Genomic DNA, 138864 nt, shown 5'->3' with positions numbered 1-138864 from the left:
TGGTAAAAGTGTTCGCTCGTCACGCCTAAGACAAGGGTTCGATTCCCCATGTGGGTACAATGTGTGAAGCCTATTTCTGGTGTCCCCCGCCGTGATATTGCCGGAATATTGCTAAAAGCGGCTTAAACCAAACTCATCCACTCACTACAATTTGGTAGTTCAAGTTGGTCAAAATGGGTCCCGATCATATCTCACCCTTTCCACCACTACATTTAGTAGGCTACACCTACGTCAGTGTCGAAGGGACGCTTCATCTATTCCCTATAACACGGTATGCTTCTGTGGCGTCTACAGTCTAAAGAAAGACGAATGCACATTCATTATTTAATGATTCTCGGGGAGGCTCATGTTTCAGTAAATGGTTGGAAATGAAAATAGAATTAGAAACCCTGAAAAATTGATATTGTCATTTGATACAGCTAGAATTTAAATGAAGGGCGATGTACTGAAACGAACTGCATTGTTTGAATGAATACTGGAAATGTGATCTATTCTGTTTTGTTATTGTTGAACACACTTAAGCTGGGATATGATGCTCAGAACTATTGATTTAGAACTATATCGCATTTATCTTTCAGGGCAAGTTTTTGTCCGTGAGTCGCCATTGAGCAGTTTTCACATAAATAATGAACAACATCGTAGCTGACAAAGGTATTCCTGAATAAATGTTTACAGTTCTGTACAAAGCGTTATCACGGAGAGTATCTGGGTACATATAGATTTAGTCTTACTTGCAAGGACTGATAAAGATGGAATTCATTGCAAATATTGATCTGCATCATCAGATCATGACTTACTTCGTATTATATATAAGTATTCAGTGTTGCAGTTTGTTTTTCATTATCTGTTAAGGATTACTGTATCGCATAGTCATGTACAGAAATACCGATGACATAATCTCTTAATGTTTGTGTATGAAAAAGGAGATTAAACATGAATGCATGACTTTGTGTAATTTTGAATAATTAATATCACAGTTTATCATTTTGGTAGCAATTAATCTCACTGTATTGAATATTTTGAATAAAGCATGTTACATAACTTGATAGTATGGCCTGAAAATAATATTCAAACAGGAAGTTTTAGTGGACATTTCATGATACTAATATAAATGTTTGGGGACTCCCTCTCCGTTAGTCTTGCATTCAATGACCACAAAACACGAAAGAATGAAACAAACAAACAAGAAAAACAACCCACAAAAACAATGATAATACAAGAACAACCAAACCAAAGGAAAGGTAACCCCTATTCAGTTTGTTTTGGTGTATGTGTGTGAAAAAAAAATTCATGAGACCTTTGTATATTTTCGCCACTGGAACATATGTTATACTTGGATAATACACTTTCTGAGTAAAGTACAAATTCTAGTATTTTGACTGGGTTGCGTCCCATCCGGGGGATTCGGACCTACACCCTCTGAGTCAGGCACCTAATCGCCAGCACACAAAGTCAGCCGCCTAACCCGCTCAGCCATCGCTCTGCCACCGCGGCTTCCACTTTCTAAATGAAATTGTGTATTAATAACTGGTTAGCAGTTTTTCAGTAATTCATATCACATCATTGCCTATTTCGACTAATTCATATTGCATATTTTAATAATATGTCCCTGAAATATTGTTTTTACAGAAAGTCTTAGATGCGTTTGAAAGTGTTTCAACCAAACAATAATATATTTTTCAAAGTAGTAGAAGCATAGTATTAGCATGACATTAAACTGCTGAATTAGGTTGTAGAATGGATCTACCACTTAAACATTACCGACGAGGTAGCTATATTGGAACCAAATTAAATGACAGACACAAAGAAAGAAATGAGTGGATGCTGACCAAATAAACACGATGGAAAGGGGAGTATATATATATATATATATATATGAACATGTACGAATTAATATAGATGAGAATAACGAAGACAGTTACAGTTCGATCCTGATTATCAGTCGTTACTGTAGGATAACTTGTGTTTGAATTGTGGAAATTACTTGTCATACGTTTAAAACACATTTTTCCTTATGTGTAGTGTACGTTTAGTGGAATATCGTACCGATTCTCAAAAGTGAATGGAGACAGACGACATCAGTCAGTATTACTGAATGATGATGCACGCAGTCAACGTGACTGACAAGGGGATGCAGACAGTGAAAACATTAGTCAACGTGACTGACAAGGGGATGCAGACAGTGAAAACATTAGTCAACGTGACTGACAAGGGGATGCAGAACGTGACTGACAAGTGGAAACAGTGAAAACATTAGTCAACGTGACTGACAAGGGGAAAGACAGTGAAAACATTAGTCAACGTGACTGACAAGTGGATGCAGACAGTGAAAACATTAGTCAACGTGACTGACAAGGGGATGCAGAAAGTGAAAACATTAGTCAACGTGACTGACAAGGGGATAGACAGTGAAAACATTAGTCAACGTGACTGACAAGGGGATGCAGAAAGTGAAAACATTAGTCAACGTGACTGACAAGGGGATGCAGACAGTGAAACATTTATCAACGTGACTGACAAGGGGATGCAGACAGTGAAAACATTAGTCAACGTGACTGACAAGGGATAGACAGTGAAAACATTAGTCAACGTGACTGACAAGGGATGCAGACAGTGAAAACATTAGTCAACGTGACTGACAAGGGGATGCAGACAGTGAAAACATTAGTCAACGTGACTGACAAGGGATGCAGAAAGTGAAAACATTAGTCAACGTGACTGACAAGGGATGCAGAAAGAAAACATGAAAACGTTGACAAGTCAACGACACTGACAAGGGGAAAGACAGTGACATTAGTCAACGTGACTGACAAGGGGAAAGACAGTGAAAACATTAGTCAACGTGACTGACAAGTGGATGCAGACAGTGAAAACATTAGTCAACGTGACTGACAAGGGGAAAGACAGTGAAAACATTAGTCAACGTGACTGACAAGGGGATGCAGAAAGTGAAAACATCAGTCAACGTGACTGACAAGGGGATGCAGACAGTGAAAACATTAGTCAACGTGACTGACAAGGGGATGCAGACAGTGAAAACATTAGTCAACGTGACTGACAAGGGGATGCAGACAGTGAAAACATTAGTCAACGTGACTGACAAGGGGATGCAGAAAGTGAAAACATCAGTCAACGTGACTGACAAGGGGATAGACAGTGAAAACTTTAGTCAACGTGACTGACAAGGGGATGCAGAAAGTGAAAACATTAGTCAACGTGACTGACAAGGGGATGCAGAAAGTGAAAACATTAGTCAACGTGACTGACAAGGGGAAAGACAGTGAAAACATTAGTCAACGTGACTGACAAGGGGATGCAGAAAGTGAAAACATTAGTCAACGTGACTGACAAGGGGATGCAGACAGTGAAAACATTAGTCAACGTGACTGACAAGGGGATGCAGAAAGTGAAAACATTAGTCAACGTGACTGACAAGGGGATAGACAGTGAAAACTTTAGTCAACGTGACTGACAAGGGATGCAGAAAGTGAAAACATTAGTCAACGTGACTGACAAGGGGATGCAGAAAGTGAAAACATTAGTCCTCGTGACTGACAAGTGGATGCAGACAGTGAAAACATTAGTCAACGTGACTGACAAGGGGGATGCAGAAAGTGAAAACATTAGTCAACGTGACTGACAAGGGATGCAGAAAGTGAAAACATTAGTCAACGTGACTGACAAAGGGGATGAGACAGTGAAAACATTAGTCAACGTGACTGACAAGGGGATGCAGACAAGTGAAAACATTAGTCAACGTGACTGACAAGTGGATGCAGAAAGTGAAAACATTAGTCAACGCGACTGACAAGGGGATGCAGACAGTGAAAACATTAGTCAACGTGACTGACAAGGGGATGCAGAAAGTGAAAACATTAGTCAACGTGACTGACAAGGGGAAAGACAGTGAAAACATTAGTCAACGTGACTGACAAGTGGATGCAGACAGTGAAAACATTAGTCAACGTGACTGAAAAGGGGATGCAGACAGTGAAAACATTAGTCAACGTGACTGACAAGGGGATAGACAGTGAAAACATTAGTCAACGTGACTGACAAGGGGGTGCAGAAAGTGAAAACATTAGTCAACGTGACTGACAAGTGGATGCAGACAGTGAAAACATTAGTCAACGTGACTGACAAGGGGATGCAGAAAGTGAAAACATTAGTCAACGTGACTGACAAGGGGATGCAGAAAGTGAAAACATTAGTCAACGTGACTGACAAGGGGATGCAGAAAGTGAAAACATTAGTCAACGTGACTGACAAGGGGGTGCAGAAAGTGAAAACATTAGTCAACGTGACTGACAAGGGGATAGACAGTGAAAACATTAGTCAACGTGACTGACAAGTGGATGCAGACAGTGAAAACATTAGTCAACGTGACTGACAAGGGGATGCAGACAGTGAAAACATTAGTCAACGTGACTGACAAGGGGGTGCAGAAAGTGAAACCATTAGTCAACGTGACTGACAAGGGGGTGCAGAAAGTGTACCTATTACACACCATACACTATCAAATGGTGCAGACAGGAGACGCCTTAATATAGCCTGATAGATCATCAAACGCTGATAATGGATCGAAATTGGGTGAAAGAGGAAATGACTGTAATGTAGACAGGAAACTTTTCCTGCAATAATGTGGTTCCAAGCATTCGTGTGTGGCGGTCCAGAAGTGTGGAAACATTTGAAGACGATATAAAAACCAAATCAGACATACTGTATAGTACTTACCCTATGGAAGGATGCTGCAATAAAAATCCGAAGTAAGTTGCCGATCGTTTCTCAGTTTCCTCGCCAATTAAGCTGGCCACTGCACTTAAGACCTCCAGTAATTCTGCAGATTGAGACCCAAGAATGATCATTCTGCCCACTCTGCTTTTAGAAACAAGCTTTAATAGAGAAACTCTATCTAAATCCGAGGCCAAATTCTTAAATTGTTTTTGCGTGTCGTGGAAAGCCTTTTAAAAGCGCTATTCCAATTTTCTCGTCAGTGATCGTTTATCATTGCGCCCTATAATTACTTTGGTCTAAATTCGGCAAAGGGCATGAGGAATTCAGATTTTTTTAATCGTTTCCTGTGAAATGCTTAAATCTGGGAAGACTTTAAAGTGGGAAGGAGAAAATTAGGTATTACACGGGCAGGCTTGAACCATGAAATTCAGCGTAAAAGACAATAAGGTCAAAGGGCAAAGATATCATCATTTTGAGTGTCCATATCACTAACGCAATAATTGGTTTCCAGATTGACTGAACCATCACCTTTTTATATGTGTCGATCGATGAATATGTTATGCCAAACCGTGTGTGGGTTTGTGTTTGTACGAAAGGTATAAGCACGCAAGAAGAAGAAGAAGTAGAAGAAGAAGTAGTAGAAGAAGAAGAAGAAGAAGAAGAAGAAGAAGAAGAAGAAGAAGAAGAAGAAGAAGAAGAAGAAGAAGAAGAACAACAACAACAACAACAAACAATAGCAATAATATAATCGAAACTATCAATGTGATATTTTGCATCAGTGTGTAAATATGAAATGTAGATTCATAGATGTCATAAATTTAATGATATGTTTCAACACCTTGTTGGTGGATGCCCTGCGTTGGCATAAACACATTATCTTAAACGACATGGTTGAGTGGCTCGATCATTTGTTTTTCATATTTCGCTATGCTTGTGAGTTTTACTTAGAGGTCCATCCATGGTGAGAGGTCCTAGAGTGTGAAAAGTCACATGTCCATCTTATCCTACCGGGTACCCATTCACTCCTTGGTTGACAGACATATTTCGAACAAAGCCACATGTCCAAAGAAACACAACATGTTCTTCAGTGTTGATCAGAACGGAAGCCCTAGACATTCTCAGTTGCCGAAGGCTGTCACCCACCCAACGACTCTAATGGTCTGTGACCTGCGATCTATACACAGGGCCACGTGCTAGACAGAATCTGAATTGTCCATCTGCAGCCAAATTTAACGCCAGTACACTTTCACGCTTGTAAGTCTAAGGAGGAATATTGATTTATGTGCTAGAAAATCAAGCCATGAGAAATGTAACTATAACCATACTCGTTTTTAATGTGTAAGAAAATTGAACATGAAACATATGATTATAACGACAATCGTTTATAAAGTAAGAAATTACATGTAAGATACCAATCATCATCATCATCATCAACAACAACAACACATGCAGCAACAACAGAAATGAATAACAATGATGACAACTCAAAAGCTAAAATACAGGGATAATTCTGACGGTAAAACATATTTTAAAAAGGTGTTTTAAATGGCATATTGTGTAATGGACCTTCTTATTAGCTCGTTAAATTGTCACTTAGACGTAAATATCAACAAAATATCAACATGACATTCGAAATGCCAGCGGCTATATGGTATATGTGCAGGTAGGTGAAGTATCGGTTGAACCTACCAGTGAGCTATGCTGTTTCTGTATCTTCAACTTGGAGCAGGTGTTGAAAGGTATTCATTGTTACACTTCCAGTACTTATTATAACATTACTGAACATTGCAGATGGAAATAAACCATTGTAACACGCTTAGAGGTATGCTTATTGCGCTCAAAGACTATTGCCCTCACATGTGTCGTGTTCAATTTGTAAAGACAGCTGATGTACTTTGGGTACAACAGTACCTAATATAGTTTAGCCAAATTCATTACTTTCCTTAAAAGAGAATCTGACCTTCCTGTTGGAGAGGATGAATGCAGTTTGTTGAATCTTTCGCTGAAAATGTGTCTAATTTTGTACACTGTTTTCTATTAATACGTCTATTATTACTATTCTGAGTGGTCAAAGAAACTCTACCTTCCACTTGATGTCAATCATATATTTGATATTCAACAGAAAATATCTGCCATATTATGTTCTCCAACATTAATGTTAACGGTGCACATTCAACACTCTTCTATTACTTCTACCTGGTTTTGTTTTAGAAAAAAACATTTGATATAAATATTTTAAACATTGAGTGAATGAGTTAAAATCTAACGCCGCATCGCCATTATTTCAGCCATATAGCGACGAGTTTTTAACATTGAAAAATCTACACAAATACTAATGAAAATCGAGACACCTTATCCTTGACATAATATATTTTGCCTTTTTGCATAATTTAAAACATGTAAGGGTTAATGTGGTGGTAAAAACATGTCTTCTTCCATTTTTGATTTACCCGTGAAGATCCGGGTAAGCATTGATCTTCAGTAACCCATGCTTGTCGTAAGAGGCGACTAACGGGATCCGGTGGTCAGGCCCGCTGACTTGGTTGTCACATGTCATCAGTTGCGTAGATTGACACTCATGCTGTTGATCACTGGATTGTCTGGTCTGTTGACTCGATTATTTACAGACCGCCACCATATAGCTCGAATATTGGTGAATGCGGTGTAAAACTAAACTCACTAACTCACCTACCATTCTTGATTGAACCAATTAATTTGCATGCAAAATTACCATGTCCCGACATTTTACAAACTGCTGCAGGGCAGATGATTACTGAGATATAAGCAAACTGATCTGTTCTTTGAATTATCAATATACACGGCATACTTTGCCCTTAGGTTTATCAGTCGTGTAGCTTGCTGTTGATAGCTTAATTTGTTATGGGTGTATTGCAACATCGGGGCAATGGGTAATTGCATGTATCGATTGGTCGACATATTATCATAATAGCACGTTGCAATAATTATGTCAATCATTACTTCGTAGAAGTTGATTGCTTGATTGAGGCTGATTACTTGATGGAAACAGGTAAACTCGATTACACGGATGTTACAGCTAATGCTGATTACTTGGTGGACACAGGCAAACCCGACTACACGGATGTTACAGTTAATGCTGATTATTTGGTAGATACAGGTAAACCCGATTACACGGATGTTACAGTTAATGCTGATTACTTGATGGACACAGGTAAACTCGATTACACGGATGTTACAGCTAATGCTGATTACTTGGTGGACACAGGTAAAACCGACTACACGGATGTTACAGCTAATGCTGATTATTTGGTAGATACAGGTAAACCCGATTACACGGATGTTACAGTTAATGCTGATTATTTGGTAGACACAGGTAAAGCATATACAAAGTAGTTACAACTGTGTCTGATTACTTGGTAGACACAGGTAAAGCATATACAAAGTAGTTACAACTGTGTCTGGTTACTTGGTAGACACAGGTAAAGCATATACAAAGTAGTTACAACTGTGTCTGATTACTTGGTAGACACAGGTAAAGCATATACAAAGTAGTTACAACTGTGTCTTGTTACTTGGTAGACACAGGTAAAGCATATACAAAGTAGTTACAACTGTGGCTGATTACTTGGTAGACACAGGTTAAGCATATACAAAGTAGTTACAACTGTGGCTGACAACTGTGTCTGGTTACAACTTGGTACAACACAGGTGAAGCATATACAAAGTAGTTACAACTGTGTCTTGTTACTTGGTAGACACAGGTAAAGCATATACAAAGTAGTTACAACTGTGTCTGATTACTTGGTAGACACAGGTTAAGCATATACAAAGTAGTTACAACTGTGGCTGGTTACTTGGTAGACACAGGTAAAGCATATACAAAGTAGTTACAACTGTGGCTGATTACTTGGTAGACACAGGTAAAGCATATACAAAGTAGTTACAACTGTGGCTGATTACTTGGTAGACACAGGTAAAGCATATACAAAGTAGTTACAATTGTGTCTGATTACTTGGTAGACACAGGTAAAGCATATACAAAGTAGTTACAACTGTGTCTTGTTACTTGGTAGACACAGGTAAAGCAGATTACACAGATTTTGACAACACTGTTGTTTATCTTTACAAAGAATCGAGACAACCCTTTTGTTGAAAATTTATGAAAAACCTTTCTGGGATAAAGAAAGACATATAATAATCTTAATGGAGAAAAACTCCGACTCAAGACAACCACTGTATTGAGATAACTGAAGATTAATGACACATTTTTCGAGATACAGTTTGACAACCTTGATCGAGAAGCACTCAATCTCAAGACATCCCTGTTGTTCGAGATGGTCAACGATTGTTGACAACCTTGTTGTTCGAGATAAACAGAGATTCATTACAACCTTAGGCATGTTGTTACAGATAGACAAACATAAATTGCAAAAAGCTGAGACTAAACATTATGACAACCCTCCCATTTGGTTAACACTGATTCATGAAGATTCTATTCGGATTAACCGCTAATCATGATAACCCCGTTTCTTTCGAGTCCAATACTTCATCAGTGGAACCGTGTTCGAGGTCATCTCTTTTCTTAGACATCGGTACCTTATTCCTGAAGACGTATCTTGAAACATATATCCATACCTTCTATATTTTGAAATAGTGTTTGTATTGGTAGTGCCCTCGTAGAGACGGATAGTCTCAGTTACGTAGCATTTCCGAGTCATATTAGTGGGAAGAAGGTCGGCGATATTTTAATAACTTATAAACAATCTGCAACAATTGTCTAATGACATTAGTCCTTAGGGAACGAAATGATTATTAACAGGTAATATTATACAAATGAAATTGCACTCAGCACCCTTACCACCCCCGTTATCTCAACAAAGGTCAATCCCTAACCGGCGATTATGTTATTATACCATCAGTATCACGGACATAGGTGGCTAGGCTACTGCTGTAGTTATGCTGTGACGTTAACCACAAGGACAATTTACTCCTATATGTAAAGCCCGCTACGAGACACAGTTATGACACCTTCTCATTGGAAGCAGACACCAGAGTAAGAAGCATTCAGCACGACCTCAAACGACGAGTTCAAAGTCGTGTCAAAGTCCCATTTAAAAGGTTCTAAATGTGAAGATGAAGGGTGTTATGAGAGACGGACAAATGAGTAACTCATCCATGTGTTGCTCATGTTAAATTCATGATTAATCCTAGCAGTTGAGATGTTGTTCGGGGAACCTGACCACAATGGCTGCCATAACACCTCTGTCCGCAACTGGCCTTGCTCGAGCGGTCCCTTGGGGGTCAGTTCTAATCAAATTGACTCCCTCTTCTGTGAGCCTTTACTCATTAAATCGTGCATATTTCATGGTGCGTTGTTTGATCATACGTACAGCAGTCAGAAGAGTCGGGCCTTGTGTTGGGTGTATGAGGAATCTGTATAATGACAACATAAAGAATGGTATTATGTATCAACTCGAGTGGTTACTGCAGATTGTCATTTCAATCATTTGTGTTCCCGTGGATCATCCAATAGGGTCGGTATAAATTCACATGCTTTGAGACTTGAACTAGAACTTGGAACTATTGACATACACGTTACAATGGTACAGCAAGGCCACTGATATAACACCATGAAACAACGAAGCAACGAATGACAAAGCCACAACACATAACACCGTGATAAATGAGGTGAGGTGAGGTGAAATTAGGTTTAACGTCGTGCTTGAGAATATTTCGCTCATATGACGACGTGCATGCGTGTGTATGTGTATGTGCGGATGCTTGTGCTAGTGCTAGCCCACTGAGATACCATGCCGCAGTGAAGCATGAATACCCCACTCAGACACATTATACTGACTCCGAGCCGACCAGTCCTTGTTGTACCCATTAATGCCGAGCGCCAGGCAGGGACCAACAAGTACCATATTTTAACGTCTTTTGGTAAAACGAAGCCACAACACATAACATCATGATAAATGAAAGCCACAACACATAACATCATGATAAATGACGAAGGCACAACACATAACGCCATGATAAATGACGAAGCCATAACACATAACATCATGATAAATGACGAAGCCACTATATATACTCATGGAAACGAATAAGGGAACACATGAAAGTACAAGTGTTCTTTATTTTATTTTCCAGGTTTCTTCACAACGTGTGTATTACACTAACATGTGAAATGCTGGAAATAAATAAAGGAACACAACACATACTTCATGGTTCCCCACAACACATAACATTGGTTTCCATGAGTATATAACACCATGATAAATAACAAGGCCACAATATATAACACCGTGAAACAACGAAGTCACAACACATAACACCGTGATAAATGACGAAGCCACAACACATAACATCATGGAAAATAACCAAGCCACTACATATAACACCGTGATAAATAACGAAGCCACTATATATAACACCGTGGTAAATAACGAAGCCACTATATATAACACCGTGATAAATGACGGAGCCACAACACATAACATCATGGAAAATAACCATGATTGACACTACAACATATAACACCGTGATAAATAAAGCCAAGCCATCTATATATAACACCGTGGTAAATAACGAAGCCACTATACATAATACCGTGATAAATAACGAAGCCACTATATATAACACCGTGACGTAAATAACGAAGCCACTATATATAACACCGTGGTAAATAACGAAAATAACCAAGCCACTATATATAACACCGTGATAAATGACGGAGCCACAACACATAACATCATGGAAAATAACCAAGCCACTACATATAACACCGTGATAAATAACGAAGCCACTATATATAACACCGTGGTAAATAACGAAGCCACTATATATAACACCGTGATAAATAACGAAGCCACTATATATAACACCGTGGTAAATAACGAAGCCACTATATATAACACCGTGGTAAATAACGAAGCCACTATATATAACACCGTGGTAAATAACGAAGCCACTACATATAACACCGTGATAAATGACGAAGCCACTATATATAACATCGTGGTAAATGACGAAGCCACTATATATAACACCGTGGTAAATAACGAAGCCACTATATATAACACCGTGGTAAATAACGAAGCCACTATATATAACACCGTGATAAATAACCAAGCCGCTATATATAACACCTTGATAAATAACCTAGCCACTACATATAACACCGTGATAAATGACGAAGCCACTATATATAACAGCTGGGAGAGTAAGAAAACCACATCACATTGATAACAGCATGGTAAATAGCAAAGCCACTATAAATAACACCAGGAAACAACAAAACCACAATGCATAACATAATGGTAAATAGGAAAGCCACAATACATGACACCATGATAAATACCGAAGACCTAATATGTTACTATTTGGTAAATAGCGAAGACCTAGTGCAATATATCATGATACGTAATGGTGACACCGGACACTATCCCACAGCACATGCTGACACAACAGAATATGCCATGATGCATAATGATGCCAAAATGTAAGATGCCATGATACTTAACGATGCAACATGTCATGATACTTAATGATGACACAAGAGCTATATCATTGTACATTTAGATGACACAAGACACTATACCACCGTATACGATGAATCTAAGCGTTATACATGATTAATAATGAATCAGATTCTATGGTATATTATGCTTTGATAGCACATAATCATTATGATGCCACACATACTTATACCCAGTACACAGTGATAACATACACCAGTACACAATAGCGATACCATGCTAATGATAATACATCTACAAAACAGTACGCTTTAATGATACAATAGCATATTATACCTCGATACAAAATGATATATATATATTTCATACATTTCAAATTATGTATTTCAAATGATAGATAATGTCAGTAAATTATAATTTGCTATGATACATGGTAATGCCAGAATGAATTAAACAATGATACATAATGATCACACAACATATACTCAGCAGCAAAAGAAACGTCAGTACGAATTCAAAATTAGATAGGTACTGTAATCAAATCATTACAGAAAAGGACATAATAAGCGGATCAAAACATTTTTTGTGTACAATATCCTGACACATCAATTAATAACGCAGCATAATTCCAAGCCATTACGTGAACGTTTGCAGTCCACTCAGACTCTTGACTTCAGTATCTAGTGTGACCACCACGAGCGGCAATAACTGCAGCATAGCGTCTATGCATGGAGTGCACCAATCGGTTGATGAAGACCATTGGTACCTGGAACCACACTCTGAGAAAGGCCTGGCGCAATAGATTGGCTGTGTTCGGCCTTGGTATATTATTCAATCTCCTCTGAATTTCATCCCAAAGATGTTCAATTGGGTTTAAATCAGGACTAAGGGCTGGTCACTGCATAATGTTGACACCGTTTTGCTGTAGGAAGTCTCGTGTAGCTCTGGCAGTATGGGCCCGGGCGTTATCATGCTGGAAAATGTTGTTCCGGTGACGTGCGAAAAGTGGTATGGCGTGGAGTCTGAGAGCTTGGTCGATGTAGCGCACCGCTGTGATGCCGCCTCCTCTCCCTGGACCAAGGTTCTGGAACACCACAGGACCCACTCCCTGGTGCAGGCCTATTCCACCCCATTCCATGATGCTTGCACCTCCCATGAGTCTCTTTCCATAACACATTGGTCTGAGTAACGCTGGCCACGTCGTCGCCATATTCTTGTTCTGCCATCTGCAGTTGATACGCAGTACCGACTCTCATCTGTGAACAGAACAGTTCTTCATTGCCTGTATCGCCAGTTTTGGTGTTGTAGGGCAAATTGTAGACGTTCACGCCGATGACGAGGGGGGAGGATAGGTCGACGGTAAGGTCTACGGCAATGGAGCTTCCCGCTGTTAAGACGTCGGCGTACTGTATCAGTACTGATTGGTCTTCCGTGTGTTCCCACTGTCTGGCGTGCTGTTTCGGATGCCTGCATGAAGGGATTCTGTACATGCTGTCACACAACATGGCGGTCTTGTCGTCTTGTGGTCACCCTTGGTCTGCCAGTACGGGGGCGATCATTGTGGTGTTGGTGGCCTGGAAACGTTGCTACAGCCTGTAGATGGTCCGAACGTTGACCTGGAAGTGATTGGCAACGCCTTGTGCAGTGTGGCCAGCTTAGGGTCTTTCTAGCGATTGGTTCCTCTGAGCTGTCGTGAGTCGCGGCATCCTGCTGACGTTGTAATGTGAATGTTTCAACAAGGTTTGGGGGTGCATTTTATAGGGCCGGTCCTTGTGAACAGCACGTGCAGCATGAGTTGCATGAAAAGCATGGAGAACACCGTACCATCTCCGAGATCAGGTTGCGTTTTTTAGACCATTTCCTGGGTTCCATTCTGAGTTTGGGAAGGAATGTCTTTGCTCAGGTAAAGTTGGAGATGTTGTCATAAATATACAATCAAAACATTAAATGTGTTTACAGTTATCCGTTTCTGCGAAGGGAAATTATGTAATATTTCTACATTGCTATACCACGGTACACTATAGCCAGAATACAGTATAACCCTGCACATAATGTTGCTGCCATATAATATTGTATATCATGATTCGTAGTTACATCATAATACAATTTAATGTCACAAGTTTCACAATATCTACATAAAAATACTTAAGGACATGAACCCTTATAGAATGGTTCCTATTACGCCCCAGTGTGTCATAAATGGCACACCGTTAGGATTACATCACGTGATACACGTGTACGCCAGGAAGGTGTGTGTAAGTGTATAGTTTTACGCCGTGTTGGAGCAATATTCCAACAACATCAAAACGGGGAACATCAGAAATGGACTTCACATGTTCTACCCATGTTGGGAATCAAACACTGATCTTCGGCGTGACGAGTGAACACTTTAACAACTTGGCCAGCCCACCGCCTTGTTTGATACTACCCTTTTTACATAGTTAAACTGCCATTTAACTTTTAAGTTAGCATAAACAACCAGTATGAACAACGGCTTAAGTTCGTGCACAACGGTATGTCTAGTTCGTGCACAACGGGGAGGACTCTAGATATCTCTTTCGTGCACAATGGGTAGGGCTCTGGATATCTAGTTCGTGCACAACGCGTAGGACTCCAGATATATTTTCATAAGACACGGTGTATAGTATTATATGTAAGTTTTAATGTAAGTGTCTTGGGAGGTTCTGTTCTAATGGACCTGTGTAGTATAGTTATCATACAGTGTATCTATCCACATGTCCAGTCTATCCCTGCATGTCTAATGATATCTACCCATATTTTTGTCTATCTAGTTATGTCTCAGTGTTTTCCCTTGTTCATTTGTTAATCAATGTAACCCGTGTAGACGTTATCGAACCATTAATGTCATTTTCAGATCATCTCACATACCCACACGTACATGTATAACACAAGGATAATCTTTAGATACTCCAATCGTTATTTATCTATGCACTCCCTGTAGCTTATACCTATATGCATACGTTGTGTAAATATACTGAAATCTGATCGTACTGAACACCAAGTTTACATTATGCAGACCATTGCATTTCACATACAAACTTAAACACGATCTGCGAAACGCCATGGTCAAGAAACATTAGAAGCAATTTAATTCCTTTTTTATCAGCGGATGAGAAAACATTTGATCTCTACAGTAGCCGCCAGTTCTTCTGCCAAGCAATCAGAAAGAAAACCAATCTCTATCGATTTTTCTGAACAAGCCGAGGTAGTATTTTCATGAAAAGTGTTAAAGAAATGGGGTACAGTTAGACCAATTTTGTTTCAGTGGGTCAAACACTCTATATGGTCCTTGGCGCCTTTATAATTCGACCGATTTAGAGTAAATTAGAGCCTTTCCACATGATTTCATTTTCAAGGAGTTTATGGTTGGGTTCGTTTGTTGCTCTAACCGAATCTAGGTCAAATGTTTCTGGTCAATCCATAGCGCAAGGCAGACAACCATATCTAGCTCGGAGCGGTTTTGTAATTAATGGAATATTATATAACGCGGCTGAAAATATCTTGGATAGGCGTTATAACGGGACGTGCGTTCTTATCAAATACGGTTTCTTTTTATGGATGCTCTCGAGATTACAAATGTAGTTCCTTGTATTGTGTTTTTATGAGATTCAGTGGGGAATTTTAAAGATAGCTATGAAAGATGGGGTTGGATGTTTTGTAATGCATACACATGCTGTACGCTGTAGGATTCACATTAGTTGTTTTGTGACCAACATACGCCTGTACCGTAATTCGAGAGATATGTTTGAAACAGATGAAAACAACACACCCCTTCAAGTCTCATCACATTCAATCCAATGTTGTCTCTTGAGTTGAAACAGAATCCTGGATCTATAACAGAGAGACCTGATAGATGGAATGACGTACCCATTAATCTGAAGTTGAGTATTAATACACCTGAAACAAAGTCCTCATGGATCTGATACAACGTACCCACGTATCTGAAACAAAGCCTTGACCTGAAAGCTCTGATCAGAATGAAACTTGCCCTAAAACTAATTACAAATATTCCTTGAGCTGAGGCAACCCATCCTAGTGTTGAAACAACCTGACTTAACTGACACACATTTGAAGCAGCTGTTAAATTCTTAATTATTGAAAGAAACAGGTGCTTCTAAATGTGAGTGAGTGAGTGAGTGAGTATGGTGTTACGCCGCTTCTAGCAATATGCCAGCAATATCCCGTCTGGGACACCAGAAAAGGGCTGCACACATTGTACTCATGTGGGGAATCGAACCCGGGTCTTCGGCGTGATGAGCGAACGCTTTAACCCCAAGGCTATCCCATCGTCCCCACTTCTAAATATGAAATGAAACTGGAGTATATCTAATCAGTTACTAGGGATCTTGAAAGAAGTAACCCGTAATTTCGGAAGATGTAATCCAACAAAATATACCAAAGCAGAAAAATCACGTACCTGATGAGCTATTTTGTCTGATATTCAGTACTAACAGATAAATAATTGATCTGAAAAAATTGAAATCATACTCGTATTCAGATATCGAGCCAATCGGACGTCACACGTCATTACCAAATAGCAAATATAGATGATTTGGAAAAAATATCAGGCTGTGGCTTTATTGGCAAGCAATAATAAAATTGAACCTTAAATAAATTAGTAGAATAGAACGATCGTCGTGTGTCCTCTTCTTTGTCAATCTCCAACGGGAACAGATTACATGAATATCCTCTAGCTAACTTATCGTTGTCAAAAGAGTTATTTAATGATTTCGTGGGAAGTAATGAAACACCTGGCCGTAGCCATGACGTCAAAAACTGTCACCATTCCGTTCTTCCTAGGGGCTTGTGCATCTAGGTCATTGTGATGTCGGTTCTGTATACGGTAATTATAACGATGACTCCATCACACGTTTTCTGTCTCCTAGCCACACTAACGCATGACACATGTCAGCTTCCTGCTTTGTGGCTGCAATATTACGACATCTGAATCTATTTCCGGCTCACGCGCATCGGGCGCATGTGCCAACATCAAAGCAGATTGTATAGAGAATCTACAAGGGATGCTCTTCCTTTAACGGAAGCTTTCAACTGATCCAAATAACTTGTTTTAAAAGCATAATTTGCTCTGTAACAACAGTAACTGTTTTATTCTGGGAGCTAATAAATGTCACGCTAAGAACTAGTCGAAACAATCCATCTGATCCCAGCATGTTCGTGTGGCTTAGGTTATAGACGCTTCCATGCTCTTTATGAATCATGAAGAAGAACGGGTCAGTGCTGTGCAACGATCACAGCCTAACGAGATCTCGTAACTAAAACTAAATCGGTCTGAAAAAGAAGGATTTAGAGGACAAAATTAGTATTTCCGTCCCAAGACACTAATGATTTTAGAACTAAAAATATGAAAATTCTAATAACTGGCATCAAACGCGAACATGAACCATGATCTTGTCCTTAAGGGCGGCGATAGTCCTAAAATGCATCGGGTATGTGATATTTGTCGGGTTTCGAGGGTTACTTAAAATGTTGTGTTCATTATTATCATTTTTACTAAAGGGAAAGAGTTAGACATAAGTCTCTACAGAGTGGCAATGACCTATGGGATACGAGTGGTGCAGCTTAGTGGATTGATGGACTTCACGCTAAATGTCCGGATTCGATGTCAAATAGGTTTACAATGTGTTAGGCTTGTATCCTTGGTGATATTGCAGGAATATGTGGTAAACGAGGCGTAAAATTATACTCGACTTAAACACTCCATACACGAGAACGCACTGAGTCAAAAAAGAAACTTCACAAAATGTAATTTGAAAAATAATGAATAATTTTTCTCTGATGATACATCTATGTATTCGAAATGGGATCCCTATCTTTCGACTCTAGAAAAACGTTAGCAAAACCCACTCAAACCCACCCATTCCTCGTGCAAATGACGTTAGTGCCAAATCAGGTTTTGCACGTGCAGTCGATCACGTGATCTTCGCATCGACGTTTTCTTCATATGCACGTGTTTGCATTGGCCTCAAGAATTGAAAAAACACTTTTAAACCACAGTTCTAACGGTACTTGAAATGCCACGATTGTCAAATGTGCAACGTGAACGTGCCGTTGGCATGTTGCAAGCGGGAAGATCAGTTATTGACGTCGCAAGAGCAATGGGATGCAGCCGTCGTACTGTGTATGACTTGCGAGGTCGTCTACAACAAACTGGCACCACTTCTGATCGCCCAAGGTCGGGTCGTCCACATGTGACGTCACGAGCAGAAAACCGTCAAATCGTCCTACGTCACCTCCGTGACAGATTTCTGCCGGCTACACGAACCAGGGCTGAGATGTTTAGAGGTCGACTGTCCTCACAGACCATTCGAAATCGGTTGCGGGCTGCCAATCTCCATTCTCGACATCCATATCGTGGGCCAATATTTACCCTCAGATTCGCGGACGGCAGGCATAGAGTCTGGAGACGACGTCGTGAACGGTATGCCCAATGTTGTTTACAGGAAGTCGACAGATTCGGGGGCGGAAGTTGCATGGTGTGGGGTGCTTTCTGTGGGAACAACCGTTCCCGACTTCTGGTCATCCGTGGAAACCTCACAGCTGCTGCTTACCGCGACCAGGTGCTCACCCCTGAACTCGTTCCTTTCATGGCGGCTCATGGCCCAGGTCTACAGTTCCAGCATGATAATGCTCGGCCGCATACCGCGATGTTGACACGAAATTTCCTTCAAAACGCTGGAATCAACGTCATGGACTGGCCATCGAGGTCCCCTGACCTTAATCCAATAGAGCACGTTTGGGATGCACTTGGGAGGAGGCTTCGTGGTCTTAGGAACCAACCTCAGAATTTGCAGGAACTTGGCGCTGCTTTGCAAGAGCAATGGCGCAGAATCCCCAACCACGTGTTCACAAGCATCAGGCAGTCGATGAGGAGACGGTGTTTGGCAGTGGTGAATGCGCGGGGCGGCCATACACGATATTGAACTGAGAAATTTCGCATTTTTATTCTTGTGACTTGACATTCTGTATACCCATGTTTTGGAACGGCGGTGTAACCCTAATGGAACTGATTATGGCACTGTCAGTGTATCGAGTACATCACACAGATCTCAGCAATGAAATAATAACAATTTCACCATCTTACCATCTCTTGTTCTTTTATAGTGCCCTGAAGAAAGAATGTGAAGTTTCTTTTTGACTCAGTATATATATCTGCTCAGAGCAAAGTTGACTCCAAGATTCCGATCATATGAGTGTAAGACTATAATCATGATTATATCACATACCTCACACAAGGTCAGTTTGACATTGATTGGCTTAAGATTCCATAGCAACCAGACCTGTTAAGTCAATCTTTAGATCTGACCACAGGAAACGTTAAAACTAAACGCCAGATCCTTTTAAAAATTCCAAAATAGATCTATTATTTAAAAAAATTAATCAATAAAATTTGGATTGGAAAAGGAATTGGTATAATATAAGACAAACATGACATGTGCATGTTGCTTTGCTGGCCGGCATTACGATTATAAAAAAATCTCAGCTTGCTTTCACAGAATAAATCTCCAGCCCGTATAGAGGTTTACTCTTTCAGGCTTAATACACTTCATTAATAAGTTCTGCTTGGGAATATTTACCACTGCTGAGGCAAGAAATTACTCGACTCCTTAGTACCAGCTCAGCGAGCGAATAAGAAGGATTCAAGTCAATACCGCTGTGCACACGGGCGTTGTTTAATGTAATTCAACATGATTATCGACTGTGCTATAAAAATTATTTTTGTCTTGAGATTTATTAGGCGATGACAGATTCAAGAAAACGCTCGTACTATTTGCACCGAGGTGACTTGCATATTACACGAAATCTTTCATAACCTCTATCCAACTGGTCGTCAGTCAGGCGCCATATTGGATTTTAGTTAGCAGCTTTGGTTACTTATCAATACTTGGATAATTAGTTCATAGGCGTAATTCCAGCGTTTGTTGTGTGTATTTGTACGTCCTTCAACGCCGTTGTCAGAGCCAGGCCTTTATATGACCTTTAGCACTTCAGTATTAAGAGCCTATAAAGGATATAGACAAAAATCGAAGTGTTGTGGTGTGGTAATTCATTTTGATCATTACAATACAACATTTCATTTGCGGTCTGCCTTGATAAGAACTAGTTTTTGTGTTGAAGTCCACATTGTGAGTTTCTAGTTGATCAGTGGTTATCCAATGAGCAATGCCATCGTTATCGAATCCATGTCTCAAGACGTGATAATGTTTGGCAAAATGAATGATATCGATTTGGCTCCGGTTTTTCTTAGCTGCAAGAACTTAAAGGCAAAAGAAGAATTTATGTAAAAACGAAATGGTCAAATTATCACAAACGCTAACTTGATTACAATATGCGATCCTGTTTCCACGTAGGATCAAACAGACTGCCTCAATATAAGATTAAATGTTTCTTTTGAAGCATTTTGGAATATAGATTTTGTTTTCACGCTCAAATACAAGTATTGATGCTTTATTTTCGTTTCTTCTCAAACCGTTAGGAACTCAAATATGACAGCGAAAAACAATTATGATTATAATGTAAATTTTCATTATTTGCATTACATGTTTTGCGTTCAAAGAAATTCTTGAACAATGTATATACATGGTTTGGTAGCATAGAAATTAGATAGGAGACAGTTCAAAGCAAAAACCACTGTCTGATACATTGTTGGCAAAAACTGGACGGTCTTTCTCAAGGGAGGATTCGGTTAATTTCAGTACTGTCCGTCCAAATGTCAAGCTTTGATAAGAAACAATTCGCATATGGCAGCGTATTTTAGATATGGTTTTGACAGACTAGCTGCTCTCTGGGGAGGTTAGCTGACTGGTTAAGCAAGTCCTAAACTTCTATCTATTATCGATGTTCTGAAATCTGACTGGAACGACGCATCAATCGATAATTCCGAACAGTGAATATTTTCCCGTGAAGTAATGATACTAAAAGACTTCAACTACTGGACTGGGAAACTGACTTTGCAGAGCCAGTCGTGCTGTATAACCGACGGCTTTGCTATCACAGCTGGGCAGAAAATATGGCTGATAAGTGACAAAGACTTCACTGTAATGAATTTGAGATGAAACAATGCCGTTTGATACATACATGGATTCAATTCAGCATGAAAATTCATCAACAAACATGTCTATACAGTCTATTCCAGTTTTAATGCAATCAAGTTTCTATCCAATATGTTTTCTCAATTGTGCCGTATTTGCCGTGTTCCTTCTTCTTCGCGTCACGCCGAAGACCCGGGTTCGATTCCCAACATGGGCATAATGTGTGAAGCCAATTTCTGGTGTCCCCCACCGTGATATTGCTGGAATATTGCTAAAAGAGGTGTAAAACAAAACTCAGTCAGTCAGTCTTTCTTCTTCGACCTGTCATACCCTTGATTCGATCCATCCTACCCCCTACGTTTCTCCTCTCTGCAATGTTTCTCCAGTCCGTCCACTACCAGTCTCTAAACTCCCTCCGAATCTGGCCAATTCCTTCTCCCATCCCGCCCAGCTTCTCTCACATCCTTTTTGCCTCATCTCACCATTGCTTGACTCTTCGTATCTTCCTCCCTTCTCTCCAAATCTTCTTCCACTAACAGTATCTTTTCTATTCAGTCGTTCCTATTCAACGCCATCTCCCTCGCTCCATGACACAAGTACCTTGTCAGCCGTTTTAATTTTCTCTCTTTGACAAAAATACTTAGTTTTGATATCGTACTTGAGGACAAGAAACAAAGATCTCACGAAGTAAGAAGAATATTATATTTCAATTTAGAAATACTTCCAGGTCTGAATCTTTAGTTACATTTTCAAATTGCACCAGCCTTTCCATCAATATGTCTTGTCATCAAAGGGTTATTCCTTGGAGCTATGTCAGCGTGCGTGTGTATCTGTCAAATAGGAATGGAGGCATGTTCAATGCTGTTTGTACCAACTGTGTGTATAGAGGAGACTCATGCCACGCTTCAACAAGATGAGTGTATGTTCTGACATTGCTGTATTCCAGATATATCACGGCGACCTGTAACCATGACGACCTGGGTCTGGACCAAACAAACCAGAGATGCAGAGCTCAAGACCACTATGACGGCGAGCATAAAGGACCAGGATAATCAGGACCAGGATAATGTGCGGAGTGTTTGTATATATTGTATGTTGTTCATTATTCAAATGAAACCACCGTCGTTACTCGAGGTCCTTGGGATGTAGAAAGTTATCCATTATAAGGAACAGACAACTGACCACAGATATATATAGCATATATGTAAGAGTGAGTGAGTGAGTTTTACGCCGCACTCAGCAACATTCCAGCCATATGGCGGCGGTCTGTAAATAATCAAGTGTGGACCAGACAATCCAGTGATCAACAGCATGAGCATCGATCTACGCAATTGGGGAACCGATAACATGAGTCAACCAAGTCAGAGAGCCTGACCAACTGATCCCGTTAGTCGCCTCTTACGACAATCATGGATTACTGAAGATCAATATTCTAACCGGACCTTCACGGGTAATATATGTAAGAAGTAATAGACACATGAAGATCTGGGTTAGAATTGGTCTTCAGCAATCCATGTTGATTCTAACACACACCCTCAGAGTCAGGCAGCTAATCGCCAGCACACAAAGTCTGACGCCTCACACGCTCAGGCGGCTGGCCTTGTGTGCTGGCGATTAGCAGCCTGACTCTGAGGGTGTGTGTTCGAATCCCGGGTGGGAATCAACCCAACAAAAGCACTAGAATCTGTACTTTGCTAAGAAAGTGTAATCCCAAATATAACTTATGTTACATTGTCCACTTTCTAAATGGCATTGTGTATTCATAGGCTAACTGATAAAGTAACACACTCACTCAACGGCATTGAAACTCACTCAACGGCATTGAGACTCATTCAACGGCATTGAGACTCATTCAACGGGCATTGTTTTTCCTCTTCTATTTCGCACAGTAATAAATTGAAGTGTTTACGGTTTTACTTCGCAGAGGTATAAAATATTTACAGTGAAAGCGAGAATAAAACAATGCATGCTGTAACCCGTCGACCGAACTGTACTTCACAACAATGTGCTAATTAGAATTCAACAGTCAATGATCCATCACCAGAGAAAATCAATGTAAATATGCCGTGGTTCTATGGCTTTTTCTGCGTCCTCAATTCTCAAGATACTTTCTCAAAATAGACAGTTCCCTTTGCGGCGTTTATAATAACAGATCTTTTGAAATTGGAATCGTATCAAGGACAATACCAACACACAGTGCGAGACAAAGAACATTACGTTAATGTCTGTCTCGAGGTACAAGCTTTTTGTGGAATGATCAGCTCGGTACACAGAGGCTGTCCGAGCATAACGACATCGCTTTGGTGACAGTTCAACTTCTATCAAGGCAGTGTTTGGGTAACAGCATATTTGTTCCAACTGAACAATGAAAAAGCGGACAGGATGTATTCTTTTCAAATCACCTTCTTTATATAGACATGGCAATTTCGATATTTTTTATTTGACCTTGATCCACAGTTTCCATAAAATCCGACCCGATTCCATATTTTGACGTTTACATAAATGCCCGTGTTTTCTCATGTGAACACTTGTCTTGCCTTAACATGTGTTTGTAACGAGTGCCGTGTGTAAGTCCAGGGCGCCGTTTCCCAAAGCCATCGTAACGCTAAGGTGATCGTAATTCCCATTCTTTAAAATAGACTTACGACAGTCGTAGCGCTACGGTCGCTTTGTGAAACGTGCCCCTGATCTTCATCTATTTGCGAAAACCTGGTATCTTCAGTGTTTGGACATGTTTAAAATAGGCGTATTCGAAAACGGAAATGACTTTTAAAGTATTCACCTTTTACAGAGTGTGTTGAATGTATTCATACTATGAGGTGATGTTTTCTACGTCACCGGCATGCTTCACCAGGTACATTTTAACCCAGACTACGGCAGGTGACTGGGATGAATTCTTCATGAATAGAATGAAAGGTATCCTGCTGTACGTTCACTCAGGTGTTAAAATGTTGTTTGGTTTATCTGTTTACATTAACGGAATTTTAAAAATATGATTGAATTCCGTTACATTTATAAATCACTATGTCTTAACTGTAGCTTGTTCTCTGCACTGGCAAACCCGTTACCGTGGCAGTTGATGTCCAGTTTGGACAACATGTGATGTATATTTATGTCTCTGTTATTGATGAAGACAAGGCAAGGCACGTTTCTGCATATTGATAAATGCCTGCACCGTGCACGAATGAATGATTGATTGTTTGAGCGTGTGAAATAGATTGATATACATATGTACACAGGCTCATAAGTGTGTGTGTTTAACACGCTTGATAAAGTGTTCCTGTGACGTGTAGTAGTTAGATGTGGGAGCTTAAGGAGAGTACAAGTGATGCAGTTCGTTTAATGTAACTACTTAGCCTGTTATCGAAGCAAATCTGGGATTCAAACTTGTTATCAACGGGACCTGGTACACCAAGCAGCTATTGTTACATTGCCTCCGTGCCTGATGTATTGTGATGTTATGGTGCTGTTATCAAATGATCCCTGGTACACCCAGCAGCTATTGTTACATTGCCTCCTTGCCTGATGTATTGTGATGTTATGGTGCTGTTATCAAATGATCCTGGTACATACACCCAGCAGCTATTGTTACATGGCCTCCGTGCCTGATGTATTGTGATGTTATGGTGCTGTTATCAAATGATCCTGGTACACCAAGCAGTTGTTGTTACATTGCCTCCTTGCCTGATGTATTGTGTTGTTATGGTGCTGTTATCAAATGATCCTGGTACACCCAGCAGCTATTGTTACATGGCCTCCTTGCCTGATGTATTGTGTTGTTATGGTGCTGTTATCAAATGATCCTGGTACACCCAGCAGCTATTGTTACATTGCCTCCTTGCCTGATGTATTGTGTTGTTATGGTGCTGTTATCAAATGATCCTGGTACACCCAGCAGCTATTGTTACATTGCCTCCTTGCCTGATGTATTGTGTTGTTATGGTGCTGTTATCAAATGATCCTGGTACACCCAGCAGCTATTGTTACTTTGCCTCCTTGCCTAATGTATTGTGTTGTTATGGTGCTGTTATCAAATGATCCTGGTACACCCAGCAGCTATTGTTACATGGCCTCCTTGCCTGATGTATTGTGTTGTTATGGTGCTGTTATCAAATGATCCTGGTACACCCAGCAGCTATTGTTACATTGCCTCCTTGCCTGATGTATTGTGATGTTATGGTGCTGTTATCAAATGATCCTGGTACACCCAGCAGCTATTGTTACATTGCCTCCTTGCCTGATGTATTGTGTTGTTATGGTGCTGTTATCAAATGATCCTGGTACACCCAGCAGCTATTGTTACATTGCCTCCTTGCCTGATGTATTGTGATGTTATGGTGCTGTTATCAAATGATCCTGGTACACCCAGCAGCTATTGTTACATTGCCTCCTTGCCTGATGTATTGTGTTGTTATGGTGCTGTTATCAAATGATCCTGGTACACCCAGCAGCTATTGTTACATTGCCTCCTTGCCTGATGTATTGTGTTGTTATGGTGCTGTTATCAAATGATCCTGGTACACCCAGCAGCTATTGTTACATTGCCTCCTTGCCTGATGTATTGTGTTGTTATGGTGCTGTTATCAAATGATCCTGGTACACTCAGCAGCTATTGTTACATGGCCTCCTTGCCTGATGTATTGTGATGTTATGGTGCTGTTATCAAATGATCCTGGTACACTCAGCAGCTATTGTTACATTGCCTCCTTGCCTGATGTATTGTGTTGTTATGGTGCTGTTATCAAATGATCCTGGTACATCCAGCAGCTATTCCTACATGACCTCCTTGCCTGATGTATTGTGATGTTATGGTGCTGTTATCAAATGATCCTGGTACACTCAGCAGCTATTGTTACATAACCTCCTTGCCTGATGTATTGTGTTGTTATGGTGCTGTTATCAAATGATCCTGGTACGCCCAGCAGCTATTGTTACATTGCCTCCTTGCCTGATGTATTGTGTTGTTATGGTGCTGTTATCAAATGATCCTGGTACACCCAGCAGCTATTGTTACATTGCCTCCTTGCCTGATGTATTGTGTTGTTATGGTGCTGTTATCAAATGATCCTGGTACACCCAGCAGCTATTGTTACATAACCTCCTTGCCTGATGTATTGTGTTGTTATGGTGCTGTTATCAAATGATCCTGGTACACCCAGCAGCTATTGTTACATTGCCTCCTTGCCTGATGTATTGTGTTGTTATGGTGCTGTTATCAAATGATCCTGGTACACCCAGCAGCTATTGTTACATTGCCTCCCTCCTGCCTAATGTATTGTGATGTTATGGTGCTGTTATCAAATGATCCTGGTACACTCAGCAGCTATTGTTACATTTGCCTCCTTGCCTGATGTATTGTGTTGTTATGGTGCTGTTATCAAATGATCCTGGTACACCCAGCAGCTATTGTTACATGGCCTCCTTGCCTGATGTATTGTGTTGTTATGGTGCTGTTATCAAATGATCCTGGTACACCCAGCAGCTATTGTTACATTGCCTCCTTGCCTGATGTATTGTGTTGTTATGGTGCTGTTATCAAATGATCCTGGTACACCCAGCAGCTATTGTTACATTGCCTCCTTGCCTGATGTATTGTGTTGTTATGGTGCTGTTATCAAATGATCCTGGTACACTCAGCAGCTATTGTTACATTTGCCTCCTTGCCTGATGTATTGTGTTGTTATGGTGCTGTTATCAAATGATCCCTGGTACACTCAGCAGCTATTGTTACATTGCCTCCTTGCCTGATGTATTGTGTTGTTATGGTGCTGTTATCAAATGATCCTGGTACACCCAGCAGCTATTGTTACATTGCCTCCTTGCCTAATGTATTGTGTTGTTATGGTGCTGTTATCAAATGATCCCGGTACACCCAGCAGCTATTGTTACTTTGCCTCCTTGCCTAATGTATTGTGATGTTATGGTGCTGTTATCAAATGATCCTGGTACACTCAGCAGCTATTGTTACATTGCCTCCTTGCCTAATGTATTGTGTTGTTATGGTGCTGTTATCAAATGATCCTGGTACACCCAGCAGCTATTGTTACTTTGCCTCCTTGCCTAATGTATTGTGTTGTTATGGTGCTGTTATCAAATGATCCTGGTACACCCAGCAGCTATTGTTACATTGCCTCCTTGCCTGGTGTATTGTGTTGTTTATGGTGCTGTTATCAAATGATCCTGGTACACTCAGCAGCTATTGTTACATTGCCTCCTTGCCTGATGTATTGTGTTGTTATGGTGCTGTTATCAAATGATCCTGGTACACCCAGCAGCTATTGTTACATGACCTCCCTGCCTGATGTATTGTGTTGTTATGGTGCTGTTATCAAATGATCCTGGTACACCCAGCAGCTATTGTTACATTGCCTCCTTGCCTGATGTATTGTGTTGTTATGGTGCTGTTATCAAATGATCCTGGTACACCCAGCAGCTATTGTTACATTGCCTCCTTGCCTGATGTATTGTGTTGTTATGGTGCTGTTATCAAATGATCCTGGTACACTCAGCAGCTATTGTTACATTGCCTCCTTGCCTGATGTATTGTGTTGTTATGGTGCTGTTATCAAATGATCCTGGTACACCCAGCAGCTATTGTTACATGACTTCCCTGTCTGATGTATTGTGTTGTTATGGTGCTGTTATCAAATGATCCTGGTACACCCAGCAGCTATTGTTACATTGCCTCCTTGCCTGATGTATTGTGTTGTTATGGTGCTGTTATCAAATGATCCTGGTACACCCAGTAGCTATTGTTACATGGCCTCCTTGCCTGATGTATTGTGTTGTTATGGTGCTGTTATCAAATGATCCTGGTACACTCAGCAGCTATTGTTACATAACCTCCTTGCCTGATGTATTGTGTTGTTATGGTGCTGTTATCAAATGATCCTGGTACACCCAGCAGCTATTGTTACATGGCCTCCTTGCCTGATGTATTGTGTTGTTATGGTGCTGTTATCAAATGACCCTGGTACACTCAGCAGCTATTGTTACATAACCTCCTTGCCTGATGTATTGTGTTGTTATGGTGCTGTTATCAAATGATCCTGGTACACCCAGCAGCTATTGTTACATTGCCTCCTTGCCTGATGTATTGTGTTGTTATGGTGCTGTTATCAAATGATCCTGGTACACTCAGCAGCTATTGTTACATTGCCTCCTTGCCTGATGTATTGTGTTGTTATGGTGCTGTTATCAAATGACCCTGGTACACTCAGCAGCTATTGTTACATTGCCTCCTTGCCTGATGCATTGTGTTGTTATGGTGCTGTTATCAAATGATCCTGGTACACCCAGTAGCTATTGTTACATTGCCTCCTTGCCTGATGTATTGTGTTGTTATGGTGCTGTTATCAAATGATCCTGGTACACTCAGCAGCTATTGTTACATGACCTCCTTGCCTGATGTATTGTGATGTTATGGTGCTGTTATCAAATGCTCCTGGTACACTCAGCAGCTATTGTTACATGGCCTCCTTGCCTGATGTATTGTGTTGTTATGGTGCTGTTATCAAATGATCCTGGTACACCCAGCAGCTATTGTTACATGGCCTCCTTGCCTGATGTATTGTGTTGTTATGGTGCTGTTATCAAATGATCCTGGTACACCCAGCAGCTATTGTTACATTGCCTCCTTGCCTGGTGTATTGTGTTGTTATGGTGCTGTTATCAAATGATCCTGGTACACTCAGCAGCTATTGTTACATTGCCTCCTTGCCTGATGTATTGTGTTGTTATGGTGCTGTTATCAAATGATCCTGGTACACCCAGCAGCTATTGTTACATGACTTCCCTGTCTGATGTATTGTGTTGTTATGGTGCTGTTATCAAATGACCCTGGTACGCCCAGCAGCTATTGTTACATGGCCTCCTTGCCTGGTGTATTGTGTTGTTATGGTGCTGTTATCAAATGATCCTGGTACACCCAGCAGTTGTTGTTACATGGTCTCCTTGCCTGATGCATTGTGTTGTTATGGTGCTGTTATCAAATGATCCTGGTACACCAAGCAGTTGTTGTTACATGGCCTCCTTGCCTGATGTATTGTGTTGTTATGGTGCTGTTATCAAATGATCCTGGTACACCCAGCAGCTATTGTTACATGACTTCCCTGTCTGATGCATTGTGTTGTTATGGTGCTGTTATCAAATGATCCTGGTACACTCAGCAGATATTGTTACATTGCCTCCTTGCCTGATGTATTGTGTTGTTATGGTGCTGTTATCAAATGATCCTGGTACACTCAGCAGCTATTGTTACATTGCCTCCTTGCCTGATGTATTGTGTTGTTATGGTGCTGTTATCAAATGATCCTGGTACACCCAGCAGCTATTGTTACATGACTTCCCTGTCTGATGTATTGTGTTGTTATGGTGCTGTTATCAAATGATCCTGGTACACCCAGCAGCTATTGTTACATTGCCTCCTTGCCTGATGTATTGTGATGTTATGGTGCTGTTATCAGATGATCCTCGTACACCCAGCAGCTATTGTTACTTTGCATCCTTGTCTGATGTATTGTGTTGTTATGGTGCTGTTATCAAATGATCCTGGTACACCCAGCAGTTGTTGTTACAAGACCTCCTTGCCTGATGTATTGTGTTGTTATGGAGCTGATTCAATCCTGTTGTCAACGGATCCTGGTACACCAAGCAGCTTTTGTTAAATGATCTCCATGCTTGATGTATTGTATTCCCCAAGCCGTGTCGTTGAACAATCCTGCTCATTCCGTGTATTTAAGTGCGACCTACTTGAAGACAACTAATTGTCTACGTAAGAATAATTAATGAGTTCAGAGTTACGTGCTCATATAATGATGCACTTAAATTTAGTTATCTCAATGCCACCTTTTTGGTTAAGGAAAACTGAATGAGGATTTGAAGTTTTCTTATCCTAAATGTAAGATTTATACAATTTGACATACACTACAGTGGTAGCATTAAATAGGTAAATCGGTTAAACGACCGATATACATGTCATTATTGATTGTAGTCTTGATTTATATATTTCTCAATTATAACAAATGTATCAGCCCTAAGTGTCTGAAAACACTGAACAGCTCTCAAGTCAATAAATGCTTTTTGTAAGTACGATTATTATTTCCTTGGCAAAAATAATTCTCTAATAAGTTTAGAAATTCGGATATTGTTTCTATGGAAGGAGTCAGGCGATGAAAATAGACCGTTAACAAAGAAATCCGATTATATGAATATACATGACGTTTCTTGGCAATCTTGTGCATTGAGACATTAAACGGGAGAAAATCGACAAAGCTTTTCGCAGTACAATGTAGTCGCTCTGACGTCTCAGAAGCAGTTTCTCCTCAATGACGTCACAATACTCTCGTCAATACTCTCGTGCCCTCTCTTCGACCGATCCTCACAAATCCCACAGATCGTAAGCCTTGTGTATATATATCAATATCGGACCGAGTTATTACTCAATACTACATTATTGTCATAGTGATCGATATCCAATCACAAGTCATTTTCAGTCGGTACAATGATTTGTGTTGCCGAATCCTATCAGGCATAGTGCTACCGCGACAATCGATGAAGGCTGAACCTTCATGATGAAATGGCCATTATTCTCAAACCATTAACCCTTTCAAAGCTGATGGTGTTGTTCATGTGTGTTGTGAAAGAAATGTCTCCTTGCATACACGGTACATCTAAATCTGGCACTTGATAGGATCTGTGGCATGAGAAATAACCATAAGGTTATTTTTTCCCATCTTGGAGTCAAAGCCAACGCTCATAAAGGTTTCATGCAATAATGAAAACACAACTGAATATTGTTACAGAAACATTGTTATCATAAGAAATACAATTATACTAGTAGAAAATTCATAATAACGAAAGTGAAAATTATTGTGATTATTTGAATTGCACTCGAGTGATGTGCTTCAGTAAAGTATTATACCAGAGCCACACTTTTTATTTCATTTTACCACTTTGAAGTAAATAAAACCAACGTGCATCACAGAAAGTAAGCGTGATTGAAACGCGTATCAAAAAGTTAATGTTCTACTTACTAATGAATACAATTTAAGCATGACTGTTAAGAAGGCCGAGTCTTCTAAAGATGAACATTCGCAACTGAAGAATTTGTGTACATACGCTTAGTCTGTTTATTTCACAATAACGTGTATTTGTATGCATTGGTGATAATCTAATATGTATGGTGGTTACGTATGTTTCCTACAAACATCTGCCAGATTCTTGTGCTTGACATTAATGAATAGTATTCGATTATGTGTCAGCTTAGTTTCAGTAGAAATAAAGCAAGTGTTGCACGTTTGCCACTTAGGTGAATATTTCGAACACGGGTATGACGATCCAAGAAACACTCTCAGAGTAAACATGGATCTTGAAAAAAAATGACGCATTCGGACTCGCTCAACAGACTGCGAGGCCTCCGACTGGGCCATCCATGCTTTCTCGATAAGCGTCTGAATATTGTCACAGTCAGTTCGATATGGAGATATGACTGCGAGTGAGTGCGTGTGAGTGCGTGTGTGTGAGTGCGTGTGTGAGAGAGTGTGTGTATATATGGATATATATATATATATATATATATCTCATATATACTATTCCAAATAAGAAACGCATAATCCAGAAATCTGTTGCAAAATGTTGTATTTTCAAACATGTATAACTCGTCCACAAATAGACTTTAAGAAATGAATTTTTACATCAGTAATGTCTATACAACAAGGCGGATAATTTTAGATAACGGAGACGTTGAGCGCGATGGTGACCACGTAGCATGGTCCCGACGTTGGGTCTCTTGGCTCTCAGTCCAATCTTTCTCAACCTGTTCCGTACAGTTTGACCGGATATCCTCCGAAGTCCAGGCATCCTGGCTACTGTGCCCTCACCCGTGGCAGTACGATCACGCAAATGTAGTACCCGGATGTACCCATCTTGGCTGCAGTGGTGACTCGAGGTCTGCCTGTACGGGGACGGTCATTTGTTATACCTGTTTGGTTGTAACGAGCTGCAAGCCGTGATATCGTGCTCAGACTAACATTCAGACGCCTGGCAACGGAAAATTGGTAATCTCCAGCGTGCGTTCTTTCAATGGCGATGTTCCGTGTCGCAGCGTCAAGACTTAGTGTAGAGATTTGACCTTGAAACTCCTTCAAAAAGGATGCCGATTTCCGAAAGTAATCTCAATTTTTATAGCCAGACGGTGCATGCTCTTTGCTGCACAATTTCAACTGGAAGGTGATTTCTGTTGCGTTGTGGCGATGCCTTTTTAATTCTTGTAAGGAATCTCATCAAAATCAACATTTTCAGGTAAAGTCGACTTTTCCTGTGCAAGTGTGTAAAATCATGTTATCAACACATTTTCTTACATATTTTGACGATTGTTTGAACACAATAGGTAATTAATAGATTTTAAAAATGCAAAACGCCTATGCGTTTCTTTTTTTGGATAGTATATATGAAATGTGCAATTGTCTTTCCCGTTGCGAATTCAATCATTCTTGCAAGTTTTGATATAGATTAAGCTGTAATTAATACAACTACTGTATCCAAGTCCTAAAGGTACAATGCAATATATCCTTTCAAGCTGGGCTTATTATCTGCGAGGTCGATTTTTAGAATGTAACTAGAATGCGAACTATGGAATGTAATATATTATCCATGTTTGTATATGTCCATCTTAGAGATTATATATCTGGTGAAACTGATGTCACTACTATGCTGCTAAAATTGTACATTACTCGATCTTGACGTCACAAATAGATTACGTCATCATCACAGTAAGGTTTCAGTGTTTTGTATGCAAATTTGGCACTTCGTAAGTGTTGCTTCACTGTCTTTGATAAAGCGGCAATGGATAAACTCAAGGATACCTTACTGGAAGCCTAAAAATGGATGTAACAGGTTGTTGATTTTGTGGGAAACCTGTCTCCGCTATGTTCCATTTAAGTCAGAATTGGTAATGGTACCATCGGCTTGCAGCAACTGCAAACTAGTTACTGACAGTTAATAAGGCCAGGCGTTCGTAATGACCCGTATTGACTCTCTTTATCAAATGGAAATGCCAAAGAACATGTCTATTAACTGTATAAATTGCGACAAATGCTGAAACTCTAACACCCCATCAACATCATAATTAGCCAAAATAGCCTTACAACCATTTTTACGGGACAGATCAGCCGGTCTGAGATATATGTGTATGTCTTCCATCAATATAAGATATAGTCAAAGTATATAGTCAAAGCTCATGGTGATCGGAATTTGAGAACTCAAAACAAGCGTTAGGTATGTTAATGTTCTCCTTCAATATATTTTCAGACTTGAAATAGTTTCTAGGCTTACATATATTGAATGACGTGGAGGTTGAGTGTATGTATAATTGGTGTTGTGGTGAATCAGGTGATACCAGAAAACAGTGAGTGAGTGTGTTGGGTTTTACGCCGCTTTTAGCAATAGTCCAGCAATATCACGGCGGGGAACACCAGAAAGGGGCTTCACACATTGTGCCCTAGTGGGGAATCGAACCCGGGTCTTCGGCGTGACGAACAAACGCTTTAACCACTAGGCTACCCCACCGCCCGATACCCAGTAAATAAGGCTGATGGGTCGTGGGTGAGATTGATTGAATATTTCTGTTATATAAAGGCATGTCACCAGCATAGGGGATGCAATAAGAAGCGTACACATTGACGACGTGGATGAAACCCTCCAAGTGTCATAAGAATCACGAGGACGTCCTTGTCTACAAAGGATGATAAAGATGGGTTTTGTCGCATTACCGTATTGCATTATGTTAGATTGTAGTTTATGCTATCTAATTGCATTCAACGAGTACGGTTTGCATTGAAACGACCAGGATGTCAAATTGAACATACAAATGAAGATCCCGAAACTTGACTTTTGGTGTTTATGCTTGTATGACGAAATACTGTACAAGTACTCCATTAGCGACCAGATAGGTTGGACCGTACAGCAACTTCTTATGAGATATATCATCAAAATATGAAACGGATTTTCCGGAATGGAAAGAATGAATTAGATGATTTGTAAATATTTGTATTTTGTTTCTTTCGAGTATAGATTCGAAATGGTCAACTCCATGTCCTTTCATCCTCGTGAAACTAGACATTATACCTCGTGAAACTAGACATTATACCTCGTGAAACTAGACATTATAGGTGTGACTGGCGTCTAACTGTTCTATTGTCTGTGTTCAGCTAAGGTATTCAGCTGCCAGACTGATGGCCACAACGTGGGTTTTGAACCACTTGTGTCAATTTTGGGACTTCCGCCTGACCCGAGCTTAGTCTCCTTGTAAGGGTACCTATTCGCCTGTATTTAGAAAACAAGACTTATTCTGATATAAGAATGTGAATATCGTTGTGTTTCTCTCAATTTGTAACGTGCAGCCATGTTCAATGGATGAATGTATACAGTCCTGTGACGGCAACAGTGTCGTCATTATTGAAAGAACGTTTTCATGCGACGGCGACCTGTGAAAACATCAGAAATACGTCATGTTTTACTTAACATACTGCTTAAGTGTTTTTCTTTATTAATACCAGAATCTCCTCAATTGTACACAGAAGACGTAATTAAAAATTTTGGTTTCAGCAAAGCAGTAAATGCGACACCGTGTCACAAGACTTTCCAGCCCATGACTTGATTACCTGTGGGTCCATGACGTGATTATCTGGTATGTTTACAAGGTGACGTCGCATTACTGGAGTAGAGAAGAGCGGCTTGAAGCAACAAACTCTTTTTATGGAAATTGTGTAACGGTATTACCAGTAGGGAAGGTCATGCTTATCCTCTTCGCAAACACCTGGTGTCATCACTGATTTTCAGATAATGGCAACTGGTTGCTCTCTGGCATCCTAACATCTGGGATGCGCTTTACAGGACATACTATACGTACGTCCACGTGGAACAAGACAGTCAATCAGAAAGGTAACATAACCATATCTGGAATGACATAATGCCTCCTAAACGCATAACGTAAGACTACATACATTAACAACCACGAGGCAATTAATTAAACAATACCTGTTTTCTTCTCCTTTCCGGGGTAATGGTTATCCAGCCGTCATAGGTAGTGCTTTGTTGACGAACGTGAGACAGTGCTCAGTTGGACAAAAAGTAATAAATCATAAATCCCGGTGCATAGTTTATTCGTAATGGAAATAATGATACAGTTTTATCTAAATCAAATAAACTCTAAAGTCTGCTTGAGTGAACACTATATTTTGCATGTACAATACCTTTTACTTGCAAATCACAATGGTGATTTGTGAATGAAGGAATGTTATTTCACAATGAACAGATATATCAGTGGTAAAGTTTCACCCAAATCTACTTAATTACTACTGAAAAATGTATTTAAGATATATTCAAATATGAATGATAATCAGTAAGATTGTAATACAGAGGTTATAGGCTAGTGTGTAAAAATAACACTAAATTATTTTAGACTGGACCCATTTTCTCTCATGAACTGCGTTTTAGCATTGGTGCATTATGGTAAATTCACAACTTTCTGAGGTTTCATTGGATAATCGATATGCATGCAAACCAATGCAATGCAGTCATGTTTCAACTGTTATTTGAAACTGGAACCGGTTTGAAAACAGATTAAAAGTAAATATATATATCCTCAGAAAATAGTTCTCGTGACAAAATATCTATACATATAAAAACGAAAACAAAACCAGGTGCTTTATTACGTGTTGCGCTTATGTACAATGTAGAGCCTGCGTTTCTTTGACTTGTGCATCAAGGTTTCAAAAGTGCTTTGAAATAAATTCCAGTTTTGGAAACCGGTTCCACCTTCATAACTACAACACTCTCTCAATACCAACACAGTCTATATATCACATTTGGCAATTTTACAGTTTTTTTCTAACAAATGAAAAATCAACGACTCTCTTCATGAATATTTCAACTACTTTCTAAATATTTCCATTTAAACAACATAACATTTTCATAGGAGTCTATATGACGGAGGGACACTAATACATTCTAATTGTTCCATTTCAATTTATTTCACAGTTTTGGTCAACAAAACAGGAAAAAGATCAAAGTTTAACATCTTCTATATACTAAGCTGAAACAGAATATTGCTAACCTTTACAAGATTTTTCCACTTTTGAATCATTTACCTGAGCTGTTTAACTCATTGTCCACATCTCATGTAGGCTTAAATATTATGGCTTTGATAATCCCGATGTAACTTTTCTTTGGTATTGAAATATTATATTGTTAATTTTAATCAAATATACAATTTCTACTAATATTTTGCTAAGTTAGAAAAACATACTATGTAAAAAATAATTATTGCCAACTGATGGAAACTATATGAGGGAGGTGAAATGGTATTCCCACCATTTTAGGCCTAAATCGTAATGAGAACATGGACAAGAAACAATAGAATAAGATGGGTACAGCGTAGAGAAGCTAAAACACTAGAAGATATGCAAACGTAGTTTCTCCAGCCACCCAACCCACTTTGCATCTTATTTTGTCCGTAAATCGTGTTGATTCCCATTCTCTAACAACCATATATTTTACGCAATTTTTAAAGGAAAAAATTTGAAAATGAGACAAATTCCAATATAGTTACGTTTCAGTCTTTCTCAACATAAATATAATGCATTATGTTTAAATTCCAACAATAATCTTAAGTATACATCATGGTTTTATTTCATAGTTTTGTTCCATATAGTTAAATGTTATAGAGTCAGATTATACGTCATTTAAGTAGGTGATGATAAAATGTATGATGAATCATTAATTGTGACCAATAAAGTCAAGAAAAAGCAGTCTGACATTTTGATTGTTGTATTATGGGATTATAGTATATTCGTGTCCATTATCATGTAATATTTATAAATGAAACATCTATATTTAATTACCGGAAATATTATAATGATTTTATGAAAAAATCTGACTGTGCTACACCAATAAATTTCAATAACGGAAAAAAACATATTGTTATAGACAACTTCTCAAAGATGGAAAAAGATGCAAGACAATCAGACTTCGCCCCTTTCTTCTTACTTATGATGCATTAAAAATGAATGCATTCAGTGAACTTCGGTATTTCTTAGAAGAAATCATTTCGTACTTTACAAATATTTGGGTACATTCTTTCATGAATATTTCTGGAATTACAAATTTACGGAAAATACCGAAGTTTACCGACAAAAAGCAACATGAGATCGGCCTTATCAAGAAAACTACACGAGGAAGGACATAAAAGTTTCTCCACTGGTGAACTTTATTCACATAGATATGTATACATACACATGCGCCAATTTCCAAAATGATTTTAACATAATACCTTATGCCCGGGACTAATTCAGAATTTATACGCTTTCTGTATTGAATTATCACCACTAATATATTTCACAACGCCAAAAAACAGTAATACCTTTACAAATGATTATAAAGTTTACCAATGGAGTGTTTTGTTTGAATTCACTACAGATCAAAAGACGGACTTGTGATTATGTGACTAGAAGCTTGTAACAAATGAAAGCAAAATAAAAAACAATTGTCCCGAATCACAGACAAATGTTCCATTGCATGAGTTCGTAAGGGCAGTAATGATATTCAAAACTTTGTACACATAAAAATGTGAAAAAACAAGAACGAGGTTACAGTCTCACATAAATATCACACTCGCTAACACACATTCAGGTGCGGGGTATCCCTTTCTTTGTACAGTAATACAATTTTGGCTTCAGATATTTTACATTTGCATTAAACAATAAATATAACTTCATAAGTTTACATAAGTTAATGCATAGAAACGACCGAGTTTGGATGACTATAAACTTCTTAACGTCCTTGACAGACGTTGGTGCTTCTGGAAGTCCCTAACAGCCAACTAGCGGTCAAATTAGTTCGTCTTTTCCCGGTACTTTCATGTCATTAAGCGGAATCAGCCGAACTGTTCGAAAGCCGTCGACTTCAATGAAGGGGTTACAAAACATAACAATAAATAGTTAATTCAGCACCCGTGGTTTCCATGACATCTATGTTTCTAAAGAAAATTTCACTGGCCAAGGTTAACATGCTTATACCTTGAATAACTTAATCTTACCTACACACGCTAGATTCTAGTTACTATGTAATAAATCGTTAGATAGTTTTATAGATTGATAACATACCCCCAACCTCAGCATTATTCTATTTCTAAGACAAACTGAAAAATGCGTTCATTGATGCAAAGACTACACTGTCGTTAATGACTTGCAAAAATGACCGATACTCTACAATCGGAAGGTGTACTAAATCGTTCCATATAGTTCCAATAGAAATCCAAACTTGGTCTTCCTGTGACAATGAAAATGAGGTAACCATAGATGGTGATAAATGTCATGTCTGTATGATTACCTCCATAGGTGAAAAAGAAAACATCACTATGATGCAACCTGGCTATCATTAGGATGATCACAATATTGTTGTCATTATGTAATGACATACGACGGGTCTAGGACCACCACTTGCATCTTCCTTATTGCTAGGAGGGTCTGTAGAACGCATGCATTTATGATGCCAATGACGTCACATCCGGTTTAACGCCATGCTTGTATCACTGACGCCATATTCTATCTTCCCATACTCTAAGCTAAGAATAGTATATCCCTTATTTACACCCGTTGGTGAAATTTTACTAAAAAAAAGAAATATTTTTTTATTCTGTTTTTGCTTGGAATGACACAAGTGCATGAATGATGTATCCTTTGATCGTGAAATCCAATGAGGACTTGCAAATATATAAGTGATAAGAGCGCATGAGGCAATATTTGGCAAAATTCAAATTTTGAAAAGAGAGGCTTCGGTGATTTAATGTTTCTAGTCACGTGGTTATGTGCTGATATTTGGTCTGATATTTCATAATTCATCACCAGTTATGACAGTTTCACAGTCACGTGATCACATTCCACGAGCACCGTAATCAGGAAGCTCTGTCTGTCAGCTGGCACACGAACCTAGCCTCGCCGTTGGATGTGTTCAGTAATTTGGACGGTGCCACTTGTTAATTCAAACGGTGAATAATGAGTTAATTTTGGCTTAGATTAAGACCTATACAATCGGGTCCTCGAAGGATCATTCACGTCTAATAAAGCAGTCCCAAATTTGGATTTGGGCTATACCTTTGTAACCTTGAGAGCCTCTTCCATACCCTGATCGCTCTCAGATTCTGTTTCCGTTTCCGGTTCAGACCCGCCTTCCTCGAGACTGAAGCCATTTGATCTCTGGAGGGGCTCGAGCTGAACTAACTCAATATTGTCATGGGTGCATGGCTCCGTCTCCTCCTCGTTGGCCCTCAGAGACCCGTACTTTATCTTCAACATGCGAAGTACCACTTGAACAGTCCGCATTTTCTGCACGGCTAGTCAAACATTGCTATTATCATCACTGATCTGGTTGGCGTGCCTAAACAAAGGTTTATTCCTGTAGTGGTTCCACAGCTGAAGGATCAGCTCTGACACAAGAACGTCATTCGCATTTTTGCCAACCAGACGCAACACAAATATCCCGTCCTGTCTCAAATACTGCTCCCCGAATTTCACAGCCATCTTTTTGTCCAACTCTGATTTGTAGCAGTCGTTTACGCGGAGAAACTTTTTCAAATACCTTAAACGATGCTGACGGAAAATCATAGTGTAAACCCATATAAAGAAGTTACCGGCACTTAGGGCGGACACAAAAACTAACCAGAACCAAACGAATATAAAAATCTTTTCATTAAATAAATTAATAGGCAGCACACACTGCACTGTATAAGAGTGTACATTCTGAATCTGTCGAATGTCAAAATCACAGTGTGTCACTCTGGGAAATCGTGGGGATTCCCCCCAGTCTTCGCCACGTGCCAAATGGTCCATAACTTCAAAACCATACACATTAAAGTTCGTTCCCAGGAATTCATTAAGTATAAACAACTGGCCGACAGAATTTACCAGGTATAACAGCTTGATGAACATGTAGAGGGTCACTAAGTAGTTACCATAGCGTTTGCCCCAAACAAGACAGCAGTACTTGGCGATTTGTTGACGAATCCGAATGAAGCAACCGGACCGATATTCCCTGGCATTTTCCAGCCATCGATCCATATACCGGACGATATGTTTGATAGTTCTTTCCCTGTCGTCGGGTGAAATATAAGCAGTATCTGCCGCAAGAGTGACAATCTTGTCAAGATTAACACCAGCAGAGGCAGTCAGGATTCTCCATAAGATACAAGGGACTTTGAAAAGGAGGGCTTGAAAGAGAAGAATCATAGGAACCCACTGATAGTAACCTATTTCCTTCTCTTTCTTCATCTGACCATGGCGGGGGACCGATTGCTCGAAGGGTACGTAGTATGTATTGGATATCCAGCATACGTTGTTGGTGTATTCGACTTGGCTGTCCTCAAACTGGGCGGGACACCAACAATGTATTGGTTCCCCCACATACTGTTTAGTACTGACGACAATAGTGAAGATGACCAAGATGATAGTGGTGTACAGGTGGTTGAGGCGGTCGATCCAATCGTCATCGTACCTACCCTTCAAACGAGCATAGGTCGCAAAGCTTCCCAGAACGCTGTCAAGCCTGAAACGATATCAAAACGAGGCTTAGAACCGGAAGTAACCACCATGATGTTGAAAATTCAAACTTCATGAAACACAAAATAAACGTTTTGAACGGTTGTATAAATACATAGGTAGTCAAAATCAACATTGAATAAAACACGTCCCTTTACAAAATGTTAGACCTAAAGTGGGCGCACGAGCCAGAAATCTATATCGCTTTTCTTCCCATGTACAGATTTGTCTATTGTTTTGATGCGAAAATTTGCCACTGAGGAAGAAAACACTTGAAATTGTAAGCCTGGAGATGAAAAAGTATTTATGAAGTAAATATTTGCCCTGACGTCCAAGGACAAACATTTCGCAACAGCCAAGCTCTAACATCCTTTCAGGTGTATCGATTAGCTAGAATCTACTAGACGTAACCATTTGTACAGGTTGGAAATCGGATGTAGTTGTAGGTCACTAAGTCATTTGATAAAACCTATCCCTTGTTTGAATAGAACAAGCGGAAGGCGCGGCGTTGGTAAGTGGGCAAGAAAAATACACCAGCTTATACGTCGGCAAGAAGATGACATTGACGAAAACGGTCGCCTAATGTAATGGTAAATGTTGCCTAAGAGTCTTATTGTTCGCAGTTTTCTTGTATTATTGGTCGTATTTTCTCGCCACACATGCTTCACTAAAAGGTTCAGATGAGAATATCTAATATGTTCTTATGTCGACGGTCTGAAATGGAAGTTAAAACACAGAAAAAACACATACAAAACATTGGACTAGTCAAATGTTCTACCAACACGTTAGTAAAAGGCTATGGTTCTCACAACATTAAGAAGAAACACACGTCACAGATATCCAGATATAATGTCCCATTCACACATATAGATTATATATGGAAACATTTAATCAAACCACGAGTGACTAATTTGATATCTCAGATATCTATCTACAATTATAGGTGTGAGGGAGGGGGTATATATATAGATGTGAGGGAGGGTATATGTGTATGTATGTATATATATATATATATATATATATATATATATATGAGTGTGAGTGAGGGAGTGACTGCTTTTGTACGTGTGGGTGGTGTGTAGTGGGTGTCTGGTGTGGTGAACTGTATCAATTATCAAGTACAAACCGATTGCAGGTGTTTCAGGAAGTGTTGAATGTATAATATATATTGATCTGGCAATCTGAGAAAGTTGCGTCACTGTTGGATTATGATACAGCTATTGCTATATATCATAAGTATTATGCAGAAACCAGGTCCCCATATCCACCCCCCAACTCAAACACTGACAAAACATGTTATAATATTATATTGTATCAGATACAACGTCCATATATACGAATATTAGAAGAAACAACATGCACACTGAATTTAAAAGGTTAAAGGAGCTATAAGCAGGTTTGGTTAGACGTTTGAAGGTTATAACAAACATGAACATGCTTTGCAAAAGAGCAAAAGAGCTAAAGAGCAAGTGATTGTGACCAAGCGAAGCGTAAAATTGATGAAAGTGTGCATTAAGGCCGAGAACGTGATCGTAAGTCTCGTGCGGGAGGATGAAAATACGAACCCCCAACCGAACATGTTCTCCTTGCAACTACTCCTGATGCCCAGGCAAATCTAGGGCTGATATTTCATGATCATCAGAGAATCTATATGTCCAAGCAAGAAGGAGAGAGAGAAAATGATTCAAATGAACACGTCTTTGGGAAAGTAGTTTGTGTTTTGTGCATTTGTTGGCTAGAGTTAGTTCCGAATTATAAATTCAGAATAGAGGTCGAAAGTTGAAGGAAAGTAGTATCAGCCAATATTTTGTTATTCTTCTCTTCGGGATCGAAGCTCTGAGAGTTGATTAGCTAGGATTTCAAAGTGTTCGTTTTCGATCCAACTTGTCAAATTCTATTTGGAGGATGAACGATGCCTACTCTTTTATCACACATTAAAACTAAGGTGTGAACTTAATTATTGGATTTTGTGAAACACTAGCCCTGCACATCGGCACCGTGCCGAACCCTCTGCCAAGGTAACACCTTGGGGGAATGCCAAAAATTGATCCATGAAAGTTGGCATATAATCCAAATGAGAAATGCATATTTCTTGGATTTTTTACTGCTGGAGATGATGTATTACATACTTCGGCTTTATACACATCTTTTTTATATGAATGTCTTGGATTTTTTTCTGCATATTTCTTATACAAAACAGTACTGAACATGAAACAGCGATTAAGGGTTTATACAAGGGCTGATAATTTTTTTTAAAAAGAACTGAACGGGACTCACATTTTTTCGCGGGGGCGGGGAGGTGGGACGTGGCTGATTAGGGGCGTGGGGTTTCAAGGACTGTGTATTTATTACATGTATGTGGAGAATATACTGTGAGGAAAGTACACTAGTATAGGAAGTATATCCCCATGCATAACGTATCGAACGATAAAGAGCTACATTTGTGTTCTATAATGGTACCGATTGACCTTAGTAAATAGCAAACCTTACCAACATACATTTTCCTGAAATAGGGAGTATTGAAATAACCCTGCTTGACACAAAACACTTTCCATTTGCTGTATGTGAATACACACACCATATCAAATTCAGGCAGCAATCTTCTGAAGATCCTGTATCAAATATTCAATTGAGCTATACAAAGGTACGTATACATTTTTCTTTTCTCCAAACATGCTCCAGGAGAAGGAAATGATTATGAAACCTTTATTGCAGCATTCAAATATATTCTCTTCTGCAAAGTTACTTTGCTTAAAGAATTGCACTGTTTAAGAAAGACACAAACACAACTTTTTTACCTATAATAATTGAATATGATTTGAGACGCCATGCATATGGACTAAATCAAATTCTAAAATATTGCTTGACGTTAAAGTACTATGAAAGTAAAACCAGATTTGCGCTTATGATTTTCGAATTAGATTTTGTTATGTAAATATCACAAAGATCATTGCCTCCTTTCTATTAAATAAAAAAATAATAACCGATTTCCCCGATCAATTTCGACATTTGCCTTGAATCATAAATCAAAATCTTTTCCTTTTGACGGTGATACGGTGTTCAGAAACTGGGCTACCTAACGCGACATTTCAAAGTGTTGTGCGTAACAACTGCGTTTTAATTATCAACATATCTCGTTTGGAATAAACGTTTGTATCGACCAGGACCGGCCGATCCTAACTGATCAATACTTGGTCTAAGCCTTGGGAAATATCTACTGACATAAGGGGAACAAACACACAGAACTGAGGTATTCGTAAGTAATTTCAAAGCAGGTCTTGATCTTAGATAACAAGAAATTCAACCTCCGGCCTCTACGATTTTTATCTGTTGATGAAGAAACTTTGTGAAAAAGAGAACAGATTTGCTATGATGAAATATTTCACAGGGAAGAGTCATAAATGGAAAGTTTTTACAGTTGTTTTCGTTAGTAAATGAACAAAGAAGCGATGTGATGATAGACAAAAGCAACTTCTAAATTATATAAACAAAAAGAACAACGATGAAAGGAACTTGCTATTATGACATCAAAACAGATATGTAAAGCATAGAAACAATTTACTGAGAGTCGATATGTAGTTCACCAGAAACAAAAGCTAATTGTGGAAGCACAATATGGGTTCTTACTTTGCGGTGAAGCAACGACAAGGCTTAATTCGTCTCGGTCACGGGAACTTGTGACATTTACGAAGGACACTAATCCACTGTTCTCAATAACCTGCACCAGCCCAACTGGAGATCCTGACATCACCTTGTCCTTAGCGTAATGTGCATCAATAAACAGATATGTACTGGCCTAAGCACAGGTAGACCTTCAATGCCTATTCTTCCAGGTTTTAGACAGGACATCGCTTCATTCCCTGCGACATTACACCAGGCAAACATAATGGTGCTAACACCTTTACTTGAATTTGAGACTCTGCTCGTTAACTTAAAGAGATCGGTTTCTAACGAAAAACAATACTTTTCTTATCTCCAGTTATTCGTTTATCCTGTATTTTAGTAATAAGTAATATTACTGTATCTCTAAAATTAATGATGTTTTAAATTTTCATAACGTCATAAACTTACGAAGTGACCTTCAACATGCTAATGTTGCGTCGAATACAAGCACGAAGTAGAAACTTCCGTATCTTAAGAGCAGTTCTAAATATTTTATCCAAATCCGTAGAACGACAAGCCCTCAGGATGTAACCTTGCAAACAATCTGGTGGGTTTCAGAAGTTAGAAATGCGCGCGTTTCATATACAATACTTTTCCCATTTTTTTAAAATAGTGGAGCACAGCAATTATACAAAGAGAGTCACTCAGAACGGACAATGAAACTCTGTGTGCTTTCCATGAACCCAATGTCAAAGCCATCTTGACATCAATGACCTTTTAACTTCAGCCTATGACCTACATATTTTCATTTAATTTCAGCAAACCCTAAACCAACTAGAAAAGAGGAATATCAATACAGATCACCTACATCTTCAAAATCTCATCATCTTCTTCAAAAGGAATTAATGCTTCAATTAGATCAAGTAGAATTTAAAAGAGATGTTTTGCGATGCCGGAAAACTCACGAAGCAAAGCCGAACGATTGCAAATGTCATAAAATGCAGCAGTATGATGGAAATAGCAACTCTCATTTACAGCTACATTGATGAAGAGGTTTAATTTTTGGACATGGTTATTCAACCGAATAAGACCTAAGCTATAGCTGGAATTTAAATAATGACCCTTGCCATACGTGCTGCAGTGCGTTGGGTCTTAGTGATGTAACCACTGTCAGTAATTAGCGTTGCAAGGACGGCCTGATGTGGCATTTGTTGAAGAGACAGGAGAAATCGATGGCTTGCATGAAGTGACTCTGATTTCCTTAGTATAGTCCCAACCTTCATTAGTTTTTGGCATGCCATGACACGAAAACCAATTGTGGGCATACTAACCATTGCGCAACTCTACAGCAGGGTGCAAATGTGATGACACGTTTTCTCGATAAGGGCCGTGCATTCTGTATTACTTGCCCTTGGCGAGGATCTGGTAATTTATTCTCTTGATTCAGTACTTGTATTCACAGACAGATTTTGAAGAAAAGGTAAATAGCAAAGAGAAATTGCATTAAAATGTTGGATTTAAGCGATTTGAAGCAAACTTGTGGATGTCTTTTGAACACTTTATTCTGACTTGCGTCTGATGCGGTATGCTACAGTTTATATTCAGCTGTAATCTGAAGTTCCATTAACTGGCCAGAAAACGTGAGAATGATTAGCCGTCCCTAATTCGAATGCAAGTAGATGCGTATCATGAAACTTTCCTGAACAAGACAAGTCGATTGAAGTCGATTTTCTAGGATATTGCAAGGTGAGGATATTCCATTACCATAGAGAGTGAAACTAACACAGAGAGTAGAGAGTATTTGAAACTAAATGACAATCCCTGTGTACTTAGAAATCGAAATGGCCGTATCATTCAGAAAACAAAGGAACATTTGCATATGTAACTCTATCCCATCCAAACCAAACTTAACGAAACCTTTATGGCGATGAACTTCTGCGCACTTGTTCTATTTTACGTCAATGGTAGCATTAAAGTTCATTACTTATTTATTCCACTAAAGGAATCATATTACTCCAATTTAGCAAAACACCAGCTTATCAAGTCGGGCAATTTTCTTGAATCATTGCAATTGGCCATGTTGACACCAACAGGAGGCCTTCTGTGATGGAATATATTCATTGCCATATATATCCTCGGTATCTACCAAGACCCGAATTCTCATCATATATACCATATACATTTGTGAATATGCTATTCACTACCACCTATTGTATATCCTATCAAATAATTGCCCAGTGGTTTGGCTTTGTTCTATGGCCACTGCTGATGCCACCTTACCTATGGTATTAATACAGTTTCGTCAAATCGTGCTTCTACAATAGACGAACGCCACATTGGTTAGTTTGAGTAAATATCAGATAGGACTTGATCGAATATGCCGGGAAAGTCAACACAATTTACATGTATACCCGGTAAATACCAACCCACATAAGGTCAGCCAGAAGCTTTTAGTTAACCATGTATACGTAGGCAGATGTCCTTCCGATATCAGATGTCGCAGACAATGGATATCAAACATCGATGGTGTTGCTATTCCGCAATAAATGTTCAGTGTATCTTTCAAGGTTAGTTCACAAACATGAAATACTGATAAGTATTGGCTTTTCTGGGTTAATAAACATTACTCTCTTATTACTCTTGTTGGGTGTATAAAGACGTAACCGATCACAGCTAAAATTATCTGAATTATTACTGAATTTCTATGAAATGGATTTACACAAGGCATTCAGTGTGTATATATTGTATGCGCATAATCATTACATACAATATACCAACTATGACTAAAAACTGTACCAGAAGAACATTCTTCGTCAGAGTTGAGGTTATATTATTGTAATATAACGCGGGGAACACCACAGACTGGCCTCACACTTTTCAGTAGGAATAGAGGTACACCTATACTTGAAAACGAGTAGTTTAACCCACCGCCAAGATCAACAGAATCTGCAATTGCAAAGTGTGCTTAACCATAGAAATACGATAAAAAACCGTTGTGTATTGACGTTCTGCAACAAGGGCGTTGTGAGTTGTGGGCGTTGCCTTTCGTTAAAATAACAGGTAATCAGAAAATGATAGCAAAAAGTATTGATCCAGAGAGCAAATTACTGTATTACCATCAGAATCAGCAAGATGACGTGGGGATGCATTCAGCATGTGGCTATGGAACATACGAGCCTCTGGCACGACAACATACTGAGTCAACGTTTCGCCAAGTTTCCGTGAAATACTGTCTGAAAATTGTACTTTCACATGTTCTTCAAACATAGCATGAATGGACCAGAAATTGCTCTGCAGAACATGAAAGATCTCCCCCCCCCCTCAAGCAACAGTGTTTGAGCCTAGTTCGATGGACACAGTGGAAGGGTTTTATTGTACCAAACTGTTATGCCAGATTCTACCTAAAATGGCTATCGGTAGTATAGTGTGAGTTATCACCCCTTTGTTTTGTTTGATATGTGTTATTGGCATATTGGCATTCATTGATTGTGTTGTAAAGCATAATCCGTTTGAAATGTACTAAATATGAAATGTATGTTTTCAATGCCATAACTAGGTCTGCCATGATACAATCACTGTTCACTGGAGATATATTTCACACAATCATATAAAAGTAGTCATATAACAAGTCATGCTTTTCGGTGTCATCAAAACCTTTGGTAGACATAGCTAAGTGCCGATGAAAAATAAATAATAAGGGTAAAACGTAATTGGCAGAGAAAAAATAAATCCTGATCATTTGCCGGAAAATGTTATATGATTGGATCTCTAAAGTGATGATACCAGGTGTTCGTGATTAGAGTAAATTTGATCAAACAGACCTAATCTGTGAAAATGAACTGCATAAAGCACACTTAATTCAAACATAGAATCAAATAATATATCCCAACAAAAATATACCAGTGACACGAAAATTCCACATGCATCAATGATAAACCACAAATGAATATTTCCCGAAATCAGACATTTGATATTATCACGCAACATATGAATGAAACCATAAACTGTTTCGAAGAAAATCTCCTGTGCTTCCTACCCTTCTCCTGCTAGCGCCGACCCAGTAAGTTCCAACTCCCCACCGTGGGATCCACCGCCGTGCAAGTGGTTATGGTGGAAATGGCGGTGGTTCGCATGCACATGCTTGTTTGCGTGAGATCTCGTGTGATTTGCTTTTCGAGCATGGTGAGAATGGCGGCTGTGATTCATCTCCGGGACAGCTATTTTTCCGTCTTTATAGAAGGAAAGTTCCGAATTAGAGTTGAGCTCCTGCAGGACTATGCCGCCGTTGATTATTGCCTCCACTTTGGCTTAATTTGCAGGACACCAAGACCAATGAGAAATATATGTTAGAGATCTAAACACTTGGAATAAAATACACCACGCACAGCTTACATCATCTGGACATGAATGACTGTACGAGCCACTGCCTCAAAAACAGTCAATGAGAAGACAGTAGGAAGCCCTGTGGGTCCTTGCTAATGCTAGCATTCACAAATCTGTCAAACAATGCAGTCCATGCCGTATCCGTGAAAGCCACCATTTCGCATACTATATCGAGGACTGCCCGGGGTTTGTCACACCTAAATATCGATTTGATAGACGCTATAACACTTTGATCCTAAAACAAAACAATCACGAAGGGTTTTGTGTCCATGGCAATAACTGGGCCCGGATAGCAGCGCACCTTATCTAGCTGACGTGAAGAAGAGTGGAGACGTTTGTCCTTCAAAACCTCACTTCAGCCACTACAAGAACAAATGTTGAAGAAACGACGCTGACAATTGGAAACGCACCACTTCTCGATCCCACTCGTTGTTTAATTCAGGCCTGAGATAAGTGTAAGAGCCTTTACGCTTAGCGTCTGGGTCTGGCGTGAGATGAACGAGGAATGATGAAATGTTGCTTGGCAAGAGATTTGGGAGGCGGTCATCAGCGTTATCGGTTTCCCCCAAATTGTCAGCAAAAGACCTCAAGAGACACCGGATGAGAACAAACTGAAGCCACAGTATTTGGAAAAGTAGAAAATCGCCTATTGTACAATAAACCCTCGCGACACAATGCTTAACACTTCCACATGTCCATAGCATCACAAACTGTCAGTATAGTACAAGAACAGCTTCTATCCAAATCATGATCCCGTTCCATAAAACACTCCCGTTAAAACACCACATCAGTCAATAGCTCCATCGCTTCGCGACACAAGCGCTGGTTGAATATCTTCCAAGAATTCATAGCCCGGGGTTCTGATCGTTGCGAGATGGACCCCCACAAATTGCCTGGTCCATTGAAAGTGTTATGCCTCGATACATATTGTCACCTTTGCGTATTATCGAAATAGAAATCCACGGCGAGGGACTACAGGCTGACGCCTCGGCTCCTACCAGACAAGCAGTCTAGGCTGTCCTCTGACAGGTGTGGAGTATGGCAGCAGAGATCAATAGCTCCAAATTACCTGGACTACTTGCCAATTTTCGATTATTTCCAAGTCAAGGAATCAAATGTTCGGCAGGGGGTGGGTTAAGCCTAATAAAAAATAGATGACTCAAACCAGATCCCCGTATCTCTACACACACATGTCGTACAAGTGAAAAGTTCAAGAACATGAAAATAAGACACCACAATTTTCTTCTAAATCAGACCTTCACACTTTTCCGATGACACAACCGTCTTGTACACACAGCTTAGGGCGTATGGAAATCTTTAGCAAATGAGCCCAGAAGAAGCTCGTTAAAGATGGAGCGACATAAGACCAAGTGGATCAGTCGGTCTCAGTCGAATCATTCACTCGCTCCCTCTAACAGTCCATTCGTTCGATCAATACCAACAGTCATACTGATTTTGCAACGAACACGTCACACTGTTGGCGTTTTGAGAAATTCGGTAGCCACACTAAAACAACAGACACATACAATACACTAATACCTACATATACATCGTTAGGAATCCGGGTCAGTGTCCATAATGACCGCACCAACCTCCATAACAAGCCACGCTATGTCTTCCTACGAAAGGGTTCCAGTTCCGCCGGCTGGTAGAGGAATTGTGGTAGCGAAGGCCAAACACTCAGGCGCATGTGAATGATCGAATCGAGGTAGTCCACTGCCAGCGTTGAGCAAGCCGCTTGGAAGGTGTGACTACTATGGTCCCGAGGAACATTCGCCAGAAGGTGGGGGTTTGTAACAACAGCAATATGGGTCTTGCGAGAGATGGACTCAATCAAACGGCATTCATTATAGCGTTCTTAACAAACAGATAATTAGATCGATTTGACGGTTGGAGTAGTCGGTCCCAGCGATGGTATACGTCCCATGGGATTGGAGACTGTTGATTGAACTGTGGGTATAATTTATCAAACTTGTATTTACATGCCCAGTTCTCCTGTTTGCCGTTAGGTTTATCGACGCTGATTACTGACAACTTATTATCATTTGTTTGATTTCAGAGTGATCATAGTGGTTTATAGATGTCATCGTCGCGTAAACGTCTTAGGAACCATGTCGTTGTTATTGACAAATACTATTTAAGGTGATGACTGATATTACCCAACAGATGGCGCCTTACTTGAATTAGAAACGGACGCCAGACATCTTTCGTTGGGCTAACAGTACAATCAACTGCAAACGAGTCGCGTAGATTGATCACCATTCTGACATTTGTTTGATAACAATATTTCAAATCCATATACATAATGTGTCGTATGAGTTATAATTTTGCGTATTGTCTATCGATTATTTCCGCGCATGGTGCTGTTTTCGAATGTAATCATTAATTCCTCTTACTGGAGAAAATCCATCTCCTTAATGCTCTGTATTGGCAGAAAGTACAGGGCTGGGTTTTCATATCAGTCAATTCATCTTTCTTTTTCCAATTGTCTTTTCTGGTACTTATCATTTATCGATACGCCCCAATAAACATTACATTAGCGTCTCTAGAGAAGCTGTGTACACTGTTTTATTGAAATCAATACATGAAAACTCTAATCTTTGTGTAACTAGGCCGGGACGTGACGAATCCCTAGTTATAAGAACCAGTGTTTTGGCAATTAATCTCCCGGTATTGACAATACGCATTTAGTTTACAATAACCAGGGCACCATTGTGAAGCTAAGTGAGTCGTTCTGGAATGATTTAAAGGAACGGTTGATGATAAGATAATATTTGAAGCTTGTCAGAGACGGTACTTGATATACAACTAATGCAATTAGGAAATAAAAAGGGTTGGGTTAGAAACCAAGGGATGAAATAACCTATAAATTAGCAAACTGAAAACGCTTGATATTTATGAGTTATTTAGAAACGATGTAGGTAGCACAATCTCCTGTGTCCTTAACCATTTGGAAATACGCCATTACGAGACCTGTGATTTATTGCTAACATTTCTCGATGGAACTTTTCGGATAAAACTTAGTTGAAAATTAACCTTTTAAAAATACTTGCGTTTCACATTACGTTTAACTATGAGCAGAATGCATGAATAATTATATGGGTATATAGATAAGAAAACATTCTTTCAGTCATATCAAGCAGTCAGAAGATTTTCTTATCCTGTTTAAATCACATTTCCAATCACGTTTATCATCACTGATATTTCACGGTTTAAAATGCCACTAAACAACCACAATTTGGTGTAATCGTTAACACAAAGAATCCAACAACTGTTTTATAATCTGCGATGTTATTAAAAATAAAATGAAAAAGAAAAATGAATAATAAAACTAAGTGGAGGAATATTCTGTTCATGTCCTAGTGTGTCAATTTGATGGGGCAAAGAATCCGTCAGAGACGGTTTGCGACTTGGGAGACACCTTCTGTAGAACAGGGTATTACAATCGTGATGAAGTTTGGATCCCAACCTTTGACCAACGGATCATGAAACTAGGGGACAGAACTCTACAGGTAGCGTCACTATAAAGACTATGTCATAGGGTTTGATTGTAATAGACAAAGACGGGAGTGGGAGCGTGTGGTGTGTGAATGAATTAATGACTGGACTCATGGGATGGGCTGAATGACGGGTCTCTATCTGTTGGCTTAAGAACATGTGTGTAACCATTATCATATCAATCCAGGGAAACATGAGTCAGGTAAAGTAATTGTATAGGATTGTTTGGGGTCATTAGGTCCATTTCCCCTAATACTGTATCACTGTTCTGACTAACATTTTGGAAACGTTTATATGGTTCGTTTTTTGCTGACCGTTTTATGGTGCTGTTTTGAAAGTTAAACACCTAGTTGGTTGACAGCAATTTAGATCAGATGAACACAACGGAAACTTTGATTTGAAAAGCACTGCTGATACTAAGAGCACCCCTAACAATAGCAAGCAAGAACACCCTTGTACAGCAGCAACCTAAAGGAAGCTCTCACAACAGCGAGTGTAAACAACCCAGCACAACAGCTAGTTAAAGCAGACCAGGGCTGATGATACTTAAAGCAGACCAGGGCAGATGATGCTTAAAGCAGTCCAGGGCAGATGCTACTTAAGATAGACATGGACAGATGCTATTTAAAGCAGACCAAGGCAGATGCTACTTAAAATAGACATGGACAGATGCTATTTAAAACTGACCAGGGCTGATGCTACTTAAAGCAGACCAGGGCAGATGCTACTTAAAATAGACAAGGACAGATGTTATTTAAAGCAGACCAGGGCAGATGCTACTTAAAATAGACAAGGGCTGATGCTGCTTAAAGCAGACCAGGACAGATGCTACTTAAAGCAGACCAGGGCAGATGCTACTTAAAGCAGACCAGGGCAGATGCTACTTAAAGCAGACCAGGGCAGATGCTACTTAAAGCAGACCAAGGCTGATGCTACTTAAAGCAGACCAGGGCAGATTCTCCTTAAAGTAGACAAAGATATCAGCTACATCAGCTAATTAGAGTAGACTAAGACATCGGTTACTTAAGGAAGAGTAAGACATCAGATACTTAAAGCAGACTAGGCTATCAGCTACTTAGAGCAGACAAGGACATCAGATTACTTAGAGCACACAAGGGCATCTTTAAGTAGATGAGGGCATCAACGACATCAGCTACCTTGAGCAGACTATGACATCAGCTACCTTGAGCAGACTAGGACATCAGCTACCTAGAGCAGACTAGGACATCATCTGTGTTACAGCAGACTAGGACATCAGCTACCTAGAGCAGACTAGGACAGCATATGTGTTACAGCAGACTAGGACATCAGCTACCTAGAGCAGACTAGGACATCATCTGTGTTACAGCAGACTAGGACATCAGCTACCTAGAGCAGACTAGGACATCAGCTGTGTTACAGCAGACTAGGACATCAGCTACCTAGAGCAGACTAGGACAGCATCTGTGTTACAGCAGACTAGGACATCAGCTACCTAGAGCAGACTAGGACATCATCTGTGTTACAGTAGACTAGGACATCAGCTACCTAGATCAGACTAGGACATCATCTGTGTTACAGCAGACTATGACATCAGCTACCTAGATCAGACTATGACATCATCTGTGTTACAGCAGACTAGGACATCAGCTACCTTGCAGACTAGGACATCAGCTACCTTGGGCAGACTAGGACATCAGCTGTGTTACAGCAGACTAGGACATCAGCTACCTAGAGCAGCCAAGGACATCAGCTGTGTTACAGTCGACTAGGACACCAGCTACTAAATTAGACTACGACGTTAGATACTAAAAGCAGACTAGGACAACAGCTACTATAGGGCAGACTGCAGCATCGGCTATTTAGAGGACACATGCTAACATACAGGAAAAGAATTATAGAAACATAACACGAGATATATCATTGTCTTGTTTACAAAGGTCTGCATGACACCTAACAATAGAAGAATTGCATGATATCAAACACTCTCTAAACATATGCCTATCTACTACGACTTGTGTGTAGTATGTGCATGTGGTTCTCCATAAACCACTATACGCTGTGCACAAAAACGGATCTTGACAGAATTTCAGCGACTGGCCATAAATTTACGTTACTCAAAGCCGTGATCAACAGGCTGTCCACGATGGTGTTAAAATGCTCTTTCTACAGCTTTGTTCCTATCGCACATATACATATTAAACACCATGACGAATGACGTGACGTTAATTTTCATACCCACCTCTCTCAGTCGCGCATCTAACACCTGTCATGTACGGTGTTAATGTACTGAGAATGGGTAAGGTAATTACGGATACGTAACCGTACAATACCAATCAACATGGAAGAAACTGATAATTCTCAATAACATTTCAATAAATAATGGGAATATTTACACGGTCAGCTAATACCCAAGGCACCTCCGCCGCCTTAGAGTCTGTCAATAGCATTGTAATAGTGCACTGCAGAGAAAGGGAACGTATAGGCCAGATCTCCAGAATTGATCACATACATCCTACATAAGACTGCCTTCACTCCCATCGGGTTGTATATTACTTGTCAATTGCAAATGAGACGATAATATCTAGCAATATGCATAAACAGATCCCTTTGGGAACAAAAGTTTATCCACAAGGATGGTTTGGGTGTAAATGGCAGACATGGACTCTGACAATCTACTTCTAGGCTGACACCAAGGGCCGATGATAGACAAAGCAACGATTGGTTACTAATCGTCTATTCATTATATAACATGCACTATGCATAGCAAAATGAAATGAGCAATTATGCTTTCATTATTAATTTTCGAATGACCTAATGTTACGTGTAAATTAGTAACAAATGTACATACGGCAAATTGAGGTTAACAGCTTGGGCGTTGTCAGGAGATACGACACAATATTGCCTGAACCTGTCAGGCTGCGTATGTCACACTTCACATGCGTGTGTGTTTGTGTGTTTGTGTGTGTGTGTACCTTGTGTAGATACTAAGCCGCCTTTAGCACAAATGCACAAACATACATCGTAAAGGAAGAACAGACTTATACTTAACACGTACATACATACGCCTGAGAATCGAACCCGGTCCTTCTTCGTGAATGGAAACATCTTTAATCATACGGTTTGTATTGTGGTGGATATAGATAGATAGTTATCGGTATTCTTATTTACATCTCCCTCAATGATTAGCACTGATGTGATGGACCTTTCTGTCTATTTGCATCAATCACCACGACTACACAAACATTTAATTACATGGCAATCTCTCTGTTTACTACACCTACTACTAAAGCATATGAAAAGCATGTATGAATCAGCTAGCACGGCCTAATGTAGGTGTACTGAGTACAAAAACCGAAAACCTCACCAACTAGTAAACATATTGATCTGCTTACATACCAGATGGAATACCCTGACTTTTAGAGATTTTACCGTCGCTTCGTCTGATAATGTGAGTTATTAGACGTTAGACCGTTTCCTTCATCGTGGCTCAAGAAGGTGTTGGTCTTCACACGCTGTTGATACCTGAAATCCCCCAGCCCTTCCCGTTTAAGGAATGTCTATTATCAATCTATATCGCTCTTTTCGTTTGAGGAAATTACTTCAAGTTTGCTTCCTGGGTTTTCATAGAACGACATGGCAAGCATCTCTACCCAAATGACAATCGGCTAATCTCTATCATCACAATGTGGCCTCGGAAATAGATGCATTTCCAATCTGAATTCATATCCGAAATCGATATGAGTCAGCAAGTCAGGTTTAATACACATATTGTCTTCAAATTGAGTTTGTAGATATATAATGGTAGCAAAATGCATTAAATAACATAAGGAGATGTTTTTCACCGTTGAGCACTACACTTATTGAAACACACGTAACAAAAGAAACAATGACATTTAAAATTTAGCTTCAAAACCATATGTTAAACACTCATGTACGTACCACCACATAGAATCCGGTAGAAACCTTACAACTCAAAGTTCAAGTTGCATTTGCCCTTAGGTCTGAAGATAGTAAACGCTATGACGAAATATATATCTACATATTTCATTTTCATTGGCGAAAGTTTCGTGGAGACTATTGTCATGGTGATATAAACAACTTCCTGTGACATTCGATATCAACAAGTCCACGTGGGATTAATGACCAAAGTCGCCAGAGATTGAAGGATGGTGATTTTCAATATAACAAATTGTTGCATGGCCCTTGAGAAAATGAGACGGCTTTAGATTGTACGAGGGGGTGTTGTCGTTGATAGTATGAATATGATCCTGTTACTTGTATGTTATGAAATTAAAAATTAATCAATTAAAATAATTCAATTGTTTCAATATTAAACCTTCCCCATCCCCAACCCCACCCCCAGATTTCGAACATGGTTTAAAAGAATATTAATTTTCATGTGAGCACATACTCTCCCGTTAATCACAAAATAAACTTATAACAATTTTATTATAAATGATCGAATCTTTAAAAAAACATTTGTGATGTAAACATGCCCCTCAACATGCAGTTTGCTGAATGCCTCTAATTTTGATTTCCATTTCTCAGACCTCCACTTAAGGCTGATAGTGGCTACTGAAAACACGTTATCCACACAATATTGCAGACACCTGATGACAAACATCCACGTGTGTTACAAAGGTACAAAGCCCGCAGTATCGATTTATAATGGATGATGTGACGTCAGCGGTTACTGTGGAAACGGTAAAGACAGAGAGTTGATTATGAGCAGACAAGTTAATACAGCTTGAATAACACAGATTGAAAATTCCAAATAGTACTCTGCAGTAAAACGTTCTTGCAAAGGGAGAGAACTGTTGTAAGGAGAGGATATCCTAATTTCATCAATAATCACCACATCTGCCCATATAATAAGTTTTACCTATGCGCTGACCATTTGCTATTTGAGGTCATCATATGAATGGAGGCTTAACTCCTGTAATATGTGATAGTAGTTATTAAATCGCCAACCTTCACCCACTGCCGCGTTGCCATAGCAACGACACTTCCTTCCTTTGTACGAGCTAAAGGAACCGTCGCTCAAATCATCTAGTGCATGTGCGTTATACGTAATCTGCTGTGTGGGTTGACAGTTATGTATCAACATACTGTCGGAAAATGTCACGTATTTCTGACACAGCTAATAACTGTGTATATATGTGACATGGTGTCCCCTCTTGAAAGATAAATACGTTTCCGGAGCATTTCAGCTGTATCTAACAGGCGGATTTGTGACGTCAGAGAAATATGATTTATATCAAGGACATAAGACAGTAAGCCACGTCTATGATAATGGTTTTATTATCAAAATCTATAAGCTTAATTCCACAAACGCAAATCGTGGGGAGTCGAAACACTAATCCCAACCCCCACCCAGCGTAAATCGTTAATGAATCATTTAAATATCTCTTCCATCCGCATCTGAAATCCGTAATACTTTCTACACTGTTAACACGTGTTACCACTGTTTATCTGTGGTAGTACCGCCTACAATGTACCTACGAAATGGAGACCAAGTAATCATTTCCAAATCACATATGGATATAACAAAAATAGTCATCTACAGTCTCCCCAAAACGAAATGGACATCAACTCCGATTGGGGTACAGCAAGGGTTAGCCTTCTCATCCCTCCCTGTGTTTCCTCGTATAATCACCTACAGGGATGTTTTCATATCGATCAACGTTAATTTCTGACTGTGTGATTATTCCATTGGTGGCGGTGGGTCTATATTCGTTATTGTACCAGAGGCGCCTGGCGATGTCAGGATGGAAATTGATCCTTTACCCCTTCCCCAAGACGCCATGGATCAGTACCGCACGCCACGACCACAAAAATCACGGATCTCCCATCTTGGTCGAACTATAAGGGCTATCAATTAGACCTACCCTAAACAGGAACTTGTTATCCTGAGATAACCGCTAGGTGGCGTGAATGGTGAATTATCCATCGCCGCCATATTGGAAAATTCAATGGCTTAGATGCATGAGTGAGTCTTACCTTGTCTCACCGAACAGCGGGAAGAACAAACGGAAATTATGTATTTTAGCAGCAACGAGCATAACGTGACCACCTTTGACATCACATCAGCGTCCCCAGTTTTCGCATGTTTAGTCAATAATTCAGGTCTTCAACAACCTGATAAAGGGACGCGAATACTCAGTACGATCAAATTATAAGCGAAACATACGTAAATTATTTACCATGAAATTATATACAATATATATTTTTTAAATTTGAGTATTCTGTTTAGTAGGTATGAAATGGAAAAGTAAATATTCTGTAATTTTGTGAAATATCACGTATTTTCAGTTGTGAGTTGGATTGAAAAATACACCTAAAATGCAATAGTATGACTCAGTGTTTGCCTCGATGATTATCAAATCGATCATAACGTTAAATATAATTAAAACCTCTTTATCTAAAGATGATGTTGAACATGGTGACCGTGACTAGTGTTGTTGTATTCAGTGTAGATCGATATGTGCAGTAATTCAGCATGCTTCAAGATACATTTGTAGAAAATGTTAAATGTCAAATGGCTTCATGTTCCAAAGTACTGCACATTTTAGCACGTGCGCGTGGCGACGTGATTCTATTCCTCGTTTCCACTGCATAGAAAACTCCAAAATATCAATAAACTCCTTCGATTATCAGTATTAATAATGCAAGTAACGTGCCCCATCATCCAGATCAGGAGTTTCGACCAAACGTATAAACCAGAAATTCCTTACCGAAACAAACATTCATGAAAAAATAATTCAATCATCTCTAATGATATCGATTATTTGACAGTGGGGCTTGGAAAATGTTAAAGAATTTATAGACCTCCATCTCCGACCAAAGTCGATTCACACAATACTTTACATCAATTTCTACCACTATGACGCAGCACTGCTTCTAATGAGGACTGGGAACAGCCCCCCAAAACATCTTTGACATGACTATAGATACACATAAAAATTACCTTCTTTAGCAATTCAAACGGCGAGGCTTGTGGTGATGGAATATAATCTTAAAGACAAGATTTGCCGTGATCCGTCACCTCTTGTTATTTAGCAACACAAAATCGCACTAGTATAAGTAATATCATTATCAGTTTACTTATATCGAGACTATGCTTATTTCGCAGTAATTTCATTAAATACTGATAATGAAATAATGTTAATCTTAAACGTTTAACATTAATGATCAAATAATGATCAACTGGACTGTTAGAATATGACGAAATTTAACATTGGTACACTGTACGTTATAAATCGAAAGTACCCCTAATACGAAGTGCTGTTCTTTGAAAACAATCACTCGATATATCAAGTGCTGAGTACCACTGAGTAATGCCCACGTCGACGTAACGACTACCCACGTTGACGTGACGATGAAACGATGTATACCAGGAACCAATATTCAGTAATTATCACATCTAAATAACATCTTAGTGGTACTGTGTATGTTTTATCTTCAAAGCCTGTTGATTTATGAAGTTTTGATTGGAGTTCCTTCAATATTGTACAGAAAATATTCTTTAAACCACTCAACCGAAATGGCTTTAAGGTCCTTTAAAAAAGCTTTTATTACTGAAATATGGAAGAATTATGAAGACATTCTTGAAGAAATATCTTGAATAAGTGGAATTAAGATGTGAATATATGTTAATATCGTTCCTTTATTGTTGCGGTTAACTCAAGAAATATCTATGGGTAGGTTTGATATATCTTTATCAACGGTAAATTGTTTTCTTTTTTTAGGAATTGAAAAAAATATGCTATTATTGCTTGAACCCGAATGCTATATATATTGTGAGTATTGGCAAAAACAATATATCTGATATATCTAGCATTATACCGGGAACCTGTCTAATCTGAACCACAATCAACACGCTCCTGCCAACTATATATCACTTAAAAAGAAAAAAAGCACCATAAAGTGTTTTGTTGTTCCAATACTTACATTATCAAGGGTCGTTTAAATCTGATTGAATGTAGATAACCTTTGTGAAAAACAACCGCCACAATCTTTCTTACCGCGATTTTAGACAGGGTCGATCACTTATCCGAGTCGTGGGACCTACTATTAATCTTGTGTCGACGGTACGCGACGTTCGATTCCTAGATGTGGTAGATAGGTTAATTAAATCTTACTTCGGACAAGATATTTCATGTCGTATCTCCTGGTCTGTACTCAGAATCTACAAATCAAAGAGCATTGGAAGGATTGGTCTGTAGCATTGATTCCACCTTCAGAATCATGGTCTTTTACACCTATATTGTACATTTTACACAATCTGGAATCCAGAAGGGATGATCGTGTCCCTTGAACGTAACCGTAATCATGCTCACCGCTGATAAAGACGGGTCGAAGATATTTTCACGACACGGTTTTTCTTGTTTAATCTTAATATGTACTGTTAAATGTTAATGATATCAATTGCTGGAGTAAATGCTTCAAACACATTGTAAGATAATTTGGAATATTTTAAGAACTTCTGACGATCTGATAAAAGAATTTAAAATCCATATTTGATCTACATTAACCGCATTTTGTTTTCAATCAGCTTTTCCCAAGAATGACGCCATGTCTGTTTCATGACCATCAGGCAGTAGTATAGATTAGATTAAGGAGAAAACCGAGAAACTGGTTTGATCTTCAGAAATAATCGTCGCAGAAATACTCCAGTACTCCTGGTACAGATTTCCTAAAGACGACAACCGACTGATTTAATCGGTGCTTGAGTATGTGGTCGTTTCCTAGCAACGGATTTAAATCCCGAAGCCGTTTTTGATAGAAAATGGAACTTTTCATCTTCTAAAACACCACGGCTACTTCAGAAATAACTAACTTAACTTGAAAATATCCATGGCCGAGGTATACATTTGTGCCTATGTCCCTTGAGGTACACATCAAACAGTGCAATCTGCAAGCCTCCCATGAACGTCAGTATAAAGTAAAAACTAAAGCTTCTTCCATGGAGCTGGAACGATGTAATTTATCACATAATTGATTAACTTTCAGAGGTATATGAAATACATGAACGTCTTCAAATTACGCACTGCAACATTTAAAGGTTATCCTCAGTGTAAAGTTTCAAGAGTACTCAATTGATGGTTTCATATCAATTTTCATCGTTTGCGTCGAAAGCTCATTCCTAGGCTGATCGGAGAAGCATAAAGCTAAGAAATTCCGTGTCAACAGAATCCATTGTTACTTCGTCTTAAATAGGAGCAATTTATAAAAAATGACAGTTTTTCGTTATGAATTGCCTGATTTTTTTCAATCGTTACTCGTAAGCGATAGCCAATCTTTACAGTGTAAAGGAACCAGCTAAAACCTTGGCATGTTTGTCAAAAATTGAACAGACTGAATCGATAGATTTTCGATCCCGTCATCACAAACCGATGCAGTTTCCATTATAGCAGACTAATTAAGTCGATGTGCGTGGTTTTATTCCGGGGATACGACAAGAAAAAGCCTGTTGATTTATGGAGTTTTGATTGGAGTCTCTCCAAGATTGTATAGAAAATATTCTTTACATAAACGCTTAAACGAAATGGCTTTTAGACTGCTTTTAAAACATTGTACAATTTAGAGCCTTAATAGTTACATTTGTAACTGCCCTTCTTAATCTAAATTACGTATAATGACAGGTAAATTACCAACCTGTCGAGGTGGAGGAGAATATAATTACTGAAATGGTACCAAGGATGGCAGTTGTCAGGTGCAATATCAATATGCCAGAGAGGCTACTTTAAAGGCCCCGTCGTGATATTGCTGGAATATTGCTAAAAGCGGCGTAAAACTTAACTCAGTCAGTCAGTTAAAGGCATTGATAACTATCCGTCATATATCAGAAAGGTTTCATTTTGAAACACACGATCAATAATCACCTCAAACATCAACTTTTTGAATTTCAAACATGCCCTTGCTTCTGTGTGTTTGATTAGAAGGGTGAAATCCGTAATGTCTATGATTGGCAGGAAGGATGTGGTCGCCTAGCAACAAATGAAGTATCAACATCCGATTGGCATTGCCGGTTGTGAAATAGAGGTATGTCATCTTTATTGTAACAGTGCCGCCTGCATATAAACGATAGCTGGATGTGTAGGCGATGGAGTGCTATTTGTGACTGTAATCAATTAAAGGCTGAATACCGCATTGCTAAGAAAACCCAACGTTGACTGAGTAAATTGATTGATCTGACTTAGAACTCTTCAAAAATAAATGATATTTGTTAAGGTATAGCATCTACATCTCTGTGGAAGATCCACCCAGTGAACATCTGGGTCATATTGGCATTGTCTATTGGACGTTGATATTTACACATTTTGATAAAATTATTGATACCTAATTGAGTACACATTGGTACTATCAAAATGTGTGTTATCGGGTGTCCTTACGCATAGACTGAGTTCTGTACACACTGGTGATAGGTGAATTTTGTTTCATTTGTTCTCAGCGTGTCACATGGATCTGGGGTGAGAACCCTACATTTCAGAGTGAGTGAGTGAGTATGGTTTTACGCCGCTTTTAGCAATATTCCAGCAATATCACGGCGGGGGACACCAGAAATGGGCTTCACACATTGTATCCATGTGTAATCGAACCCGGGTCTTCGGCGTGACGAGCGGACGCTTTAACCACTAGGCTAATCCACCGCCCCTCCTATATTTCAGACGCGTTGATACTACTTCGATGTTCTTGGCAGTTGATTTTTAAGGTAAACCATCAGCTCGAAAAAGACCCGCCATCATTTAGATGCGCCAAGATGTCTCTCTATTTCTTAAAAAATACATGTTTGTCCTCGGATGGACACTAACATTAAGAATGCATCAACCAATAAAAACAGTGTCTATATAATGTTTGCATGCGCCTCCCCACAATGATTGACAACCGTTATGACCTCTTTGAACGATATCATCTGTGAGCTAATTGATTGTAACGTATACCCTGATTTTAACTCATTGTGCTTGCCAGCCTTGAAAGGCCAGGCCGGAAGTAGGTCGGCGCAGTTGATACCCTGTAGCGTTATCACTACATTACCGGACTGCAAGAAGAATGGAAATATATGTCTTGCTATTGCAATTTTTATTGCATATGATATATCTTTCACGTGTTCGCATGGCGAGTATCTCTGAGTCATACGTATCAGTATCAGTATCTAAGTAATCACGATCCTAGATATGGTAATGGAGGACACAGTGCTATTGATCATTGAGGAACGGTGTAACAGGGAATACGTTCATGCTGCTTTTCATATATATATATATATATACACGATACTGCTTACACAACCGTCTCAATACGCTTTGTTGATCCTAAAATGTCCGTGTTGAGCTTTAATGGTCAGACAAGACAATGGGTAATCGATGACTGTGTCTATTTCTATCACAGGTTGCGAAATGCAAGTTGTAATGTGATCATCAACATCGGGCACTCACATGTTAGTGCTTCAGAGTAGCAATGACAACGGTGCTTCAATGACTTTCAATTTGGTCGAGTACTGTAACAGTCTAATGTTCACGTGTCCAAACACTGTAAATTGTAGCCGAGATCGTACAAATACTGTAACAACAGTCTAATCTATACGTGTCCAAACACTGTAAATTGTAGCCGAGATCGTACAAATACTGTAACAACGGTCTAATCTATACGTGTCCAAACACTGTAAAATGTAACCTAGGTTGTGCGAATACTGTAACAACATTTCAATCAATACGTGTCCAAACACTGTAAAATGTAACCAAGGTTGTACAAATACTGTAACAACATTTCAATCAATACGTGTCCAAACACTGTAAAATGTAACCAAGGTTGTACAAATACTGTAACAACATTTCAATCAATACGTGTCCAAACACTGTAAAAATTTAACCTCGATCGTACAAATACTGTAACAACAGTCTAATCTATACGTGTCCAAACACTGTAACATATAACCTAGGTTGTGCGAATACTGTAATAACAGCCCAAGCTAGACTGTCAGTCTGCACATGCAGACACTGCAACAAGCCATCATTGAATTTCTGGACAACAGGACTCCTTGACGTTTACTAATACTGTAACGGGCCAGTATAGACTTCTACCAATACGGTAAACATCTAGCCTGGACAGTACACTTACTGAAACAATTCAACATACTGTATAAATAATGTTACATTCACTCAAACTTAAATCGGCAAACTAATACTCCTGTTCCAACCAAGGATATGCAAATATTGTAACAAACGTTCAGACTAGACCATAGACACTCTGCAACAGCAGTGGAACCTAGGATGTGCAAATATTGCAACAAGGATCCAGCCTAGACCATAGATACTTTGCAACAGCAGTGCAACCTAGAAAGTGCAAATATTGCAACAAGGATCCAGCCTAGACCACAGACACTCTGCAACAGCAGTGCAACCTAGAATGTGCAAATATTGCAAGAAGGATCCAGCCTAGACCATAGATACTTTTCAACAGCAGTCCAACCTAGAATGTGCAAATATTGCAACAAGGATCCAGCCTAGACCATAGATACTCTGCAACAGCAGTTCGACCTAGGATGTGCAAATATTGCAACAAGGATCCAGCCTAGACCACAGACACTCTGCAACAGCAGTGCAACCTAGAATGTGCAAATATTGCAAGAAGGATCCAGCCTAGACCATAGATACTTTTCAACAGCAGTCCAACCTAGGTTGTGCAAATATTGCAACAAAGGTCCAGTCTAGACCATAGACTCTTTGCAACAGCAGTGAAACCTAGGTTGTGCAAATATTGCAACAAAGGTCCAGTCTAGACCATAGACTCTTTGCAACAGCAATCCAACCTACACATGCAGCTATTGCAACAAGGGTCCAGCCTAGACCATAGATACTCTGCAACATCAGTACAACCTAGAATGTTCAAACATGAAGTAAACCTCCAAGCAACTGTTCACATACTGTAAACCTTCACCCTAGACGGTACACATCTGTACACAATTTGTAAAAATACAACTAGATTGTACACACAGTGTAAGAAGGGTACATGCAGGACGTGTACACTATATACCTCTGACGTATTCTGTTCCTGGACTGTTAAAGTCGAATCGTGAAGTGTACAACCACTGTAACAATAAAATCAATGTTGAACCAGTACTGTAGTTAATGTCGAACCTTGACGTGTACGAATAGTCAGAATCTAACCTATACGGTTCCTTCTGTGTAACAAGAGATCAATTTAAACATCAGCACCACACAAACCAGTCTAACCTATACCTAGCATAGCGCCCTATCATTCACCGCTGTATACCACTGATTAAATCTAACAGCACATTTCCAAATACATAAAACATCAGTGATGTAGAAACATACATAAAAACATTCCTGTCGCTTTACATGATTTAAGAAACATTTCTGATTCGGTTTTCCCTATGAACATCCGTAGTATAGATGTCAACTGTACATTCAGCAAGTGACACAGTTGTCTCAGCAATGCAGATAATTTCTCTTGACGACACAACAAAATCGATAAATGGTTTCAAAATAACATTTGCGGAAAGAACTCTTTTGAATGTCAAGACATTAAAGGGAGACAACTTGATTAGGAATCATTTCTCAAGATGTATTTGCATGAACAATTCTATTTTAAGTGAATGTAGTTTATATTTTCACGTTTTAATCTCTTTATAAAAAGATTGACGTTGTGAATAAGCAGAATGTTCTTTAGATATGAATAGGTGTAAACACCAATATATGTGCTCATTCCAGATGAAAAATCAATTTTATCATAAATTATAACCACCGTTAATTTCACATTGATAATTTACATAATTTACATGAATATTCCATCAACCTCTTTAAAAACAGTTGATAGTATGGCGATGAGACTTAGAAATTTAGCTGACAATAAGAATTATATACACAAACCACATCCGCATATTCGAACAATATCAACGGAATCCCATCCTTACACTGCTGAATGAGAGCGTGGATTGTGTTTAATGCCGCTGTCAACAATCTTCAGGTGATATTTGACGTGTTATCTTGATGTGGGGGAAAACCCGAAGGGATGTAGGTCCCAGGCGAATACCACTTTGATATCACACAAGCAAAGAGCCAAAATAGTTAGAAACAAGTGGGGCGAACAGGGGATCAAACCCACGATCTCAGGTCTCTTTCTTGCCCAAGGGAATCAACTCTGACAGCACCTTAGACAACTGGACTACCCGTGCCTCCTGACAATGCTGAAATACGTTCAGACAGTTCGATAAATACGAATGGACTCACGGTTGCTGCGTGACGGACTTGTCAGTTCGTGCTATAACCAACACAAAACGCGTCTTCGTAATAAGATGTTGAGATGCGCATGTATGTAGACAGGTGCCTCGAATGCTATTACTGGAGTAATGTACAAACAAACGGTGCGTGTCACCGTCGCTATGCCAGCATTAATAGTTGATGCCTACGTAACGTGTATAAACCCGCTAGAAGACACCGAATCATGGTAACCAATTTCAACACATACTTTTAAACATCAACAGGCCGTGCCGACGTATTGAGGGGTCCTCAGAGAGCATGCAATATTTGCACAATTTGTAAGTCCTCTGAATTATTTAGTTCGATGGCATGCTTTAATCAACTGACGTGCATATTTAAAGCATGACAGTCTCAAAGGTACAAACATACGAATATGCAGGACCCGGGATATTGATGTCAACGCGGTACATATACTGAGGGTAAAAAGTAAGGGAACGTAGTGTGTAAGCAAAATATGTTGTTAGATGTGAAGTGTTTTTTGATAAATATTTACTTCATCGGGATATTATTAAACATATCTCTGTATTTCTTCTTACTCAGAAGGGCTTGTAAATAACTTGGGGCAGACAATCAAGTGACTGTTATGGTGAGGGACGTCGGGACACGACGACAAGCAGTCAACGAAGACGCCGAGTCTGATGACCCATTTGATGAAGATGACACTCACGAACCCCTGCTAATCTGGAATCCCTACGGGAGGATATAACTGTCAGAACTAGAACAGGCAAAAGTCACAAACGAAATGTGTTGGCTCATTTTAAACGGAAACTTTTATATAAATTAAAAAAAAACCACCAACAAGAACTGCAAGTGATCCGTTCGGTAATGCTCAAATTGCAATCTATTTTTCGCCTTGGAATATAATTTCAAGAACACTTAGGGCGATGTAGTTATTGGCGAATAAAATTGATAAAAGTGATAAACCTTAACTTAGGTTCCCATGGCAACCGTTAATAAATAAGATTTCATTTCCACGGAGATGCCATAATACGAGATATTGTAGAAAGCTGTCGCTCAATCGTTTCAATGGTAGACATTGACAACTAGTTATAGATATTTCATTAATCATAAAGGCGAACCAAGCTTTAAGCAGTCCCTAGGATGATGAAGTTACGTCACCAAGGCCCCGCCCGAGCGTGTAGCGTATGTCTTTGCGTAACCATTGGCATTGCCTTGTAACGGAGCTAATCGTGTCATAACACGCATGTGTACACTATCGAGACCCTGGTCTACCATTGACACTGAACAAGCGTGCACTACTACAATCACACTCGTCACACTTTCATGCGTATTTGTCCATATTGATTTTTTGTCCAGAAAAAATCCCCGCTTTCTAAAAAAGCCTTTGCAGATAAATCAAATTGGGTAAAACTGTCACGCGTGCGAAACACGTTAGGACCATTCCCGGTTGTCATGGCGACACCATTTCCTGTGAACTTGTTTTTCTGTGTCTGTATGATAAAATGTAGCGCATTATCCAGTTACTCTTTATGAGTTGATATTCCTAGTTTTTTCATTGCAGAAACATTACATCAACGGAAATATGTAACATTTAAATGTCATACAGTATGTATATTTATTACCCGCATAATGTACTTGTGAAGCAGTAGTCGAGAAGTAATCAACATCATATTTAATTTCATCAGTATGGCTTCCGACATTAGATGCTATTGCAAGTAATATCCTAGGTTTTCCCACCTGTTGTGTATAAGACAAGTGCAGCTTGCTCGCGTTAGCTCTTCCAAAGCACCTTAGGAATTATCTTTTCACGTGAAAACCATGTGTTTTTGATTTGTGCATTTGCCTTCCTTCTCTTGCAGCGAGGAAATAAAGCGAAACTCGCGCGGACAAGATTGTAAACATGAAACATTCATTTGGATGTTTGATTGACATCCAAAATATCACGCAGATCAGGATAACCTTAAAATATGATACATACTTCTTATTTTATATCCCTGCTTAATGCTCTTGAGAATTCAACAGATAATAAACGATTCTTTAAGCGCTTGTAAATTATGCAAATAATAACGTAATTTGATACGATTTTTAGGTTCCGCTTTTCAAAACCATATTTTTTACAGTGATGAACAATCGATTTCAAACATCAAACTCATTAATTATCAAAATAATAATAAAATAATTTTCAAAAAATCCATCACAATACAAAACAACGTAAAAAAGCAGTACATATTAGAAAACTTCAGCCATTAACTATGCATCATAGCGACTTGAGATCTCCGACATGAAGCCCAGATTTATACAACGGTGTAACGATGGTCAAGAGGAAAAGAGAGTGACTTGAATGAAATCCCTTGAAAGCACGACAAGACAGATCTGAGGCTAGTCACAAATTCAGAATTGTTACAGCATCACGGCTCAGACTTCGATAAACATTTAACTACAAATGTGTAAGCGAAATACCAACACGATCATAATACTAGGTACTTGAGGCATAGGATACCCTGATCTTTGATGGCATGATCGGGAACCAATACTAGGAAATCATGTTTGGGTTTGGTTACATGCATGGCGTCTCAAATACCAGTTTCCTCACTAAATCATTTCGTGATTATACTCGCGGTACCTGTTCTTACCTCGTCAGTGAATGCATCATACTGTCCTGTAGCGTGCTGATTCCATAATATACCCAGTAGGTACCTCAACAGGATATACTACCAGGTCTTCCAAACAATCCCCGCCACAAAGCACGCTCACAAAAACTGGCGGGAAACAAACTGAAAGATGTGTATGGGCGACGCAGACGACTCGTCGCCGACATATTGGAATGACGCTGCTTGCCAAGATCTTGGTGGTCGACGAAGACTGGCGTGTACAATGCTTTCCTCAAACGTCGATAAGGCAGCCGTTCGATACTGCAAACAGCCCCTGTGCCGTGTATGCTTCGTACGGGCGAGTAACACTTATCGACCAAGGCTCCCGGTCCAAGAACGAAGGCGGGAGAGGGGTCTTCAGGCAAACCTGGCCTAGAATGGAGGCACTACGACGAGGAGGTCAACTTGTGAAATCGCTTTCTTCCTTCCAAATCAGAAATGTTCTTGGCAGTTTGTTTGATGTTCATGCGAGGTTAGCATATGTTGTTGGTTATTTGAAAATCGTCTTAATCAATCCGTTATATTCACAGCTTTAAGTTCTGGTGTGCCAAACCCGTGCGAATTCTGACGCGCGTAGTAGGCATCCCCGAGGAACATCCTATTTCAAAAGGCTTTGCAGGTCGTGGAAGAAATTGGCGACCTCAATGCGGAAGCTGATGATGGCCATTGAAAGCGAGATGGGCTCAGCCTCCAAAACAACAGGGATGCCTGAGTTTAGAGTAAAACATTGAGATAGAAATTCAACACTTCTTGAAAAGATGTGCTTGAACGTGGAGAAAATCTCAACAGCTTCAAGCATAGGAAGCAGCGAATCGTGAATAAACAACTTTCCTATTTGAAAGGAGATCATCCTGTTTTCTCCATCCTTTGTTCATGTGGTATCTCAAGGGAAGCCCTGTTGAAACGCACACAGTATGCTTTCATGAAAACACTGGTGCAGCCACACAGGACTGCTCCGTCTGTATGGTATTCCCGGGTGTATTAGGCGTGAAACACTGCAATGTTAAATTACGATGCTCTGCTTTATTGAAAGGGTAATTGGGCCAGATACTAATGCTATTTCATCTTGGTTTTGAAAGGATGAAGAATCGTGTATAGAAGAGCTGATCTATTTTCAGCCATTCGTTATGAGTGTCTTAATAATAACAATAGTAATCCCTTTTTGCAGCAGTTATAGCAGCGCGCCAAAATATTTCCATCCGTACAAATTAGTTAGTTGTAATTAGGGGCTAGTAATCAATCGTTCGTCAAAATCCATAATTAATAGATATGGGGACTGAACATGATAATGAGTGCACACTGACCTAGGCGTTGAATACAATCAGAGGTGTCTGTGTCACTATTTTAACATCATTAAGAATTCTCTGAGGCAACTTGTTCAATTACTTCAGTAATTGCTGACAATGTAAAATGGTTGCAACTCGCCAAAAAACCTGCCGCTCTGTCAACCTATCCACTGTTGTGTTCTACACTGGCCTAAACCATTCATCCTAAGTACTTGCTGACATATATCCCAATCCTTGCAGGAAAGTTCACAAATTCAGTGTATAGTTACAGAAAGTAAGGTGACTTTCAAGGGTTCTAAACTCCTATTGCCCGACGCCCGGGTACAATAATATAAACAGTTCGGACAAGAAGACCCATCGTTGGTGATCAAAGAGAGCTCAATTAAAAAAGTAATATAGAATGAATTCTGGGAGAACACGCTTTGATAAATATGTCTTCATGATGTAACGCAAAGAAATCGCTGTTGCAACAACACTTGCCAGAACCGAGCTAGGTCTTTAAAAATCCCTCACAATTGAACAACCTCAGTTTCTAAGAGATCAAAGAGATTATAAAATTATAAAATCTGGGCAAACGAGCGTTGATAGTGCGCAGCTAAAAATCAATTTACGTTCGCTATGGAACAACTAAACTTTTAAACTAATGGAACTTATAACCTCATTGTGTAATTACAAACATCCTCGCATATTCCAGATAGTGATTTTTTTAAAGATAATAATCATAGGATATATGTAAGACTGTCGTACTTATAAAGCGGACCTGTGAAATTACTACTATTTGAACACCCTATTCTCGTGAACCAAACTGCTTCCCGAACAATGGGTTAATAATACATTGCAGTGCAAATTTCGTCTAACACGACTAGTACATATATACATCATATCCGTAGTGTGTACGTACCTTGCCATCCTACATTAGTGGTGCTTTGCAGGTTCTGCTGAATAGCCTTCAATTGAAATCCCGGGAATGGGAACGGGGGAATATTATATAACTAGGTTGCCATATTCAGCACATACAATGCTATAATTAGATATAATTTGACCATGTTTCATTTGAATTTATCACTTTTGGGAAATTGATCAGACAATCCCGAACGATGGGAGTATGTGAATGGATGATTTTGATTTGTGATTACTGCCATATGCCTAAGCAGAGTCGGGTAATTGTCCCTTGTCGATATTCGCCCTCAAGATATAACATTTTATTCACAGGGTATTCACCTGTGCTGTAACAAGGCAGTAAATTGGATGAGTGGGGACTACTCAGCTGCTGGAAGTCAATGTCAGTCGGTATTGGTTCATGGATTAAAACCAACAGTGAGAAAATGCCTTGTAATAGATCCATGAGCTTAAGGCTTAATATAGTGCGACCGCTTTGAAATGACATAATGTTAAAATCAGTGACCGGCAACACCAGCCTGTCATCCATTCTGTCCAGAGATGCAGCATAAACACACAATGCCTTTGAGTAATTGGTCTATTTTGTCAAACATGTCAGGCAAAATGAGAATGGCTTATCGTTGGTGCCCAGGATGGGATAAAGAATGATTTTAAGTATAGAAATAATCTAAGTAATGGTGAGGGTAACGCGTTTCAAGCGTTACTTAGCGATTGGGCGAATTGTATCTCTATTACACTTATTGCAAATACTTTTGTACGAGCGACAAACCAGTGATTGATATTAAGAACACCGACCAAAGTTATCGGCCCACGACACACGTTCAGATAGTCTAATCACTTTATTTCTATCCTGCGCATAACTGGTGGCTTAACTTGTGGCTACCAAAGATTAGACTGCCTTTTGACTTATATCATCATATAAACCGTTAAACTGGTGTGTGTAATACATTACAGAAGCATATGCTATATTCTTATACAGTTGAATACTTTGAAGAAAACTAAGGTCATACACATGTATACGCACACACACACGCACGCACTCACGCGAACGCAGATCGGAAGACCATTTATCCTCCTCCGGTATGTTGCCGGAATTCCAGGAACTCTGCTTAACGGAATTCACTCCGGAACGCGCTAATGATCGCACTGTCTCTACATACTATGCTCGGATGTTCGGAAACTCGGTATATACTTTCGAAAAGACCCAAGCTAGTAACCCCACGTATAGTAACTAAGTACCAACAAAAACATTTCCAATATACAGTCAAATCCCGATGAGTCGAATGCCGGTGTCTCGAATATTATGCATAACTCGAAGTACCTGTCGGTCACGACCATTCCCTGTTATAGTTGTCACCATTTGATTTCCGGTATAACGAATCATAGTATCCGGTGTTTACTTGTGTTAGTAATACTTTCTCAACATATATATAGCCTCGTATTAGATGTTTGAGGAAAACACCCAGAGTAAGCCAACTGCCCATGCAAAGGTTTACTTTACCTTGAAACACATATGACACGTTAATTAACGTATAACCATAAAGACCGACAGTCACTAACAAAACACTGTGGCAGACGAGTCGAGTCTATTGATTTTTCCAGAATGTATATGCCTAAACAACTTACTCGAAAGGCCACATGTGTTATAGCCGTGCAGATGAGCGTTAGATCTTTCATGTTTACAAACCTTAAATAGCAAAAAGCATGCGTTGACTTTTCCAGGCAATTACTCGTAAAAAGTGGAAGTAAACGAGCTGCTGAAGGGGAGCGGATAACATGAGTGGACATCAATATGTCGAGTGTTTTGCTAATGAAAACCTTACAAGACTGTGAGCACAAAAGTAGGGTAAAAACATACATTTTACCCAATACGGATACACATACAAACAGCTTAATTAAACTGATAAAACATGGACTTCCGGGAGGGACAAAGTGTGACGTGGTTCCGCATGGGTCAAGGCCACCGCGAGTGTTGGTCGATGTTCATGCCTTAACCACTGGCCGTCAGATCCAGTCTCGAACGTTCATATGTGGCTGTGGTATTGCTGGGGTACTTATTCCAGTCTGACGTGAAATGCACATTGGATACTTATACATCAAATACCGTTTGGTTCAATAATTCGCAATATTTATTCTATTTATTTTTCAAATCGGTGCGCAATTGATCTCGCATACATTGACATGAAACACATTTTTAGGAATGTATAAGATTCGTGACATTGTAAATGATCTTTTACAAGTCTGGCATCGAATCATGGAAGGCACGAGTTATCTCCCTTGTAAAATGTCACGTCGACGTCTCGGGTTAGTCGAAAATATGGCCCTCCAGGAAACCCGAAACGAAATTTGATGAAATTTGGCTGATGTGTGGAAATATTGACGTGGATCAATACAACACAGAGGAGAAAATCACGCAGAGCGAGTGCAGCATTCGTGTTTATTTCGTTTGTCGTCTGCTCCGCTCGCGCAAGGTCACGTGCATCTCGAGCAGGGCTATTGACAGTCACGACGTGTAAAGAGAAAATAATAATGGCGAATATGAGCGTCCTAGACAGACACAACCAGTCTAGCACAGCCGACAGAGACAGCCAATTTAGTTTTATGGTTCTGCAGTTTGTTCCGATATGCTGTAGGCCCGTCAGCTTATTTATACGTCAATGAATTTTGATCAGGAATATTAGAAATCCCCTGAACCGACGAGCAAGATGATATAGAAAGGCACAGGTTCGCACTCTGGCCAGCACAGGTCGTCCATCAATGCCAATCGACCGGACTGGAATATGGGCCTCTGAGAGAGACAGCTAGAATATGGTGTGAACCTAACGGGGACCTTGGTACTGATTTCACCGAGAATCGCGTGCACAACATGCTCAATGAAATCCTATCATTATCATTTATATTCTCTCCTATAACGGTAATCTTGGCCGGTGAATCTCTTGATTATGATGACGTGACATTTAGGATTTAAAGGCGTTACATATGATTTTTTATGTTCTGAGCAGAATATCCGTCAATAATAACGTCACTTCTAAGTGTTCGGAACCCCCCCAAAAGCCACGAAAAAACATAGGCAGGACATGCATTAAAGCTGTAAAATTCATTTCCTTCTTTCACAGTTATCATTTGCTGTCATTATCATTAACCTGCCGCCGTTTTCGTTCTAAACGAAATCACAAAACAGGCAATACAGGTTTATAATGATAAGTGTAGTTAACTGATTATTAAGAATCCTTTTCATTTACTTTCATGTTTCGTTTCAATTTTAAAAATGATCTTAAAATCTTGAACACATATTGATGAAGTCGAACGCCTGAAGTGCTGACTCCTTTTGAAGGTGTAGCGATTCAATGTGAAGAAAAATCTCTAAATCTCGCTTCCGTGTTGCACACAATAAGCGAGGCCGATTTAAATTGCATTTGTCTCGTCCAACTAACCTTTCGAAAGCTTTCCGTCCGACCCCATCAAGATATAAACAGATTAGTGAGGTTTGTAATTTGCATTAAATAGTGCTAGAAGACCCAAGACTCGAGAGAAAACTTTAAAAAATACCAATTTAAAGTGGAGAAATTGCATGCTAAATTTGCATGAAATTGCCCTATGGGCGATAATTTTCAAGAGGTTTTCAAAAAGTCTTCTCATCCGTTGATTTCCTGAACACAGTTCCAGACGTAAGCCAGCAAACAGAGAAATCTAATTTCGGATATTAAAGGAGTCCATTGGAACAGAAAGCAGACTGTTTGAGATCTGAATGTACATTATCAGGGCGGTATTTTTATACACAAGGCACACAGACGTGTAACAAAAGCAGAAATCTTATAACAGTTATCTGCCCTTAGCACCTTTTAAAACGATCTCAGGCGCATTACTAAACGGCTCAGAATGTAGATAACCTGTCAATTATTTCAATATGGTTCAAGAAAACATGATTTATAAACATATGATTTTTTCAAGTCGTATGTCGAACGTTTTACGTGCACCAGCCATCGAAAGTGTAAATCTAGTATTTAGGACTATCCCACAAACACCGTCCATATTCAAATATTACATGACAGAATCCATGAAGCGAGGTACTCATTTCCATAAAGTTCACAAGCTCTCTATCTCATATAAACCGCGTTGCTAAATATAGTCACCATGGTCCTGACGGTTCATCGTAGGGTCTGGCGGCAAAGGTGCTTACTTCTACCAATTGCTTCCCTTAATGGCTAACGAGGCATAAAGATAAACCTGTCCTTAGCACCATAACCAAGAATTGGTTAATCGAGCCAGGAAATCAGAGTTTCTTGACAACTGCTTCTATCATTAGCGCAACACTAAACTGGCATAACCCAGGAATGGTCCGGTTTGGCTTCTCGCTGGAATGTGATCAGTTGAATGTTCAAACGTCTATTTTGCTCTAAGAATCGTCACATCAGGTAAACAGCTGGAATATATATTTGTCATCAAACATGTTTTTAAGCGACAATACGTGAAGTAGTATTGTTTAACGGTGGTACTTGACACTATTTTCCCCAGCAAACGAAACGTAAATCTGTCTATTCCCAGAGCCAAGGACTATTGTTTGGAAATACAATTTCTGAAATTACTGAAATTTAGAGCTGCATGAATATATGGGCATTTTGAGTGTGAGTTATGTCCCTTAGATACCAGGATACTCGTGGCATCCAATTTCCACCATGATCCTGGGTGCTTCATCTCCAGATCCAGCTTCACGCGTGTCATACCTGAACGGGTATCACACTTCACTCACTCACTCAATCTTATATCAGATATAGGACAGCTTCCTTGAACACAGAGTACGCGTGGGGATTCAACCCATTCACAAAAATAAGTTATCTGACACAAATTCGCCATACCAAGGTTTCACCTACTCTCGAGCCATCAATTTTATTCTCTTCAAGGTCATCAACTGCCGAACCTCGACGTCTGAGGCCCAGACGTTACCAAAATCATTTCGTTATTCTCTGTAATATTTGGCAATGTAAGCCCCTATCGGTCCCATTTAGATCTCGATCGATCACGTTACGTTTAACCCTTAGCAACCCAACAGGAAATCACAAAGGTCCTGTTCGTATTTTAATATCCTCTAAAAGGGCCGGCGGAGCGATGCCATCTATGCTATTACCGAAGGAGATGATAATTGCGCTGAAAATGGATGGAACTTAGCGAATAAGTCGTCAAGATGATAGAATCTAGCAAGCACTCATTCTGTTAGCAGGAAACTGTCGCTTGAAGGCTGTGGTAGAGTAATGTCCCTCTCCTGTCCGCGAAGGTAAAGAAATCTGACTGATACCGGAAGTTTAGGGAAGGCTCGCAGCAAAGGCCAGATAATGTGGGACGTGCGATTTTAAACCAATGACGTTCGCGGACGCTATCAAACCACCGTCTGAGTCAGGTTAGAAGTGCTATCAGTTTCATTAATTGAAGGAAAATTGATATCTCGACGTGTAACCAGGATGGGAAAGGACTTGTAAAAATATGATACATTTCCTGAAACTATTGTCTGATATCACATGTACATTAGCCTTCCATTACTATATGCAATGGAGCCATATTGGCATCTACTTGTGATATTTAGAATAAGGATTAAAAACTCATATAGGCACACACAAACAGCGTTGTAAAATACGTGTTCCTGAAATCTGTGTATGACGTGAAAAGTATTACTGTCACGTGACCCGTATCCATGGCAATTAACACGCATTTAACATGTTTATGGTATGCTTCTTTCTCGGTACATACTTTATTGCCTGTAACACGAGATTGATGCATTAACAAGATATCAATGAGGAATAGAGATGCCAACTGGTGATAACATACAGAATTATACGCAGGGAATTACTGATTGGCATTCTTATTTTATTACGTATGTATGAAATACTGGCTTGCAATTGATTTTGACAAGTTATGAGAAATGAAGAAATCGATTTCGCACCAGAGCGAATTTGAAAATCACTTTCATTAGCCACCACCCCACAGCAATGGCAACTCTGTAACATAGTGTAACAGAGTGTAATGTAAGGATGATGTGTACATGGCACTGATAAGTAGACCAAAATGTCTACATCATATAAATTTCTTTTCTCATTTCTAATTCGTGGCATAATGTGCATTTATCCGTAACTCTCAAGCAGTAATATCGCGATCCATATAACATGTTTTCGAATAATTAAGAATATAATTCGCAGTTTTGAAGGATGGACATACGTATTTGTGGTTCTGTGGTAAGGAATGAGTGAGTGAGTGAGTGAGTTTAGCATTACGCCGCTTTTAGACACCAGAAATAGGTTTCACACATTGTACCCATGTGGGGAACCGAACTCGGATCTTCGGCGTGACGACCGAACGCTTAACTACTAGGCTACCCTACCGCTCCTTGTGGTAAGGATGCCCTTAAGCATCACTTATATGATCCTAAATGCATGAGGGAGCTGTATAAGTCCAATCGGACCTATTTCGCTCATCTTAGACATGATATATCACATACAAGAACCCAGCTAACGTAAAGACGACCTAAACGATATGTCACGAAGAAGATATATCTCTGTCGCGTATCGCACTAAGTGAGTTTAATACCTCTGTCTCATTAGATAAACGCATGTAATTAAATCAGCCCGCGCACGTAAATAAAGTAGGTATTTCGTGCTAATGCAGGCAAACCTCTGCCATTGATTCAAGCAGTAACACATAAAATACCCCATTTAGTCGCGCTCTCGTATGTGATTTAAGTCAACATGATGTTTAATCAGAAGGTGGCCATGTGGTTGGCGACACTATCTTCATGAAAACCTGACCAGATGTCATGAAGTCGATCAGAAGAATGCCAGTCAAAACTACTTCATACCATGCAACTCTCGAATATACAAGGTACAGAAGAGAGAATCCGCAGAGAAATTTACCAGACCACTCTAATCGATAAATCAGCTATTTTTAGTTAATTCTAACTGATTAGCCCTGCCTTCGGTTACGTACCGCCATTCACCGCAGGAACGTCTAACGTCTAACGTCAAAAAGTCCCTTCAATGAAAACTTCAAAGTATTTCGTGTCAAGACGTAGAGCAGTTTGTTCCGAGGAGACTGTTCTCAACGGCAACGTGAAGTAGTCCTGAAAGCAGCAGGGGCTCTCAAGGAGCACATCCTCCTAAAGTTCCGGCCGATTGTCCTGGTATCTTTTTATCCCTTCTTAATCATACAATATATGGAGCGGTTTCCGGCGAGAGGGCGCACTGGCGAAATATCCCGACCCAACAACGCTTTGAGTAATATCTCGAAAACAGGCCTCTATGAGATAAGGTCAAGACTTATTTGATCATAACCATACTGGTTCGACGTGCGGAATGCCTAACATGAAAAGCCTTATGTGCGTTAACTTGGATGTTATAAACTGAATAATTTAGGTGTACTGGAGTTTGTTTTCGATGACTATAATATGGCTCTGTCAAAATACATTACCGACGGAAACAAGGAAAGGCTTATGTACTCAAGGCTTGGCTATCCTAGCATATTGGATTTAAGTCATTTAAAAGTAAATTATGGGTTTTTTTCAAGCAAAAACTTGATTGGCACGTGCGTGTGCTTGTGAAGGTTGCCACAGATTGGCAGGATGCGCATACCTTCTGACAGTGATTGAAACCAATACTTTTGATACAGTCGTACAATGAATTCCTCGTGATTAGTGCTATTGAAACATTTCGCTTTATTGAAATATATACGATTTATTATGTAGATTCTGCGGTCAATAATTACACATATTCATTAATTACAATATCTTTACCTAGTCACACAAGATACCCATAGTTATTCACCACTCTGAGCTCGGTTTTACGGCATTTTTGGCAACATTTAAGCAATATGTTGGCCAGGGACGCCGGTATAACCCTGCCGGGAGTCTTACACAATCCTTCAGTGTTACGATCTAACTCTTTATATAAATTAGGTTACCCTACCCCCATGGGCATAATCTCTCTTTAACTTTCAAGCGATATTGTTCTGCGATATTCTGGTTCCATCATATGTGTACCCTTGAATGTGAGCCTAGCCCGGACAGACAAGTGGTATTGTAGTTGGAGAATTCAGTTCAGAAATCGTGTTTGTGTTCTGTTTTTCTGAGCATGTGTTAAACATAAATTCTGGTGTGGATATCCGGTTGCAACTGATCCCAAGCAATCTTTGATTGTATCTGTACTGCGCGGATTGGTGCTCCTAATAGCAATCACTGATTTTGTAGTTCCAGACTCCAATATTTACAGGCCACCGCCGTAATGTTGGACTATACTGACAACAAACGAACATAAAAGCCAAAGGTACCCTGGAAATACTGTATCGAGGCATGTCCTGTGTCTGTATTTAAATCACCTATTACTGAATACATCAGAAATTATCCTGCGGCATCTCAAACCTGCCATAAGTAACATAAACTTGGGCATGAAAAGGTAAATCGATGTTAACGACAATGCATGCAGACCCTTTTAGTAAATGATGATATGATGCATTTCAAAATAACGCTATTAATAGGAAATATGATCAAAAAGAGATAACCAAATATACTAACATATCACGACGTAACAGTGGTTATGAGAGGCAGGGAAGGAAAGAATAATTAATACTATCAGAATATATCGTATACTTTAAAAGGATTCTAGCTATCTTCTTATCTTAATGCAGTCAATACCATTTTTATATCTAATGGATATTGGATGTTGAATTTTCAACAATGATAATGCTCACGTGTCAACAGCACTGGAAATAAAGTATCAAACTGTCATTACCATAGTTCCAGGAAATGTTGAAATTTATGTTATGCAATCAGCATTTAAGGCAATTTATCAGCTGTCACGATTTGTCATATTGGTTTAGAACAATAGCTATCACGATTTGTCATATTGGTTATTAGCATCAAAATGAAAGAAACGAGTTAGGGCCTTTGGAAACATGTCTGTTGTGTTGAAACCCGGACAGAGAGAGGTCAAGTAGATTTGTTTCAAATAGTTTCAACATATAAAGAACTTGACAGCAAGAAATCAAACAGGACAGAGGAAGCCTATTACAAGGTAACGGTTGAGATGAAACAAGCCATCATAATTATAATAATTGGCGCCTCAGCCTTGAGTTGATGACCTTCAGCACGAGTATCGTCAAGACAGCTCCTTCTGTCCTGGGGTCTTATTGGGAGGAAGTTATTGATGTATAAATATATTTGATCAATATCAAACAATTGTAACGTCAGTCGTAGATTGTCTGATTGATAATGGATTCAGTTGTGCTCAAAGATGGTAAGAAGATGAAGAGAATTATGGAGACTTAAGGTCGCTATTCAGTCGTGACATCCGGCCTTTAAGAAGCTTTGCAAAACAATAGAACATGAATAAAAATATGTTCATGTTCCTAACAGTGAAGACTGTTCCTCTGATGTTAATGCATACCTCATCGATATGTACTTTATAAAAGTGACGCTGAAAGTATTTATCAATCAGAAACACAGGTAACATTGTTTATGCAAATCTGGATTGAATGATGTTGGCTTCTTTTCGGTATTTTTAAAGTACATTATAATACTATAATACTACATAAGCAAATGTCCCTAAACATGTCCACATGTATTATGTAACGTTGTAGACATTTTTATATCTATTTTTTTCAAATGCAAATCCGTCGAAAATCCTGACACTTCTCAAGTAACGCAATGTGTTGCGTTGACAATATTCTTTTCCGCAAATTTAGCACCCGTTTGTTTCTTAAACTGAAACAATGAATGAATGAATTACTGAATTACTGTATCGAGAAACATCAACAGTTCGTTTCGAGAGTGTTTCATGCATATTCAGTGTTCCATATCTTTCATAAATGGCACCACTAAATAAAGGGATTCTTAAATTCTTCTGTATTCTTCAATTCATTTAACAAACGTAACGTCGGAAGAAACAAAATGCACAATTTTTTAAAACTGATATCGTTTAAAGAGGCTTCATTAACACTGACGTTACTTAGCACTGGTGCAGAAACGCATCTTCTCGTTGACTGGCCCGGGTTCTAGAAGAAATTGGCTTTGCCTTTATTACTCGGATTCATCATATTACTGGAAAATTTTACATCTGAGGTGGAAAATTTATAACGCTTTTAATTAATCAGTTGGGCAAATGAAAGTCATGACAGTGATACTAAACAAGAGACCGCGATGCATCAATGGAAGCGCTCGCGTGGAGAGAATTCCTGAGCGATAATATTACATCGGCTGTATCAACACGTTGCATTCCTGCGGTGCTTCAGTTGTTCTCGTATTACTTTCATTATTGGGCATTAAAATGTATACGGTATCCTAACCTTACACAGCCCGCCTCGGTGGACTGATGGGATCTAGACACGCAAGACAATGTATATTAATGTGTGTAAATTCCGTATACTCTTCTGTACCCTCTGAAGTGGTCTTCCTTTGAGAAATATACAAATTGCATGTACTAATTATAAACTGATAACGATCACAACCAGGGCCCCGTTCCTCAAAGCGATCGTATCGCTACGACAGTCGTAAGTCATGTTAGTATGCGAGTAACGATCATCTTAGCGCTACGATCGCCTTGAGGAACGGGCCCCAGGACGCAAGTTTTCATGTAGTCGGGAAGAAGGTTGCATACTATCCACGAACACCTATTCTACAAGTAAAAACACCAATGCGTAAAGGTTATTGATATTTCAAAAAGCCTCATATTAAAAAAAGAAGTGTCACAGCCACAAAATGGAAGCAAGACGTAGGTCACTGAATGGTGAATGTCTTCTTTTTGTATAAAACGTGGACATGTCTCTTTCGAGAAGATTAGGCCTCCTTAGAAGGACATCAGATATTGACTTCATGCCAAGTGTACATTAAATGTATATAAAAGGAGTTTTAGTAGTGGTTTAGTCACTAAAGCAGTCAATCAATTATGTACATAATAAACACAACGAGTATTTCTCTGACTGCAACTCGTACGAATCCACAAATACGATTTTTCTGATCTGAATACAAAGACCACAATCTATTTTCGAGTGCAAACGTTACCAAATGTACGCCAGAGAAACTAGTTTGAAAGATCGATAATCGATGGCCGGATATAAGATTTGATCAGCTGAATACGTCAACCCCAGTTTGGGAAAGGACGCCACTGCCAGATCTTTGGCCCATCAAAAGGCCATGTACACAAACATTAAGCGTAAATAATGGGGATAAATATTTGTGAAGGCCCTTACTTTAAACTGTTGTGATAGGAAAACAGGGAGTGCGAACACCATCCGTGTTCGCGAGAGAAGATTGTTCATAAAGAAGCTTAAGTGCAAATTTTCTGCTATTAAGAGATTTGCATCTGCCAACAAGTTACATAATCCTTTTTTCGACGGCGGAAAAGAAGTTGAACATGTTACACCTTAGGGACGTTTTCTTGCATCGGCGAGATGAGATAAGACGATACAACGAGCACCAGCACAAGAAGGTAATGAGAAACAGTTTTTCTACAGACAGATTAGAGTGGCAATCCTCTTCTTAGCAATATCTTCTCACCTAAATGAATTCATCTAAAACGTCCGAATGTTGAACATTTGAAACACGATGCAAAGTGTAATATTGCTTGTATTTCATGTGGTATATTAGCCTCACATGTATTAAATAATGGTATGAGTATTCAAGGTGTGAGGGATATAACCATGACTCATCGTATCATAAAAAGTTGATATAAAGGTATCTGTGTAACGAGCCAAAAACTAAATAGATCATTTACTTTGCCATGTTCTCAGAACTTTGATAAACAAAAGTCTAAGTAAAGTTTCTAGAGCCGCTTCTCGTCATCATTCAAGCACGTACTTTATTTCAGGCGTCAAAAATGCCTTTCTTGAAGCCCTGCTATCACTTTCCCACTTCCGGGGAGTCCAAACATGTAAGACGGAAGTTCCATTTGCGCGTAAGTCCAAAATTGACTGCATTGTCTCGATTGTTGGCAAACTAATGGAAAAATCAATTTTAACTCCAGCAAAGTGTTTACCTTTTATTCCGGAAGTTACAGTTATGGAGAGTGAACGATTTTCTGTCAATTATTTTTGTTCGGGTCTGTAGCGTTAGTTACCCTAGCGGCTAACAAGACCTGGGAGAAATAGAAGCATGATGATTTTATTTTCAGCATGAGTGGCACTCATGATTATGGCATTATTTTGGTCCTTGAAGATGCTTTTTATATAGTTGAACTATTTACTTACTTCATACGAATGATTTAGACATTTATACATGTACATCTCCAATAAATGCATATTTACATCGATATATCTTGGTAATGCTGCTGTAATGGATAAAAATATCAAGCAGTGATTAGAATGGATGTTATTGACATAGTGTGGAGGATGTTTTGACTAATCTTGTGTTCGCAACACGTAAAACGTATATGAAATACGTCAAGCGTTGGAAGCGTTAAGTTAAAGTAAAGTTAAAGAATATTGTCAATTAGCATACTTAGACAAGAAATAAACCTCTTTCAGCTTCTAGAAAGTTAAGTTGCCGTAAAAATATGGACGACTTCGAGTATATGTAAATACATGTGAACACAGCTTTTGAATGTGCAGTCGAAGTCGAATGTGATTAGTTGCAGATACTGTTCTGTATGCTTACATACGAAATATAATACTTTCAATTTCTAGAAAGTTAAGTTGACATACCAGGGGCGGATACAGCTTTTTGAGAAAGGGATGGGTGTGGTGTGGTGGTGGTGGTGGGAGTGGTGGTGTGTGTGTGTGTGTGTGCGCGCGCGCGTGCGTGTGTGTGTGCATGCATGCATGCAATGGTGGTGTGTGTATGGTGTGTGTGTGTGTGTGTGTGTGCGCACAGTTCAGAAGGGGGGGGGGATTGCACAGTTCATTTTCACCCATTTCAATGATCATTTAATAAACTTTCCGCCTATGCATACAAATTTGGACGACTACTAGTAGTAATTTAGATAAATTTGGAACCCAGCTTCTAAATGTTCAGTCGATGTCGAATGTGGTCAGTTGCAAACACCTTCATGTTAATTTCGTAGCTACTCTCCATTAGTCCAGCATCAGAACTCCCTCCAGAAGAAATTGATGTTAATACCAAGTCGCTTTTCATTTAAAGAAAATCTCGTGTTTTTATCCTCGCAGTTTTCAATTTCCGCGCAGTGGCTGAAAACGACTTAATTTGTAATCTTCAATTACTATTGCAATATACTAGTCCGTAACCTCGTCTAGAGATTCCTCTTTGTATGGGTTTGCCCCGGTATACATGACGCAATGGCGAGATGAATTACTGGGGACGTGCAACCAGGACTCGGAGATTACATACCCGGAAATGGCGGAGAGCACACTCTGTTTGACCCCAGTTGGTATCCCCATTTTGTTCTCATTTCCATACCCGCAAATAACGCCTATCGATCGTAACAAGGTATGTCTATTTCTTTCCACAACGTATCAGCCATAAATGTGCCATAAACGTTATATATGCCACATGGAGATCGCAATATTTTAAGCTCGATCAGCGAATACAATTTTATAATCTAACCCTTATGGAAACGATGACTTGTGAGATGATCAGTGGCAGTTATGATGCAATATAATGAGATATAGTGGAAACACGCTGATTCAGCGCTTTTGTTATTGTATGACATACTGGCATCATGAATCAAGCTTTCATGTATAACTATGGTGGGGTTAGTTATGTTGATAAAGGTTAAGTCGAAAAGTTAGACGGTATAAAAATATGACATATCCGTCAACAAACATAGCTACTGAAAACCGCAAATGTAACTCGACCTTATTGCCCTTTTCAATATATAATATTATGTTTTAAATGCCACTCTGTCAAATGAATCATTCGAAGACAAATGTAATGGTTATGCTAGTTCTTTAAGTGCGTAATATCTTTAATATAGCAACAACGTGTTATGGATGTGGATATTTCATGATGAACGTGTACCATTGTTGTTCTAAATGTAATAAGCGAAATATATAAAGCTCTAAAGTACAAATTATTCATACTGTGAAAAAACAATCCTCAGTTATTCGCACGTTTGTTGGAAATCACTATATGATAATGAGGGATCATAATTTCCTATTCTGGCAGTTTTAGTTTTAAACTAAATAAAACGCCACACAAACGTGTCCTGAATCTAACCTGTAACACAGACTAAGTACATATACATGTTATGTATGTAAGAAGGGAATGTTTGTTTCAAGCGTTTGTGCCTGGTTCTGTAGTTTTCGAACTTTAATGGTTCTGCTCGAGTCTATTAGTACACTACATATACATGTAGTTGGTGCCAAGGTATATGTATATATATACACTTACAGTAAACCCGCCTTAATCCGGACCCTCGCAATTACGAGAATCTCCGACGGTCACTGTTGTCAATGTGGAAAGCCCATTTCTGGTGTCCCCTGCCGTAATATTGCTGGAATATTGTTAAAAGTGGCGTAAAACTAAACTCACTCACTCATTTGCAGTAATTTGATAATCCGGATTAAGTGGGCTTCACTATTTATATGTATGTCAGACAATCTTCAACCTCTACATACGCGCCCACGCCTACATCGACGTGCTACTGACATCTACACCCACTTGATGAGACATCGTGTCTGTCTTCTATGTTAGCCTGTTGTAATACCACAATATTGGCTGATATCTTAATAGTCCAAAATCAAAAGCATACAATGTAACAATGATGGGTGTTGTGTCACACAGAATATGTGTTGAAAGATTTCAACAGCTTACTTACATTGATATATATCAACTTTATAACATGCTCAAGAGGCTTCTGAAGTATTTTGTATAAATCGAATTCGTGTTCATGTTGTACACACATATGAAATGGCGGTCGTGCTGTTGTTAATCAGATGATCGGTATTAAAACTCAGACCTGGATATAATAGGTTTTATCGGCAGTAAACATGTTCTAATTACTTTCTGGACGCATCATTGATCAAGGGACCCATTAACTGGTGCATAAATATTTGATATGGAACGCAGCACTCAATGAAAGCAGGGTGCATGTAATGGTGCTGCATTGTTTCTTTATTGTTTCTAACATTTACCCATATTCTGTTGTACATATACTGTAAACGTACTTGTTTTCGCTTGGTGCAAATTTTGCGGAATTGACAGTTTAGACTACACCAGCTGTCTCCTAAGCCTTAGAAAGCACCTACCCCCAAGACACCCGGACTTCCAAATCCAAATGATTGCAAAGATGACACTGAGGCCGAAGTCGTAATCGCGTTATTTCAAACAAGCCGGGTTGTTGTGAATGTGATGATTGATGTGTTAGCTGATAGTAGTTTGTGTGTGCCGTACAATGCAATGACCACAGTAACAAGGAATCTGTGTGTGCACACAACATGTACAGTTGGACTTGAAACACCAAATATCAGAAAAGATCAAAGAGTCATTTCTGCATAAACCATAACATAATCAGCAACCGTTTGGACCCAATGTTATACGACACTGCTTACTCAAAGTCATTACAATACAGATAGCACTGGTCGCAAGTTCTTTCGTCTTGATTCACAAGTTTGTTTTATTCGGCCATGAACTTATTCCTGTTTGTCGATAAATACCAAAAGACAACATAAACACATACCGGAACACAATTTAAATAATCATGGCAGTCAAAGTCGTGCGCCGCGCGTTTTCCAAAGGCATTTGACTGTTAACTAGACCTATTTCAATAAACGTTATAAATTGAAAGAGAGATTGTGAATTGGGAAACTACCTACATATTCCATATATCTTTGGTTAAAGAAATTAGAAAAAACCCAGGAAATTAGAAAAAATAACATGACACAAAAAACCCCGGACTGTCAAGATAGTCGAAACTGATTATGTTCTGGCGCTGACGCGGGAGATTATTCTAGTCATATTTTGTGGAAATGGAAAATGAATGTAAGAGAAGACTGAACGTGATTACTGTATTCATTCCGGATTCAGCGAGTCTTGCATACTCGACTCCAGCGGCTCCCTATGTGCACTGATGTAATAATAAAAGGCTTTTCAAGGACATTTGCGATTCGTGATACGTAACAGATGTAACACATACTGCATCGGTAATTATCTTATACAAATTCTGTGATAGAATTAGTCTATATCCACGATTGCAATGTCAGTTCTTAGACAGAAGGCCTACACAGATCGACAGCACATTATCCATTAAATCTGCAAGCAGTCTCCCAACCTCCGGCACCAACCGCCTTGTCCAGGCAATGGCGAGGAAATATTTAGACAATTATCTTCCTCAACTAGCCATAGAGTGGACCACACCTCCCCTGGTAACGCTGTTTATTTATTCGTGAAACCATCTGCAGACTGGTATGTGAAGTCTTGACCGCCTAGCGTTATGACTACCGAGGAGGGAGCTAGTCCCCTCACATCGCTATCAAAAAGGAAACGTTAAAATATTTTTGCTGTTGTTATATTTAACGGAAACTTTGAAAAAAACCCATTATAACATACGCATTTAGTTGTTACATCTGGGTTATTTGAGTTAGGAAGCGCCATAGCTTCGCCTTACGTATTATGACATATCGAGGGAAGAGAAGAAAGCGTTGGAAAACGAAGAGAGCTGTGTTAATGACTAAGTTTCTATATGTATCAGTTCCAGCTACACCAGGCCCCGATTTCTCGAAACAAACTTAAGTTTTTACTCAAATTTCAAACTGAATTTGACAATTTGAAACAGCTGAATTTGTAACTCAACTGCATTTTTAATATAAGAAAGCCCAAACAACTTAAGCAATCTATCCACCAAAGTCAAATTGTCTACTATCTTTGAGTTTAATTTCGATTTCAGTTCATTCTGGGAAATGCATTTTCTTGCATTTTCTCAAATTTGAGTAAAACTCCAACTTCAGTCAAAACTCAGACTTAAGTTTGTTTGGAGAAATCGGAGCCAGGACACATATGCCTCCATAGGGTATGACATTTCAATAACTCCAAACCAGCACATTACATGTTTCTCCTAAATGTAACCATTAAGTCATCCCAACATGCTCTCTGCCGTGTGGCCTCGTACCGTGCAGGATACTACCTGATGGTTACAAAAACCCTAACGGTCTGTCGCGGCACCTCTCTCGTTATTTTCGCCCGGCGAGCAGCTTTGTAAGATAATACAGAATTCTAAGCACATCAAAACAGAGAGGTTGTTTCAGCCAGGTGGTTAACGATAGCTGACTTATTTCTACACTTCTTGCCAATGCTCTGACATTTATCGCTCCCCATAAGGTACATCAAACATATCTTCTATTTTCGTTTTCATCGTTTATATGTGTTGATGTTCTATATATTCTGTACATTACACACATATTTTTCCTGCTTTAATTCTCAAAGGTATATTTTACTGATCGTAACATACTCCTGGTGTTTTAAAGCTTAAAACGATATACCTATTCAGCATGTCCAAACAGTAAAGAAACTCTAAAAACTTCTAGCTTAAGCCTTAAGCAGACATAGTTCTTAAATTTGTTTTTCGATTTTATCTTTTTCTACTTATTTATCGACAATATCCTTAAGTTCATGGCTGAATATAAATAACTTGCCAATCAGGAGAATTCGAAAGAACTGACAAACATTGTTTTCTTTTGATGCTGTAGCTTCTGTAATGAGTTTGAGGACAGTATCTCCAAGAGGGGCTGATGAAATCATGGTTAATGCAAACCTGATGTATTAAAACTGCAGGGTATCAGAAAATATGCAGTCACTAGTGTCCCTCTCTCTTTCCCCTCTCTCTCTCTGGCGCAATAATTCCCCAAATGACAAGTGCACAAAACGTTTCGCAAGAAGGGTAAACTGAAACGACATAGAAATAGTTCTCCTCCCACGTGTACTTTCCGGAAATTGAATTAATATAAATAAAATGTTATTATTTCAAAAACCAATTATCACAATGTAACGTCAAATAATTCCATATGTAGTCCTACATGAATTAATTCTCTCTGACCTTTAGAACGCTTGGCATTTGAAAGATATAAGATCCGATTCATTTTACTCAGATGTCGTCTACTACTGACGTCATTAAGACTATTGCTGGAAGAAAACTACAGGCCGGGAATACATTTGATCAGGAGTTTAAAATTACACTTTTCAGTCCTAATATTTCACAGAATTGCTGTTAAGCCTTTACAAAATCCGACCGGTGTCTGTAGCATTGTAAAAGTGTACAAACCTTGAATAATACCATGATCCCTCGGAGAATAGGAGCTAAAACACATTGCAAGGGACGGGTTGTTCCAAAGTGGTTGGTGTACCAATGCAACATCTAAAGTATGGTGTTTGTGCTATGGCAATTTAGTTCCTTAAATATATAATGCCAATTCTTGGTACATCATTGTCCGTGCCAATTGTACCAGATAGCCCTGGTGATGGGTCATCAGTTGCCATTATCACCATTAATGCTTACATGACATTGGTCATTACTGTCCAGTCGGCCTTTGTCCCTTTAAGCGCTGTCCGGACTTGACAAGGCCATTTCCTACAACCACTCTTTCATGCTTGAACAAGGCCTGGCCATTGTAATCGTATCGTTATTTAGTCCCTAGCTTGAATTATGTATCCTGTGATATGGAATGAACACGGACAAGTACATTGTTATGGTATCATACCAAAGCTCATATTCTTCACTAACATTCCTGAATACCCAAATTCATATTCTTCATTGGTATTTCTGTAATTTTGTGGGGTGTTTAGTTGGTATGTATTCCTGCAAAATGGTCATAAGTATGAATGTTTTCACATATATGGCGTTTTCTCACAAACCAACACACAAGAAACAGTGTAACGAAAGAGTTCGAGGAGAAATCATTAAAAAAAACCCAGAAGAGACGGTTCTAATGCAAGAAGCTTATTATTAATGACACGTTTTTTAAAACGAAGCTACTAAAACGAAATGCCAAAATGTTATTGTTGACAGATACTCTTCAGAATTCTGAATTCGAGGGAACCGTCGGAGAAAAATCTGAGATGCAAAAAATGTGAGTGGTGTCTGTTTTAATGGACCTATATTAGTTTGTTAGTAAAGTCTTATGCTTTCCACCTGTTTACCATTCACGGAACTACACATGAAAGGAGTGACGCAGGTTCGTGAACCGGTTAACGGATGTAGCTTTAGTCATGGTTCTGTAGCCCAGGTGGGTTCGTTTATTTCGACAGGTTTATTTCTTCAACATAAATGTGCCTAAATATTTGACCTCTGTAACACTTTGACGTATTTCAAAACAAATCTTAATTATTACCATCCCTCGGTGATGGAGCTGCTAAACAAGCTGAAATATTAGATATATGTGTTTAAAATCCTTCTCATATTTATGACAGTGAATGAAATTACATGCCAGTGCTATCATGTACATATGATAACCTCTTACCTGGGCTAATGATAATATTCTTATAAAAACATCTTTCTTAAATATGAGATATTAAATAATTTATGCCTTTAATCTGCTTCCAAACGATTGCAAAAAAGAAACATTTAAAGTACTACACTGACGGTTTATTTACAAAGCTGACAACAAGATTTTACATACAAAATAAATAATTAAAAATACAGAAAACTGCTGAACGTGTGTGTATGTCATATTGTCATGTTCCCTATCGTAACTGACCACTATAATATACCAGCTGTAGACTTAAAGACTATTCAATCCAATTTATAATGATATCTAATCAGAGTGTGTCAGACGGGTATTTACTAAATGCTCTGATATGATATATAGTGTTACATTGGTTTAGGATATTAGCACTTACTTTGAACCCATGACAACAAATCACTAACATGAATCGATCCAGTAGCAGATGGGAAAGTAGCTAAATTAAATCATGGGTCCTAAGAGGTCTTTCTATAAACCCCCAGTCTTGAACTCTTTGAAAAGGTTACTAAGGCTACATGGACATATCCAAATATCTTTAGTTCCGATGGCGAAGTTAGCCGTCTAATGAACAATTACATAATTACATAAAGTTCATGCCCTCTCTCTCTTCTATAGAATTTGACAGCACCATGTGTTGTTTACATGCGATGCCTTTAAATGGACCCCTCAGAGAACAGGATACGTTTCTAATCTAAAATGTCATGATGACGGTGTTTGTTATTGTTAATTGGTTCCTTTTTGTTTTCGTTAACATGATTGGTTATTTCAATCGCCCTGTTTTAAATGCCAAAGACACTGGAATTGCAAATTAAGGCGAAGATACTAATGTGACTGCTTTAAGGAACTTAACAATATAGATAAACATGAATTAATCAAATATCACTTTTAGTAAACATTACGATGTTTATGTTAAACAAGATTGTTTTGTCATTCACTAGCAAAACAAAAGGGTCACAAACGAGGATTAGAAGTCTTATGTACACCTATGTGTAATTGTGACATAAATGTATATCCAGTACATAAATGTAACGAAGATGTAAACTAAATGAATAAATCAAAGGAACAGATTAAGCCTGAACCGTTGTCGACATTCAGAATAAACAATAAATAAACACACAAAACACGTCTGTGACAACCACGTGCTATGGAACTACACGACAAGATAAGACTATTTACCACTTTTCGTATAACAACCATTCACTTTCCACCAAACTTCAACCAAATCATCTCTCATCTACATACTCACATAGAATGATGATGGTAACGATGGAACATGGTGTTCAAACATAACCCAAGTGTCGGTTGTCCAAGTGGTCGACAGAATGGTCACCGTTCTCGAAGGACTGTCAGTAACGACTTTGCCACAATCCCTTGGGTCAAGGAACAGCGCTATAGCGCGAGGTGAAAGAAGGATGTGCGCATTCACAAAGCTAAACAATCTTCTAATCCCCCATATCGACCAAGGGAATACGGCCGGAGCGTCTCATAAGAAGCTTAGGCCATGTGCTAGGCAAGCCGATGGTACGTTACCAGTAAAGGCTTGGGCGATTCTTGAACAATGCAGCGGTAAACACAGTATGGACGATCTCGGATGAACGCTAGCCGGTAGGGGAAAAAATCTCCGAGTTTTGTGTGTGTGGTTCAATTAGATGACCCGCACGTTATAAGCTCTACTTGGAGGAAACGAATCGTTCCGTTATAAAATCGACTGCCCGTAGTAATGCAAATAGCTCCGTGTTAATTAAAGCTCGGATCGACAATGTTCGTCCATTATGGCAGGGTCACGAGAGGCAATGGAAGAAAGCTATATCCCCCGGGCTGGAGTTCCTCTATCGACAGTCAAGGAATATGTTTCATTCATCTATCTTTCATTGAAACTATTCCTCCCACGGAAAATACGATCAAATGTCAGTATTTCCCTTCTGTTCCAGCTAAGTATGTAAAGCGTCAATTCTTTGCTGTTCTAAAGGAATGCTTTCTCATTAAAGCAAGCAATCAATGCAGCATAGACAGATTTAGACAAAAATAACATGTTGACAGTTCACGGACATATTCTTTCAATACGTCCTTCTGAACGAATCTTCTTGTCAAGGTTTCAGCCACACTTCATCGAACTCTGAATTAATCAATAACACCATCCAGCTTGTCAGATATGAAAATTTAATTTGTCCGCAAATCCGCGACATTTCCCCACTAGGTAATTATGGCCGACCTCCCACATTGCTGGAGCTTTCAACTGTTACTATAGTAACGATATTTAAGCGCTAATTCCAGAAGATCTCAGAATAAAGATGGCGGCTTTGCGTAGTCTGCCGCTGTCACCGGAAGCGGCAACAGAGTGTGCGTGGGGCGATTGGGATATTGCGGAAGAGCCAACTGACGTCATTGCCTATCGTCGGGGATTTGAGATTCAAAAACGCCGAGTTCAAATCCTTACTAATGGAATTGACTTGTGGAAACTCTTACAGCGTTCCATGGGCGCCATTTTGGAACTTCAGGCAAGGGCTTATTGAGTATTTTCTACATTATTTACACAGAGACCATCGTTTATATGGCAATCAGCGTAGATCTATACCCCGCCTGGACCAATTGAATTACGCTTCTGCTTGCGACGAAAATTCAAATATTCCACTAAGTAAATTGTGTCAAAGGGAATGAAGTCCGTCCTAAAGACTTTTGTGGTTGGAATGCGGGTTACTATTTGCCGAACCATTGTTAAACAAACATAGGGCTAGCCACTTCCGAACATTTCCGCATTTCTAGGTTGGAGACAGACGCTGATAACAAACTCTGAGAATCCACCCGTCTTGGAATAAATTGCTCGGAAAACATTTCACAAAAGATGCTATTTAGATCGCGTTATATGGATGAACCACTATTTCTTTGGAGACGGAACCCTTTCATATTCAGCTTCTCAGAGACATTTTCGGTTTTACTCTCAGCATGAGTTAAGTGAGTTCAAATACAGTAGGAAGTGGTTGTTTTTCAGTTCCTAAAACGCTTCTAACTTGGAAGTTAACGTGTTCAGAAAGGAAGGAACGTGTTTACAGATGTCTAGGCACAAAATTCAGACGGATCTGTACAAACAAATAGATTATGCTGACCTTGAAAAATCAACACAAAAAATACTTTGATAGGAATTGTTATTGGCATGAATTCCATTAATCTTAATACATGGATGAGAATTTACGCCGCTATTATATCAGTTTGAAACATAACACAGCGGTAATAAATCAAGAAATCTCTGGCAACTGGAATATTATTTGAAAATACAAAGGCACGTTGAGTAATCTGATGGATATGTTCAAAAATAAGGCACGTTCGTATATGGATATGTTCAAAAGATTTCATATTTTTGTTAAAGGCTGATATCTTTTGTAAAATAGTACATCACCCGTTGAGGAACTTAAAGGTCTCACATACAGTCATGGCAAACAGGATGTCACTTAAATACAGTCAACCTGAACAAAAGTGTCTACATTAGATATGCTTTCAATGAAACAAAACGATAACATTATTTCAAATTCCTCCAACTAGTTTGTATTGGGCGTAAATCAAATAAGACAGAAGGACATTTTTTTATTATCCGCACATTGGCACAGGAAACATTGACATTACCTTACATCACATTTTGTAATTAACTGAATGAACTACCTATCCATTTTATCCTTCAAAACATCACATAACAATAATCCGTTTTGTTATATTATCATACGGCATCATACACCCAACATATGTATTATATTACCTGGATTGATATACAATCTGATATCCGTCTAAATTCGTATAGATACTACATTGTAAAGATAAACCAGATGTTAATTGTCTATTGTACACTGAGTAACATATGTCAGAAATGCAAATATTTTCACAGGCCTACCGATAGCCACCCTCATTCACACTATTTACAGTTGCTATAGTTACATAGCTGGCAGCCAAATGCATTGTCTTGGTCATTTAGTAATGACGTAGTCGGCACATTTGCGCGGTTAATTTGGCGCTCTGGGAACAAGTATGCTTACACGAGTGGGATATTTGACTGTTGCCATATAGCTGTCTTGAAATGTGAGAAAGTTTGTCTTCAGATAAGGAAAACATAATTTTCCTGCACTAACTACGTCACAGCCATTAAACTCTTCTGTTCATTTTATAGGTAAGGTGATCGATGTTAAAACGATGCGTCATTTGTCGTAACCATATAAGGACAGTAATTTTCGCATTACGTGGGAGGGAACCGAAATATACCATGTAATCTAAGCAGTGCTCAAATATTTTTATCGAGGCAAAGATATTACAAAAGAACATGAGAGTTAATATTTTTCAAAGTTTACATCTCCCAATTCAAATATTTTGTCAAATTTACATGACATTTCTTAATGAAACAGGACACGCTCTCCGGGAACACCCGGTGTCATCACTGAATTTCAGTTATCCATTCGTATAAGTACAATCTTACTACTAGTTTGCCTTTTATGCCAGGAATGTATTTTTCAGCAGATAATCAATTATTCTCAGGTGTTCATGTTATACATTTACACAAAATAGATAAAACATATATAAAACATTTAACATTAACGTATTCGATCAAGGATACCATATTTGGTCAAATGTCTACTCCCTATGAATTTGCTGGTTCCATTCTTACCTCTTGCAAACATACACGATTCTACGGTATAAATAGCTGGAGGCATGAATATAACACAGGGGCACTGATTGCCCGGAAAATGGAGGTGTCTCGCAAATACCAATCTGTCTGTGTTTGACTTAAAATAAACAGTCCCCGAGCCTTTTTCACTTCGATAAAGAAGTGTTTTTTGCCAGTTTTGGTCGTAAGCGATCGTTAACACCGGTGTTTCGATCAATTCCTTCGTATCGGTGTGCAGGCAATTGAGTCAGTTTATTCTTCCCTTGAGAATGGTAAATTTCAACAAAAAGCATGATCACTTGTCACCCAAATTGATCGATTTGACTTGACGCAATCGGTTGGCCAATTCGGACCTATCAGAAATTAAATGGAACCAATTTGCTTAAATTTAGCTTCTACATGAGTGTTTAGTGCTAACTCTGTGTGTATGTGTGCAAGTATGTTACCGGCAATTTAACAATCCCGTTGCAAAATCTGTTCTCCATTTAATGTAGTTTTAGGACGAAAGGAACATTACAACATATCACATTTACAATATTAATCCACAGCAGTTAAATATGTTTGTGTTTTTATAGGTCAGTTAGTTGTAAAAGACATTAACATGTGTAACGTGTGCAACGTGTGGAATTTTAAATCGTGAAATTTTAAATCACATTTCGGAATTATACTCGCTTTTTTCAAGAGCGCATTTTGTATCTGACTGATTCAGTGATGTACATAACGCCTGATATTTTACAATAATATGTGAACTCTTCTTTCATTTCATTACTTGTTTCAGTAGTAAAATATTTAAGGGATTGGACTCAACATTCTTGCAACTTCTGGTTGTGCACGGTGACATAGGACGACATTAATTGCTAGAAGACGTCACTGTATCTTTAATGAAGTGATGTAATTAGTTCTTCAGACTGGTCACATCTTATACCCTTTCTTATCAAGGGGACTGTATATTTCAGTGGCATTTCTCACCAACAAAAACTATTAAAGGTACATTACCTACTGAAGCATTACCAAAGAATACGTTTCTGGCTTTCTTTGAAAGTGTTCAAAAGATGAGCCTTGTGTAGACATGCGCTTCTATCAACGTGGGAAGGTGCTTTACAGTGCGCAGCATTCGGATCATACACACGAGAGTGTCCAATCCCCTGTCCTGGACTTCACAATCGCCATCATTCAATGGACTTTACACAGGAAAACCGTTTGCTCGTTTCAAAGGTGCACGGTGGATCATCATCAATGTTTTCAATGCTTAAACCCACGGAAAGCTCCCGAACCGATTTGGGTTAGAACAAATCATGATCTAATAGGTCTTTTCCTTTCTTTTCCTGTGCAAAACAACTGCTTGCTCAACTCTGAACCGTCTCTATAGCAGTTTCTTTTATTGGTCTCAGGAAACCTATACATAACACTTCTTACTCTTCCGTGAACAGATAATCCCTACCCTAGCATTCAATGGCCCCCACACTGGGCAACTGTCAACTGTAGATGCCGTACCTTCCAATGGACAAGTCAAAGAGAAACTGAACCACTGCTAAACCACAGGAGACTTGTGAATGCTAATCATGCAAAGAGACTCAAAGATAGCATGTTTCCTTCTTCTGCCAACATAAGACAGATCATTCGAATATTATCATTTTGGGGACCTTTCGCAAGTGCCGAGACAAGACACATGCTTTCCTACCATACCATTCAAATGGTCTTGAATAAGGAAGGCAAGTGCGAGCATAGGCGATTTTATGATTCATTTGGCCTCACAAAGGCATCTGTTTGTTAATTTGACAGCAGAGGATCATCCCCATGCAATTAGTTAATGGAGCTTAAATAGAACAATGGTTGGACCAACTGGGACGACAGGACTGGCACCTTATATGGACAACATCAACTGCCAGCATATCAGATATATCCCAAGAAATGGTAATCGATGTACATGTGACTTTCTCAAACAGATGCCCACAACCATTGTGGCTACACATGAAGAAAAACAGACATTGCAACCACACTCCACAGAAGTCTCATTGAACCCATATTAATTTCGTGTGTAGAAATGTGAATAGTCTACTTGTTGGGCTGATAAGCATTTAAAAAACTACTGAACTACATTCCAATAATGTATTGATAAAACATTTCATTGTCCTAAATCAGAGTCGTAATCAGTTTGTACATGTGAATAATAAAATAAGCAAAACGCATTATTTTGTGCACATCGGATTGTGTCAATCATGGTATTGGTCATTGTATCATGCAGACCATTCTTCAAGTTCAGGAATCAAGGCAATTTACGTTAAACACATTGGCTACACTAGTGCCTATGTCTTGCCCATTTCAAAATACGAGAACTGATTGCTTCTTTCAACTGACTGACCATAGCCGGGCCAGACAGAATAATGGCGGATATATGTTTAATTCATGCCAATCCTAGCCAGTGCCCCTTCGTAATCTAGTAATAGAGGATAGTCCTCGCTCAATCAGTGTGCAGTATCAAATTTCGTGCTACTCACTTTTGCCGAGTGCCATGGAGGACATGCGTAACAGAGTTAAATATCATGGGAAAAGATTGCAAATGTGACATATGTTCAGAGATGAAATAACCTTGACAATCATTTTGTGGGAAGATAATATAATAATCTGATAAATATAAACCAGAGAAATTTGAGGTTTGTAAAAAAATTGACTTTCATTCTCAGGTGCAATGCATCCATTCATGCATGTACAAACACTCGCACGCACACGCACACACACGCACGCACGTACGATCACGCACAAACAAGCAAACAAACACAAACATGCAATCAAACAAATACACATAAATACCTATATGTATAACAGAAATCAGAATGTCATTGAAAAAAAACCTTTTTGGTCGCTGGTTATGATAACATTGTATTGAAATGTGTAGAGACAGCAAAATAATTAAGCAAAATATACTAAATTGTAGACTTTCGTTTCTAGTGGTATTCATCAAAACGCAAACCTCCCATTATATGTACAGAAAATGTTATATATCATTCAAAACATCAAACCATTTTAATACTCCTGTTGCTGAGGAGTATCACGTACAGACAAGTAAAAATCAAATTTAGCGCAAGAATTTCTGTCTTAGACGTACTCTTTGATTTGCTAGCTGAATCTAAGAACGATCTTAGCTAGATGTCGCCGGTTAGATATTGGAAAATCAAATGAAATCTTTTTCTATCAAATTGTGTTACGCAAACAACGTTGGAGGCGATCGAACGCCAAAAACCACTCCATGCTTGTAATTGCCAGGAACAAGCAAAGGGGTTCATGGACGCATCTCTCTGTCGCGTTTCAGTAAGATAAGCTACTTCTCAAACTACAAGAGCTCAGACAAAAGTGAGAAAAAACAAGGTACTACTTGACCGAATCTGGAAAATCTGACCCCCGCATCAATCATACGGGCTTCTTATCACTGGCTAAAAATATCAAGTACAGCGTCCAAAGTGTGGTCGGACAACATTTGGAAGAACATGTCTGCTAGGATGGTATTAGGGGTTTAGTATCGATGGCCACATTTCTTTCGTTTACTTTTAGAACGAATTTAGCGATCCAATGACTCTTTCCAATATCATGAAGACGTTTGAGATTTGTGACGTCACCATAACATCAATAGCGGCAAACTAATCAAAATGGGTGTTGATTTCCGTTAGAAGGTTTCATGAGTTCAGAGGAGAAGGTGTGAAGGACAATATTTGAACACCGAAAATCTACACATACGTACAAGGGTTATAGAATGGCTCAATTTTAGCATACGTCAGAAAGAAAGACTACATGATTATTGATTCTCGTTAATGATTTTGGTTTTAAGATATAAAATGACATTATAATAAATACATGCCTTGATATTATAATTACATTTTTACGTTACCTGACATATCTCATTGTAAAGAATGTTTGATTGAAGAAACTGTTGGTGAAAGCTAGTCCATGGTTAAACAGTTCAACAAGAGCATTACATAGTGGACTCAATTACATCATGCCCTCCAACATCACTGATCGGCTGTGCTGCTGGGGTTCTTCTAGAAACACAACTCCACAATCTTCCTTCTTGAAGGCCGAACACAGGATTGTCACTTGAAACAACCGTTTCTAAGCTAGCGTCGGTGGAACGCCATGCAGATGTATTGGTGAATCGTGCTTGCTATTGAAGATGCTACAATATAAATATGATCAGAACGCCTTCACTATTCTCCGCTTGGAAACGAGTGGGTCCACAACAGCTGTGTTAAACGTGATAGATGTCATGCCAAATATGTTCTTCCAATGACTGACCCATCTTCAGTCCGGCGGATATTCCAATCACCAGATGAAGCTAATTGCATGACCAATTAAGCAGATTCCTCCAAAATTGGAAACAAGTCCAGTATTTAAGACCCTACTTGTGACAGACTCTTCAGTCTCTTCCTACGGATAGCTGACTGACATTAAGTCTTGTCAATGACTTTTATGAAGAACCAGATATGTCCTTGGTAACTGAGAAGGAATTAATGCCATTGTGCACAAGACGGCAGAATGTAGAAACCTTTGTTTGAGGATTTTCTATTGACTATTTTGCGTGACTATACAGCTGTATACATTGAAAGTCATCACCACCTTGGGCAATGACAATGTATTTGATTTAACGCGGCTGCCTCCCCTTGATTAACATCATCGTCTTGTACCCTTTTATTGTTGTAAGTTAGGCAGGTTGCTTACGGTCTTCAAGAACAAAGGCAGGATGAGGATGCTAAAGATGAGGAAACCAAAGACTTCAGGGAAAAGACGTTCTGTCATCCACATTTCAACAGTAGCTGACTTCAATAAGAGCGCTCTGTCACATACACTAATCACTTCCTGTTCGGTTAAAACGAGAATAATATGACAAGAACTCATATCCGGTGACGTAGTATAAGGTTCCCGTATCCCGTAGTGAATAAGTGACGTCATAACTAAAATGGCGGATTCTGTTTAGTTCCATCACAGATTTCTTTTGAAATGTTCAACTTGAAATTAAACGCCATCATCGATCTTGTTAAAAACATGCCGTAGGTTTGCCTCCAGCTCGAATACGATCAAATTTGTTTCTTTGAAGTCCAGGACCATAAGAAGTTTGGTTTCTCTTAATGTGTTAACGCGATAATTATTTATTTACGCCACGGTTGTTCTTTTGAAATGTGATTTGGGAAATTTTATTCAATAAGGCAAAATCCCTTAAGCTATAATCGGTATACATGGGATAAGACAAAAGCAATCTGTTAAAATGAAACCAGCGGATTAATTTGTGTTCAACTTCGGTAACCATAATGACGGTGCTTTTCTCCTTTTAAACATTGTACAATACATTAACTTATTGCAACATATAGAAAACACATTCATTGTTATCGACAGAATGTCATATTTACAACACTTTCAAGTGCCTATGTATATTTCCACATGGCACCGCTGTCATATTTTGTATTCGCATGACTCAAAAAAGATTCATTTTTCTTCAAAGGAACATCACAAGTTCATTCACTTTTGTGTGAGGTTGTGACAATTTGAATATGGCCATACAATCAGATTTCAACATTTCTTGACAACGCTGGAAGTTATATGTGCAAGCAATACCGCAAACTCAATTTCAACCGTCAGTTTTATGTTTTGAGCCTGTCATCACATGCATGGTCGTTTTAGACATGAAGCAATGAAAAAATGGTATCTTCCGATCGTCAGCTGTTTAACTTGATATGGGCATTTAACGAGACAGTCCAGCATGTGCTTACTCTACAAGGCACGAACATAATTGACAGGTTGCGGAGATTGGGGAGATTTTTGCTTGAATCTTTTGTACTGATTCCTAAATTCACAACGCTCTGTCAATCCACTAATGAGCAATGTGAGACAGTTTATTCCTTAGCATTGTTCATTTCAGTTCCAAACGACAAGAACATGTGACATATTCGACCTGTCTGTACATTCCTACTAATGAATGCAATCTGTAACGAGGCTTGAGTTAAATAGCTATTACAATCTCACCACGAGGAACATAAAAATGATTTATATTTTACATTTCTATTTCATACACACACTTGATGGAAATATTTACACCACAAATAATAAATCGTGGCAAGTTTTGTGGCATTTATACTAAATACATTCTCAATACAAAAAGAAAATTAAGATTGATGGTGAAAACGTTAAACACCGATTCACAGATACATGCATATTCATATACTTCCTCATGGTTGGTTTGTGGTCACTGTATTGAGAACGACTTCTTAGAACAAGATAAGTTCAGGCCAGAAATCCCAATAGAGAATAGTACGTATTGATATTTCATCTTAGGACTCATTGCAAATTATTCAGGCGTGGGCTTCATCCGTATTAAAGAGCGGCCCCTTCTTATTACTGTCTTCTATTCTGATAGACTGGTGGTCAGTTGTCAATAGCAAGCCTGAAATCAGCATGATATGCTTATTACGGGGCGATATAGCCACTATCCTGGACCAAATGAAATGTCACTGGAACGAAGGATGAAACAACGATATCGCGCGTTAATGAAGAGCGACCTAGGGCATCAACACATTGATATGAATTATGAAATGATGAAAGCTTTTTCGCTTGGTGGCTTGTACCCCAGCGTGTTAAAGCCTCGATGGTTTGACAAACCTGAAATGGATTGCTATTGACAGGTGTAGATTAAGATATACATCAGAGGACCCCTACATTTTGTAATGATCTGGGCGAGACACGTGACATGGGAGGGGAAATCCTGTCAGAATGTGTTTGGCATGGGGAGTCCGACCTAACGGCAATCAATGTCTGAATATTTACGTTACCCTTTAACATCACGTGCAACGTCCCTTGCTTGTAAATGTCCCGCATACCTATAATGTAAGGTATTCTGTAAACCTCAGTCGAACACATTAAGTAACACATACAAGTATTAATAATTAATCAATAATACATATCACATATACATACATATAACCTCGACAAACGTCTGTGTTTCTTTCGTCTGCAGTAAGGCGTCTGTGTTTGCCATAACGTTCCTCATATTATTCTTGATTACAATTTCTAGACGTGTGCTTCCACTTGTTACGTTGGTACTACTATAACGACAAAATGTCCATAATTACACGAAATCTCTACTGAAAGCAGAATACCTTATAAAATTCCCACTATAACAGACTCATGTGCTCATCGGTATCACAATGGCAATGATGCTCTTTGTTCGCGAAAGGGTTAGCGTATCCTACTCCAAGGGGTCGACCATCACGTTTGACATCCATACCTGCAACCTTCTTATTCCGATGCCTTTTAGGTGGTTATACTCCCTGTCCTACTGTGTGGGTATCCTGCGTGTCCTCGGTACTGTTACTACCATGCTGTCCCCTCCCCCGTGGATTCTACCCGTGGATTCTAACAGTTTGGGTCTAGATTAGAATCTCTTTACACCTGCCATATCGTCATATTTTCTCTCCGTCGTGATACGCGGGTGTTTGTATTTCTAGTTTCCATTGTTTGTATTTTCCGTTTGTTTGTATTTTCCGTTTGTATGTATGTATGTTGTATGTATGTATGTATGAAGGAAAGTATGTGTGTGTGTGTGTGTGTGTGTGTGTAAGTGATTTCTCCAGGTGTATAAGCAATAAATATATAAAGTATGAGTCCAGATATTTCTTCTTGCCAAAACTCCTTTGTGATTGGAAAAGTGAGTGAATATGGTTTTAAGCCGCCTTTAGCAATATCACAGCAATATCACAGCGGGGTACACCAGAAATGATTGGAAAAGTATCCACATAGTGTGTTTGCAAAGTTTAAACACTTATACATTTATAACACCATTTCAACGCCAAATTCATTGTGTTTGCCAATTTAATCTTGGTAAGGGGATTATGCCTTTAGAAACACCTTTTTCTTATCGATCAAAACCCTGTCCCACAGCGTGTCATCTTGGAATATCCTAAAGCAGTTGATTTTCCAAAACAACCGTGTATCTGTCACATGTACTGTGTGAATATGTGAAACAGTTAAAATCAGGTTTGTGATGAAAATCCACATACCTTTCAAAAGCCCAGTCTTGAAAGATATAAAAATGACATGGACCCGAAGCGTATTCACAACACACATATACACAGGTTTGGCTAGTATGAAAACATACATGCGAGGTAAGGAAAACACAAAAAGAAGCAAGCACATTTACATAATCTTACAGAATGATTCTGTTGCTAGAACAACCAACATCACATTGTTGAATATCTCATGTACATTTGCATTTGACATTGGCTGTCAAAGCAGCGCTAAGTGACCTGAACTACACTACATGTGTTAAGAAATACAATGAAGGTTCTTAATGGAATGAAATGATAACTTACGATATTATATCTTGATGTAAAACAAACTATAGTCATTTTAAGAATATTAAGTGTGAAAAATCATTTGGTTACATTACAACGTTACCTGTACACAAAAGAAGAAAAAGCCGTTAGTTACAATCGCAAGCGCAATGTAATATGCATCCTGATGTAATGAAGTAAAATATAAAACACAACAACCGGAAGAAGCTATGAGCCAAACGCATTGTGGGAATGGGAAAAGCGGAAGCCAGTTTCTAAGCAGGACCAAAAAAGCACCTACACGTACCGGCTAGAAGGACATTACATGACGAATCTGTTCCAGCCATGAATGGGTTGGTGGGTTCACAAACCTCTCTAAGTGTGCTGACACAAAAATGGGAAAGGGGAAAAGACCAGGCAAAGTTTCTGGAACCGAAGAAAAACACTACAAGGGGGTTCTTCCTATGCTCAAGAAAACACGTTTTCAGTACAAATAAGTTTCAACTTCATTAATGAATAACATAGGATGTTGGGATGCCTTTGCCTTATGTTAAGCACGATTTTCTTGTTACATGAATTATATAATTCTGTTAATTTTGATAATGTGCTGAACAACTAAACCACAACGTTATATAAGAGTTCAATTTATGGATTAACATATTTACGTATATTATTTTTTATTGAATATATCTGACCGCGAAACGTGTGTTCTTAAACTGATATAAGGCGACTACCATTACTGGAGACAAGTTGCTCAGCTTACTGTTGGTGTGCAATCTCCCCTACTGCACTAGGCTGGTCTGGAAGTTTGTCAAACCCCCTTGTGGGGGCCGAGCTCGCCAAGAGGAGGGAACTCCGTCGTCGACGATACATGTACATCTCGGGTGGTTGCCAATGGCGACACGGTATCACGTGATACAATAATTGGACTTCACGGCAATGTCACACACATGCACTGAAGGTAACAGTCAGGGGCATGCCCTAGCCGAGACAAAAAACACAACGTTCACTGAAGATGATGTCCTCAATTGCAGGAGCCGTGAACGATAGTCCTGAAAACAATGAGCATCTTTGAGAAGTGGATGTTGGGACTCTAATGAGGATGGTGGGGAATAAAGTATCAGGATGCGAGAGATGAAATTTGGTTCCAGATCCCTTGGCACTAGTCCAACAAAGTCAAAATCAGTTCTGATCACTTAACAGCCTAATGGGCCTCGGTTGCCTATCCGCCATTTCACGAGGCAGAGGTTAATGCACAATATCACAAAATGGAAACAGTGATAGCTCGAACTTCCCAAGCGGAGAAACACCACCGAAAACAAGTCAATCGAACAACCATCGTCATTGCATAATCCAGCTTTACCACTTCCGGTAGAAAACAGACACACCGTTATGTTTTCCCAAATATCAGGGGTTCCGATTTGCATAGATGATCAATATCCTATAGGGACCGACTGCACAATATTTCAAAGAGACAGCTTCCAATTAATCCAAGTACGATAGACCCCGACCTAAGACTGACTAACCATTGAAAGAACGATGCTCAACGGAAGGCAAGGAACCAAGCTAATTCTTCATGCAAGAGGACTACTAATCACCAGCGTACATGAAACATGTTTCCGAACCCAGGCCACTCAAATCCCTAGGGCTTCTACACGGTTGTCACAAATTCCAAGGCTCCCTGGCAACTTACTCACCGAGCTTATTTACTCTGAATAAAACTGCATAAATTACGTAGCACCCACCACAAGCCTTAATTCAGCAAACAATGTTGTGTTGGGGTTGCTTCGCGCAAAACAATCGTAAAGGAGAGAGAAACAATGATGTGATGCCATGCGAAGGATATTGCACTGAATTATTGATGGATGTCTTTGTATTGGTTTTCCATACGTATTGATTTTCATCTATAACCCCTAAGTCATACACGTGCAATACCGCTGCTGAGCTTCATTTCTACGGCTGGTGATTATCGAGCTTACATAATGCAATGCAACGATTCGTGAAGGACACGGACTTGTCAAAACACATTTTCCATACTTGGATAAAATCTTTTACTTGGCAAGGATTCAGTGATGGATGGAATTTATCGTTTCAAATGCTTTGGAACCCACAAATAGTACGATGTCTGCTTCGAAATGTTAGAAATATGTTTCATATATTTGATTAACGAACAAATACAATTGTGTGAAGGTCCCAAAACCTTTCACTAGACTATTCGAAAACATAATGTAGACTTCGCATCACGTCCCCATGTTTTAGCAACTCATTCTATCACAGTACTATTCAGGCCCACAATGCTATCGTATTTTAACCAACATAATAATATCGAACTTCCTATCAAACTGAATACACAAGCAGAAATGCCATGCCCGTTAAATTACTACTATAAAAATATTGTCAACCATTAAACAGAATACATTAGGATTATGCCTTTGAAAAAACGTCATGCCTGTTAAATTACTACCATAAAATATTGTCAACCATTAAACTGCATACATTATACTCTAGGCATAAAATTAAATCAATGCATCCTAAAGGCAAGGATAATTGTTGGAAGTAATCTGAATCAATAATACTGCACTGCAATGCTAGGATCGATTAAAAAGAAAGCCTCTCGGTTGCGTAAAAACAATCATTATCTTCGGTCTCCTGTGACGTGATCTGTTATATTGTTGTTACTCTAATCAGTTCAGATAATGATACATAATTAATCTACAATGCGTGTTACCACTGTGACCACATCGGTGTCACTGTTGATTACAGTGATGGAACTCCGTGGCTTTTCTGATTGTATCCTGGAGTCTTATACTGGTAACAGATGCAGGTGCCCTAGCGCTGACTTTTGTGGTGGGATTAATTAATAGTCTGATGGGTTCAGACACGAATGCCATGTGTATATGGGCGTCTTCACAGTGCGAGTAAAGTCATGTTGCATGTCATCTGAAAAACACATTTAACTCCAGGCTCCGTAGAAACACTAATATATAATAATATATCGCAGTTTCTCCAACCCACCTACGCCAATATGGGACAAACGATCTTTGATATTTCTACACTTAATCATTATTCAAATTAATATATAGCATATCAAATGATGAATTGATTATTGATACACTATTTGCAATCACGTTAAAGGTTATTTTAATGAGTACATTCAAACTTGTCATATATAAATGCGTTTAGTTTTAATCATAGTCAGCTCCCAATTCCTTAATTAAGCCAGGCATGGTGCAGAATGAAATTAACTACCACTTCATCAAAGATAAAAGACCAAACGGGAACATTCCCTTTCTTCTGCCATATATTCTGAACACCATAAAGAACAGCACTATACACAAGGCGTTCTCAAAGACTTCAATCAATCAGCATCCCTGTCTGACTTTTGATAATGTCAACTCAGCATCTTCTCAACGGACCTTTGACCACTTTTATTGACCCACGCTTTAATCTCAGACTCGAACTGGTCGTGGCTTTAGCCAGCTGACCGTTAATTGCAAACCATATTGAATTCCAGTCCCAGAGAAGAGGGATAGAGCTGGGGTTTAAGGTTAATGCTTGCCTCCACTCAAACAGGAATGACCCGTGGTCTTGCTTCGAGATGGTCACTCCTGACCACTAAATGAGAACGGCTGATCTCGTTGGATGAATTGATGTGCCAATATCGCCCTCAAATACCAGCTACCTGCTTTTGTATTAAGCCTGGCTGAAACCTCGCCTCATTCTGGCCAGGAAGGCTGGATTCAGATAAGGCGATGTTTACTGCTTTCACGGGGAGACGTGTCCATTCCGGCCTTTCCGTAATTTCCATCAATCTTAAAGATACTGTTCCTCGATACAGCTATAATAGAATAATTAGCTTTGAAACTGCCGTTATGTACATTAGGGGATCTATTGTTATTGCTCTCAGGGGAATAGTCTAGTCTACAACATGATAGTGACATTTATAATGTTTTCTGTTAATCGAGTAGTAATATTAAATTTCTATTGTTTTGAAGTCATGACGATACTAATTTCTAAGGTGACAGGAAGCAAATATGTATACTGAGAACAATCTGGGATATGGTCATGAATTCCATCTTAGCGAAAGATGCTGGGGTATCCTTGTTCAGTGATGGATGACTTAATAATGACCTTCCCGTGGAATATTGAGAATAAATTGACCTTGTCCAGAGATGACACTGATAACAGGTCAGTTGGAACATACATCACCAGGTTGTGATTTAGGTGCTTGAAAACCAAGCAGCGAATCACCTCTCGCTATTGTATTGATTCTGTCATTCCGCTGATACATTGCAATGCATACTGGTCAATTTCAGTTGAAATATGTGACAATACGAGACGAAATGTGATATACAGGGCGAAATTGAATTGACAGCACTAACGTGCAGCCCACAGTATTCCTAACTGAATAAACCCTATGCTATAATCTGGAATGCGTTATGTCCCGGTTTTGTTGTCTCTGTCATATGAGCATTGCCCAGAAGGGTAATAAAGAGGGTTTTCGAGTTTTATATAAATGACGATGAGCAATTTGCATTGAAATAAACTATGAAAGTTCATTGGGGGCTATACAATGAGAACATAAATGTTTTGAGTTAAAGCGCCAAGTACTAAAACCGTGCGTTATTGTATGATGAATTATCAGCGTACATTCTAGATATGATAACACTTAAAATCTGCATGCAATTGCCAAAGTAATTATGCATTTAAATAATTGAAGTAAAACGTAAATTGTATATGCATATTCAGGTGCATAATGCATCGTATTTTTGTGTTGAAAGTTTTCGGAAAAAAGACACTAAGTCGTGTGCAATTACAGAACAACTCTTGTGGGATTTGTAACCAACAGGGAAAAGTGCCTCTTTTGATATGTCGCACAGCATACGCTATCCATATAGGAGAAATACAATCAGGCCAAACACGAAAGCAAACAACAGGCTTCTCGTAATGCAGCAGTCAGAGTTTACAGTGCAAGGGAGGCTACTCTAATCGAACTAATGACACCACTCTCTACTCCGTAGAGATACTAAAAGCATACCGTGGCTCGATATAGAACTTTGATATGACCAAGGGACTTGGGGAATCAAATCAACTAATAACAAAAATACCGTACTTTAATCCGCAGAGAATTATTATGATAATAAGATTTATGGAAAGAGAATTGATTAGTTCACGTGAAAATAAACAACACCCTTTGCAAACGTGCTTCAAGCATCCGTAAAACTGTTTTGCTTGTTTCCAATTTCCGTAACCATATACCCAGAATACGGATAAGGGGTGGAATGAATATGATACTAACACCAGAAACAGAAAGGAAACAGTCTGTTTTCAAAATATTAATTTACTGAATGCATATTGTCGCAGGAACCGATTCTGGCTCTGCATTACAATACTTTGCCACGATTGGATGAACGACTTATACTGAACGCTTCCATTTTTACAGATAGTGAGGTAATTCATGTTGTGTTGAAATATGAAACATCTGTTACATATTATTATAAATACACCCAAAATAATTCACATAAAGATATTATATGCAGGGCAATAAATCATGAAGAATATTAGATTTGCTGTAAAAAAATACTTTATCAAAAACATTATGAAAGCTGCTTTGAAATATAGTGTAACTGTACAAGGGTACATAGCCTAACACACATCAAACGGTCATTTGTCAGTGCTTCCGTTCAGTATCTACAGTAAGATTTGAGATACCAAGAACATACTCACTTAGACAACGCAACACACAAATTATCCATGACTGAAATCATTTGCCTTTAGTGTCCTGAGCAATGATACTGATCACATTACATAACCTTTCAACAACAAGGGGGGCCCAGCGTCTCTTTGTTACCATACAAAATCATACATATGTTGCAGTACATTTCGACACTACCAAGTCAGATTTGGTGAAGGCAATTCGCAAATAAGTCTGGATCTTCTTATGCTATAGAGGTGTTTCAATCATCTCTGTCACGCCATCAGGCTGCTCACATATGGTGGCTGCAGGGTGCCGTCGGCACGTCAAACTGCCATTGAACACACCAAAGGTCGTTGGTGCTGCATCACAAATGGATTTATCAGCTTCACTGGCAGAACCAGATGCACACATTTGCATACATTTCACCTGATGTGTATCTTGATTAGAGTAGATACCTCGTCCCTGAATTGTCCTACCTATACAACTCATGGTATATATCACTGGAGGCTCTCTAGATGGGGTGTCTGGTTACCAGAGAATAGGCAGATGAAGAACAGCCGTTATGTAAGGGTGATTTGGGCATTATTGAGAGCGGATCTTTTCAATAATCTATGTGATTAAATGATGAATGGGGTTGGATACAGCGCAGTCGAGTGAATGTAAACCAGTGTATATCGGATATCTAATGATAAGTGGAGTGGGGATGGATTGTATTTACCACAACAGCCATACACCCCCATAATAAAGAAGGTTCAGAACCACAGAAACCAAATGTTGGAATCAGTCTCCGGTTTGGGTGTATATACGTCTCCTGTATCGTTTATCCAATATCTTCTTAAAACTGACTATCTGTTTTGACACTTTAAATGAAATCGTGCTTCGAATTAATCTGAATGTCGTCTTAATGAAAGTGTCCACATTCAATGTGTCTTGCATGGTAATAATTGAAATGCTACCTTCCAACTTTGTCTTCTGTATAGCTTAAGCAATATGCTCTTAAACGGACAATCTGTTCCGACACTTTTAATTAAACTGTGCTTTAAAATCAAGCTTGCTCTTTTTCGAAATAACGTTAATGCCTTTAATGCCATATGGAATCGCCTCGAATTAAACCGAATGTGGTCGTAATTAAAGTGTCCTCATTCAACCTCCTCAACAATTGAAATGCTACCTTCCAAACTTGTTGTCATTCCAAGGATTCAAAATTGAAATATATATATTCTGGGCATGTAGTTATTCTCCAAGGATTCAAAATTGAAAATTCTATATTCTGGGCATGCATATATATTCAAAAGCCAATAGAAATGTTTAGAAAGTAGTGAGAAGAAATTGGTTTACCGTCGCATCCATTTGTTTTCAATAATATATCGACATGCTTGCACCAGTGTTTAAGAAAGTGAGTGTGTGTTTTGGTGCTTATACTAGTCATGCCAAACCACCCCGCAGGCTGACACTGATACTGGTTTCAACAAACCAGTCGTAGTACTTTTCGCTTGTGTCGTGCACAGGCAGAGTAACAACAAGTAACGTCGTCTTTCAGTGTCTCTTGGTATGACGCGGAGCCAAACGCGCCACCCGCTACACCACGGAGGTGTTCTCCGGGTAGACAAATCAATATAATTTGGGTTATTTTGAACTGGACTATTTGTTTCCGGTATGGAAGTATTTTGTTACTTTTGAAATTTAAATCTAAGTTAACCAATAACGTTTAGTGTTTAGTAGTTTACAATCTTCAGGGCAAATCCATATAAATTGGGTTATTTTGAACTGGACTATTTGTTTTCTGGTATGGAAGGATTTTGTTACTTTTGAAATCTAAATCTAAGTTAACCAATAACGTTTTGTGTTTAGTTGTTTACAATCTTCAGGGCAATGTGCACAGTGCGTGAAATCATTTGTTTGAAATATAATCATCTAAATTGTCCACTTTGTGCCATGGCGACACATCATCGGAGTTACATTAAATATTAAGAATCTGTTCAGAGTTCACTTCAATCGTTTCAAATAATGCAGTACAAAGTATTGGAATTCTAGCCTCGTCAAGGTTCAACGCCACTCTATCATGCGCTTGACTGGAGAGCTATCGACCATTTTGATTGTCACACTTATGAATAATTCATTTGTGTGAAAAGTCCACACGCAGAACCCTCTTCCTTGGAATGGCAACATGCCTATACCTGATTCGTAGTAAGGAATAAAACAGAATATCATTACATTATTACATGATAAGGTATGAAGGTATTCGTAGTATGGAATAAAACAGAGTATAATTACGTTGTTACTTGATAAGGTATGTAGGTATTCGTAGTATGGAATAAAACAGAATATCATTACGTTATTACTTGATAAGGTATGTAGGTATTCGTAGTATGGAATAAAACAGAATATCATTACATTATTACTTGATAAGGTATGTAGGTATTCGTAGTATGGAATAAAACAGATTATAATTACGTCATTACTTGATAAGGTGTGTAGGTATTCGTAGTATGGAATACAACAAAGTATAGTTACGTTATTACTTGATAAGGTATGTAGGTATTCGCAGTATGGAATAAAACAGATTATAATTACGTTATTACTTGATAAGGTATGAAGGTATTCGTAGAGGTAGGTGCCTTAAGCATTGTATCACATCTCGTCTCACTAAAATACGTGAAAGTTAATTTACTTATAAACTATTGTGCTTCTGAACCCTTTATTAACATCTTGTGACGTCATTAAAGGCTTATAATGATTCTTCATCTTTTGGATTAATGAATGAAAGTAAATAAAAATAGTGCTAAGCAACGTACATGAGTACTTCTGAAAGTTCATTTAATGCATCATTAACCACTGACAATTGACAGCTGGTTCGGGGCATAGTTAATATTTTGTGAATAATGCAAAATATAGACTTTGTAAATGTCTCCTTTCACTTTCACAGCTATTTGTGAATACCCTAACAAGTATTTTTGTGGATGTTTGAAAGCAACAGAGGTATGAAAACAGCAAGAACATCCTTCATTAGACAATGTTCGCTTCCATATGGGCAGAGTAGCAGTTATTAAGAATATTCCATCAGTGTATGAGTATATTCTTTGAGAGGCATTTAGATTAGGGGAGGATACAAATATATGGACGAACACCTTCTTTATTGCAGTGAAAGTGACGTTTTGGTGTAGGTTCTAACAAAGTTATCAAACAAGTGATGATAAGGTTGATACCGTTGTGACAACATACACTGAAACGTCGCTGTCATTGTAATAAAGAAGTTGCATTGCAATATATTTGTATCCTTCCTTTGTGAATCAGTAGACTCATTTCGCCCGTTCATTAGTAGTTGTAATGGGAAGAACCTTACATTTACCTGACGCTACTGACATGGATTTACATGTAACATGTCAGGAATGCTTTTACCAGGAACAATGTATGCTTTAGAATATATTATGAAGTTTTATTTTCATATGATGTCATTTGTTTCTTAAGCCTGCACCCAGACAACAGGGTTGTGTGTTATATAGACGAAAGTGCTGTGAACTTCGATGTCAGTAAGATGTTTTCTAAAGACGTGACCACCTTGAATTCCTGCCATAAAAGTTTGAAGTATTAAAACATGAAAAGGACAGTAATTGTTCTAGGATTAAACAATGCACTGCCGTTGCACAATTATATGCCGTTATAGAGGTGGATATCCCATGACATATCGTCGTTTAAGGTGCAGCAGTCCGTGAAAAGTTGTATCCGTGAGGAGTGGCAGAAACCTATGACTTGGTTCCGAATCCAGGTCCGTTTGTAAGCACCATACTATGTGTTCCTTGCCAAAGTAATCGGTAGTCAGTAATCGTCTAAGACCTGCATGATATTGGATTTTCCTCTCTCATCAAAGGGCATCGAATATTGATATTACTGAAATACTGTTCAAAGCGGGTTAAACAAACTTTATTCACATTTATTTATTTCAGATTGTATACGCCAGGCTGACCATAATAATAGTTCAATACGTTTTGGAAATTTGGAAATGGTACACGTTTGTGTATATGTCGTTTTCAAGATTATTGCGCATGCATGTGAGTGTGTGTGTAATTCAATCGTCCTTGCAAGTTTTGATATAGATTAAGCTGAGAGAGAGAGAGAGAGAGAGAGAGAGAGAGAGAGAGAGAGAGAGAGAGAGAGAGAGAGAGAGAGAGAGAGAGAGAGAGAGAGAGAGGGAGGGTATATTTAAAATGGGCAATTGTCCTTCCCGTTAGGAATTCAGAGAGAGAGAGAGAGAGAGAGAGAGTGTGTGTGTGTGTGTGTGTGTGTGTGTGTGTGTTTGTGTGTGTATGTCTATTTGTGTTAGCCCGGGGTCTTCTAGTGAGATACAATGCCTCGGGTTAACATGATCCCTACTATAACAGAGCATCAACCTAAAAACAAATACAAACACCAAGCCGGCCACTCCTCGTTTTACCTCTAATGGCGATCTCCAATCAGGGTAACAAGTACACCTTTTATCAAAGTCTCTTGGTATGACGCGTCCGAGAATCAAACCACTGACCTTCCGTTCACCGGGAACACGATCACCATAAAGAGAAGAGTACAAAGTGAACATACCGCATAGAATCAATCTACTTTGTACAATAGGACATAAATGAGTTATGACGTAAGTTGTTGGACGAATACAATGGACTTTGATATTACTGGCCAGGTCTTACATGTGGATGGACGAAGCGGGGTCACGACCTTGTCTGGTCGGTGGAAGGGTGTAGTGAGCCTGGATATGCTTGACCTTTTGGCGCTTAAACCAATGTACAGTCAGGGACTCCAATTCCTGACTCAATGTTTAAGTGGAGAAAGGCTGGAGGAAACGATAATAAATAACTCCAAATAATGCCTTTTAAATGCCAGGCATCCTATCTGACCATATCTCATTCTGTCTACATTACACTCGATGGGATGTCGTTACCGCGCGTTTCAAGACGAAAGCTTTCACCCTTTTCCCACGAAATTAATATTTTCGTGTAATTTCCTTCTTGGTGCAGTTTTCATGCAATGGAACCGCTGAAGTAATCACATCTCTTCACAATAAGGCCATAAGGGTCTGGCTCGATTATCAAGGAATGGATTTTACTCATAACCTTTCCCCATAAGCAGACCACGATAACACTGTCCGAATTTCAATGAATTCATCTTCCATTTGGAGTCATCTTCTCTTCACATTGCCTCAGTAAGCTGCTCAATGTAGCTCAGTTAAGGAACTCTCGGGGGGCACTGCCTGAATGAGGGAACTGAGAATTTAATATCTAGCAAACAGGACAGACACCCTTTAACCCGAATAACTCGATATTTTCATCAGACTTTGCAAATATGGAAACTAGACGCAATGTGATCATGCATATTCATAATCACCCTTTCAAACTTGCCTGTAGCGTCATATCTGTACATTCTAACAGTTGAATCCTATTGTCTGTTAGAGGGTTAAAGCCATTGTCCTCTCGTCTAAAACTAAGCTATTCTGTCATAGTCTCTCCACTGTAATTCCCGGCAATGTTAGCTTAATGTCTAAACATGACTGCCATCCTTCGGCTCCAGAGTGGCACGGTGTTTACAATACAGCTACCTACTCATCTGAAATCATTATGGGAACATGAACCTCCAAGTAGACCATTTGTGTCTGAAGCAAGTAAGCATTTAACATCATTATCATTACAGAAAGTATATGTGATTATATAAAATACACATACACTGCCGATCTGGTTGAGAAATATACGGTAACGTACACGTTAGATATAATATATGTTCCATAAGAGGTGTTTCAGAAATGCTTTCCCACATCCATCAATGGTTTTACTCAAAACATGTTCTACTGGGATCGTTTAGTCGAGTATTTGCTACCAGAAAATCTACGTCTCTTTATCTAATACACGTCTTCGGATCCACTTAGAAATAATGCAAATAGAAATAGAAAACACTCGACGTTTAAGTTGAAGCTGGAGGAGATTGCAGAGTTCATATAGATAAATAAAGGTAAGATGAAGCTTGTATGTTAGTTAAAAGTGTAATAGAACTACTCTTCTCACCAAAAGAAAGGTTACCCAGAAAACAAACGATGGTGTGTCTTGGTCTATAAGGTTCCAACAAACACAGCGAACAGTGGAGGTGATACTAAATATTCATGGTTGGTAACACAGTCGAAATCAAGTTGTTTGCTGTTTTCGGAAAACATACCACGAAGCTCATACACAAGTTCTCGAGAGTAGGACATTGAGTAATAAAACGATACTGGTTTGTTAACAATCATTGTGTCATAAAACCATGATCAGTTGTGTATGGTGAAAGACGATGGTTGGTGATGGACAGCAAAGATCCCGGACAGAGATATGAACCATTTTTACATCGTATGTGCAGAATAAGTGTGCCCTATATTCTGGCGTTGCCAGTCCCTTGCAGGGTAATGTTAGATTAGTATGTGGCGGTACCCTCCCATTGGTACTTATTCCATAACCAACGCCCCTTGAGTAATATGAATGTTCACTTATGAAGAACTAGAAGTGGCAACAAATTCTCAGGTTGACAGAGTCTAGACTATTTGACTTGGAATGAATATGAATGAAAGCCATAATGCCAGTTGACAAATCGTACATGCTTTCTTTGACTCAAGCAGCAAAGGGGCTTCCCAGTATGACTCATTCCATAATCAGAATACAGGCAGAGGCATACTGACAAATGTGTCATTTTGTCGACCATGTGGCCACCATAGTTTTGTAATTTTGAAGTCCATCCACGTTGTACCTCTTGTGTTGCACAAATGATAGTCATACATTGGATTGCAACAGTATCATACTTTGAAGGGGTTGACTACACCAAACATAAACAAATAGTTTAAACATATATCACCATTGTGTTTGAGAACAGTTTCTTGTTCAATGCTAATAGGGCAATTCAGCCAAGCACTAGCCTTCCAAACAACTCAAGACAGTCCAACTAGGCATATATGACCAATATCAAACAAAACCTAATTAAAGAAAAGATATAATGAGTAGAGTTGGGAGTGAAAAACGGTTTAAGAGAGACATAGCATCTTTGACAAGTTGACAAGTATCACGTTCATCATTCATCCAAACGTGTTCACGCAACAGTTCATCAGTGTGTCCATCTGACGTCTCTCATAAAATACACATGAACTGTATTATTGAATTATTTCATAATGGTTATTGGTTCAATCTATACTGATTTTTTATTACTACTTTTCACCCAATCGCGCTCATTTTGTCGTGGTCCTTTCGATAGTAATCACGTCGAGTCGATTCTGTTGTAATCAACAACCTTGGTTATATCTTGTCACATTAGAGCCTTTCATCATGATGGAATAATATTCTTAGAACATGGACTTGGTGAACAAGCACGAACACACCGCCCACTTCCAGGCTGTAACAGAAATGTCACTGGCAGCACCATCTGTTACCGGTTCAATATTGAAAGAAAGAAAGTCCATGATCTTTGATTGTCCTCCTTATTTTCTCTGGAGAATTTCCTTTCAGCGTAATTAAAGAGTGCATCATTTAATATCAGCTGCATACAAAGTAAGAAGGATGATGAATGTTTTCTGTAATTCAAATCTAGTCTGGTCTGATCTGTGTTTGTTTTATAAGATTTCACATATGGGTTTCAAGTTTTATGAAACCTAAGAAAATAACATTACTTTTAAAAAAAATCCAACTCTTCTATATGTGTATTTACATTAAGAAACTTTGAGGCAACGTTTAATAACTAATAACCACACCGCAGGTATTTCATACACTGGAGCCAATGTTTAGATTTACCATTTACATTTTTACCATTTACCATTTTGGTGGTAAATCAGTTTACAGTCTTTGGTTGTATCACAATATTTATTCTTTTGTTTAATTTACCATTAAATGTTTATCAGCAACTGAATATGACACATGCACAAATGAATTTCTCTGAGAAAAGTCATTTGCATCCAAGCCTCATCTGACAACTTCAGAAGCCATCTCTCACGTGTACACTCCAACCGGAATGTCCTAAACGGCCAATAATTCACCATTATTGGTATAGGCAAGTGATACCAGTCCATCCAAGAAAATGGTCCGGCATAAAAAAGGACTACAAAGTATAGTGCATGGGTTTCATCTTGGGCAGCAACTCTGGGACCAAACTAGTCGTTAGAAGGAAGGGATCGTTCTTCAAGTCAATGAAGGCTTGGTTTTCTCACGACTCGTCCCGTTGATTAAGTCAAAATCGAATTTTTGTGCATGCAAGGGAAAGCCAGACTCTAGATGGGATGTTGGATGCCTGCTTGCAAACGATTTCCATCAAGAGGGATGCACTATAGAGGCGTGTACATATGGGCGAGGAGTAAGACAGCAAATCCTTGAGACTTGATTTACCTTCGCAAAGAATGAAAAAAAGGAAACAAAAATAACATTACAACATGTGCTCTGCCAATTTCCGCTATTATGGATAAAATCCATGCATCATACGTTGTAAAGGTCCTGACTTGGGAACATCAATCACATCTTTTGAAATTAGCATATGGATCACAAAATCAATACAAAACCAGCCACTGGAAAACTTAAGTCGCTGAGGAAAACCTCCAGATGAGGAAAATGTTCAGAAATCCCGAGGACATAATTTGTATTTCGGGATAAAATTCAAAACAAACTGCCCATTTTAGGTTCAAGACAATGTCAGTGTTTGTGAGGTTTGGCAGAAACGATGTAAGAACACGATCTCGGTTACGACCGGAAGTGCGAGTAGGCAGCACAGACCTAAGTATACACTACTGTACGTTCGTACATCGGACATATATTTGTATGGTATCTACCACATATATACTCATCACAATGACTTTACATTTGGACAAGAACATTTCATCAAACCTCCAGCTTACCAATAGGAGCATAGATACACAAGAAGTGAATACAGAGTCAATATTCAATACACTAAAAATAAGGCAAATGTCCCTATAAGATATAATTCGTTCCTGTATTTGTCAGTTAAGCTGGTAGATAAATTGTATATGTGAAATTTGTAAATTCTTTCTTGTTTATGAATAAATAAACTTAACGCACATAAAATTGACACGGGTGACATATAACACCCTACTCAAGCGGCTTTGCAGATACTAAAAAAATAGACAGTTTAGTTTTCACAATGCGTATACCGTAACAAACCACCACTTACACTAATTGAATAATATATGATATTAACCTGTTACAGGTAGGTTTGATATTAGGTCTATATTAAATGAAATCTTGTGCTTGGCGTTCAACATGACTGAATATACCACCTTGGTGCATATATTCAACCTGAATGGATGTCAGATTACGAAAGAGTCATTGTAATATTAATTTGTTTATAATATGAAATCAATTTCAGAGATCATTACATCCCTTTCGAACGAATAACAACGTCAGGTTTACCAGTCTGCATGATTTGACGTAAATCGCAGCAGGTTTAGTCTTGTCACGTGACAAAGCGGAAGTGGAAGAGTTTCGTAAACAAACGATGCAAATGAAGGAAAATCCCCTTGCAAGCCAGTCTCCAATGCAGTGTTCAATCCTCCTGAACTCCTGAAATAATACCTTCCTGGCAAATGGTTAGTGGGGGCATCCCACCAATCCTGAAAATGAGGCTCAATGTAAATCTTACGTCAATAAGCGGTTCGGTAAGACGTAACAGATATGTTACTATTAACCTTGTAACACTTGTAACACTGCTAAGTCGTAACATTCCTCGGTTTAATGCTTAATTTGCTACTAATAAGGAAGCATGCCACTGCCAAGTACTGATGCATTCTACTCCACGTCTCATCAAGATTGATGTGTTTTGATATTGTAATAATATTTTTGACATGAAGAACTCACAGCATTGTCTTGGGAATCAGCTCCCGTTGAGTTAAATCTGCTTCTCAATCATATGCGATCTGTGCTAAACCCCAACAAATGGTTATTTGTCAAACCTGTCAGAATGAGTTAGGGGACACAGACATTACCATATCCGACTCAAAGAAACTGAAGGCCGATTTGGAAAAAGAAATGAACACATTTTTTCATGTTTTAATCTAGTGGATGAAATGGATAATTTCATTGAAACTGCAAAACGACCTTTATCAGTTAGGTTTAGCTACATATCATATTTGGATAACTATTTGTCTTACGATCATTGGAAATATAGCTTAAAAGTTATAGCACGTAAACCACAAATCCCTTGCAATGACTTCACGTTGAAATTGGAATGCACCATTACATTTTATGAGGTTAAATCAGTTAATTCAATGATGCATTAAGGCATATTTCTGAAGTAGACGCTTGGCATACTCTATAACACTGAATAATGCAAATAGCATTACAATACATTAACCTGTTTTAACGTAACATCTGTGTACACTGCATATCATGGTACAGTTAGAACTGACAGTCCGACAATATAATTCATTATATGACTAAACGAAAGGACATGCCATGGTCATTGGCGTGGAATAAAAGTAACATTTTTTATTTTATTTTTGTGTACAACCATAATGTGATGAATATGGGATTTAGCTACATTGGCGATATCGACAAGTAAGCATATATGTGGAACTAAATAGGTTTCAATAGTACGTTCTGTTCTTATGATGGTGCCGTACGGTTCAGCTGTCATATTCAGGGTACGGATAGCATAAGAAGGCCTAAAGAAGACACCAGCTGCTGAGGCCCTCTCAGAGGCAAAACGCCTCATTGGATATTTTGCAGCAAGTACACAGAAGTTGCGTCCTTTGTGAAATTATTTATGTGGCATTGCCAATTGTCTCTTAAGGATACCAACCGAGCGTTGCTAATTCCACAAGTCGGGATACACAAGATCGCTGCTGTTGCTACGAACAGAAAAGACACTTATCCGCTATGTTGATAATCGATGTGTTGGCCGGTGGTACTGTCTTAATTGGAATACAGACTAATCAGTCTGGTACGGTCTTGCCATCTAAGCCCGATTCTTTAGATCGATCTATTCCATGTCATTTTGTTTTGAAGCAGTTGCCATAGACGCTAGTGTGTTCGGCAAAAATTCAATGGCATGTGTCCAGTAGGACGAGGTCGTGTCGTATGAAAATAAACCACGGTAGTAACTATTACAGCAATGTACCCAAGCCATTTTATCTGAAGTTGTTTTTTGGCTTTGTACAATACTTCACATGACGGCACAGCATCCCCTTTGGTATCCAAGGCAACCTTGAATCGACGCTAGCTCAAGGGCTAAACAAGATGGCGGCAATAGAACAGCATTCATGTTACTACCTGGCTCGAAATCCCATACATAGATCAATATATCGGTTGAATGTCATATGTCCAGTGAGGGGGAAACCCTAATCTGACCTGTTCCGTTAGAGTGACAACTTTTGCCCCGAGTGGTTTCTAGGCAGTAGCTAATATTCACATGTAAACACACAGATCATCGGTCGTTAACAGGTGTTAGAGGGTATATGTTAGTATACACGGGGTAAGAATGTAAACAAAAAGGGTCAACTCACGTATCTGAAGTCAGGTCTCAAGATGCACGTTCATGCACGCACAGGATGCATGGACGAAGCACGTGCACCATACTTCAAAGCACACCGGTGAAGACACACACAAAAAGACACTAATAGTAAAACTCAAACTTCCCGAAAAGGAAAAATGTCCGAATCACGTTTACTTACTCAGAAAGATGATGCATATCAGAACCGAACCAGCGGTGTTTAACACTGCTTAATTTTGGAGCAATTTTCATCCAAATCCATTTAAAGTAATCCTTTCACAGCAAGTAGCACGGTTAGTCGAAGTAATCCTTTACTGACTTTCCCCTGCCCGCTCTCGGGCACATCTCATCTGCACACTCGCTTACACTGTATTGATGCCGTCCGGTAAATAGTGAAACCCGAATGTGTCGTCTGCTTCAGCTTTGGCAGGCGGTTGTAAAACGAGCGTAAGCCTACACAAACCAATGGTATGGTATATCCATCTAGGACTCATTACCAAAAGACTGTTTTAATGAATTTATGTGCCGAAGCGACCTCATTTACATGTGTAAAGTTCGATGCAAAGATTCTCGGAGCCAATAAAATCTTAGCAGTTGGAAGAGTCCATGATTGTTACGTCACGCGCATCAGCCAACCTCATCAAATATTTGTAAGCTCACTCCTTTCAGAATGGACAAGCGTAGATTAATGCAACTGTGGTTGCCTGATCTCCTCCAAAGGCTTTGTCCCAGGCACACAATTAGATGCCAATACACTGAATGATTTTGAAGATTGCCGTTGGGGGCCGAGGCATGTATCGATAAGGCCTGTGTGATAAAACAAAACAAGTATCGAGCGAGTTCTCTTGTAATCTAGGGGTTCCTGGTTCCCGGAGAAAGTCTTGCCTTTACAACCGAGCTGATTAACTTAATTTTCATTGAAACGGACGATAGTAGCGCTCTACTGGTGTAGAGACGGGGCAGGTACCAGGGACTAAGGTAAAACCAATCGATCGAAAATATTCATTCCAGGGCACCCATAAGTCCGGGACACTGGCTGTTTTTTTCGCATAATCCAGCGACAAGGGGGCCGCTAGCAATCCATTGGTTGGGCGTTTAGAGCATAATATAACCAAAAAGCTTTCAGCGATTACTTTTCGCTACGCTATCATTGCTTAAGCTAATGAAGTCACAATGGGCTGCCCCAGCGTGAATTTATTTCTTTATATTTTCAATTGACTATTTGCTTCAAACCCTACTCACGTTCAGGGTGACATTCGCGGCTTGTATAGAGGTCCCAGTCTGGATTGTGCTGAAGAAACAATTAGATTTTCTAGCGTTGATATGTCAAGTGTCGATGTGAGTTGCACTTATGGTTCCATGTCAGTCCTCGCTGAACGTTTACTTGTCATTTGTACTTAAGATCTCTTCGACATGGATCAATACTGGTTATGATTAAGTTGGATTGTCGTTTCTTCAAAGAAACTGTTTCCATGAACAAATACATATGTAAATGATAAAAGGAGAACTAGTCCAAATACAATGAAAACAAATTGTTTAGTAAACTTATCCTTCTATTTTAAGAGGACAACGAATAACACTCCAAATCTAAGTGGTAAGAAAGCCACCACAACAAAGACTTGCAGGAAATTCCAAGAAAAACACCTTCAACAGGACAGTTATGTCTTTTCATTCATTTTTAACAGCCAAAAAAAAATAGCTCAGCTAGTTGCCAGAGCTAAACCGGCTTTAAATTAAACAACACGATATATTTGCGCCTTTAGATACCTACATATTCAAGAAATACGTATTCTGAATGGTAATTTAAACAAACGTATTGATCCGTTTTGAAAGTTGAGCGAATGTGTGAGGAAGCACCATCTACTGGCTGCAGTCAGGGCCAGGCGTTAGAATATGGCCTCTCATGGGGCATGTTGAAGATGCGGAATTATACAGCCATCGTTCCTGTCTACCAAATTGAATACCAGAGACCTGTGTACTGTATATGATTTTACCCTTTAATGTTTTGTTGCTGTCGTTGTTTCATATTTTGAAACTGAAACATAATTATGGTAGGGTGTTTAAGTGACGTCTCTTGTGATTTACGTATTTGTTACTTTTTCGTCATTTGAGTTACAACGCGGTGACAAGTATTGTCAATCATACCACGGGTTTGTATAGTTCAAAATGTTTTCACACAAGAATTATGAAGTGTGACAATAGACTTACTTTTGTGACAACTGACAATCGCAAATTCAGTCCACTGAACGTATTTACTGTGTACTTGTAACCTTAAACAGTTAGTATGATTATAACTCAAAAACTACGTATGTTAATGCTTGTTTGCATTTGTTTTGCTTTTTCATGTTCACTAACCCGCCCACTGATTGGTCCCAGAAACAACCCTGTTTCAGAAGGAATTCAGCGTATTTATTCAAAGTGAAAATCAATGATCATTACAGGCAATGTTTCCTCTCAAGTTGAATCTTAAAATTACATTAAATTAAGTCAATGTACAAAACGAACGCCCATATCCTTAGCTATCGACGCTTCATTTCTATATGCGGAATAAGGTGTTTGAGCTATGTACTTTGTTGGGTCGGAGAAAGCCAACACCTTTTTAATCCTGGTGTTGTATAAGACAAGAAAGTCATCTATTGAATCGTGCGCAGTCGATTGTTGTCCTCACGTTCTGTGATAAATAGTATTGATGAAGGATTTATCTTCCTAGGAAACCTCCATGAAAGTCGATAATTTGTTTGAATTTCAAACTGCTGACTATCTGGATGACTGCAAGAATTGTGCAATTTCAAACAATGGATATTTCCATGCCATGGCAATGAAAACATGATCAGGGCCAGCCTGAAGGTATCCGGCCCGATAAACAACAATCTATTTCATATCTGTCTCTTGCAATCGACAGGTCCCCTAGTGCACTGTGAGTAAAGTATTACTAATGAACAACAAACACCCATTGACTCATAATGTTCCGTAGTGAAGTCTTGCCATTATCATGCGCCTTCGTGTGCACGGTGGACCTCGCTACAAGCATAACACTCAAAGTTTGAAGAACAGCTTCGTCCTGGCACTATCGGCACACGGCAACCGAGCCTTGTAAATTAACTAAAATAGAATGTGGCGCTTAGATAAATACGTCTAATATGTTCCCTTTTTGGATGTGCATTTCAAAGAAAAAACATGATAAACGTTTCGATTCCAGTATCAGGCATGCACGTTATGTTGTTGAAAGCCCAAACGTGACATGGTCCTTATTGATAAACCATTAGCATAAACCATGTGGGGTAAAACTCAAATGTCCGGCCTGTAGGGCGGTGTCTGAAATAACCTTACGGGATTGGTCAGTCTACAGAGGAACATGTCCTCAGTGAGTGGGGGTCAGTTGAACGTCAGGCAATGATAGAACTTACTCCCGAAGAAAGACACTTCAAATCAGTTCGATTGAAACGAACCTCTCTATTGAAAATAGCATTGAAAAACGATCGTCAGAGCTTCCATCGACCGACTTGCTCTAGTGAGAACGAGTGATGTCTTTGAGATGCTCCATGGTCAAACTACATCTCACAAACGCAGCAATCCACTGAATTGAAACGTCCTATGTTCTAAAGGATCCTATCAAGGAAAGGCACCATTGGGCATAATTGCTGAGAAGATACAGCCTCGCCTTTAGGTCAAAATCTATTTCAACAGACAGTACGCGTTGTAAGAGAGGTGACATAGCTCCGAGATGGGACGTGAAGGAGCAACAACACGCTTCTGAAGAAACCGAAGAACAAGCAGATCTTAGACCAGTCAGGACATCTCGATTAGTGATAGACTTTGTATAAGTTATTGGGGTATTTGTATTGGTCCACATTCTTCTTCTTCTGTTCAAGAATGATCAGCGTCTACAGAACCCCAAAGCCCTCCCTATGTACTTTTGTATACTGGTTTATATAGTGCGGTTTCAGGATATCAGGAGCATGTCATTTTCATTTTCCAGAGTCACTGATTGGGAACAACTACACATACAACCAGATCCATATCTCCCCTCAAGATAGTCGTAGCAGGTGATGCTTTGGGACCTGAATGTTCTTTGCCAACAAATGTGTCGGTGCTAAAGTTATTGCGTTGGAATGAAATTCACCGACGTCCAATGCGCAACAGCACATTTGGAACCAAATACTGCTTTTCGTTGTTGTGAAATGAAAAGGGAGTTAATACGTTTAGGTAGCAAGTGATAGTGGAAATGCATGACGTCACCTTAGATAGCACTAGGAATGACATCATATACATCTCTGATATATATTCCTTGCATTCTGTAGATACATACCAAGAAATGGAGGTCTTTTTTCAGATGATGATCAATTGTTACAGAAATGGTTAAAATGGATAGAAATACAATAAAATATACAATATCCACATATGGCGTCTGGGAGGGTTTAATTTCATTCAACAAAAACAGATTTCCATTCGCTGATAGCTCCAATCCCATTTAACCAAATTTTGCAACACAAACTCACATTTGTTTAGCAATTTACCAAGATCCTAGCTTCAACATCTGGAAACGTCGCTTGTGGTGGTCTGAAATTATCAGAACATGACAGCATAAAGGGAGGCTGTGGAAACGCGTAAGGCGATTTAGACATGGGATGATGGAATTATGCCCCTTTATAGAATTACTCAGATCACAGGATAACAACAAAAAGCAACAAGGGTCAGTCTGAATCGGCCATGATGTGTAATTAGCATTGATCATGTAGGCTGCGCAATTGTCAATATGGAATGAGCACTATGTGGACTGGTGCTGCTGTTGCTGGCGCTAAAATCAGGTCATTTCCATCCTAAGTGCATTGATGGATTCGGTGACAAGTCATCAACATCTAATGAAATATACACTGTTGTCACTTTATGGTTATAGAAATGGCAAGTGACTCATATGATCAATGAAGACAGGCAAGTAATGGTCTGAATAGGGAGAAATACACAAATCATTATTGATTCTTTATACCAACCTAACTGATTGCTAACATCATTCGTTGGACACGGTCGAGTACGTCTGAATGCCTGATATACAGGCATCGGGTCTTCGGGTGATACTGAGATACATGTGACAAGTTTGTCAGCATATTAAAACACCTGACGCCTTTGTTGTAACTGCTTCTGATGTAATGTTAAAAAAACCTTTGGAGCATCAGGCACTTGGAGAACTACACCTGATTGGACTCATCGATGTCGTTAACGATCAAAGGTCTAATGGTTACGTTCAGCATATCTCCTGGCAACGGTAACCCATAAATACAGTTAGGGGAGGTAACTCATACATGTTGATTGTGTTTGTAAAGTTTATAGCCCCCTCCCAAAGGGTATCGTTTGATTAATGTGTAACACGTCAAATAACTAATTGTAAGTATTTACATATTTCTATTTTAATGGCCTTGTTTAAATATTCAATTATTCCATTTGATGGCCTTGTTGAAACATTCCATTAATCCATTTACCAATTCCAATTTGTTGTCACTTTCGTATATGTGTTTTCTCTGAAACTTTCCCTCAAAATGTGACATCAAGGTGAATCTCAATAAATTATTGGAAGAACACTTTTTATCATCTGTCTCAATTGGGCTTCAATCCTATTACAACCCATAATAGGAGTTATATGTGAAATCTCACAACAGACTGTTACAACTGTATAAATCACACTCTCATTATTAAAGTAAAAGACACGTTTTTTTGTTAGGTAATTTGTCTCTATTGTCTAACCTTCATGCTGCACAAATAAACTAAAGAAAATCGATTTAGATGCTCCTAAGGGAGGTAATACGAACGTACTGTTGGGAAACATGGAATGACAGAAGCACCTAAGCTGCACTGGGCATGCGTAAACGAAGTGTGCCACTTCCCGATAGAGATCTGGTGATGAGTGTACTTAGTATCCTGTTTCCATACAGAGTGTGCCCTACTTATTCAATTCTGATTCGGAAACGGTCATGGAATGAGAATAAGCATCCTTTTTGACCGCATGTATATCTATTTAACTAGATAAAACTTAAAATTCTTTTACGTCAAGGACGTAAAATATAACTTCATCCGTGATGTCATTATTATATTTACCTCTTGCGGTATAGAATCATCATCAAACATGAACACACCAAGTTTACAGTTTGGGAACATTGCAGTGGACGTTGGTGACGTAACGTAAACGTATACATCAATTAACGTACAATATTAATGCTAATCTTCTTGAAAATGCAAATAGCTGAGGCTGTTTTCACGAGGTTGCGATGACCTAGGTATAATGACCTTATCATCCTAACGACTATCTCGTACCAAATTTGGGCCAGTATTGATTCACGCGGTCGTAAGATAGATAAAGACAGTTGCAACGTCTGTGATGGTCAATGGTATTTGTACAAAAACGGGTTCGGGTAGGAAAACACATATCTGATATACATGCGAAAAGTCTACGTGCGTCACTTTTTCAGTACAAAAAGTTCGGATTTGGGATAATAAAATATTATCTCTGAGGCTGATGTCAAAAATCGCAATTGATCATTTCCCCTACTCAGAAACCAACATCGATTTACAGTGTCTGTAATAAAAGTAATCGGCACAGAGGCTTGACTGATCAGAGATGTGTTAATGTATCTTCCAGTGACCCATCTTCAAAACTGACTTGAGCAATTTGGAAAATATTACCCACTGCTGGAGCTTGTGTCAAACAAGAGCAACATGATTTGTCCATTGGGGGTTAAGTTCAAATTTTGAATTATATGTTCCTTTAGCTTTATAGTTGGTTAGCGAAATTGCCATTTACAGACACTCTGTGGCGAATATATTGGTTACCAGACTTTATGGGACGACAGTCTGGAAAAAGAACTAGCCATGTGCTGAACTGCAAGATTAAAATGTTTTAAAGGAAGTCTAAACTTGTTTGCATTTTTTAATAGAATGCGGAAATATCACATTTCATAAACGTGATGGATATAGAAAAGTACGTAACTGTTACAAATGAGAAACATCTAAAGGTGAAATATAACCAAAAGGTCGTAAAAAGAGCATAGTAAAAGGTAAATATTTAATTCAATATTGACTCATGCCGACAGAAAACCATAGCCCAGAAAGACTTCTACGCATGATGAGAATGACAACAATACATTATTCATTCCTTAATAGAAGCGGCATTCTTGAAAAGAGCGTTGTCTTCGACTCGAAGATCAAATGAAATATCTATGTGATAGGGCACTTTCTGCAAATGTCAATTCTCTGAATCTTTGGACATGGTGGCCGAATATAGAGATGCCTAAGCGAGGAAATTGCTACGCTTGAAGCTGTTGAAAATAGAATGGAACAAGGTGGAAAACGTCCAATTTCTGTTATATTCAATTTCCGAGCCAACCATTTTTTATTTAATTAATTTCCGCCGAGCAAACCGGGTGGTGCTGGGCATAACTGCCAATATCAATTCTGGTCACCTCGTTAATACTATCGCGAGATATCACGACTCCATTGTCACGTGACCAAACAGTCCGATTTATGGCATTACTCTCTGTCGTAATATTATCGGGAAAAATATTATTATTTCAGCCGAATGCACCATACACCCTACAGGATGTGATCAACTGAATGCCATGTGATAGAATTAGAAATGTACAGGATGAGGTCATATCGACTGCCTTAGGGGACAACGCTGATTCAGTTGGCACTTTGACCCACTCAAAGTATACGAAGCAGCTATGCCACGGATAGTAATTGATGATTATGACACTAAAGCAAAACACGAGATGACGGGCGATCCATTTCCTGGCAATATCGCCTTCATTTCATTACGAAATGAGAGTTGCTTTCTGCTACTGAAAGAACAATGGCAGAAAAAACTATACCAACGTATGACACTTAACCGCCTAATCTCTTAATGTCCTTTCTTCCTATTGCGAATAACATAGGTCAATATTAACATAGGTCATTTACAAAAATACATTTAAGTAAACTTTCAATTACGTCGCAGTTAAATCTGACTCCTGGTTAAATTGTTATTACTTATATCATAAGGAGAATTTTGAATTGAAATTGGAAGACAGTTAAATTGAACTTCATTTTCTCACTTTGTCAATTTCGGCGATGTCATGGTGTTGAACTAGTACCACATTGATGGCTGGTACAAGGACGCGTCTCTTGATCCCGTCTATTATGCATTGATGTGTGGCCTCAGGTGAGCTTGTAGATATACAAGCACACTTGGGTAATTGTTTACATTGCAGTTTCGCAATTTACACTTGTGAATGGTAAAATGGACAATATACTACAATATGAAGAGGAACACAATGTTTTAAAGATAACAGCTTCATTATTGCAATAGATGCGACGTTTCGGTGAAGACCCTAACACCGTTATCAAACAAATGATGATAACAGTGCTAAGATCTACACCGAAACGTCGCATCTATTGTAATAAAGAAGATGTCTATCCATAAAAAAGTGTTCCTCTTCATCATAACAGCTTTCTAAATGCCTCTTAAAGAAGATACTTCAATACATCGAAAATATGGTACACATGAGCTCTTCTAGTCCTTTTCCTCTATTGTACATAACGAAAATTGATGATAAAAACTGTATTACAAATCAGTTAAACCAAATTAGAAGCATGTACATTGACATCTAGTCGTGAAAAAATACAGCGAGACCTCTTAAAAGAAAAAAACCCACACTGAATACAAATAATACTGACCCAAACCATTGCCATAATCATAACACATTCTACTAAAACCGGTTTCTGAATCGCCCCCAAATAGAGAGGATGCCAGGTTTTGTATCCTGCCCCTCCGTCGGCGTCCGTCACAAACACATGCAAAGTCTCTGTTCTCAACGTCAGCACGTTATTCATTTCATACTCCAATTCACAAACAATTATTGATTTTAAACTGCCTACTATATCGTACTATACGTGTGTTAAAATGTACATTTCAATATGGCTGACTCCTCTTGAGCCGTCTAATTGCATCTTCTGGCTGGCACTGTGCCGAAGTGTTATGGCGATTGGATCATATTCGGGTCAACATAAAAGTGTTGCCAGATGAACATCAACAGATTTTTACATGCGCCTATACCAGTATTCAGAAAAAAGCCCATTCCATTGTTATTCTCTTTCACAAACGTTCATATTCATGCAACAGAAATTTGCTTTATGAAATTATGCGTGGAAGAATTCACATACGAACCCATCTATCCTGTTTGATAGTGTACTATCCTCCCCTTTTAGTCCCTTTGGCATTCTAGGAGGACCCCGTGACGTTCCTGCGCGGACGATGGAGGGGGGTGAGTGTCACCATGGCGTCTCACCAGGATACCAGCTTAGTCAACACGCATAAATTCTCATATATTCAGAGATAGCATATTTGCTTACAAAACCAGTGATAAATTCAGTATTAAAACTACACGAACATAGAGCTCAAAGGAGGGAGGTAATTGTATTCATAATTCTGACAAATGATATAAAACGGACTCCGAGCTGGTTGTGGAAAAACCCCTTGGGGCATGAAGTAGCTCCCAGTATGGGAGTGGTTTGGATTCAACGTGAGTAATGTTGGTGGAAAAGAGCAAATGGGAAAATGGATGTTGCAATACTTGTGGCAATTTGTTTTCGTTGGGTATACTGGGAATACATTTTACACTCGTAATGTTAAACCGTAAAATCGAGCGTCCTGGGGAGCTGGATCTTAGGCTACCGTCACGACACAAGTCCTCCATTTCAAACATGAGAATGTATGATGGTTGTGTTGTTATAACCTCCATACATAATGTGTTCATCGTTGCTATAGAGATGTATCTTTTTAATGCACATGGGAAAAGGAATTTCATCTGTTGTTGAATGTGTTTGGAATATTGATCGGTATATTCTTTAGTCATAACGTCTCTTTGCTGAAGTGGCAACAAGTGTATTTTATTTCCAAATATATGAAATATTTATAACTTTATGGAAATTGTGTTACGTTTTAAATCATTTGGGACCCTTTGTTGAATACATATGGTGGCGTCTTTGGGATCGGTTTATGGAAATAGAACAGACTCAGTCCCATCATCTGTAGGATATTATGGTGAGTAAATGATATATTTGATGTAATATCATATATGCGATTTTGGATGATAAGATTTTCTTTACCCTTAATTTCTTTACCATGTAAAGAGGCCGCGGTGAATCTAATCTTATGCATCCATTACTGGTAAGAAATTGCATCACCTTTTCAATCTGCCCAAAACTGAATAGAGCAATAATATTTGCTCAGCGGTTACACTTTCAAAAAGATGTTGATTTACACAAAATTTACATTTTAAAGACGTATTCGAATTCAGACGGAAGTGAAACATTAAATACTCCAAAACGAGCGAACGTTCAGTCGACTCAAGATGTCTCTTTCATTGAAATGCACCTCCTTTTGATTCCGATAATGTTCAAATCCCGACTGGAGGCCTCCGATGTTTAATATGAAGTAAAAACACACACACCCTTTAACTACTGCTTTCACATAAGTATCGATTGAATAATGTTGGGTTTCCCAGGATGTAAGTTACCAATTATGTAGCTGACGCAAGACCGCAGATTCACATATGCTTGGTTGCCACTTTTATAAGGAAACAGTCTGGCTGGAATTTTACGTTGAGTATGTTAAGTATTTATTGCAGACTGTAACATGGAACTGCTGCAAGAATGATGACATCATATATGATCATGCGATACTCGAGTTGTCAGTGTACGTATTTCCGTGTATTTACTGTTATCACTCCCAAAATGTTATACGACGAAATGTGACTATCAGTCACCATCATTAGTTATATGATATCATCTATGATGTATTTTATTTAAAAAGTTTAAAATACATTACCCGCTTAAATAATGAAACAAGTAATCAAATATGAGCTCAGAATTCAATGTATGTCAGTCATAGGGAATACCATCTACAATGGTATCTCAATCTACAGAAGTTAAAGGGCAGACACCAACCATATCATTTATGGAAGCAAAGCGTTAACATTCGCACAGACATAAATATATCACGTGCAGAATAGTTTGTAACCACAATGAGTACTTACATATCTTTTCATATCTTCAGGAACGTTCTTAGGTAAACCCCTTCCAGCGGTTAATATGTAATTCCATAGCTATCATACTAACGTCTCTCTTACAGGTCCACATGGCTCCCAATTCCTGGCAATCGTGCCAATTGAGAGACACATAATAGTTCATCAAACGTACAGTCGGGCCTAATTTGCCAAACATGGACTGGGTTTGCCCTTAAGGAATTCACAAATGCTTCAATTCTCAGAAGCCTTGTTGCAAAGGTCTCTGGAAGCATGAAATTCCACAGTGCTAGGTTACTCGGCTGACCGACGATTACATCTTATTTACATTAATATTAGCATTGCGTCGTTCATTACAGCCGGTCCTGCCATTGTGTGATTAAAAGCAGAGCAGCAATTGGAGTCAAAGACATGCCGTTTCTAATCTTATCGAAACATTGCACCATCGACCTGACAGCTTTATTTCTCTTAACCCCAGATCGCTCGAAATGAAAATATAACACACCTGAGAAACTTTGTCTTTGCTGGCCACCTGTTAATGTTTTCTTACCTCAACACAGGTGCTTCTCTTGCCGTGGTGCCTGATAAGTGAGCTTAGTGGCAACAATATGGTATTTGAGAACCTGTTCATAGAGAAACGGAAATTAAAACGGATATCAAAACACATTTAAACACGTGTACCTTCTTTGGACTCAAAGGAGAAGACAAGTAGTTTGTCATGAATGTAAAATGATCCATTAATCACACTTGACAGAATTTGTTCTCGGTTTTGTAACCTTCTCAATTAAACGTATGTTTTTGGATTGAATATTTACCGTTGTAAGATCAAAGAGTATTTAAGAGTTTCTGATACCTTTCACAAACCTTAAACAAACATTATATTAGTGTATACAGCTCAATTCTTGCTCAATTGCTAATATGGTGTGTTTTGACGTCATTTACTTGTTAAAGGTTTAATCTGACAAGCAGGGAACAGTATTCCATGAGTTGCTGTTTACACTTGGAAGAAGGTTGTTATTGTTTACGTTACAATCAAAGTTATTGCAGATTATGCCAACAGGCTTGTGAAAATTCGATCCTGCACCATGCAAACCAGTGGTTGATATTGTGCTCATCGGGGCAAGATGTCATGTAAATCTACCAAGTCTCCATGCCTGCCCTTCCAAATCTTGTCTTTTCCTTCGATACACGTACGTTACTGTTATATTGTGGTCCTCCTATTCGGCCTGCTTAGGAGAAACAACGTAACATTAACACATCAATAAAACTGTAGCAACAATCTCTACATTTATTATTCATAACACAATTGCCATTAATGTCATGGTGATCATTTAAGGCTTAATCATTTAAGGGATGAAGCAAAAGTATTTAAAATTGTTTTACGAAATTTATTTTACAAAAGTTCGATGGCGAAGGTTCTCAGATTAGGAAACCTTCAAGTAACGTGGACTCATGGCGATGATTATTATATGCCTTATATGCATTAAAGATAGTGTTACAGTAACAGTAATGGAAACACATTTCCATGTTTATTAAGTACAAGAATTACCATAGGTAATTATTACGATATGCTACTAATGAAGTCTATTTTCGGCATGCATTAACTGTTATAATACCCAGGTGATGAATATTGAAATTGCTCATTATGCCTGAATAGCGGTTACATAAGTGACCGTATCGGATTGGCTGTGGTCTTTATAAATAATGAATAGGGAAGACATTCGAGCTTGCGCAATATATATATGAGTTTCTTTGTACGCTATGCTGTACTATTGTTCACCAAAAGTATGTCCGCAATTTGTATATAATTTTCAGATACCACAGGGATTGACATCATGAACATCGGTAACAGTACCATAACGTGCAATCATTCGACTCAACTAGCCTTAAACCGGTCCATTTAGTCGCATAGGTGGCTTCTGAGATATATGGTATGTCTGTATCTGCTCCAGTTAATACACTATTAATACATGATGTGCCTACCGATCATAATATCCGTAGCGATTGACCAATGGTAAAAACCACAAAAAACAAAACAAAACAAACTACATCCCCATTTTGTTCTTACATATATTGAAGTATCATGGATTCTTTGATTCACCTCTGGACTTAGTTTTAGAATGCTGATACAATTATTATGCTATCCAAAACTGAAACGCTGTTCGTTCAACTCTTGACGTGTTTGCAAAGAAGTCACTGTTTACGTTTGACGAAAACATTGCAACGATTTGTGGAACCTAACAATAGATTACATTCATTTGGTAATTCAGAAAACCTTTAAGAGCGTTTTTCATTGATTTCTTTGTTATGGACAAGCAAATCCTCGGCATGCTTGAAGTGGAAAGATCGTTGTTATTTTCCTTCAAAATATCCTACATATTTCCTTAAAGGTTGATTGTGATTATTGTACCTGAGCGGTTGGGCTAACAGTTTACGTTGCAAAAATTCCAATAAGGTCTGTGTATTCAACCTGATCTAAAGTGTGATATATGTTTCTAATAACAGTGAATATTGAATTATATTGTAAATCTAACAGCAGATATGTTGGTATAATTGTAACTTGAAATGAACGGCACAAATGAAATATTTCTTTTCAAATGGTACAGGAGCAAATAAAAAGTTGTTATTTTATTTCACCGGCTTATTTGGGTGATCACCGAGAGGCTGTTTCTCGGCAGTTGTAGCCGGGCATTTCTCAGTTGTAGCCGGGCAATACACAGTCGAACAACTGCGATGGGAAATTGTTCCCGGATTCGGTTAGTTTCCGGAAGAGAATCCCATTCGTTTGTCTGCATGTTGTCTTTGGTATCGACTTACGTGTAAACTTTCCAGTAGAAAAAGAAAACATGCTGTTTGAAAGTAACGAGTTACGTGTAAAGGAAATTTCTATTAATATGAATCATAACCAAGTGAGTGAGTGAGTGTGGTTTTACAACACTTTTAGCAAACTCAATATTCAAGTAACATCATGGCCGGATCGCCATACATTGTCCTAATTAGATAAAAGGAACAGGTCTGTTCTTCGTTTAATCAGTAGAATACTACGACGCCTCGAATCATAACGGAGACCACTAGGAAAATTGTCATTTAATAAAAGTGTACACCTACTCGGGAATGGAATATATGTGTCCATCGGTCAAACTGCAGTCAACATAAGCATGTAAAATTGTGAGGTCGTTTTGTCATGTTTGCAATTCTTGGCATAATAATTCTTTAAATGCTAATCATTTGAATGTTACTTGCAGTGACACAGGATATTCACGTTGGGATAAAACATAGCTGCTCAACTGGCCTTTAGCACCAACTGGACGTGAGGTAATATAGTTGGATCTTATAGTCTGCCGTTTAAATTATAGCTAGAAGTGACAAAAATCAACTTGGTATATCATGAATAAATATATGAGAATATATGCAATACACAGTTATAAGTTTCTGAATATCCGGGAGACCATTATCCGGCCAACACAGGTGGCAGACATTCCACAAAATCAAACCAGACACTGCAATTCTATAGAGACTTCATGGTAGAGACCGTGAACTTCACATGACGCCGTGAGTGGGAACATTAGAGGCAAGGCGTAGAATGCTATTCCATCATGATAGGCAGCGCTCTCTTCCTGAGTGGAGGACAATTCATAACGTCATGTTGCTGGAACCTATCCAACAAATTGTTATGGTACACGTATATCTGTTTTTCTCTGACTGTGATTGTACATCATAGTTTATTGCATATATTACATGACCATTGTTGCCTGTTTGGTATTTTTGTTTAATACATCTGTTACAGTTTTAATGCTGACGTTTTGTTATTTTCAAATAGCACATGTAGTAAATAGTACTGAATTGTGTTTATAAAACGCCATTGCACCATGCAACAGGGAACACGAACACATATTAAAAAATCAAATTAAATCAAATTAAAAGTAACTGTAAAAAATAACTGTAATCAGCAATGTAAAATGCTGTTGAAATATTGTCATGTCTCTCTGACAAGAAGGTTAACGGTGTTCGGGTTGACCCATATTCTGTTCATTTGACTGGTGTAAGTGGGAGCCAGGCTTCTTGTTTCTGACGTCCGGTTTCTGACGGAAGTTGACGAATGGGCCCGAACATAACAACACCTGAAACGCACAATAACTGCTCCCTGGCGACAGAGAAGAATCGATAGAATTAACAAGGGAAGGACGGGTATCCGCGGGGTCAATCGAGTTTATTTTGCATACATAAGGAATGCATTATTAATCTCATAAATAGTATCGATTGACCTTAATTGTATTTAGATACTAGACCAAACTAGAAAGAATATCAAGAATTAGATTATATTCTACTCTGACAACGTGTTTATACATGTACATGGTACACGTTGGTGTTTTTAGCTTAACTATTCTTTTTTTGTACAAAATATGAGGAAACTGCGGAATCAAAATATTTCACAAGAAGAAAAAGAGGAAGCGTAAGAAGAAGACATGGCTTGTTTGTTTGACGTTGAGGACTATTGGGGTTTGTGCCGGCAACTGGCTGTTTCCTCGTGACCTTCACCTATGATGGATAGTACCGGCAGAGCAGGCTAAACGGACCATTACCAGAACACCTGATGTCGCAGTTGGTTTTGGCCTTGTTCCACCTTTGCTTCCTTCAATCATGATTGACTATTGATTTATTTCTGTATTTCGGTACAATAGTGTGGGCCATCAGCCCTATGTACAACATAGTCCATATACAGTGTTACATAATTTTACAAAAGTACTTATGCAAGTGCTTTAAGGCGGAGGTTTGAAGCATGGACGATATATCAGGCTGGGTTTCTAATGACAGATTGACTATCATACAAGAAAGAATGTAACGTCTATAAATATTTTATTAAAATTTACCTCTAGGAAAAAAGTTTTCATGTTAATCTTAACTAATGATTGGAAATTAATTTTTTTAAGTTGGCGAGAAAAGTGGCATTCTTATAGAAACAAAGGAAAACATGTTATATATTTTCATCAACGATATCATGCAGGATATAGATTAAATGATGCAACAGTCAAGTGTGGAAACTGAAATATAGAGTCTGGCTGTATGGACAATTAGGAAGATTATCATGGACAGCATGCCTCCATCACATGCAAATAATACGAATTGATCTTGTATGACAACAATATGATGCATGGGAAGTCATGAGGATAACCACTTATGCCTGAAATAGACGGCGAGAGCGTCACCGCATCATAACTCGTTATATCACACAAACCGTGGATAACCCTTATCAAATATTGGCACATTTTGGGCAGTTTCAGCAAAGCGGCTCAGAAATGGAAAGTATTGATTTCATGCAGCAAATCAAACAAATGAAATATTATACAATAAACGCGGGACTTGAATTAAGTTAATCCCACTTTGAATTATGATACTATAATGAATAAAATGATTGAAGAGAAAATACACATTGAAGTCCCTCGCTGGAGAACAGTTCGCCGTGATCTATGGCTGCTCTGTTTCTAAAAGTCAGTCTGCTGGTAGAAAAATAAGCATGTAAATGGTCGGTACTAAGGCGGTCAAATTGTATATTATTACATTAACCGATCTACTATGTGGATGCTATTGTCCCCGATTGTCAACTAAATCAGTAGCCGAATAGTTTCATACCAGTCATTAAAACACACAATTACTTTTTCTATACATTCAGGGCAAAGTAGGTTTTTCACTGGTCGCATACTGGGAGTTTAATAATGGGAAATAGACGTGATGTGATTCTACATTAAGGTAATGCCGCTGTTATTAAGGTTAGCTCTCATCGGAGTATTAAGTAGCACTGACGCCGATTCAGGCCGTATGGTTTCATTACAGAAGACATTATCATTTTGTGGACAGTTAGTGAAAATTTCTAATTTGAAATTACCTTTAACAATACCTGTAGCAGTAAACATCTCAGAAAATTTTCATCAGGAATAAAAGTATAGTCTAGAGGCATAGACGAAGACAATTACATGTCATTTATATATTTATATGACATATAAGATCATTGTACACTGTTGATATACTTGTTCATATTGCGTTCATTCGGGCTAAAACTAAGAAGCTCATCGACTCTTTCTAAACTATATTTCTTCTCTATCAGTAATTCTCACGTAATGTTTTCACAGTTTCACAAGAAGCATACACAATTGTATAGTTACTTCCTTTTACGGTCACGCTTCTTCATTTTTAAAGACATGCTTAACATTTCCTGGAATCTAACCATCTTCATCTTCTTCAGCAGCGGTTAAGGCAATGAAAGACCCTAATGAAGGCTGAAGTCATTAGTTTATCCCTTTAATAAAAACCGGGTTTAAACTGAGTATTCATTGCCAGCCCATCAATACCCTCTCCACGGCGTCCTTCCAAGGCACATCAAACACAGGGTTCGAGTCGTGTTCTCATGGTTGGTCTAAGCAAGATAGATAGCGTTTTAAGGGCTGCTGGTTTGTCGTGCTTAATCACTGCCCGATCCTCTCCTCAATTGTCAACCGTAGACCGTCATCAGACAGACACGGGACCATTACACCCTTACCTTAACGGTCACCAACATCTATCAAGTTAAGATCGATGTTTGAACAAGGTCCTTGAATACTGTTAGAAGCTTCTTAAATTTTAGACGAAATACGTGTGAGTATGAAGCTGCGTTAAAGAACCATGGACGTGTTTTTATGAACACACTCATTTGATTATTTTTATGAAGTATATGACTTTTTGTTTGGATGACTAATGAGAAAATGAAATAATGAGTGAGTTAGTTTTAACGCCAGATTGAACAGTGTTTTCCCGTTAAATCACATTGTGTCACATCAGCTAAATGAATGAAAAAGAAACTTGATATTGAGCGGACGCGGACATTTATCACTGTTGTGGAAATCCATGTTCAATCATGTA

General features: G+C 38.9%; 1 protein-coding gene across 6 annotated transcripts; it reads right to left on the bottom strand.

The window, feature by feature from the left end:
- Nucleotides 1-35410: 35410 nt before the first annotated feature.
- LOC124253965 (innexin unc-9-like) lies at nucleotides 35411-121519 on the bottom strand. 6 transcript variants are annotated; one of them, XM_046687817.1, is made up of 3 exons: nucleotides 69197-70006; nucleotides 42423-42504; nucleotides 35411-40864 (listed from the first exon to the last, which is right to left on the bottom strand). In XM_046687817.1, exons 2-3 carry the CDS (start codon nucleotides 42434-42436, stop codon nucleotides 39661-39663), a joined length of 1218 nt encoding a protein of 405 aa, XP_046543773.1. In that variant the 5' UTR covers nucleotides 42437-42504; nucleotides 69197-70006; the 3' UTR covers nucleotides 35411-39660. The 6 variants fall into 6 exon arrangements, with proteins under 6 accessions (XP_046543773.1, XP_046543771.1, XP_046543770.1 ...); XM_046687815.1 differs by lacking the exons at nucleotides 42423-42504; nucleotides 69197-70006 and adding an exon at nucleotides 121101-121519; XM_046687814.1 differs by lacking the exons at nucleotides 42423-42504; nucleotides 69197-70006 and adding an exon at nucleotides 104501-105364.
- Nucleotides 121520-138864: the final 17345 nt, after the last annotated feature.

Source organism: Haliotis rubra, unplaced genomic scaffold (assembly GCF_003918875.1).
Source record: "Haliotis rubra isolate DU_JTF1 unplaced genomic scaffold, ASM391887v1 Scf56, whole genome shotgun sequence".
Lineage (NCBI taxonomy): Eukaryota > Metazoa > Mollusca > Gastropoda > Lepetellida > Haliotidae > Haliotis > Haliotis rubra.
This window is presented reverse-complemented; position numbering and strand designations above follow the sequence as displayed.

Bases quoted from the DNA above. Each gene is read 5' to 3' on its own strand.
- LOC124253965 (XM_046687813.1), bottom strand. From the start codon at position 48,666: ATGAATCACAGCCGCCATTCTCACCATGCTCGAAAAGCAAATCACACG. The intron at 40,865-48,496 runs GTAGGAAGCACA...ATATCGTTTCAG, and splicing joins TCGGCGCTAGCAGGAGAAGG to GCTTGACAGCGTTCTGGGAA.